Source organism: Chiloscyllium plagiosum, unplaced genomic scaffold (assembly GCF_037043375.1).
Source record: "Chiloscyllium plagiosum isolate Xiang-an unplaced genomic scaffold, Cpla_swu_hap1 HiC_scaffold_24, whole genome shotgun sequence".
In the NCBI taxonomy this organism is placed as follows: domain Eukaryota; kingdom Metazoa; phylum Chordata; class Chondrichthyes; order Orectolobiformes; family Hemiscylliidae; genus Chiloscyllium; species Chiloscyllium plagiosum.
In genome coordinates this window covers 1,414,919-1,517,349 of record NW_028270162.1, presented here as the reverse complement: position 1 = coordinate 1,517,349, position 102,431 = coordinate 1,414,919, and the positions used below count along the sequence as shown (strand labels likewise).

At 43.5% G+C, this 102,431-nt stretch overlaps 2 protein-coding genes across 8 annotated transcripts in view; both read left to right on the top strand.

Annotated features, from left to right (window-relative positions):
- The first annotated feature begins 2,226 nt into the window (after positions 1-2,226).
- Positions 2,227-79,805, top strand: tctn2 (tectonic family member 2). 4 transcript variants are annotated; one of them, XM_043692660.2, is made up of 18 exons: positions 2,227-2,334; positions 6,022-6,132; positions 17,438-17,508; positions 18,804-19,005; positions 27,877-27,977; positions 34,407-34,603; positions 35,235-35,352; positions 44,476-44,623; positions 50,791-50,928; positions 51,952-52,101; positions 56,464-56,547; positions 63,526-63,609; positions 65,523-65,640; positions 70,194-70,297; positions 72,648-72,795; positions 75,262-75,405; positions 76,018-76,106; positions 77,979-79,805. In XM_043692660.2, exons 1-18 carry the CDS (start codon positions 2,244-2,246, stop codon positions 78,101-78,103), a joined length of 2,223 nt encoding a protein of 740 aa, XP_043548595.2. In that variant the 5' UTR covers positions 2,227-2,243; the 3' UTR covers positions 78,104-79,805. The 4 variants fall into 4 exon arrangements, with proteins under 4 accessions (XP_043548595.2, XP_043548594.2, XP_043548597.2 ...); XM_043692659.2 differs by having other exon boundaries at positions 35,232-35,352; XM_043692662.2 differs by lacking the exons at positions 56,464-56,547; positions 63,526-63,609 and having other exon boundaries at positions 35,232-35,352.
- A 9,830-nt stretch (positions 79,806-89,635) lies between these two features.
- The window catches only part of LOC122551019 (V-type proton ATPase 116 kDa subunit a 2-like), an 88,885-nt gene continuing 76,089 nt past the window's right edge, over positions 89,636-102,431 (top strand). For 2 of the 4 annotated variants that reach the window (XM_087999814.1, XM_087999816.1), the window contains exon 1: positions 89,636-89,753. The gene's annotated coding sequence lies outside the window, so the exon portion shown is untranslated. The remainder of the gene's footprint in view (positions 89,754-102,431) is intronic. The other 2 variants (XR_015761230.1, XM_087999813.1) reach the window with 1 other exon arrangement.

Here is a 102,431-nt window from a genome sequence, read left to right as displayed (position 1 = left end):
CCGCCACCCAGTTCATCAAAATATTTTTCCTTGCACAGAAAGAAAGAATAGAAAATAGTCTCTTCCCGTACGTGTCCAGGGAGGGAAAGTTCGAAAAGCCCAAGAGGAGAGATACGGGGTCCACTTTTATTTCCGTTCCTAAAATTTCTGTCAGGGTACTTGCTACTTTAGTCCAATATCCACGGATCTTATGACAGGTCCATAAGCAATGTACAAGAGTGCCCACCTCTATTTTGCATTTAGGACACATTGGAGATGCTCCTGCCTTAAATTTTGCCAATCGAACCGGTGCTATATGGGCCCTATGAAGTATCTTCAGCTGGATAGCCTGGGTTCTGTTACAAATAGTAATTCTTCTAGCATTTTCCCAGATATCATTCCACGTTTCTGTGGAGATTTCTAGTCCCAGATCCTGATCCCATGTTTTAAGCAGATTATCCATATCTCCCGATACTTCATCATGTAGCAAATGATAAATATTACTGACGGAAGATACCCCCACTGGTCGTAGGACACTACATTCTCTATCGGATTTATAAAGACTATCTAATAACGTAGTCTTCTTCTGTATATAATCTCGAATTTGGAAGTATCGAAAGAGGTCTCCATTGGGTAATCCGAATTTCTGACGCAGCTGTCCGAAAGACATCAGGACCCCATCTTTAAATAAATCCCCAAGACATGAGATACCCCTGGCTCTCCAGAGTTTAAAAGTGGCATCTGTTAACCCCGGTTGGAATCCCCATGCTCCCACTATCGGTGCATAGGGGGATGTTTTATGTGAATTACCCTCATTTTGCCGCATTATATTCCAAGCCTTGATTGTATTCAGTATTATAGGGTTTTTACAGTGATCTGTAATGATTTTCCTCTTGTCTGAGAATAAAAGGTTAATAAGTGGGTATTTTACTTGAGAAGCCTCGATGTCCAACCAGATTGATTGTGGATCAGACAAGACCCAATTAGCTATATAACTTAATAGGGAACTTAATTGATATTTCCTAAAATCTGGGAAGTCCAATCCACCCCTTGCCTGTGGAAGCTGTAGCTTCTTCAGCTTAATGAGGGGTCGCCTATGGTTCCAGATAAAGGAACTCAGCCAGCCGTATAATTTACATAAAGCTGTCCTCGGCAGCGTTGTGTGATTTTTAACTTTGTACACCCCAGTCCAACACTGGCACCTCCAAATCGTAGCTAGGTAAAAGTGGTTTTTAATGCAGAAGATAGGATGGGGGAGGGGGTAAGGAGTAAATAATAGGTGGACATGATTTGGAGTTGTGGTGTTGGATTGGAGTGTACAAAGTTAAAAATCATACAACATCAAGTTATAGGAGAAAGTGAGGACTGCAGATGCTGGAGATCAGAGCTGAAAATGTGTTGCTGGAAAAGCGCAGCAGGTCAGGCAGCATCCAAGGAGCAGGAGAATTTAATTCCTGAAGAAGGGCTCATGCCCGAAACGTCGATTCTCCTGCTCCTTGGATGCTGCCTGACCTGCTGCACTTTTCCAGCAACACATTTTCAGCAACATCAGGTTATAGTCCAACAGGTTTAATTGGAAGCACTACCTAGTGTTTCCAATTAAACTTGTTGGACTATAACCTGGTGCTGTGTGATATTTAACTATGATAGGTGGAGATAGAGCCCAAAGAGAGAGAAGAACAGTTGGATAGGCAAAGGAGAGGATAACAGTCAGCCGAGGAAAGTGAATAGTCGCTAATGGAATAATTAATGGCTGACAATGGAATGTATGTAATAGCTATCCATGTGACAAGGCAAAGGTAAGGGCATGGGAGAGGGTGCCTCAAGACCTAAATGTCATTGGACTCTACATTAACTTCTGCTTTCTCTCCACAGAGTGCAGAAGTGGGTACATGTATTGCAGATGCTGGAGATTAGAAGAAAGTGAGGTCTGCAGATACTGGAACTCACGAGTCAAGAGTATGGTCCTGGAAAAGCACAGCAGTTCAGGCAGCACGCGAGCAGCAGGAGAATCGACGTTTCTAACCGGGGCCCTTCATCAGGAATTTCTCTCCACAGATGCTGCCAGACCTGCTGAGTTTCTTCAGTTATTTCAGTCTGTTTTAAAGTGGCGGTTATCTCCCTTCGGGTCCCATAGCAACCGGCCAGGATTGGTAGTCGGTGTTGATTGGTCAGTGCTGTGGGCCGTCCAATGAGCGGGCTGGTTGCTGGCTGGTGGCGGTGTATGGGGAGGGTGGGAGGCACTAGCCCCTGATGGTGAGGCTATGGCTGGTGGGCTGTTCGAAATCCTCAGCCGGTTGCTGTGTTGTGGTGTCCTGCTGAGCCCGAACCTGAGCCGTGGCCTGGCTGGTCTCGGTGAGACTGTGTACTCCCCCCGGGGACCGGGGTCTGTTGGAGACGAATGTACACGGGGCTAAGGGCATGGAGAGCGAGGGGGTAATGGTACCTGAACTGACCTGGGAGATGGACAGTGCCAGCGATTTACGGGGGTTGTGAGGGAGGAGACGTGAATGTGGGCGGGGAGGGGTCTTTGAGAGGCTGTGGTTTTGCTCTGGGATGGGATTTAAAGATGCTGCAAAAGCTGATGATGGACGTCAAGGTGCTTCAGGGTTCATGGTGTTTGTTTTGCGTTGTGGAATGGAGATCCTAATGACTTATATGTTGGTGCCTGGATTCGTGCGGGACTTTTTCCGTCTGCTTTGTGCGGCAACTTGAGAATATGCTCTGTGCAACTTTGGGATCTCTGAAACAACTGCTGTTGTTTCACATCTAAACTCATTAAGCTTATTTTTGTGTGTGTATGAATACTTCCCATGCCCATCTTTAACCTGGCCCTGAACTCTGAACTTTTTTAATGGTTTCTAATTTCAAACCTTTTGCTCATGGTATTCAATACATTTATCTCCTTATACCTTATCAGAAATCCACTAAATTGCTTATCCCACTGTCACTTCCTGTCCTTTTTCATTTTGAAGAGGTGGTGCTACAGACACAGTGGGCTAAATTGCATTCTTTTTTGAAGTAACACTCCTGTGGTTCTGTGTTAATATTGTCAATGTGAGTTTTGAGAAGATTTGTAGCTCAGGTTGAGGTTCTGGATGTAGGTTTGCTTGCTGAGCTGGAAGGTTCATTTTCAGAGTTTTATCACCATACTAGGTGATAAATCTTCAGTGAACTTCTGGATGAAGCACTGCTGATGTTTCCTGCTTTCTATGTTTGGGTTCCTCTGGGTTGGTGATGTCATATCCTTCATTACTCCATTTAACCTTGAATTCAAATGCCAAAACAATCCTCTTGGAAAACCTTGCATTCACAATGCTGCATTTTCAATATGCTCCAGCAGTCAGCCTTGATTTATTGACAGGGGTTCAAGAGCCACTTGAGATTTCAACACAACCCAATGATAAGGGAGTGCTGCATTGTCAATGGTGCCATGAGGTGTTTAATCACTTAGGTTGAGGCAAAAGATTCAAACCGTACTATTTGATATATAAAGAAAAATTTTTAGCATCCTGGCCAATATTCCTCTTTCAAATTATCTATAAAAACAAATAGTTGGCTATTTATTTCATTACTGCTTGTGGGTTGTTAATGCATGCAAACTCTATACCTCCTTTCCTATAAGTAACCCTGCATCTGAAAAATATTTCTTTGACTTCAAAATATTTTTATATATCTTCAGGTCTTGGAAGGAACTTTATAAATTACAGCTATTTTCTTTTACATGATAAATGTAGTTCCTTGAAAGTGGAGTTGCAGCTAGATCAGATAGCGAAGGCGGCGTTTGGTATGCTTTCCTTTATTGGACAGAGTATAGGAGTTAGGGGGTCATGTGTTGCAGCTGTACAGAACATTGGTTAGGCCACTTTTGGAGTTTTGTGTGTAATTCTGGTCTTATCAGAAGGATGTTGTGAAACTTGAAAGGGTTCAGAAAGGATTTCTAAGGATGTTGCCAGGGTTGGTGGATTTGAGCTACAAGGAGAGGCTGTTTTCCCTGGAACATCAGAGGCTGAGGGGTGACCTTATAGAGGTTTATAAAATCATGAGGGGCATGGATAGGGTAAATAGACAAGGTTTTTTCCCTGAGGTGGGGTGAGTCCAGAACTAGAGGGCATAGGTTTAGGGTGAGAGGGGAAAGATTTAAAAGGGACTAAAGGGTCAACGTTTTCACGCAGAGGGTGATGTGTATATGGAATGAGCTGCCAGAGGAAATGGTGGAGGCTGGTACAATAACCATATTTAAAAAGCATCTAAATGGGTATATAAATAGGAAGGGTTTAGAGGGATACAGGCCAAGAGCTGGCCAATGGGACTAGATTAATTTAGGATATGTGGTTGACTTGGACAAGTTGGACCAAAGGGTCTGTTTCCATGCTGCACATCCGTCATTTCTTATGGTGATGTTGTTTCCTGTTCTCTTTCTCAGACATTGACTTGGACCCTATTTACCAATGTGTGTGTTGATTTCCGGTTGGAATGCCATGCTTCTATGAATTCTCGTGTATGTCTCTGTTTGGCTTGTCCTAGGATGGATGTGTTGTTCCAGTCTATTGGTGTCCTTCCTTATCTGTATGTGCACATACTTACATACAGGTAAGGAAGGACACCACTTCGATTGGGATAACACTTTTCTCCTGTTTGGCTTGTCCTAGGACAAGCCAAACGAGAATTCCTAGAAGCATGGCATTCCAGCTGAAAATCTACCAACCAACACATTGACTTGGACACCATTTACCACCCCCTGAGAAAAAGAACAGGAAATGACATCACCAACCCAAACATGTAAATAGAAAGCAGGATACATCAGCAGTGCTTTGTCGGGAGGCTCACTGAAGATGTTACCTAGTATGGTGACAAAATGTCTGAAAATGAACCTTCCAGCTCAGCGAGCAAACCTACATCCACAATGTTGTGAATGGTGTTTCTGATTTAAGAACTGTTGTTAGGCCCTCCCTTCAAATCTGTGTGAAGCCCCTCTCTTCTCAAAAAAGCAATTGTATTTTGTCCTTGCAACCCTTTTCTCCAAGAAGCTTCAATACATGCAGCAACAGATTCAAGAACAGCTTCTTCCCTGTTGTTATTAGACTGCTGAATGGGCCCTCTGATATCAAATTTAATGTTGACCTTACTTTTGTGCACCTTCTGTGCAGTTGTAATCTTGTATGCCTCACTCTAAGCAACCTATGATTGTATGTCCTTGTTTGTTATGACCTCTTTGTACTGCTTGCAAAACAAAACTCTTCGCTGTACTTGGGTACATGTGGCAACAATAATCAAATCAAATCAAAGTTCTCTTTCTGCCCCCAAAATGTTTAGCTATGCTGTCATCTCCCAAATCTATGTCTATCTTTTCCAAAGCTCTATATCTCAATCTCTCCAGTGTGATTAAGCTCAGTCATGTATAAAAGAAATTTGTGCAATTCTCTATCTCTTTATCTGCCTTTTTAAAAACCCCTGTTAAAAAATGTGGTGCTGGAAAAGCGCAGCTGGTCAGGCAGCATCGGAGGAGCAGGAGAGTTGATGTTTTGAGTAGAAGCTCTTCATCAGGATACCTCTCCTGCCCCTCAGATACTGGCTGTACTTTTCCAGCACTACACTTTTTGACTGATCTCCAGCATCTGCAGTCCTCGTTTTCTTTTTTTTTTAAACCCCTGACCAACTCTTTATTTATTTTATATATTTCTAAATAAATGTTTCTCATCTAGCACCACCTCTGACTATACTTTCTGACAAGTCTTAACATTTTCTTCTTCTCATGAGGTGACATAGGAACAGTAGGAGGCCATTGATTCCTTGAAGCCACTCTGGTGTTCTTTGAGATCATAGCTCACTGTCCTAACTCCAGTTATCTGCTTTTGCCTCATTTCCTTAATACCTATGATTCTGTGAAACGAACAGTTTCAGGGCTGTGGGAAAGAGTGATTCAAATTGAATTGTTCTTTCGTAGAGCTGGGTTGGCTTGATGGGATGCAGAGCCCCTCTGTAAGATTGCGACATTGTTTGCTTTGATGATATCCTATAACTATTGTATTTTGAATTTAGTGTTCCAACCATCTTTCCTGATTGCATCAGGACCTGAAGTAAATGTATACCTAGTGGGAGAGAACAGCTCCGCGGCTCAAGTTGGTGTGGAAACAGTTACTCACCTTAATGGTATGTCTTCCTTGGTCTGGTTTCCTGGTCTGTACAGTTTAGAAATGGAGCAGTCAATGTACAGATGCTATCGTTAGATTATTTTTTAAAAATGTAATGGGTTGTTGTCAGGGTACTTTTAACTTCTCCTATGTGATTGTGTCTCTTCGAGTCAGGGGTCTAGTTGGGTGAATTTGTTAGGTGTGTTCAGGAAGGCTTTTTTGAAACAATGTGGCTCTGCTAGGGAAGGAGCCCTGATAATGGGGAATGAACCCGGCAAGGTGATTGAAGTTTTAGTGGGGGAGCATTTCGGGATCAGTGATCGTAATTCAGTAAGTTTTAAGTTGCTTATGGATGAGGGTAAGAGTAGTCCTTGAATGAAAATACTAAAGTAGGAGAAGGCTAACTGCCGCAATATTAGGCAGGAACTGGGGAATCTAGATTGGGGGTGGCTTTTCTGAGGGTAAATCCACATCTGGCATGTAGGAATCTTTTCATGCCCAGTTGATTAGAGTTCAGGCGATTCCTGTGAAAATAAGGGATAAGGATGACAAGATTTGGGATCCTTGCATGACAAGAGAAATTGAGAACTTAAAAAGTAAAAGGAGTCATGTGTAAGGTTTAGGAAACTGAAGACAGACAGAGCCCTTGAAGAATACAAAGATAGCAGGAAAGAATTCAAACAAGGAATGGGGAGGGCTGAAAGGGTCTATAAAATGCCGTTGGTTAAGGAAAATCTCAAGGCATATACATATATCATTTTATCCATAGATAAGGAGCATGAGGCTAGCAAGGGAAAGGTTAGATTCACTCAAGGACAAATGAGAGAATTTATATGCGGAGCTGGAGGAAGTGGCTGAGGTCCTTAACGAATACTTTGCATTCGTATTCGCTGAGGAGAAGGACATGGTGGATGGTGAATCTCGGGTTGGGTATGTTGATATTCTAAGTTATGTCAATACAAAAACGGAGGAAGTGTTGAATGTTTTGAAAAGCATTAAGTTAGACAAGTACCCAGGACCTGATGGGATTTATTTCAGAATGCTGAGGGAGACAGGTGAGGAAATTGCTGGGGTCTTGTACGAAATCTTTAGAACATAGAACATTACAGCGCAGTACAGGCCCTTTGGCCCTCGGGCCCTCAAATGTTGTGTCGACCTGTGAAACCAATCTAAAGCCCATCTAGAGCATAGAACATAGAAAAGTACAGCACAGAACAGGCCCTTTGGCCCACTGTTGTGCTCCAGTTTAATCCTAATGTAAAATATAGTAACTTAACCTATGCACCCCTCAACTCACTGCTATCCATGTGCATGTCTAGCAGTCACTTAAATGTCCCCAGTGACTCTGCTTCCACCACCACCACTGGCAACGCATTCCTTGCATTCACAACTCTCTGCGTAAAGAACCTACCTCTGACGTCTCCTTTATACCTTCCTCCTGATATCTTCAAACTATGACTTTTCGTACCAGTCAATCCTGCCATGGGGAAAAGTCTCTGGCTATTGACTCTATCTATTCCACTCATTATTTTGTATACCTTGATCAGATCTCCTCTGTTCCTCTTCCTCTCCAGAGAGGAAAGTCCGAGCTTATTCAACCTTTCTTCATAAGGCAAGCCCTCCAGTCCAGGCAACATACTGGTAAACCTTCTTTGCACCCTCTCCAAAGCCTCTGTATCGTTCCTCTGGTAGGGCGATCAGAATTGAATGCAATATTCCAAGTGCAGTCTCACCAGGGACTTGTAGAGCTGTAGCAAAACCTCGCGGCCCTTAAACTCGATTAATGAAAGCCAAAGCACCATATGCTTAACAATCCTATCCACTTGGGTGGCAACTTTGAGGGATCTATGTACTTGACACTCAGATCCATCTGCTCCTCCACACTGCCAAGAATCTTTAATCCTATATTCAGCATTCGAGTTCGACCTTCTAACCTACACTATTCCATTATCATCTATATGTTTGTCCAATGACCATTTAAATTCCCTTAATGTTGGCCTGCATTACTGTTGCAGGTAGGGCATTCCACACCCTTACTACTCTAAGTTAAGAAACTACCTCTGATACCTGTCCTATATCTATCACCCCTCAATTTAAAGCTATGTCCCCTCGTCCTAGCCAACACCATCCGGGGAAAAAGGCTGTCACTGTCCACCCTATCAAACCTCTGATCACCTGTGTGCCTTGATTAAGTCACCTCTTAACCTTCTTTTCTCTAACGAAAACAATCTCAAGTCTTTCAGTCTTTCCTCATAAGACCTTCCCTCCCTATCAGGCAACATCCTGGTAAATCTCCTCTGCACCTTTCCCAGTGCTTCCACATCCTTCCTATAACGCAGCGATCAGAACTGAATGCAATACTCTTAAGTGCAGCTGCATCAGTTTTTTTTTGTACAGCTGCAACATGACCTCATGGGTCTGAAACTCAATCCCTCTATGCACCGTATGCCTTCTTAACCCTATCAACCTGGGTGGCAACGTTTAGGGATCTATGCACGTGCACACTGAGATCTCTCTGCTCATCCATACTACCAAGAATCTTACCATTAGCCCAGTACTCTGTATTCTTGTTACTTCTTCCAAAGTAAATTGCCTCTCACTTTTCCGCATTAAACACCATTTTCTACCTCTCAGCCCAGCCCTGCAGCTTATCTATGTCCCTCTGTAACCTGCAACATCCTTCTGCACTGTCCACAACTCCACCGACTTTAGTGTCATCTGCAAATTTACTAACCCATCCTTCTACGCCCTCATCCAGGTCATTTATAAAAATGACAAACAGCAGTGGCCCCAAAACAGATCCTTGCGCTATCCCATTAGTAACTGAACTCCAGGATGGACATTTCCCATCAACCACCACTCCCTCTCCTCTTACAGCGAGCCAATTTCTGATCCAAACTACTAAATCACCCTCAATCCCATACCACCGTATTTTGTGCAATAGCCTACTGTGGGGAACCTTATCAAATGCCTTTCTGAAATCCGTGCGTCCCACCCCCCTCTCCGGGGCAGCCGGACTGGACAACAACAACAAGACTGGTGCTGCCGCCTTTTTGGGGGGTGGGGGGGTCGGTCAGTCTCCAAATAGCGTGTGCACACTCACACAGCCACACACAACTTTTTACTGCAAAAGTTTGACAGGTTCCAGCTTTGCCCTGTACAGGACCATGTTGGAGAGATTACCTGGGGAAGGGGGGTTTAGGGTACGCTCCTGTGTAGAACTCCTCCAGGGGAAGTGTGGGGGGGTGGGGGAGGGAGGTTGGGATCTGGAGGGAGGTTGGGATCTGGAGGGGGGTCGGGAGGCAGGTCGGGATCTGGAGTTCGGCAGGGAGGGAGGGATCGATCTGGAGGTCGAGGTCGAGGTCGAGGTCGAGGTCGAGGTCGAGGTCGGGATCGGGAGGTCGAGGTCGGGATCGGGAGGTCGAGGTCGGGATCGGGAGGTCGAGGTCGGGATCGGGAGGTCGGGGTCGGGAGGTCGGGGTCGGGGTCGGGAGGTCGGGGTCGGGAGGTCGGGGTCGGGAGGTCGGGGTCGGGAGGTCGGGGTCGGGGTCGGGATCGGGAGGTCGGGGTCGGGATCGGGAGGTCGGGGTCGGGATCGGGAGGTCGGGATCGGGAGGTCGGGGTCGGGAGGTCGGGATCTGGAGGGATCGAGATCGGGAGGTCGGGATCGGGAGGTCGGGATCTGGAGGGATCGAGATCGGGAGGTCGGGATCGGGAGGGATCGAGATCGGGAGGTCGGGATCGGGAGGGATCGAGGTCGGGATCTGGAGGGATCGAGATCTGGGGGTCGGGAGGGAGGGATCGAGATCGGGAGGTCGGGATCTGGAGGTCGGGAGGTTGGGTGGGAGGGATCGGTCGGGAGGGAGAGATCGAGATCTGGGGGTCGGGAGGGGTCGGGGGGGTCGGGAGGGATCGGGGAGGGATCGAGGTCGGGGAGGGATCGAGGTCGGGGAGGGATCGAGGTCGGGGAGGGGTCGGGGTGGGTCGGGGTGGGTCGAGGTCGGGGAGGGATCGAGGTCGGGGAGGGATCGAGGTCGGGGAGGGATCGAGGTCGGGAAGGGTCGGGGTGGGTCGAGGTCGGGAGGGGTCGGGAGGTCGGGATGGATCTGGAGGGAGGGTGGGATGGATCGAGATCTGGAGTTCGGGAGGGAGGGAGGGATCGAGATCTGGAGGTCGGGAGGGGTCGGGAGGGATCGAGATCTGGAGGTCGGGAGGGGTCGGGAGGGATCGAGATCTGGAGGTCGGGAGGGATCGGGAGGTCGGGAGGGAGGGATCGAGATCTGGAGGTCGGGAGGGATCTGGAGGGATCGAGAGAGAGGGAGGGAGGGAGATCTGGAGGTCGGGAGAGAGGGAGGGAGATCTGGAGGCCGGGAGAGAGGGAGGGAGATCTGGAGGTCAGTCATTTGGAGATGGTGCCTGGGCTCCCATCAGTCCAGGGCTGTTCTTGGCAGCATTTCAGTAAGCCAAGTTCACTTTTAATCACTGTAAACAAAATACACAATCAGTGTTGGAAACACGTCTTTGACGTAATGTTTCTATTGGGACCTCAAGATCTCGTTCGGATAATCGAGGTTCCTCTGTAATTTCCAGGGTTGTCTCTTCTCCCCTTCTTGAACAAGGGAACACAATTGCTATCCTCCAGTCTTTTGGCACTATTCTTGTAGACAATGATGATATAAAGATCAAAGCCAAAGACTCTGCAATCTCCTCCCTGGCTTCCCAGAGAATCCTAGGATAAATCCCATCCCATTTTCGCACTTCAGGATTGCTAACATCTTACCCTTATGATCCTCAATTGTCTAATAGCCTGTATCTCAGTATTCTCCTTGACAACATTATCTTTTCCTGTGTGAATACTGACTAAAAATACTCATTTAGCGCCTCTCCTAATTCTTCAGACTCCACACACAACTTCCCACTACTGTCCTTGACTGGCCCTAATCCTACCCTAGGCAAAAGTGAGGTCTGCAGATGCTGGTAACCAGAGTTTAGATTAGAGTGGTGTTGGAAAAGCACAGCAGGTCAGGCAGCTCCGAGGAGCAGGAAAATCGATGTTTCGGACAAAAGCCCTTCATCAGGAATAGAGGCAGGAAGCCTCGAGGGTGGAGAGATAAATGGGGATGGGTGGGGCTGGGGAGAAGGTAGCAAAGAGTACTATAGGTGAATGGGGGTGGGGATGGAGGTAATAGGTTAGAGGGGAGAGTGGAACGGATAGGTGGAAAGGGAGATTGGCAGGTAGGATAGGTCATGAGGACTGCTGAGTTGGAAAGTTGGAACTGAGGTAAGGTGAGGGGAGGGGAAAGGAGCCCTTATGCCCGAAACGTCGATTCTCCTGCTCCTTTGCTGCCTGACCTGCTGCGCTTTTCCAGCAAAACATTTTTAAGCTCTGATCTCCAGCATTTGCAGTCCTCACTTCCTCACTACTCTCAGCTTCCTGTAAACTGAAGCTACAGTTCAGGTTCCCAACCACCTGCTGAATTAGTTTAAACCTTCCCGAAGAGCATTAGCAAATATCTCCCTCAGGATATTGGTACCCCTCTGGTTCAGGTGTAGACCATCCCATTTGTAGAGGTCCCATCTAGTCCAGAATGAGCCCCAATTATCCAGACACCTGAATCCCTCTCACATGCCCCATCCCTGTAACCGTGTGTTCAACTGCTCTCACTCCCTATTCCTCCTCTCCCTTGTATTCTCTTTAGTCACAGATGAGCACCCAGAGAGTTGGAGACTAGCCAGTGTTGTTCCTTTGTTTAAAAAGGGCAACAGGGACAAACCAGGAAATTATTAGCGAATGAGCCTTGCGACAGTAGTATGGATTATTGGAGATGATTCTTAAGGATAGGATTTACTCACATTTGGAAAAATATGGACTTATGAGCATTAGTGAACATCATGGTTCAGTTGTACAAGACATCCGTAAGGCCAAATTTAGAGTACTGCATACAATTCTGGTCACCCTGCTATAGGAAGTCTGTTATTAAACTGGAAAGGGTGCAGAAAACATCTAAGGCAAGTTTGGATAATCCGGGACACTTTGTTTTCTTTTTTTTGCTGGAGTGTGGAAGGCTGGGTCTTTATAGAGGTTTATAAAATCGAGGGACCTAAGTAAGGTTAATAGCCAAGGTCTTTTCCTTTGGTAGGTGAATCCAAAACCAGAGGGCATAGGTTTAAGTTGAGAGGGGAAGATTTGAAAGGGACTCAGGGACAACATTTTCACATAGTGGATGGTGCATATATGAAGGAAGTGGTACAAGTGCGTTCAATTACACATTTAAAAGACATTTGGACAAATACGTGGATAGGAAAGGCTTAGAGGGATATAGGCCAAACACAGGCAAATGAGAATAGTTCAGTTTAGGAAACCTGGTTAGCATGGATAAGTTAGGCCAAAGGGTTGTTTAAGTGCTGTATGGCTCCGTGATAGGCAGCATGGCTTTGTGTCTGGAAAGGTGACGTCTCACAAACTTGATTGAGGTTTTTGAGAAAGTGACCAAGACGATTGAGGGCAGAGTGGTAGCTGGTGTCTATATGGAGTTTAGCAAGGCCTTTAACAAGGTCTCATAGCAGGCTAACACAAAAGGTGAAGTTGCATGGGGTCTGCAGTGAGCTGGTAAGATGGTTACAGAACTGGTTTAGCCATAGAAGACACATTATTGGTGGAGGGGTGCTTTTCTGACTGGAGATCTATGGCCAGTGGTGTTCTGCAGTGACCAGTGCTGGAGTTCCTTTTCATTAAACAATATAAATGACTTGGAGGAGAATGTAGGTGCCTGATTAGTAAGTTTGTGGGCGACACAAAGGTTGGGGGATTTGCAGATAGTGAGGAGGATTGCCAGAGGATACAACAGGTTATGGATAGGCTGGAGATCTGGGCAGAGAAATTGCCAGGCAAATGCAATGTAATGCATTTTGGAAGATCTAATGCAGGGGAGAAATATACTGTAAATTGCAGAACCTTTAGCATCAACATAGTCATAGAGATGTACAGCAAGGAAACAGACCCAGCATACTGAGGAATCGAGGTGAATAGGTCCACCGTTCCTTGAATGAGGCAACATAAGTGGATACGATGGTCAAGAAAGCATGTGGCATGCTTGCCTTCATTGATTGGAGCAGAGAGTATAAAAATTGGCAAGTTTTGTTGCAGCTGGATAGAAATTTAGGAGGTAAAAACAATGACTGCAGATGCTGGAAACCAGATTCTGCATTAGTGGTGCTGGAAGAGCACAGCAGTTCAGGCAGCATCCTAGGAGCTTCGAAATCGACGTTTCGGGCAAAAGCCCTTCATCAGGAATGAAGGGCTTTTGCCCGAAACGTCGATTTCGAAGCTCCTTGGATGCTGCCTGAACTGCTGTGCTCTTCCAGCACCACTAATCCAGAATCTGGATAGAAATTTAGTAAAGCCACATTTGGACTATTGTGTGTAATTGTGGTCGCCACACTACCAGAAGAATGTGGAAGCTTTGGAGATGGTAGAAAATAGGACTAGGATGTCACTTATTTTGGAGGGTATCAGCTATGAGGAGAAATTGAACAAACTTAGTTTTTCTTCAAAGAATGTCAAAGGATGAGGGGCAACCTAACAGAAATTTACAAAGTTATGTAAGGCATGGATAGTGGGAGTCTTTTTCCCAGGGTAGAAATGTCAATTATTAGAGGACATAGGTTAAAGAAACTTTGGGTAAGTTTAAAGGCAAGGTTTTTTTTTTACACACAGGGTGGTTAGTGCCTGGAATGCGCTGCCAGAGGAGGTGGATACTCTAGGAATGTTTAAATGGCAACTTGACAGTCATATGAATAGGCAGGGAACAGAAAGGCGCAGACACATAGAGCAATATAGGTAAAAACAATGACTGCAGATGTTGGAAACCAGATTCTGGATTAGTGGTACTAGAAGAGCACAGCAGTCTGGGCAGCATCCGAGGAGCAGTATAATCGACGTTTCGGGCAAAAGCCCTTTCCTGATGGGCTTTTGCCCGATACGTTGATTTTACTGTGCCTCGGATGCTGCCTGAACTGCTGTGCTCTTCCAGCACCACTAATCCAGAACATAGAGCAATATGTTTTTTAGTTTAGAGAAGCATCATGTGTCAGCAAAGGCTTGGTGAGCCAAAAGGCCTGTTCCTGTGCTATACTGTTTCATGTTCTTAAGATCCTTTAAAAATAGGCAACATTTTTGTAAAGTAGGGACTATACATCCAAATGTTTTTGCACTTTTTTTTTAATTGCTCCTCTTGACTATACTTTCTGCTTTCTTGCTTAATGATCATAAGATGAAAGGTGATCTAATTGAGGTGCTTGGAATGATAAGGGGATTTGAGAGGTTGCAGTGAAATTATTTCCTCATGGGAATTCAGTTTGGGGATAAAATCTTAAAATTGGAGCATTTGAGTGGCAATCAGAAAACAGTCTTTCACAGGCAGTGTTTTGGAAAACGGAAGCTCTGCCCATGGTTTCTGAGGGGGTGGTCAGCTGAAGGGAAATAGAACAAAAATGGATAACTATTTCTAGTCATTCATGGGATATATGTATTGTTGGCTCAGCCACTGTTTATGCTGCCTGAACTGCTGTGCTCTTCCAGCACCATTAATCCAGAATCACTGTTTATTGTCAATCTTTTGTTGTCATGGAGAAAGTGATGGTGAACTACACTCTTGAACTGCTGTAATCCATTTGCTGTTCAGTAGGGAGTTGCAAGATTTGCACCCAGCAATACCTTGCAGATGATGATCCCATGTGTTTGCTATGCTTGTACTTCTAGATGGTAGAGGTTGTTGATTCTGAACAAGAGTCATATTGAACTTGAAACATTGACTTTCTGTCTCCACGAATGCTGCCAGACCTGTTGCGTTTCTCCAGCACTTCCTTTTTATTTCAGATCTCCAACATCTGCAGTACTTTGCTCTTTATGTAAATAAAAGTATACATTAGTTATATTGGGCATTAGTGAGATGACATCTTGAAAATATGTGAAGGATTGGTCTCCTTTTTTTAAAGAAAGATATAAGTACGTTAGAAGCTGATTTTGATACCTAGAATTAATGGCTTGTCTTATATTAAAAAAAACGTTGGATACACTACCTGTTCCTGATGAAGTTTAGAAAAATGAGAGGTGTCTTGAAGTATGCAAGAACCTGAAAGATCTTGACTAGGTGTACTTTGAATGGATTTTTCCTTTTTTATGGATAAGTGTATATGAAGGGGCCTAAACGTTAGCAGCCTCCCTTTCAGGGTAGAGACGAAGAGAGACTTTTTTTCTGAGAATTGTATGACATTGCAAGACCCTCACTCAGGATGTGGGTTCATTGAATATTTTTGTCAGAGGTGGATAAGTGGTTCTTGTGTAAGGAAATCGATTAAAGGGATTGGTGGCAATGTGGAATTTGAACATAGATCAGCATGATCTTTCTTAAGTGGATGAGCAGGTTAGGGAGACTAAATAGCCCACACTTCCCCTTGCTTGTACGTGAGAGATTGCAGAGCTCAGATGCAGAAGAATCTAGGTGTTCTGCTAGATTTTAAAAAAAAAAGGTTAATGTTCAGATATGGCAAACTATTAGATTAGCTAGTAGATTGTTATTATATAATAGGAAGAATTTGGTGAAGATGTAGGGAGCTTACACTTTAATTATACAGAGCACTGGTGAATGTGCTCCTTGAGTACTGTGAATAGCTTTGGTCCCTTTATTTAAGGAAGAGTATAAATATGTTAGATGCAGTTGAGAGCTTACTGGGCTAGTACCTAGAATGGGTGGTTGTATTTTGAGGAAAGGTTGGGCAGGTTGGACTTGTATCCATTGGAGTTTAGAAGAGTGAGAGTGACTTAATTGAAACATATAAGATCCTAAGCAGTGTTGACAGAGTGGATAAGGATATGATATTTTCTCTTAAGGGAGAATCTAGAATTAGATATCTCTGTGAAAAGGAGTCACCATTTAAGGCAGATAGGAATAATTTTGAGTCATGAATGTGGGAAACCAATCAGGAATGCTTTGGAGTATTCCTGATGAAGGGCTTTTGCCCGAAACGTCGATTTTACTGCTCCTCGGATGCTGCCTGAATTGCTGTGCTTTTCCAGCGCCACTAATCCAGAATCTGGTTTCCAGCATCTGCAGTCATTGTTTTTACCTATGCTTTGGAGTAATTAGATATAAAGATATCAAGCATGGATGAAAGTTTCAGCAAGAGAAGAGTTGAGGCAAGGACAAAATCTGGAGATAGCATATGTGGAAACTCACTTGTTGACAGATCTCTAACTACCAATTGCTTAAATGGATATGGGATAGTGTGGGGGGAAAAAGGCATCAAAGGATGAATAGCAATGAATGTATTCCGTGGTGAAGCAGTCTTGACAGGCTGAATGGCCTACTCCTCCCATGTTCCCAACATTAGAGGTAGAGATGACCAATCTTAAGGTTGAGGTGGATAAGTGGTCAGGAGCTCTTCTTAGGCTCAAATATGATCCCAAGGTCAGTAACTGAGATAGAATATCAGACCATTGCCATGAAGAAGGATGACATTGGGAATTAGGAAACACAGTTTGTAGCTTAAATTGATGACAGTGATTTTGCTCTGCCAATATTGAAGGAAACTTCTGGTCAGCAATCTGAATATTTAGTAACAGTGAGGGAGTTGAGAAGTAGTGCTGATTTAGTATCGCTAGGGCACATAAAAACTAATGCTGTTTATACAACCGAGACAAAATGTTGTTGAGAAATAGGAGGGGCCAAGGATTTATCTTTGGGGAACACCAGAGGTAATGGTGCAGGAGTAGGAGAAGGAGGAAATGCAAGTAATTCTCTGGCTATGACTCATGAAGGAATTGGACCAGGCAGAGTGGTCCATCCAGCCAGATGACAGTAGAGAGGCATAGAAGAAGAGTGATGTGGTCATCGTGTCAAGATTGATAGGAACAAGAACAGATAGTTTGTCATTCACTCAGGATACCAACTGTGACTTTGCTTAGAGCTATTTTAATCCTGTTGGAGGGGTAGAAACCTGATGGGATGAAATCCAACTTGAAGTAAAGGGAACAATGGCATGAATAAGGAGCCTAAACTATGTTCAAGGACTTTAGAACACAGAGTTGATGGGTGGTAATTAGCAAGGATGGTGGGTTTGAGGGTTTTGTATTGAAGAAAGAGATATTAACAGCAAATTTAATGGAAAGAGTGACATTGCTTGGAGAGAACCACTAACAGTGTCAGCTAACAGGAAGGGAAGTTGAGTCGTCTGTCATTTAGTTGGTATAGGATCCAAGAAGTAGAGTTGGGTTTCTTGGAAAAGATGAGAAAATGAACTTCAATTTCTTGTTTTCCATTTAGATTCATCACAATCTGACTGTGTGAAGGCAAGTGCCACTGACCAGTGGTTACTGACTACTTCTGAGGATGAGGTTAGCCATTCTGTTTTTTTAAAACTTTAATGGGGGTTTTCTATTTGTGATAAAAGTTCCTTTAACCAGATTTCTAGAATGTTAAATTTGACAAACATTAAAAGGATAAGTAAGTCGATTGAACGCTGTCTTCTGCTGATTCACTTACTTGCAGTGCAATCTGACTTATCAATTTAAACAATTTTTTGTTTGAAATAAAACAAAATTTATAAAGTACTAGCGTGGTCAGAAATGCCCACATTCCGTTAAAGAATTTATAAACAATAAATTAACCATTATCTGTAGGAATGTTGGTAGAATTGAGTACAGACATTCCTCGCTCTTATTGCATTATGAGACATTTTGTGTTTTGCATCATGTAACATGGCTGCCTTCATCTTAAATAGTTCAACTATATTAGTGTTGACAACACTACCCTAGAGAAAATGGCTGGACTTCTTTGGATGGAGGTTGTTACTAGGATGTTCAAGACAAAATAGACCCTTTCATTGTTAAATTTAACTAATTATTTGCAGATGTTGGTGCATATTCATTTAACTTTTGTTTTTAGATCATCAGATCAAAGTGGCATGTCTGTTTAAAGCAAATCAAACCAAACTCTGTTTACATTTGGCGACATGGGCAGGAGTAAACGCAGCAGAACCAAATTTTTCAGGTGGCAAAGTGATATATCATCAGTGGGGATGATTTAAGTGTCTATGTCATTGTGAGGGAATCTGATCCTGGTGCCTGCTATTTCCTGTTGAAGGGGACTCCAAGGTTGTATCCTTGAGGATCCCTCATGATGAAGACCAGAGATTTAGAGTTTTTCAGAATTGCAGTGATCACTGACACCTGGGTGTTAAGAAAATTTATGGAATCTTTATTTGTCTGCATTTTGGTTTGTGTTTGACTGTGGTTTGCTTGTTAATTTACGTTTGCTTCTTGTTAATTATGGATTTTAGACTATATGATGGGTAGAATGTGCTGTTTGCTGACATTTGTTATTTAAGTTTCTTGTTTGTTTAAAACCATGGTACCTTGTGGCTTTACTCTCTTGGTGAATACTTGGGATTTCACATTTAGTTGATTTAAATAAAAATGTTACTGATCCCTAGCAACTGCAGGTCCTAGCCACGGTCTCTTCATAGCTTATCATGTAATGTTATTAATTGTTAGCTGTGATGTAATCAACAGGCTGAAAAATGAGAGTGAATGAAAATGATTTTGAGTGATTTACTTTGTTTTACTTTGAAAGGTGATAGCTTTCCAATCTCATGTGCTGAAATGCTAGTTTGAAATTAATTTTATTACAGATGAATCTCAATGTGCAGTTGACTCTAGATCGGTCTCTGGTACCTTGTGAAGATTTATTAAATGAAACCAATTGCTGTGCAGAGCCTCTGTGTATTGTTGAAACTCTCCGTGTGACTGCTTGCCTGGATGGCAACCTTGCAGCAACACTGCTTGTTCAAGTTATGATATTTGTGAACTCAACATTTCATGGGATTGTAAATGGTAAGTGCTTCTTTAATGCTTATACAATTATTCTGAGCTGTGACTATCCGAGGGGAGGCAATGACCTAGTGATATATCACTAGACTATTAATCCAGAAACACGACCATATTATGGGGACTCTGGTTCAAATCCTGCCATGACAAGAATTAAGAATCTACTGATGAAAACCCATCTGGCTCACTAATGTCCTTCAGGGAAGGAAATCTGCCATCTTCAGATGCCTTTAGAACCACAGCAATGTGGTTGACTCTCAGCTGCCCTCTGAAATGCCGTAGAAAGTCACCCCATTGTATCAATCACTACAAAGTCTCAACAAAGAAAATGAAGCTGTATGGACCACATAGGCACCAGAAAAGAAAACTGCAGAAATGGTCCTGTCAACTCTGAAGTCCTCCTTATTAACGCTTAGGGGCTCGAGCTGTCTGAGATTGGTCAAGCAATCGCCTTACGTAATCAAAATCATGGAATCATACTTTGGAGACAATCTCTCAGGCATTGCCATCATCAATCCTGGATATGTTAGAACGTAGAACATAGAAAGTTCGGTACTGAACAGGCCCTTTGGCCCACGATGTTGTCCGAGGATTATTCCTAATCGAAAATAAAATAACCTAGCCTACGTACCCCTCTATTCACTGCTATCCATGTGCATGTCCAGCAGTTGCTTGAATGTCTCTAATGACTCTGCTTCCACCACCACTGCTGCTAACGCATTCCATGCATTCACAACTCTGCATAAAGAACCTACCTCTGACATCTCCTCTATACCTTCCTCCTAATATCTTCAAATTATGACCCCTCATGCCAGTCAATCGAGCTCTGGGGAAAAGTCTCTGGCTATTGACTCTATCCAAGCCTGTCATTACCTTGTATACCTCGATCAGGTCACCTGTCTTCCTCCTGCTCACCAGCAAGAAAAGTCCGAGCTTAGTCAACCTCTCTTCGTAAGACAAGCCCTCCAGTCCAGGCAGCATCCTGGTAAATCTTCTTTGCACCCCCTCCAAAGCCTCCATATCTTTCCTATAATAGGGCGACCAGAACTGGACACAATATTCCAAGTGTGGTCTCACCAGGGACTTGTAGAGCTGCAGCAAAACCTCGCAGCTCTTAAACTTGATCCCCCTGTTACTGAAAGCCAAGACACCATATGATTTCTTAACAACCCTATCCACTCGGTGGCAACTTTGAGGGATCTATGTACTTGAACACCAAGATCCCTCTGTTCCTCCATACTGCCACGAATCCTGTCTTTAATCCTATATTCAGCATTCAAGTTTGACCTTCAAAAATGTATCACTTCGCATTTATCCAGGTTGAACTCCATCTGCCATTTCTCAGCCCAGCTCTGCATCCTGTCTATGTCGTGCTGCAGCCTGCAATAGCCCTCCGATACTATCAACGGCACCTCCAATCTTTGTGTCATGTGCAAGTTTACTAACCCACCCATCAACCCTTTTTAAGTGGGGAAAAAACTGACTTACCCGGCAGCTCTTGCTTCTCTCTGTCCTCTCTCCTTGCTGCTTTGTTCAAAATGTTCTGTCCCACCAGCGGAACACACCCAGCACACCCACAGTGGGATACAATTGGGAGGAAGTTGCCTTGGGAGTCCTCAACATTGACTCTAGACCCAATGAAGTCTAATGGCTTCAGGTTAAACGTGGGCAAGGAAACCTCCTAACTACCACATACTGTCATTCCTTGACTGCTGAATCAGTACTGCTTCGCGTTGAACAACACTTGAAGGAAGCATTGAGGATGATAACGGCACAAAATGTACTCTGGGACATTTCAATGTTAGGAGCAAATGAGGACTGCAGATTTTGAGAATCCGTGTGGAAAAGTGTGGTGCTAGAAAGGTACAGCAGATCAGGCAGCATCTGTAGAGCAGGAGAGTCGATGTTTCGGGCCCTTCAATAGGAATGTTGATGCATTTCAGCGTTCACCACCAAGAGTGGCTTGGCAGTAGTACTATTGATCGAGCTGGTCGGGTCCGAAAGGACATAACTGCTTGACTGGCATCTGTGTAGTAGGTGGTGAGGGAACAAACAAGAAGCAAGAACATACTTGACATCATGCATACCAATCTGCCAGCTGCAGATGTACCTGTTCATGATAGTATTCGTATGTGACTACTGCACAGTCCTTGTGGAGATTAAGTCCTGCCTTCACATTAAGCACACACTTAAGGTTGTTGTATGGTTCTGTCCCCAGCAATAAAGTTTCAACTTTGATCTCCAGCATCTGCAGACTTCGAACTGATATAGAAATTCAGAACTTGGCATCCATGAGGTGCTGTGGGCCATCAACAGTAGCAGAATTGTAGTCCAGCACAATTTGCAATCTCGTGGCCTGGCAACACCACCTTTCATCACTATGCCAGTGGATCATCCCTAGTTCAATGGAGAGTGCAGAAGGGCATGCCAGGAGCTGCACTGTGCATACCTAAAGATGGGTGTTAACCTGGTGAAAATCACAAACAGGACTACTTGCGTGCCAAACAGCATAAACAGCAAGTGATAGGCAGAGCCAAGCAACCAGATCAAATCAATGTTCTGCAGTCCTGCAATATCCAGTCATGAATGGCGGTGGACAATAAACAACTCACCAGAGGAGGAGATTCCAGAAATATTCTTATCCTCAATGATGGAAGAGCCCAGCACATCAATGCAAAAGATAAAGTTGAAGCTTTTGCAGTAAACTTCAACCACAAGTGCTGGGTGGATGATCCCTTTTGGCCACCTCCAGTGTTGCCCAGCTAATTTGATTCACTCTGTGATGTTAAGAAATGGTTTGAGATACTGAATACTGCAACGGCTATAGGCCCTGACAACTTTCTGACAATAGAACGGAAGTCTTGTGCTCTAGAACTTTGCATTCAAGGAAAGCTTTTCCTGTGCAGTTACAACACTGGCATCTACCTGACAGTGTGGAAAATTTGAAACTTTATTGCTGGAACAGCACAGCAGGTCAGGCAGCATCCAGGGAACAGGAGATTCGACGTTTCGGGCACAGGCCCTTCATTCCTGAAGAAGGGCCTGTGCCCGAAACGTCGAATCTCCTGTTCCCTGGATGCTGCCTGACCTGCTGTGCTGTTCCAGCAATAAAGTTTCAACTTTGATCTCCAGCATCTGCAGACCTCACTTTCTCCAGTGTGGAAAATTTCCCAGGTATGTGCTGTACATAAAGCAGGACAATTCCAATCCAGCCAATTGCCACCCCATTAGTCTGTGCTCAATCATCGGTAAAGTGTCATCAACAGGACTATCAAGCATCACCTGCTCAGCAATAACCCACTCACGGGCACTCAGTTTGGATACTTCTAGTGCCATTTAGTCCCTGACCTGTTACAGTCTTTAGTTCTAGCATATGTCCTGCGCATGTTCAAATGCAACAAGAGCTGAACAATATCCAGGCCTGGGCTGACGCGTGGCAAGTGACAGTTGTACCATCCAAACGCCAGGCAATGATCATCTTCAGTAAGAGACAATCTAACCCCTTGACATTCATTGGTGTTATAAATGCTGAACTGCCCATCCCTGCACTATCAACATCGTGGAGGTTTTTGTTGACCAGAAATGCAACTGGACTTGCCGTAGAAGCATAGTGGCTACAAGAGCAGGTCAGAGACTCTCAATTCACTAAAGGCCCTTATATAATACCTTCCAAACCCGTGACTGCTTCCATCTAGTAGCACACTGACAGCAGGTACATGGAAATACCACTACCTGCAAGTTTCCCTGCAAGCCACTCACCATCCTGACTTGGCGATCATCAGGGTACACAACAATGCAGAGTTGCTGAGCAGAGGCTGATAACCAAGTTTGGTACCCATGAGAATGGCCTTAACCACGATCTTGGGTTCATGTTGCACTACAGGTGACCCCACAACACTATACACATATGTGCACACATTCTCACACAAACACACATACACATCCTCTCTTTTACACACACTGTGTCCCTCTCATGCGCACACAATCTCACACACAGAAACATACTCGCATGTACACTTCCCCTCAGATGCATATACTCCCTTGTATTAGCATGCTGTCTCTCTCACTCTGTTCAATTCGTTCGCACGTGTTGTATGGCCCTTTGATCTTTTCATTAAATTCCATATCTACGGTTTTCCCCTCTCATTAATCTGTCGGAGGAGCAGCACTCCAAAAGCTAGTATTTTCAAATAAATCCATTGGACTATATCCTGGTGTCATGTGATCTTTGACCTTTTCCAATCCAGTCCAAAACTGGCACCTCCACATCATGGAAATATATTACCATTCCTTCAGTGTCACTGGGTCAAAATCTTGGAATACCCTCCCTTAGGACATTGTGGGTCTACCTCCAACTGGTACAATTGTAACATTTTAAGAGGCATTTGGATGGGTATATGAATAGGAAGGATTTGGAGGGATATAGGCCGGGTGCTGGCAGGTGGGACTAGATTGGGTTGGGATATCTGGTCGGCATGGACGGGTTGGACCGAATGGTTTGTTTCCATGCTGTACATCTCTATGACTCTAAATGGGCTGAATTGGTTCGAGAAGGCAACTCACTACTACCTTCTCAAAACAACTCCGTGCAGGTAATAAATACTGGCCAGCTACTGATGTCCACATCCTACAAATGAATTTTAAAAGAACTAGCAATTGGAATCAGAACCTGTAAGTCTGATTCCAATAATTGTTTTATGCCCCTGCTTATTTTCCTAAGGTGTGCTTTTGTAGACTGTGTGTCAGCAGCAAGAATTATATTGTCTTTTATTCACTGTTTTTAAACACAGGACAGCTAAATAGATTTACGATCACTTTTCTTCCCACTGGAGCTATGGGAGACAATTTGTTGGTTCCCGTTAATAGTCATTCTGCGTACTTTTGAGGATGACTTTTCAAGTGAAGCAGACCTAATAATATAACTAGGATGGGTTGGTGACGATTGGTCGCCGCCGATTAGCCACTGCTGGTTCGCCATCAGCGTTTCTCCACTAAATTGTTTGATCTCTGGAGACTATTCGCCAACGGAAATATATATGTGTAGTGATTGTTTTCCATCCCGCCTGTTCTTTCATACTTCTCAGTGCCCTTTATTTATACAACAACATAGTACATTGATTTTAAAAAAAAAGTGAAATAAATATCATTTATTGGTTTATACATAAAAATGAGTTACAAACACTTGTGGTGGCGAATCGTCCTCAGCGGCCAATGGGCGGTGGTGAAGCGTCCTTGGCGGTGAAAGGCAGTGGCTAATCGGTGGCGAATGGTCCCATCCCAAACTAAGATAATGTGGGTTAGTTTAAGACAGGTTATGTTCGAGAAGCCAGATCGTTTTTTAATTGAGGAATGAAGAAAGTTTATGAAGATTATGCAGGTCGATGTGTTTTTAGTGTCAAAGGTGTATCAGATAATATTGTGCTCCCATACTTACTTTTCTGTCTCCAGTCTGCTGCAGTGCTACAGCTAGGCTCAACACAAGCTGGAGACACAACACCTCATCATTCACTTGGGGACCTTCACAAACTTCAGACTCAACACTGAGTTCAATAATTTTAGAGCACGGACATCACTTTCTATGTCTTTTACCCACACCTCAGAACCAGCCAAACCATGGGTACTCTCAGCACAGCCAACTGATTTTTACCCATTTGTAGTCCTTATTGTCACCTATTCAACTTCTCCTCTTCCCAGGCTTACTATCAACAATCCTTATGTCCGCCTAACCTTTTATCCCTCTTTCAGGGCTCCATCTCTGCCTATCTGCTCCACTCTGCTGCAAATTGACACTTTGCACTGGGTTTTATAAACTTAAAAATAGGAGCAGTTTTAGCCTTTGAGTGGTTCTGCCATTCAATATGATCATTGTTGATCATCCAACTCAGTTGATTGTTCTCACTTTTGCTCTGTACCCTTTGATTCTTTTAGCTTGAAGAAAAAATACATATCTCCTCCTTGAGAACATCTCTGGGACACATGCACTAAACTATCCCACTACCCCGTAGCTGAACACTTCACTCCCCTCCCACCCTGCCCAATGACATGCCAGTACTGAACTGCCTCCACTGCCAAATTCTCGCCACCTGACACCTGGAGGAAAAATGCCTCATTGTCTGCCTTAGGACCCTCCAACCACATGGGATCAATGTTGATTTCACCAGTTTCCTCATCTCCCCATCCCTGACCTTATCCAATCCTCCAACTTGGCACAGCCCTCTTGAACTGTCCCACCTGTCCATCTTCCTTCCCATATATCTCCTCCACTGTGCTCCGACCTATCATCATCACCTTACCACCTTCATCTACCTATTTCATTTCCAGCTCCCTCCACTCCAACCCCCCCCCCCCCCCCCCCCCTTCCCCCACTCCATTTAGAGGAAATAGCTGGGGCCCTGACAGATATCTTTTGTGGCATCCTTAAATACAGGTGAGGTGCCGGAGGACTGGAAGTTTGCTCATGTTGTCCCCCTGTACAAGAAGCTTAGTAGGTATATTCTGGGTAACTACAGACCAGTGAGCCTGATGTAGGTGGTGGGAAAGTTGCTGGAGAGAGTACTGAGGGATGGGATCTCTCCATATTTAGAAAAGAATGGGCTTATCAGTGATAGGCAACATGGTTTTGTGCGGGGGAGATCGTGCCTTACCACCTTGATAGAGTTCTTCGAGGAAGTGACCAAATTGACAGGAAAAAAGGGCTGTTGAAGTCATATACGTGGACTTTAGTAAGACGTTTGATAAGGTTCCCCACGGTAGACTAATGGAGAAAGTGAAGTCACATGGTGTGCAGGGTGTGCTAACTAGGTGGATAAAGAATTGGTTGAGTAACAGGAGACAGAGGCTAATAGTTGAAGGGAGTTTCTTGAAACGGAGAAAGGTGACCAGTGGTGTTCCACAGGGGTCAATTTTGGGGCCACTGTTGTTTGTGATATACATAAATGATCTAGAAGAGGGCACTGTTGGTATGGTCAGCAAGTTTGTAGATGACACGAAGATTGGTGAAGTAGCATAAAGCATAAGGAACTGTCAGAGAATACAGGAGGATCTAGGTAGACTGGAGAGTTGGGCGGAAAAGTGACAGATGGATTTCAATCCAGACAAATGTGAGGTGATGCATTTAGGTAAGACTAATTCTAGAGCGAATTATACAATGAACAGAAGAGCCTTGGGAAAAGTTGATGGGCAGAGAGATCTGGGAGTGCAGGTCCATTGTACCCTGAAAGTTGCTGCACAAGTGGATAGAGTGGTCAAGAAGGCATATAGTATGCTTGCCTTCATCGGATGGGGTAAAAACAATGACTGCAGATGCTGGAAATCAGATTCTGGATCAGTGGTGCTGGAAGAGCACAGCAGTTCAGGCAGCATCCGAGGACAGGCAAAGTCCGAGGACAGGCAAAATCGACGTTTCGGGCAAAAGCCCTTCATCAGGAATCGGGGTACTGCGTATAAGAGCTGGCAAGTCATGTTAAAATTGTACAAGACATTGGTTTGGCTGCATTTAGAATACTGTGTACAGTTCTGGTCGCCACATTATCAAAAGGACGTGGATGCTTTGGAGAGGGGGCAGAGGAGGTTCACCAGGATGTTGCCTGGTATGGAAGGTGCTAGTTATGAAGAGAGGTTGAGTAGGTTAGGTATATTTTCATTAGAAAAAAGGAGATTGAGGGGGGATCTGATTGAGGTTTACAAAATCTTGAAGGGTATAGACAGGGTGGACAGAGATGAGCTCTTTCCCAAGGTGAAGGATTCAATAACGAGAGGTCACTCTTTCAAGATGAGAAGTGGAAGGTTTAAGGGGGATACACGTGGCAAGTACTTCACACACTGGGCGTCTGGAACACATTGCCAGCAGAGGTGGTAGAGGCAGGCACGGTAGATTTATTTAAGATGCGTCTGGACAGATGCATGAGTAGGTGGGGAGCAGAGGGATACAGATACTTAAGAATTGACTGACAGGTTTAGACAGTAGATTTGGATCAACTCAGGCTGGGAGGGCCGAAGGGCCTGTTCCTGGGCTGTAAATTTTCTTTGTTCTATCTCTCGGCCCTAATGGGGGCCACCCACATTCCAGATGAAGAGCTTAAGCTGAAAAAGTCGACTCTCCTCCTCGGCTGCTGCCTGACCAGCTGTGCTTTTCCGGCACTACTCTTTTTGACTCTGGACATGTTAGTCAGTCTTAGTAATCAGACCTAACAAATACAGCACAAACCCTTTTGACTTTTTGTTTGTATTTTCTATTTCGTGAGAGATCTGTCTTGAACTTTTTAAGTATTAAGAACATAAAAAAAATCAGTTACCAATAATTAAGGCCATGTTATAGAACAATTATAAACCTGTTCAGTTCACACGTTGTTATTAATCATTGTAATGGTTGAAGGGGGAGCTTTATTTTCAACAGCACTATCTACTTAATATCAGAAATTTTCTGAAGTTGTTATAACGTTTTGTTTAAAATTGACACTGCATTAATAGACATGGTCAAATTTTTCCTTCAATGAACTATGAACAGAAGTGGGAAAGGCTGGTTGGATTTTGTTTCACAAACACTATTGTCGTCTAGAACCTTGCTCAAAGTCCGATCAGGCAAGGGTTTGAGCAACCTTCTGGTATTCTCACAGTTGTAAGCTCCAGTCCTTTAATTGGACTCAATGTATATTTTCAGCAGGATGAAGATTTAAGGTAAGTAACTCCCAAATAATCACTTTGTCTTGAATCGGAGGTTGCTGAGGCACTTGCCCTGTTTAGTTTAGTTTGTTCTGAGTAAGCCAACCTTGTGATTTTAGGTAGTACTGTCCTATTCTGATTGGCACTATGCCATCTCATTTCCTCAGTATGGGACTTCATGAAGACAATTGAACTTTGTTCTTTGTGTTTTGTTAGAAAGCAAGGTGCTGATTCCAAAACAAAAATATCACCCTCTTGGCCCATGTCCATGCAATTTAACTGCATATGCTTGTGATGTGCGATGCTGTTGTGATGAGGTATTTCTCTATTTTAAATAATACTGTCAAATTATATAGTTGTGTATAGATTTTAACTTGTTCTATTCAATGCGAATTTAAAGCATTTTACTCAGTATGAATATGCATTGAAGTAAAATAGGTAGTTCTGCTTATTTAAATAGACCATAGTATCTATATTTCTTGGTGTAATGGATCTGTTGCTTATCCTTTGTGTTTCTTCTGTGATGCATTAAGGAAATAATTATTGGACTTGTGGGTAAATATTCCAGTTTTGTGGTTTCTTTGATAGCTGGAAATTGTGCTATTTCCAGATTTATTTCATGTTCCTTATTTCCAAGTCTGCAGCATTGTCTCTTGCTGTCTTCATCTTGTAACCTGCTATAACCTCAACAGCTGTTGAAACCCTTTTATTGGATTTATTTACATCCATAATAATAGCTGTCATTCATCTACTTTTAAAACAAAAACACATTCCAAACTCCATTTCTGCATCAACCTTCTTTTTCTTCATCCTTCACTCTCTTTTTGTAAAGTCGTTCAAAATTTATTCTCCCCATATCTTTGCTGTACTGGTTAATCACTCACAGTCTCAATCACCTATACTGTCCTCCAACCCAATGGATTTGAAATATTCCAATCTCTGTCTGACTTTCCGTCACCTGCAGTGCTTTGAGTCTGCGATTTTAAACTCTTATCCCATTTAGTGGTGGAACCTTCAGTTGCTTTATTCTTATTAGATTACATTCCAGTGTGGAAACAGGCCCTTCGGCCCAACAAGTCCACACCGACCCGCCGAAGCGAAACCCACCCATACCCCTACATTTACCCCTTACCTAACACTACGGGCAATTTAGCATGGCCAATTCACCTGGCCTGCACATTTTTGGATTGTGGGAGGAAATCGGAGCACCCGGAGGAAACCCACGCAGACACGGGGAGAACGTGCAAACTCCACACAGTCAGTCGCCAGAGGTGGGAATTGAACCTGGGTCTCTGGCGCTGTGAGGCAGCAGTGCTAACCACTGTGCCACCGTGCCGCCCACAAATTCTTCAAGCTCACTTTATAAATTCATCTCATTATTGACTTCTTTCTAACTAGAGACTCCCTTTCAACACCTCTTTCTTTGATCAGGTTTTGGTCATGTATGTAATTCAGCTATCTTGTTTCATTGACCATTCCTTTTTTTAAACTTCTCTCTAAAGTTCCTGTCTTATGCTTAAAACTTTTATGAATGCTGACAGTTAAATGTAAGAGTAAAGGTGTTAATGTTAACAGTAATTGAGTCATGCAGAACTTGAGTATTGCTGAAAAAGACACATTTTGTCAAAGCTTCTTGTATTTTACTCATCATGGCAATTCACAACAATACCAATTTGAGATACCAGCATTTATACTGCATGGGAAAGAATGCTAGTTGGTAAAGGGAATCTTGTCACTGATTTAGCAGAAGCTTTGCCATGGAAGATGCTTCAGTTAAGTTAGTTCCCAGGCTGCTTCAAAATTTTAAACTGTCAGTTGATTCTGGTCAAGGCATTGACCTGGGAAATGAACCAGAGAATTGCTATCAGTTGTTTTATTGAGAGAAAGTAAGGACTGCAGATGCTGGAGATTAGAGTCAAAAAGTGTGGCACTGGAAAAGCACAATAGGTCGCGCAGCATCCGAGGAGCAGGAGAGTCGATGTTTCGGGCATAAGCCCTTCTTCAGGAATGTGGAGGGGTGAGGGTGGCCCCAAGGGGGCTGAGATAAATAGGAGAGTGTTGGGACTGTGGGGAAAGGTACCTTGGAATGCAATAGGTGGATGCAGGTAGGGGGTGATTGTGATAGGTCGGAGTGGAGGGTGGAGTGGATAGGTGGGAAAGATGATGGGCAGGCAGGAGACGTTCAAGAGGGCAGAGTTAGTTCAGGGATAAGGTGGGGGGGAAATCGACTTTGGTGCTGTGTGATTGGAGGGTCCCTAGGTGGAAGTTGAGGCGTTCTAGGTGTCGGGTGGCTAGGATTTGGCGGTGGAGGAGGCAAGGACTTGCACGTTGAAGTGGTCGCCCACAGGGCGGGAGGATTGTTTGGTGCATGTGTAGTGGAGATGTTCTCTGAAACATTCAGTGAGTAGGTGTCACTTCTCCCCAGTGTAGAGGACATCACATCGAGAGCAACGGACACAGTAGATGAGGTGTTTCGATGTGCAGTAAAATCTCTGCCGGATGTGTAAGGATCTTTTGGAGCCTTGGATGGAGGTGAGGGGGGAGGTCTGGATGCAGGTTTTATACCTCTTGCGGTGGCAAGGGAAGGTGCTGGGAGTGGAGACTGGATTTGTGGGGAACATGGACCTAATGAGTGTGTCATGGAGGGAATGTTCTCAGCGGAATGCTGATAGGATGGGGAGGGAAATATATCTCTGGTGGGGTCTGACTGTAGGTACCGGAAATGGCAGAGGATGATGTGTGATATCCAGAGATTGGTGGGTTGGAAGGTGAGGACCAGGGGGGTTCTATCCTTGTTGCGGTTGGAGGGGTGTGGTTTAAGGGTGGAAATATCCTGCACATCCAAACACATTATCTACAGTGTCCATTGATCTCGGCGATGTTGTCGTCTCGACGTTAGGGAGACAGGACGCCTACTTGCAGAATGTTTCGGAGAATATTTCCGGGACACACACATGAAACAACATCACCACCTTGTGGCCAACCACTTCAACTCACCCTCCCACTCTGCCAAGGATGTGCAAGTCTTGGGCCACCTCCACTGCCAAATGCTAGTCACCTAACGCCTGGAGGAAGATTGCTTCATCTTCCTCCAAGAGACCCTCCCCGACCATGTGGCATCAACATCGATTTCACCAGTTTCCTCACCTCCCCTCCCCCCACCTTATCCCAGATCCAACCCTGCAGCTCAGCACTGCCCTACCTATCCATCTTTCTTCCCACCTATCCATTCCATCCTCCGCTCCGACCAATCACCATCACCCCCACCCCCGCCCCAACCACCTTCAACTACCTATTGCATTCCTATTTACCCCCCATATTCTCAGTCCCCTTGGACCACAGACACACACAGACGCACCCCTTCCTGATGAAGGGCTCATGCCTGAAAGGTTGACTGACCTGCTCCTTGGTTGCTGTCTGACCCGCTGTGCTTTTCTAGTGCCACACTTATTGACTTGGAACTGTTTTATTGAGTTGAAGTAGGCACAGTGTGTACACAGGTTCTTTCTGTCTGCTAAGATCAGGGCCCTGTGTATTGATATATTTGGCTTCCAGTACATGCAATTGCATCAACTGACAATTCTAAATCATTTGTCAATGAAGTTCTTCACATCTTCAGGATTATCTAGCAGCTATTGAACAGTTGTGGAATCCTGTCTAATGTTGAACATTGTTGTGAGCTTTGCGTGTTTGGATGGCTGGATACAGTCAGAATCTTGTTGGAAGCAGCATAAGGGATAAGCTGTTTGATATACACAGCTAGTTTTTTGTAGGTATAAGTCTGATGCTAGATATGTGTGTTTTATTATCCCAGATGATATTATGACTGGACAAGTCTGATCCAGACTGAAATCTATCTTAATAGATTGTAAGGATTTTTTTTGAGTTGTAATGAAATTATCTCTTACTGAAACATAAGCATACAATATTGCAGATTCTGTTTCAGCAATAAAGTATTTAGTATGCACAAAAATAGAATAAACAAAACTATAACATATGCTGATGTAATGATTTCAAAACACTTCAAATACAGTTCCAGTAATCTTAAACAGCATTATCATACTCACTCACACTGGAGAGAATTCCCTTCTTTAACATATCTGTTGGGCTTAGTTTAACTGTGCTACAATTCCAAATCTTGAGAATCTGATAGACTTTTGAATTTTCATACTCTTAAGATTAGACTTTCTTAGTTTCAGATAATCCCTTCCAAGGTTTTAATCCAACACGTCTGGTCTGCAGCCTTAGTTTTAAACTTCTTACACTAAGGTAATCCATTTCTAAAATCTCTTCCTTCTTTAGGAGTGACAGTCTTCCACATTTCAACTTTCGCCAAAACTTCTGCAAACAAACTGCCCAAACTGAAGCCAAAAGTTTTTTTTTAAAGCTATAGTTATTTCCTTCAATCAAAAGTGCAAGAAAAAAATGTCAATCTGTGACTTTCTAAACTAAAAATTTAATACACAACTGTTTACTTTCTTTACTTATTAAAACCCTCACAGTTAACTTCCTATTATCCTGACACTTGCAGACAATGTTTTCAAAATAAATCACCATGAATCTAAAACTTTAGACCGTATAACATAGAAAAATACAGCACAGAACAGAACAGGCCCTTTGGCCCACGATGTTGTGCCAAAGTTGATCCTAATGTGAAATATAGTAACTTAACCTATGCACCCCTCAACTCCCTGCTATCCATGTGCATGTCCAGCAGTCGCTTAAATGTCCCCGATGACTCAGCTTCCACCACCACAGCTGGCAACGCATTCCATGCATTCACAATTCTCTGTGTAAAGATCCTACCTCTGACGCCTCCTTTATACTTTCGTCCTAGTGTCTTCAAACTATGACTCATACCAGTCAATCCTGCCCTGGGGAAAAGTCTCTGGCTATTGACACTATATCTGTTCCACTCATTATCTTGTATACCTCGATCAGGTCTCCTCTCCAGAGAGCAAAATCCGAGCTTATTCAACCTTTCTTCATAAGGCAAGCCCTCCAGTCCAGGCAGCATCCTGGTCTCTCCAAAGCCTCTCTATCTTTCCTATAGTAGAGTGACCAGAACTGGACACAATATTCCAAGTGTGGTCTCACCAGGGACTTGTAGAGCTGCAGCAAAACCTCGCAGCTCTTAAACTCGATCCCCCTGTTACTGAAAGCCAAAACACCATATGATTTCTTAACAACCCTAACCACTTTGGTGGCAACTTTGAGGGATCTATGTACTTGCACACCCAGATCCCTCTGTTCCTCCACACTGCCATGAATCCTGACTTTAATCCTATATTCAGCATTAGCGTTCGACCTTCCAAAATGCATCACTTCGCATTTATCCAGGTTGAACTCCATCTGCCGTTTCTCAGCCCAACTCTGCATCCTGTCTATGTCGCGCTGCAGCCTGCAGTAGTCCTCTATACTATCGACGACACCTCCAACCTTTGTGTCATCTGCAAATTTACTAACCCACCCCTCAACCTTCTCATCCAAGTCATTTATAAAAACTACAAAGAGCAGAGGCCCTCGAACAGAGCCCTGCGGGACCCCACTCAACACTGACCTCCAGGCAGAATACTTTCCATCTACAACCACTCTCTGCCTTCTGTCAGCCAGCCAATTCTGAATCCAGATAGCCAAATCTCCCTGTATCCCATAATTCCTGAGCCTACCATGGGGAACCTTATCAAATGCCTTGCTGAAGTCCACTGCTTGACCTTTGTCGACCTGTCTTGTCACCACCTCAAAGAACGCAATAAGGTTTGTGAGGCATGACCTGCCCCTACAAAGCCATGTGGACTGCCTTTAATCACACTATGCTTCGCCAAATAGTAATAAATCCTATCCCTCAGAATTCTTTTCAAAACTTTGCTGACCACAGACGTAAGACGGACTGGTCTGTAATTGCCAGGGATTTCCCTATGACCCTTCTTGAAAAGAGGAACAACATTTGTCTCCTTTCAATCCTCCGGTACAACTCCCATGGAGAGTGAGGAGGCAAATATTCTCGCCAGCAGCTTAGCAACCTTCTTTCTCGCTTTCTGGAGCAGCCTAGGATAAATCTGGTCTGGCCCTGGGGACATATCAATCTTAAGTTAATCATTAAACCCCTTCAGACACACTGGCCAATACCCATCTGCCACTTGCTTAAATCAACTCTAAAAGAAACAATATATATAAGTCTCATACCTTGCCTCACATTGATGCCTGGTTCAAAATTAAAGCCTGGCAGTTCGTTGTCAGTTATCATTAGCATTCTCTATGGCAACACCACTACCAACTAACACGTCTAACTTGGCATCCAATCAACTTTCTGCTCTCCTATCATATAAATGTTAATTTTTACTTTGAATTGGTATTCTTGCGAATTGCCCTGATGGGCACAAGACAAAAAATGCTTGCCAACGTGTTTTTTTTTTCGCAGCAACATCTGTAATGTTCTGCTTATGTTGCTTGTGGAATATAAATAGTAAAACTGATTTGTCACATGATTGGTCAGGTCTTTTAGTTTAATCAGACATCAATAATTCAACCAAAGTATATTGTTTTCTTTAATGGTCTGTATTACTTGTTTCTTTTAAAGTGTATTAAAAATGCTGTGTAAATACAAGTTTGTCAATGTGATATTGCACATATAACTGCAGACTTTAAATATAATCTATTTAAACTCATTCACAAACGTGAGCGAATACAATTAAATAGATTTCCCTCTTTTTTTTTTTCTCTTTTTCCCCCCCCCCCCTCCCTAGGAATGCACACCCAGTATGATTCAGCTGTTCCATTCTTACTGTTTTACTGGGGTATTTGGAGGGAATGTATCCCAACCATTTGACCACTTATGCTCTGTTCAGAATGCAAATGCTCCTGACTGGTTCCCTTTCCTCTGTCTCGAATCTTCTTTTGATAACTCGCCATACTTGGGGCTGTTCTATGATGGTGATACTGTGTAAGTTTATGTAATAAGTAATAAAGCAGGTGTAATTTTCCAAATAAATTAGTCTATATATCTGTTGTGCTTTATCTCTGTTCAACTTCAACGAATAGCTTAATTTCTGTATTTTTAAATTAGTACTGCCTAAGTGTTATATTCTGTCTTTGAATATGAGTTAGAATTTGAATTTTTGCTGAAATATGTTAGAATGGTGTATTAGCATACAGAGTTAGCACTTCCTGTTCACACACAAAGCAGCTGTCAGATGTTGCAGAGTTCTGATCTTAATGAATGAAGAATGGGGTGAGCTGTTATTTGGATATTTTTATAACAGTTCAGTCAATGGGTCTGTCCTGATGTCCATGCTCCTCACAAGGTCATAATTTTGTTTCCTCCAATTAACATATGCTATTCCTTTTTAAAGAGTATTTACCTAGCTTACGCTGACATGCATCATTGCAACTTTCCTCTGCCAGTTCCTTGTTGAAAGTCTACGTTCAATTCCATAGTGTTGCTATTGCAGCCTGTTTGTAAGCTGTTCTCTCAGTATACACACACTTGCCTCTGTGCCTGCAAAATAATGCAATAAATTAATAATATGGTGGAGTTTCATCTTCCTCTTGAACTTTTTTTTTCCCAACAGCAGTGTTTCTCATGACGTTTCGTTTGGGACAGCCACATCTGCAGTGCTAAATGTACCTGTTGGCTATCATCATGGTGATCATATTGTTAAAAATGAAGATGAATACCTTGCTATTCCACAGGTAGGAATGATGGTGCATCTTCACTACAACACAATTTCGAGAAGGTGAAAGATTAATAAACCTAATATTTCTTTGAGATGAGTGGAAAAGAGTCACAGTTGTATGGTTCCTTATCACTATCTTTTATAGAACATAGAACATAGAAAAATACAGCGCAGTACAGGCCCTTTGGCCCTCGATGTTGCGCTGATCCAAGCCCACCTAACCTACACTAGCCCACTATCCTCCATATGCCTATCCAATGCCCGTTTAAATGCCCATAAAGAGGGAGAGTCCACTACTGCTACTGGCAGGGCATTCCATGAACTCACGACTCACTGAGTAAAGAACCTACCCCTAACATCTGTCCTATACCTACCCCCCCTTAATTTAAAGCTATGCCCCCTCGTAATAGCTGACTCCATACGTGGAAAAAGGTTCTCACGGTCAACCCTATCTAAACCCCTAATCGTCTTGTACACCTCTTTCAAGTCACCCCTAAACCTTCTTTTCTCCAATGAAAACAGCCCCAAGTGCCTCAGCCTTTCCTCATACGATCTTCCTACCATACCAGGCAACATCCTGGTAAACCTCCTCTGCACCCGTTCCAGTGCCTCCACATCCTTCCTATAGTATGGCGACCAAAACTGCACACGATACTCCAGATGCGGCCGCACCAGAGTCTTATACAACTGCAACATGACCTCAGGGCTCCGGAACTCAATTCCTCTACCAATAAAAGCCAGTGCGCCATATGCCTTCCTCACTGCACTATTTACCTGGGTGGCAACTTTCAGAGAACTGTGTACATGGACACCAAGATCCCTCTGCTCATCCACACTACCAAGTATCTAACCATTGGCCCAGTACCCCGTCTTTTTGTTACTCTTACCAAAGTGAATCACCTCACACTTACCTACATTGAACTCCATTTGCCACCTTTCTGCCCAGCTCTGCAACTTATCTGTATCGCGCTGTAACCTGACACATCCTTCCTCACTGTCAACAACTCCACCGACTTTTGTATCATCCGCAAACTTGCTCACTCAACCTTCTAGCCCCTCCTCCAGGTCATTTATTAAAATGACAAACAGCAATGGTCCCAAAACAGATCCTTGCAGAACACCGCTAGTAACTGCACTCCAAGATGAACCTTTACCATGAACTACTATCCTCTGTCTTCTTCCAGCCAGCCAATTCCTAATCCAAACCTCCACCTCACCCTCAATGCCATACCTCCGTATTTTCTGCAGTAGCCTACCATGGGGAACCTTATCAAACGCCGTACTAAAATCCATATATACCACATCTACTGCTTTACCCTCGTCTACCTCCTTAAGTCACCTTCTCAAAGAATTCAATAAGGTTTGTGAGGCATGACCTGCCCTTCACAAAACCATGCTGACTATCCTTGATCACATTATTCCTGTCCAGATGTTCATAAATCCTATCCCTTACAATTCTCTCTAAGACTTTGCCCACAACAGAAGTGAGACTCACCGGCCTATAGTTACTAGGGTTATCCCTACTCCCCTTCTTGAACAAGGGAACCACATTTGCTATCCTCCAGTCTACTGGCACTATTCCTGTAGACAACGAGGACATAAAAATCAAGGCCAATGGTTCTGCAATCTCCTCCCTTGCTTCCCAGAGAATCCTAGGATAAATGCCATCAGGCCCAGGGGACTTATCTATTTTCACCCTTTCCAGAATTTCCAACACCTCTTCCCTACATACCTCAAAGCCGTCCATTCTAATTAATTGTGACTCAATATTCACATCGGCAACAATGTCCTGTTTCTGAGTGAATACTGACGAAAAGTATTCATTCAGTGTCTCCCCAATCTCTTCAGCCTCCACACGCAACTTCCCACTACTATCCTTGACTGGACCTATTCCTACCCTAGTCATTCTTTTATTCATGACATACCCATAGAAAGCCTTAGGGTTTTCCCTAATCCTACCAACTAAGGACTTTTCATGTCCCCTCCTTGCTGCTCTTAGCTCTCTCTTCAGATCCTTCCTGGCTACCTTATAACTCTTAATCGCCCCAATTGAACCTTCGTGCCTCATCTTTACATAGGCCGCCCTCTTCCATTTAACAAGGGATTCCAATTCCTTATTAAACCACGGCTCCCTCACACGACCCTTTCCTCCCTGCCTGACAGGTACATACTTATCAAGGACACTCAATAGTTGCTCCTTGAACAAGCTCCACATATCAATTGTGCCCATGCCTTGAAGCCTACTTTTCCAAGCCACGCATCCTAGGTCGTGCCTCACCGCATCATAATTTCCCTGCCCCCAGCTATAACTCTTGCCCTGCAGTGCACACTTATCCCTCTCCATCACTAGAGTAAAAGTCACCGAATTATGGTCACTGTCCCCAAAGTGCTCACCTACCTCCAATTCTAACACTTGGCCTGGTTCGTTACCTAGAACCAAATCCAGTATGGCCTCACCTCTTGTTGGCCTGTCTACATATTGTGTCAGGAAACCCTCCTGCACACATTGGACAAACACCGACCCATCTAACGAACTCGAGCTATAGCTTTCCCAGTCAATATCTGGAAAGTTAAAGTCCCCCATAACAACCACCCTATTACTTTCACTCTTCTCCTGAATCATCCTCTCAATCCTTTCTTCTACATCTCTCAGACTCTTAGGAGGCCTGAAGAAAACTCCTAACAGGGTGACCTCACCTTTCCTATTCCTAACCTCCGCCCAAACTACCTCAGATGGCGAGTCTTCATCCATCGTCCTTTCCACCGTTGTAATACTATCTTTGACAAACAATGCCTCACCTCCCCCTCTTTTACCCCCACCTCTGACCCTACTAAAACATTTAAACCCTGGAACCTGCAACAGCCAATCCTGTCCCTGTTCTACCCATCTCTCCGTAATAGCCACAACATCGAAATCCCAGGTACCAACCCACGCTGCAAGTTCACCTACCTTATTTCGTATACTTCTTGCATTGAAGTATACACACTTCAAGCCACTTTCCTGTTTACAGGCACCCTCCTTTGAGATTGATGCCATGTTCCTAACCTCCCTACACTCCAGGTCCTGCACCCTAAAGCTACAGTCTCTGTTCCCATGCCCCTGCAGAGTTAGTTTAAACCCCCCCCAAGAGCACTAGCAAACCTCCCCCCAAGGATACTGGTGCCCCTCAGGTTCAGGTGTAGACCATCCTGTTTATAGAGGTCCCACCTTCCCCAGAAAGAACCCCAGTTATCCAGATACTGGAATCCCTCCCCCCTGCACCATCCCTGTAGCCACGCATTTAACTGTTCTCTCTCCCTATTCCTCGACTCTCTACCACATGGCACCGGTAACTAACCAGAGACAACAACTCTGTCTGTTCTAACTCTGAGCTTCCAACCTCGCTCCCTGAAAGCCTGCCTAACATCCTCAGCCCTCCTCCTACCTATGTTGTTGGTGCCAATGTGGACCACGACTTCGGGCTGCTCCCCCTCCCCCTTGAGGACCCGGAAAACACGATCAGAGACGTCACGTACCCTTGCACTTGGGAGGCAACATACCAAACGTGAGTGTCTCTCACCCCCACAGAACCGCCTATCTGTGCCCCGAACTATCGAGTCCCCAATAACTATTGCTCTGCTCTTCTCCACCCTTCCCTTCTGAGCAATGGGGACAGGCTCCTTGCCAGAGGCCTGAACCTCACTGCTTACCGCTGGTAAGTTGTCCCCCCCACAAGTATCCAAAATGGTATACTTGCTCTTGAGGGGAACGGCCGCAGGGGGTCCCTGCACTAGCTGCTTCCTCCCAGTCCCCCTCACTGTCACCCATCTGTCTGCAATCTTTGGAGTTACTACTTCCCTAAAGCTCCGATCTATGACCCCCTCTGCTTCCCGAATGATCCTAAGTTCATCCAACTCCAGCTCCAGTTCCCTAACACGGTCTTGGAAGAGCTGGAGATGGGTGCACTTCCTGCAAGTGAAGTACTTTGAGTGTAGTTTATGTCAGTGAAGTACTAATGAGTGTAGTCATTTTTATCTAGGCAATGGGTTATTGTAGTATGATAGTTTTTGGACAAATAATCCAGAGATGTGAATTAAAATTTCATCATGGTAGCTGATGAATTTAAAGTTAGTTATTTAAATAAATCTAGAATTTAAAAACTAACATTAATGACGGTAACTGTGAAACTAGTGAATTGTCATTAAGAGCTGAAAATGTGTTGCTGGAAAAGCGCAGCAGGTCAGGCAGCATCCAAGGAGCAGGAGAATCGACGTTTCGGGCATGAGCCTGAAGAAGGGCTCATGCCCGAAACGTCGAATCTCCTCCTTGGGTGCTGCTTGACCTGCTGCACTTTTCCAGCAACACATTTTCAGCTCTGATCTCCAGCATCTGCAGTCCTCTGTTTCTCCTCGAAGAATTGCCATTAAGAGCCTACTTGGTTCAATCTTTTCGGTGAGGAAATTTGTGCCCTTGTCTGGTCAACATGTCACTTCAGTTCGACATCAATGTGGTTAACTCACATTGCCCTCTGAAATGGCCGAGCATGCCATTCACTTCTATAGGAAATGAGTGCTTGCTTAGCCAGCAATGTCAATATCCCATAAATGAACAAAAGAAATCTCACCGCCCTTGTGTGCAGGGCAATTCAGTTAACTCTTGAGTGGTGGTTCAGTGGTTAGCAGTGCCAGATAGCCATGTTCAATCCATCCTTGGGTGACTGTGGAGTGTCTGCATGGGTTTCCTCTTGGTACTCCAGTTTCCTCCCCCAATCCAGAGATGTGCAGGTTAGGTGGATTGGTCATGCTAAATTTCTCATAATGTCCAGGCCTTTAGTATGATGACTTTTTAAAAAGAAGACTTAGAGAATGTGGGTGTCACAAGCAAGAGCATCACCTGTGTCCGTTTATAATTACCCCTGAGATGGTAATAGCTGGTGTGTTTTCATTATGTCAGCGTCATTTACCAGGGAAGTGATTGCTGGGCCCCTTGCTGAGATATTTGTATCATCAATAGTCACAGGTGAGGTGCCGGAAGACTGGAGGTTGGCTAACATGGTGCCACTGTTTAAGAAGAGTGATAAGGACAAGCCAAGGAACCAAAGACCAGTGAGCCTAATGTTGATGGTGAGGACGTTGTTGGAGGGAATCCTGAGGGACAGGCTGTACATACATTTGGAAAGGCAGGGACTGATTAGGGATAGTCAACGTGGCTTTGTGCGTGGTAAATCATGTCTCACAAACTTGATTGAGTTTTTTGAAGAAGTAACAAAGAGAATTGATGAGGGCATAGTGGTGGACATGATCTATATGGACTTCTGTAAGGCATTCAACAAAGTTCCCCATGAGAGACTGGTTAGCAAGGTTAGATCTCATATAATACAGGGAGAACTAGCCATTTGGGTACAGAACTGGCTCAAAGGTAGAAGACAGAGGGTGATGGTGGACGGTTATTTTTCAGACTGGAGGCCTGTGACTAGTGGAGTGCCACAAGGGTCGGTGCTGGGTCCATCTTTTTCGTCATTTAGATAAATGATTTGGATGTGAACGGAAGAGATCTAGTTAGTAAGTTTGCAGATGACACCAAAATTGGAGGTGTAGTGGACAGTGAAGAAGGTTACCTCAGACTATAACAGGATCTTGATAGGTGGGCCAGTGGACTGAGGAGTGGCAGATGTAGTTTAATTTAGATAACTGTGAGATTCTGCATTTTGGGAATGCAAATCTTAGCAGGACTTATACACTTGATGTTAAGGTCCTAGGGAGTGTTGCTGAATAGAGGGACTTTGGAGTGCAGGTTCATAGCTCCTTGAAAGTGGAGTCGCAGGCACATAAGATAGTGGAGAAGGTGTTTGATATGCTTTCCTTTATTGGTCAGAGTATTGAGTATAGGAGTTGGAAGGTCATGTTGCGGCTGTACAGGACATTGGTTTGGCCACTGTTGGAATATTGTATGCAATTCTAGTCTCCCTGCTATAGGATAGATGTTGTGAAAGGGTTCAGAAAAGATTTACAAGGATGTTGCCAAGTTTGGAGGATTTGAGCTATTGGAAGAGGTTGAATAGGCTGGGGTTGTTTTCCCTGGAGCGTCGGAGGCTGAGGGGTGGCCTTAGAGAGGTTTACAAAATTGAGGGGCATGGATAGGGTAAATAGACAAAGTCTTTTCCCTGGGGTGGGGGAGTCCAGAACTAGAGGGCATAGGTTTAGGGTGAGAGGGGAAAGATATGAAAGAGACCAAAGGGGCAACCTTTTCACACAGAGGGTGGTACATGTATGTAATGAGCTGCCAGAGAAAGTGGCGGAGGCTGGTACAATTGCAACATTTAACAGGCATTTGGATGGGTATATGAATAGGAAGGGTTTGGAGGGATGTGGGTCAGGTGCTGGCAGGTGGGACTAGATTGGGTTGGGATATCTGGTCGGCATGGACGAGTTGGACGAAGGGTCTGTTTCCGTGCTGTACATCTTTGACTCTCAAAGTATGTTCCAGTGAAAAGGAAGGACTGTAAGAAAAGGGTAATCTGCCATAGGTGTCTAAGGATGTAAGGGATGCTCTCAAATTGAAAGAAAAGGCATACAAAGTGGCCAAGAAGAGCGGAAAACTAGAAGATTGGGAAGACTTTTTAAAAGGTCAACAGAAAGTCGATAAAAGAATGAAGAAAAATAAGATAAAACACAAGAAAAAACTAACACAATATAAAGACAGACAGGAAAAGTTTCTATAAATATATAACATCAGAGGGTGGCAAAAGTAAATGCTGCTCCTTTAGAGGATGAGAAGGGGCATTTAGTTTTGAGATATGATGAAATGGCTAGAACATTTGAATCATAGAATCCCTCCAGTGTGGAATCAGGCCCTTTGGCCCAACAAGTCCACACCGATCCTCCGAAGGGTATCCCACCTAAACCCATTCCCCATTACTCTACATTTGCTTCTGATTAGTGCACCTAACCTAACTTCCCTGAACACTATGGGCAATTTAGAATGGCCAATTCATCTAACTTGCAAATCTTTGGATTGTGGGAGGAAACCGGAGCACCCGGAGGAAACCCACGCAGACACTGGGAGAATGTGCAAACTCCACATTGACAGTCACCTGTGGCTGGAATTGAACTTGGGTCCTTGGCGCCTTTAGGCAGCAGTGCTAACCACTGAGTCACTGTGCCACCCAAATTGAATTCAAATTCCACTATCTGCCATGGTGGGATTCGATCCCGGGTCCCCAGAACATTACCTGAGTCTCTGGGTTAATAATGTAGCAATGCTATCATTAGGACATCCCGCCTTGCCCGCTACACACCATAGGTATTTTGTGTTAGTCTTCACAGTGGAGGACAGTAATAACATGCCAGTAATTGACAAAGTGACCAAAGTAGGTGAGGACCTGGAAACAATCATTATTATGGAAGAGGTAGTGTTGAGCAAGCTAATGGAGCTAAGGATAGACATGTCTCCTGGCCCTGATGGTATGCATCCCAGGGTACTAAAAGAGATGGTGGGAGAAATAGCAAGTGTAATTGTGGTAATTTTCCAAAATTCACTGGACTCTGAGGCAGTTCCAACAGATTGGAAAACAGCAAATGTGGCGCCAGTTTTTAAAAAGGGAAGTAAACAAAAAATGGAGAATTATAAACAGGTTAGCTTAACTTCTGTAGTGGGCAAATTGCTTGAGTCTACTTTCAAGGAAGAAATAGCAAGGCATCTATCTTGGGCAGATGCAGCATGGGTTCATGAAGAGCAGGTCATGCTTAACTAATCTTTTGGAATTCTATGAATGCATTACAACCAGAGGACAACAGGGACCCAGTAGATGTGGTGTATCTAGATTTCCAAAAGTCCTTCGACAAGGTGCTGCATTAGAGGCTGCTACATAAGATAAAGGTGCATGGTGTTACGTGTAAAGTATTAGCATGGATAGAGGTTGACTAACAGGAAGCAAAGAGTGGGGATATATAAGTGCTATTCTGATTGGCAATCAGTAATGAGTGGTGTGCTTGAGGGATCAGTGTTGGGACTGCAATTATTCACAATTTACATATATGATTTGGAGTTGGGGACCACGTGTGATGTGTTGAAGTTTGCAGATAACACTGAGATGAATGGCAGAGCAAAGTGTGCAAAGGACTGTGAAACTTTGCAGAGGAACATAAGATACATTGAGTGAGTGGGCAAAGGTCTGGTTGAGGGAATAAAATGTTGATAAATGTGAAGTCATCCATTTTGGTAAGAGCAACAGCAAAAAGGCTTATTACTTGAATGGTAAAAGGTTTCAGCATGCTGCTATGCAGAGGGACCTGGGTGTCCTTGTGCATGAATCACAGAGGATTAGTCTGCAAGTGCAACAATAATTAGGAAGGCAAATAATCTTGCCCTTTATTGCTGAAGGGATTGAGTTTAAAAGCAGAAAGGTTATGTTGCAGCTGTACTGTCTGCTTCTGTACTTGGAGTACTGCGTGCAGTTTTGGTCTCCTTACTCGAAAAAGGATGTACTGGCAATGCAGGGGGTGCAGAGGAGGTTTACTAGGTTGTTTCCGGAGTTGACAGCATTGGCTTATGAGGAGAAACTGAGTGGACTGAGATTATATTCATTGAAATTTGGAAGAATGAGTGGGGATCTTATAAAAACGTATAAAATCATGAAGGGAATAGGTAAGATAGAAGTAGAGAGGATGTTTCCACTTCCAGGTGAAACTAGGGCAAGCGGGCATAGCCTCAAAATTAGGGGAACCAGATTTAAAGACTAAATTGAGAAGGAACTTGTTCATCCAGAGGGTTGTGAATTGGAATTCCCTGCCCAGTGAAGTAGTTGATGCTACTTGAGTATCCATTTTTAAAGCTAAGCTAGATTTTTTTGAACAATGAAGGAATTAAGGGATATGGTGAGAGCGCGAGTAAGTGGAGCTGAGTCCACAAGAAGATCAGACATGATCTTATTGAATGGCAGAGCAGGCTCAAAGGGCCAAATGCTGCTCCTAATTCTTCTTCTGTTCTTATATTGAATAGCAGGGCAGGCTTGAGGTGAATAGTGTAGTTCTTCTCCTATATCTTGTGTTCTGAGAGATTGTGGAAATCTTGAATGTTTATGGAATTTAATTTCTAAAACTGAGAGGAAGAAAGCAACTCCACCACTCTTACTCTTCGTCTGTATGCTTATGCTTTAAGAGATCTTTGAACGGTCAATGCTTGACAAATGCACCTGTGGCTTACCTTGAAGATTTTGATGCACGTTGTGTGACTCCTCTAACTGCTGCAGCTTGTATGGATAACCATGACATTAGCGATGATATCCGTATCCAAAATGGCCAAGGATGTAAGTACCATGTTTTTTGGACAGAAATGGTGCTGTTTGTGTAGGGCTATTTCTTTTACTTAAACTGTGGAGTTTTGTTGAGTAAGTAGTTTTTTTTTCTCCCCACTGGCAGATTCAATGAACTTTCAAAAGGCGATTTGATAAATGCAAAATGGATAGGGAGCGGATGAAAATTGTAGGATCATGGGGATTAAGCAAGCAGAAGAGGCCAATAGGCAAATACTTTCAAAGAATTGGAACAGATATGATGGGCTGAATGACTGTCTCCGATGGGCTGAATGGCTGTCTCCTATGCTCTGCCATTCTGTGAAGAAGAGATAATCTTATACTTCATTTCCAGCTGTTCAGACTAGAGAAATCCAAATGGGGGGTCACTAAAGTTCCTTAGATTCAAGAAAATTCTGTTCTCCTTCGCTTCTGCTTTTGAAACCATAGAGAATTAGTGAAGGACAGTTTTGCCATAATATTGTTAGCTTGGAACAGGTACCAATTGGTTGAGCAGTGTCAAGTCTGTACTAAGTTATGTTCTAAAACCTTACCAGTAGTATTTTCTTTCCTGCTTTGACTGGGATATCCTCCTGTGTGTTTAGTGTCCCTGAACATATCATTTGAGCTCCCATTTTTTTTAATGCAATAATATGACCCAATACGTTGCTGTTCTTCTGGGACTGCTTAAAGTGTGCACAAAACATTGTGGTACAACCTTACAATATATTTACATTGTTGTGCAGTGTGCAAATGGATGACTGTTGCTGGCCTAATGATCCAGAGTACAAGTAATGCTCTGGGTGTTTGATTCCCATTGTGGCAGATGGTTGAATTTGAATTCAAAAAGTTGTGAATTAAAATTTGAATGATGATAATGACTGAAATCATTGTTGACTGCTCTAAAATCCCATCTGGGTCATTAATATCCTTTAGGGAAGGAAATCTGCTATCCTTACCTGGTGTGGCCGACATGTGACTCTAGATCCACTGCAATGTGGCTAACTCTTAACTGCTCCCTGAAATAGCATGGCAAGCCACTCGATTTATATTTATACACACACACAGGCACACAGACACATGAAAAGAATTAAACCAGATGCACCACTCTGAATTGATGTAGGCACTGGAAACTATGACCGTGAACTAATTGCTGGGAGTTTTCTCAGAGTCCCAGAGACCAAATCACTATGGGCTCGCCCTGTCCCATTGGCAGACCCAGCAGAGATGATGACCCTCTGACTTGCAGTCAGATGACACTTAACCTTGGGTGACCTCAGCATTGACCCTAGATTTTCTAATGGCATCAGTCAAACATGGTCAAGAAAACCTCCTTTTGATTACCACATACTGCCTTCACTTTAGCTGATAAATCAATACTCCTCCATGTTGAACACCACTTGAAAGAAGACTGAAACTGCTAGATGGGGGACAGACTTTATAAGTACACCTGTGAGTCCTCCGTGCAAGATCCAAGCCTCTGACCTGCTCTTGTAATCGCAGTATTTGTTATTAGAGCGTTGCTAATTATTTTCGTACAGGAGGAACATTCCTCTCCCTGATCTGCCATCCCTGCTAGTCCCCTTATCAGAATGTAAAAAAAAGCGAAGCTTGCTTGATGTCTCTGGTGTTTAAGGTTGGATGAGGTGGCTGGGTGGGAAATAAAAGTCCCTCCTTTCCCAGAAACCTCTGCTCTCCGATGTCAGATGTAAAGACTCAAATCAGTGACTCACTGCTCCCAACAGCTTTGGACTGGTGGGTAGCAGGTTGTGTGATAAGGAAAGCTTTTGTTTATTTGTGAAGCCAGGACTGGAAGTTAATTGCAGGTTGGTTCCTGGTCAAAAGTTTCTGCAGATGCTTCATCATTGGAGAAGCGCATTATGTTCAAACAGACAGCAGATGTTGGCTGTTAATGAGGTCAGTACCTCGGAATTTGTTCCAGCAAGTCTGGAAAACATCTTTTGCTCAAACAGATGGCAGATATAGGGTGGTAACTGGAATCTCAAGGAAATTGGCCACTGCTTCCAGATTGACTGAGTTTGAGTTGGGCTTTCTGTGAAGAGGAATAGTGCTGTTGATGCCACAGCATGAATATTTGAAAGCTCCCTGCCTAACCTTGCATTAGCAGTTCGTGGAAGCTGAGAAATAGAGAACCAATTGGGGTGAACTATAAAGGTGAATTTGATTGACTTTTTCAGAAAATTAACCAAGAAACCAACACCAACGGTTATGAGACAACACCCTGTGAAAATCACAAATAATTTGGCCAATTTTATTTTATTTTATTTGTGTGTTAAATGTGTTTGCCTGCCTGTATATATGTCTTTTTTGTGAATGGGCCTGGGTTTAAAGCATAGACCAGTTAGAGTACTTTATTTAACTTTGCTCTGCTAAAGTGCATATATTGATAATATACTGTTGAGTCTGCTGTTTAAGATAAAACTAGCATCCGGATTTGATTATTTGCAGAATCTGGAATTGATTATTCAAAAATCTGGTTTGGAATCATTTGGGATCAATTTTGAGGGTCTCTGAAGGTTTTAATGTCACTGTGTTGTGAATACAGAGGTGGAAAGGCTGATTTGGTTCAACTATCAATCTCTGGAATAACAATATGCATAATATAGGGTCAAAGACTGTGGCGCTGGAAAAGCACAGCCAGTTAGGCAGCATCAAAATAGCAGGAGACATTTCGAGCATAAGCGCTTCATCAGGGAGGGAGGTGCCAAGTGGGCTGAGAGATAAATGGGAGGGGTTTGGGGCTGAAGGCAAGGTAGCTAGGAATCCGATAGGTAGATGAAGGTTGTGGGGGGTGGGTTAGGTGGCCGGGGGGGGGTGATGGTTCTATGATGAAATGGAGGGGTGGGAAGGAAGATGATTAGGGGTTTAGATAGGGTCGACAGTGAGAATCTTTTTCCACGTATGGAGTCAGCTATTACAAGGGGGCATAGCTTTAAATTAAGGGGGGGTAGGTTCTTTACTCAGTGAGTCGTGAGTTCATGGAATGCCCTGCCAGTAGCAGTGGTGGACGCTCCCTCTTGGGCATTTAAACGGACGTTGGATAGGCATATGGAGGATAATGGGCTAGTGTAGGTTAGGTGGGCTTGGATCGGCGCAACATCGAGGGCCGAAGGGCCTGTACTGCTGTATTCTTCTATGTTCTATGAAGCTGGACAGGTCAAGAGATCAGTGCCGAGTTGGAGGACTGGATCTGGGATAACAAGGGGGGAGGGGAAATAGAAATCAACATTGATTCTGTGTGCTTGGAAGGTCCTAAGATGGAAAATGAGGTGTTCTTCCTCTAGTTGGATGGCTAGGATTTGGCGGTGGAGGAGACCCAAGACTTGCATGTACTTGGTGGAGTAGGAAGGGGAGTTGAAGTGTTTGGCCACATGGCAGTGGGGTTGTTTAGTAAGTGCATAATCTAGTTCATTTTCTAGTTGATGGTTTCACCCAGATGTTGTTACTGGTGTATTCAGCAATTATAATGCCATTAGCTACTGAGGTAGACAGATTCTCTTGATGGTGATGATAGTGGCCATTGTGTTGTGTGCCACTAATCTGCCCATATTTGGATATTTGCCCATGGACTATCGCAGCATATATGTTCTCTTGGTTGGTGCTGAACTTTATCTAATCATCAGCTCACATCCCCACTTCTGACCTTGTGACGGAGGGAAGGTCTTTGATGAAGAAGCTGAAGATGTTTGGGCCTAGGACACTTTTCTAAGGAACACCTGCAAAGATGTATTGGATCTAGGATGACTGACCCCAACAAATGCAACCCTAAGTTCCACTGGAAACCATTCACCATGTTAACTTTGAAATAATAACACATGGACTGCAGCAGTTGAAGAATACAATTCACTATCATCTACCTCGGGGCAACTAGGGATGGACAATAAACGTTGGCTTCCATATTTCCTGAACACGTAGAAAGCGTGCACCAGTTGGAAGCTTGAGGTTGTTGATGGTAAATGAAAACCTTAGGAATGCCTGGTATTTTGTAGTGGTAATGGTTATTAACTCAGAATTAAGGTATGTTTTAGGACAAAACAGAATGTCATTTCCTTTGCAATATGACCTGCCCTATCACGTGCCTAGTGTGATAAATGCACCATTCATTTTATTGACTGTTTTTTGTCACAAAGCTAGTCCCTTTTTTTCCTAAAAGCTGTTCCTTGGCTCAAGGAGACTCTGTCCTTGATTTTTATTCAGAGGGGCAATAAACCGGGCTGGGCTCTGATCAGTCTGGTTTGGTACAGAGCTGAAAAGAATTTTGAGGCCTTTTGTTTATATGTAAACAGATGAGACTTCACGCCAAAGTGGTCATGTTTTAGAATTGACCTGTATAATGAAAGGGGAGTGGTCAGCTCTTTAGCTGAGCTGAGCAGGTTTTGTTCGGTCTTGAACTGGCAAGTTCAACAAGGAACCTCTCTCTCTTTTCTGCCCTTCAACTTCAACCTGTAAGCACGAGTTTCATTTATATTGGTTTTTAAAGGGAATTTTCTTATCGTGCCTGTTGTGTATATTTGGAACAACATAATGAAGTCTAGTTGGACAGGTTGAGTTCTGTAGGGGTTCTTTATTCTGTTATAGAGTCGTAGAGATGTACAGCATGGAAACAGACTCATCGGTCCAACTGGTCCATGCCGACCAAGTATCCCAACCAAATCTAGTCCCACTTGCCAGCACCCGGCCCATATCCCTCCAAACCCTTCCTATTCATATACCATCCAAATGCCTCTTAAATGTGTCAATTGTACCAGCCTCCACCACTTCCTCTGGCAGCTCATTCCATACCTGTACCATCCTCTGTGGAAAAAGTTGCTCCTTAGGTCCATTTTATATCTTTCCCCTCTCACCCTAAACCTATGCCCTCTAGTTCTGGACTCCCCGACCTCAGGGAAAAGACTTTGCCTATTTACCCTATCCACGCCCCTCATAATTTTGTAAACCTCTATAAGGTCACCCCTCAGCCTCCAACGCTCCAGGGAAAACAGCCCCAGCCTGTTCAGCCTCTCCCTGCAGCTCAAATCCTCCAAACCTGGCAACATCCTTGTAAATCTTTTCTGAACCCTTTCAAGTTTCACAACATCTTTCCGATAGGAAGGAGACCAGAATTGCACGCAATATTCCAACAGTGGCCTAACCAACGTCCTGTACAGCTGCACCATGACCTCGCAACTCCTGTACTCCATACTCTGACCGATAAAGGAAAGCATACCAAACGCCGCCTTCTCTATCCTATGTGCCTGCGACTCCACTTTCAAGGAGCTGTGAACCTGCACTCCAAGGTCTCTGTTCAGCAACACTCCCTAAGACCTTACCATTAACTGTACAAGTCCTGCTAAGATTTGCTTTCCCTGAATTTTTCTGAATGAAACCCCACCTGCCACTTCTCAGCCCATTGGCCCATCTGGTCCAGATCCTGTTGTAATCTGAGGTAACCCACTTCGCTGTCCACTACACCTCCAATTTTGATGTCATCTGCAAACTTACTATCTGTACCTCTTATGCTTGCATCCAAATCATTTATGTAAATGACAAAAAGTAGAGGTCCCGGCACCGATTCTTGTGGCACTCCACCGGTCACAGGCCTCCAGTCTGAAAAACAACCCTCCACCACTACCCTCTGTCTTCTACCTTTGAGCCAGTTCTGTATCCAAATGGCTAGTTCTCCCTGTATTCCATGAGATCTAACCTTACTAATCAGTCTCCATGGGGGACCTTGTCGAATGCCTTACTGAAGTCCATGTAGATTACATCTACTGCTCTGCCCTCATCAATCCTCTTTGTTTGTTCTTCAAAAAACTCAATCAAGTTTGTTCTTTGTGTTTCATTGTGTAATTTACTAATCAATCTAGCTATCTTACTCTGGGTAATTTTCACTATGCACTTACTGAAACAAATTGTAAAATTATGGTCTGCGGCTGCATGTTTAAGAATGTTTTGAGTGGTCTGGCCTAGTCCATAACACTTTATAAAATTGTTTAGAAGGGTGAACACCTTTAAATTTATACAATAGTTGTTGAACACACTGCAACCTGATTTTTTTCACCTAATTAACAATGTTTACAAGCTAAAGAAAGTCATTATGTTTATTTTAAATGGTGATGAATGGAAATGAAAGGTGTAAGGAATGAGACTGCAGGAGTAATTGGACTGTTTCCTCCATGTAGTGTTGATCTCGGCTGTCATAACCTATCAGAAAACCACAGACCTCAGCAAATTCATTGCCACGACCTCTGTGAATTTCGGGCCAAGTCCTGCTAACCAGTCCTGGTTTCCTGAACATCTGAATATCACAGCTTCTGTAGGTATGAGCTTCTGGCCTGAGGTTTGTTTATGTGTTCTTGCTATTGTTAAGCATAAATTTTAATCTCTGGATAGCTGTGATGATCAAATATGGGCAGAAGTGTTATTTAAGGAAATAGCAATTTCACTAAGGTTTCAATTTGTGATTCATTGCACAGTGATGTTATTTTGGTCATTTTAGAACTCGGTCCCACCACTGTGCAAGGCGTGGGCCCTGTTGAGACCTGCCTACCTAGCACTGATGTGAATGGTAACTGTAAGCAGGTGTGTATGGGGGTGGAGGGAGGGGTGGGAATCCCAAATGGATTGAATGGATCTCAGTACTTCAAGGTGGACTTGGTTGAAGAATGTCTTCTCCCCATTTGATCTCAGCTCATTTTCCAGAATCTTCCTGTCATCACATTGTATCATCTAGCAGTTAATAAGTCTGGTCAGTCTGCTCAACAGCTTTCCTAGTTCCACCATTTGGTTAAACTCTGTGTAAAGAATTGCCTCCAATTCTGTACCCAAAGTTCCAACCTTGGTTTTCACACCATGTCTCTATGCTGCTTTGCATCAGTGTATCTAAAATATTTTCACGTTGCTTTTTATTCCTCATAAATGTAATTCCATAGACCCAATGGAATGTTTCTTTTTTTGAGAATGACTATATCCAGTTTGTCAACGAGCTCCTCCTTGCACCAGAACTTTGTACACTGTTGTTAAGGTTTGACTGCCTCCTTGTTGAGGGATGGTTGGTTAGTGCATAATGGAACCTGACCAGTACAGTGTACAATTATAACAAAGGCTCTGGACTTTTGACATTGATAGTATTGATTATTACCACTTCATAATTCACCTCTAAGTACTGCATTCACCCCAACTTTGGTGTCAGTCTGCAAGGCTACTATGGGAATGTAGAAGTTTATGGCATGGTAAGAGATCATTATTGTCATTATATATGTTGGCTCTTTGCAAGAAAAATTTCAAACAAATTAGACTTGGGGTTAGCCAATGCTGTTAACTTGTTTGTTTTCTTCATACAGAGCCGATTCATAAATCAGAAACCAAACTTGTAGATGGAATCTGTGAAAATATGATTTTGCAGGCAGATTATGTCTTCAGTTGGAAAGGAAATGTGATCAATAATGTTACTTTGCTTGTCACAGTGGGAAATGTTCCCTTAGATCCTCCAGGTAGGACATTTCTCCATTTATTTTATCCAATTTTATGGGAGGTGACAGCCTAGTGGTATTATCCATGATCCTGTTCAGGGGACCTGTGTTCAAATCTTGCCATAGCAGGTGGTGGAATTTGAAATCAATAAAAATCTAGAATTAAGAGACTAATGTACCACAAATCCATTGTCAATTGTGAAGAAAAACCCATCTGATTCACTCATGTTATGACAATATTATCACTTTAACAGTACTATTTTGACCTTGTTTTTTTCAAGAGAGGTGTTAAAATGTCTACTTTAACAATGGCAGTGGAGTGGCCAGTTCTCACAGTTCAGATTTTTTTCTAGATTGGTTTAGTTGTAACAGTGAGAAGCTGCTGGTTTCGCTGTAGCAGAAGTTGCTGCAGTCCTGAGAAAGGTTCCAAGCTTCACCAGATGATTCCTGGCTGACTTTACTCTGTGAAATCACTCCTGCCTGTGTGTTTATGGGATGTTATGGGAATTGGAATAGCTCCTTAGTTAACCTGCTGTGTTGGGTCAGTTAAGTTTTCTAATAATTGTTATTCTAAATTCCATTTTCTTTTGTTCGTGTTTCAATTGTAATAAATTCTGTTTTGCTTAAAGCAGAGAGATTTGACCAGCTGCATCACACCTGGAATATCCACCTCATGTCTGCCTTTAAAATATGAAAAAGTTACAGTCTAGGCTATTTTAGTCATGCAGTCATAGAGATATACAGCTCAGAAACAGACCCTTCGGTCCAACTTGCCCATGCCTACCAGATGTACTAACCTAATCAAATGCCATTTGCCAGCACTTGGCCCATACCCCTCTCAACCCTTCATATATGCATGTATTCTAAACCTATTCTTAAAATATTTTGAGGGGGTCTGGCCTGGTCCATAACAATGTCCTTTGGATAAGGAAACTGCCATCCTTACCTGGTCTGGCCTGGCCTACATGTGACTCCAGACCCACAGCAATGTGGTTGCTCTTATCTGCCCTCTAGGCAATTAGGGATAGGCAATAATTATTGGCCTAGTCAGTGAATCCCTCATCCTGTGAATGAATTTAAAACAAAATTTATGTATCAGGATTTAAATGGTAAATTTGCGAAATGATAAACAGACTGTGACAGGAAGAGGTAGAGAGAAGAAACCCAAGAGTCAATCAACAGATGAGACTTTAGATTACAAAAATAACAAAATAGCTAAAGTAATTTAGGAAATTAGATTAAGGCATAGGTTAATAGAGCTGCAGTGCTGACTTTTTAATGTGACATTTCAGAATATTTGGAATAGAGACATTGCAGTGGAAAAGTAAAATTCCAAAGACTGAACTATCATCTGCTGTTAACTTTGCAAAGAATGGTGTAAATATTAACAAGGAGGGAAAAATAAAGCATGGAAGAAGGTTGGCTAGAATATAAAAGTATATAAAAAGATTTTCTTTACAAGCATTTCTCAGGTTGTGAATGGGTTCTGTTTTGGAGTCTGTTCACAAGTTGATTTGTATGAAAATTGGCACACAGTGTAGGACAATGCAAAGCAACTATTTGTAAATACAGGAAATGTGTGAAAATTGGATCTTTAAAATTACAGCCGTACATGGGATTGTGTTTGTAAGTATGAGCATTTTAAGTTGGAATTTGATAAACTGAGGAGCCGCCCTTAGATATTTTTTTATAAACCAGACAAAGCAAGTGCTGGTCCTATAATTGGTAAGTTTTGGGATTTAATAATACATTCCTGAAATGCCACATAGATTTAACAAGTGCTTGGCATCAGTTCTCACTAAGAAGGATGCAAGTAACATTTCAGAAATACCTGTAAATCAGGAAATGGGTGGAACTCAAATTACAATCATCAGGGCACTGTATGAAATGCTGTGAGGCCACAACTGGATTACTGTGTGCTGTTCTGATTATATTACAGGAAAGATGTGATTGCACTAGAGAGGGATTGGAGGAGATTTACCAGGATGCTGTCTAGAATGGAGGGTCTGAGCCGTGAGGAGACATTGTTTAGGCTGGGGTTGTTTTCTTCAGAGCAAGGAGAGTTAATTGGAGACCTGTTAGAGTTGTATGAGATATGAGGAGCATAGGGTGGATGGGAAGGTATTTTCTTATTAAAGTGTCAGTAGCTACGGGCGCAGATTTAAGAAGGTTAAGAATAGAGTTGAGAAATGTTTTGATCCAAAAGGTGATGGGAATCTGGAATTCAATGCCTGAAAGGAGTTGAGTCAGAAACTTTTGTAACATTTAAGCACTTCTGGATGTAAGTTTGCTTGCTGTTTTAAAAAATTCTCAAGGTCAGGTTCGTAGGAGAGTAGTCTGACACAGAACAAACGACCAAGAGGCGAGTCTGCTAGAATATGAGCATTTTATTCCCCGCAGCGTCGCCACAACCAGGTCTCATACTTACAACGGGTCTGGCTTATACTCACTCTACATGTTACCGGAACTGGGAGCCGTCAGTTCTCGTAGAGCGGTTGCCAACAACCCACGCTTGGCGGTTAAACGTAACCCCGGAGCAGACTCACCGAACTGGAGACTTTTCCAGCTGATATACTCTTTTCCAGATATAAACATTCATGTGAACAGCAGAGCAAGGCTAAAAAACACATTCCATTCTGGTTACATACAGATAAGAAGATTCACACGGGGAGGTGTGTAATAAGATTCACACGGGACTAAGCAACACCTCCATTCCGGTTAGATTCACACATGTATTGGGACATAATTTTTAACCGTTTCACCACATTCCACTGCTTGGCCCAATACATGTGTTACACTATGATTCACACATGTATTGGGACATAATTTTACACCACACTTGCTGAGCTGGAAGGTTCATTTTCAGACATTTCATCATCATACTAGGTAACCTCATCGGTGAGTCTCCAGTGAAGCATTGGTGTTAGTGACCCGCTTTTCAGTTATGTGTTTAAGTTTCCTTGGGGTGGCGATATCATTTCTTGTTCTCTGTCTCAGACATTTGACTTGGACCCCATTTACCAATGTGTATGTTGATTTCCGGTTGGAATGCCATGTTTCTAGGAATTCTCATGCATGTCTTTGTTTGGCTCATCCATGGATGGATGTGTTGTCCCAGTTGGAGTGGTGTCCTTCCTTATCTGTATGTAAGGCTGTCAGACCACATTTAGAGTATTACTTGTAATTTTGGGCCCTGAACGCCAGGAAGGATGTAGTGGAAGTGGAACGGGTCCAGAAGTTGTTCTCTGGAATGATCCCAAGAATGAAAGGCTTAACATATGATATAAGGAATATTTGAGGGCTCTGGGATTATACTTGATGAGAGGGAACCTGATCGAAACTTACAGAATACTGAACAGTCTGGACAGAGTGGATGTTGGGAATATGTTTCCATTGGCAGGAGAGATGAGGACTTGAGGGCACAACCTAAGAGTCAATGGAAGACCCTTTAGAACGGAGATAAGGAGAAACTTCTTTAGGTAGACAGTGGTGAATCTGTGGAATTCATTGCCACGGAGGGCTGTGGAAGCAGGTCATTCAGTATATTTAAAACAGAGATAGATAAGTTCTTGATTGCCCAGGGGATCACAGGTTATGTGGAAAAAGCGAGAAAATGGGGTCAAAAAACATATCAACCATGACCTGAATGATGGAACAGACTCAATGGGCTGAATGGCATAATATCTGCTTCTATATCTTATGGTCCAAGAATCATCAAGACTCGCAACGGTAGCCTGCTTTCTCACCGTGGATGCTGTCTCACCCACTGTGATCGCCAGCATTTGTTGCTTCAACTGCTGTGAATAAACTGGAATCAATAAATGTATAATACTGATTAACAGGAGGTTTTGAAAAGTGTCATGCCAAAGTGCCATGTTATTATGGAAAATGAAAGCTTGTGCTGTAGGAGGTAACATATTGGTGAGAATAGAAGATTGGCTAGCCAACAGGATACATACTTTCTGGATGGCAAGATGTAATGTGTGGTGTGTCAAGCAATCAGCGTCAGGGCTCGAACATGTTTCGGTTTACACTAATGATATGGATGATAGGATGGAATGTGGTGAAAGCAGGGTATTTGAATATTTTTAAGCTAGTGGTGGACAGGTGCATGGTAATTAGGTGATACCTTGTTGGGAGAAATAAATATGTGAAGTTATCAAATCAGCGAAGACCTTAAAATTGCAGAGCACTGTTGAGTGGTCACGTGGCCCACTCCTCCTCAAAATTCCTACATTCCTATTTCTGTTTAGCTATTTAGTGTTAGCCTGTTTTACACTTCCTTTGCTTATGGAATTTAGCTCCTGATGACCCTGCAGTTTGCAGTTGTCTGTCTCATCTTAGCCTCAGTCTCAATTTCAATCTCAATCATTTCCTTTCTAGCTACTTTGACACAAAGATTCAGTGTGACTTTCACTAACTTCAGAAATGGCCATCCATCCAATGTGACTCTGTCTGGAAACCCAGGTGAGAGATCAGTTTACTGCATCCACTTGGATCATATTCTGCACAAGTTAATTGCTGCAAGTGGGGTTTTGTGTATTGTACTTTAAATGCAAGTATACAAAGTTTTTTTTTTTTGCTGCCATATAATTTCGAGTTAACTTTGTCCTCCCACAAAGGTTTTTGGAGTGACCTGTGGATAGATTGTATGAGTGTCTAATAATTTTGAAATGTTCAATGAAGTCATAGCAATTAACCTCCTAAATTTACTTAGATTACTTCCTCATGGGAGTCATAGGAACAGAACAGGCCAGTCAGCTCCATTCAGCTTTTGCAAACCTAAGCTCTTGAGTTTGCGATGATTGTAGGTTGGGAGGGTGAACATCAATTTGTGATTTTATCTAAAACATTCCATACTGCAGATATGCCCTGTTCAGAAAGAGGGAAATTGATAAACCCAGGATCTGCTGGGCAGTCAGTATAATATCGATGGTCAGGCAACTTTTAGAGTCTATACTCCAGGACAAAATTAATTGACATTTGGAAAAAATGGCTAATATATACGCAACAGGGCAGGCAGCATCCAAGGAGCAGGAGAATCGACGCTTCGGGCATAAGTCCTTCTTCAGGAATGAGGAAAGTGTGCCAAGCAGGCTAAGATAAAAGGTAGGGAGGAGGGACTTAGGGGAGGGGTGTTGTAAATGCGATAGGTGGAAGGAGGTTAAGGTGAGGGTGATAGGCCGGAGAGGGGGTGGGGGCAGAGAGGTCGGGAAGAAGATTGCAGGTCAAGAAGGCGGTGCTGAGTCCCAGGGTTGGGACTGAGATAAGGTGGGGGGAGGGGAAATGAAGCTGGAGAAATCTGCATTCATCTCTTATGGTTGGAGGGTTCCTATGCGGAAGATGAGGCGCTCTTCCTCCAGGCGTTGTGTTGCCATGGTCTGGCGATGGTGGAGGTCAAGGACCTGCATGTCCTTGGCGGAGTGGGTGGGGAGGAGTTAGTGTCTAGCCACAGGGCAATTGGGTTGGTTGGTTGGTGCAGGTGTCCCAGAGGTGTTCTCTGAAATGTTCTGCAAGTAGGCGGCCTGTCTCCCCAATGTAGAGGAGGCCACATCGGGTGCAGCGGATGCAGTAAATGAAATGTGTGGAGGTGCAGGTGAATTTGTGATGGATATGGAAGGATCCCTTGGGGCCTTGGAGGGAAGTGAGGGGGGAGGTGTGGGCGCAAGTTCTGCATTTCTTGCGGTTGCAGGGGAAAGTGCCGGGAGTGGAGGTTGGGTTAGTGGGGGGTGTGGACCTGACGAGGGAGTCGCGGAGGGAGTGGTCTTTCTGGAACGCTGATAGGGGAGGGGAGGGAAATATATCCTTGGTGGTGGGGTCTGTTTGAAGGTGGTGAAAATGACGAAGGATGATACGATGTATCTGGAGGTTGATGGGGTGGTAGGTGAGGACCAGTGGGGTTCTGTCCTGGTGGCGGTTGGAGGGGCGGGGTTCAAGGGCGGAAGAGCGGGAAGTGGAAGAGATGCGGTGGCGGGCATCGTCGACCACGTCGGGGGGGAAATTGCGGTCCTTGAAGAAGGAGGCCATCTGGGTTGTGCGTTTTTGGAACTGGTCCTCCTGGGAGCAGATGCGGCGGAGTCGAAGGAATTGGGAGAATGGGATGGCGTTTTTACAGGGGGCAGGATGGGAGGAGGTGTAGTCCAGGTAGCTGTGGGAGTCGGTCGGTTTGTAGTAGATGTCCGTGTTGATTCGGTCGCCTGAGATGGAAATAGAAAGGTCGAGGAAGGGGAGGGAGGAATCTGAGGTTGGGGTGGAAGGTGTTGGTGAAGTGGATGAACTGTTCAACTTCCTCGTGGGATCACGAAGGACTCAAAGCCCTCCGCTTCTTTCTTTCCCGCCGTACCGACCAGTACCCTTCCACTGACACCCTCCTTCGACTGACTGAACTGGTCCTCACCCTGAACAACTTCTCCTTCCAATCCTCCCACTTCCTCCAAACGAAAGGAGTAGCCATGGGCACCTGCATGGGCCCCAGCTATGCCTGCCTCTTCGTAGGATATGTGGAACAATCCATCTTCCGCAACTACACTGGCCCCACCCCCCACCTTTTCCTCCGCTACATCGATGACTGTATCGGCGCCGTCTCGTGCTCCCACGAGGAAGTTGAACAGTTCATCCACTTCACCAACACCTTCCACCCCAACCTCAAATTCACCTGGACAGTCTCAGATTCCTCCCTCCCCTTCCTCGACCTTTCTATTTCCATCTCGGGCGACCGAATCAACACTGACATCTACTACAAACCGACCGACTCCCACAGCTACCTGGACTACACCTCCTCCCATCCTGCCCCCTGTAAAAACGCCATCCCATTCTCCCAATTCCTTCGACTCCGCCGCATCTGCTCCCAGGAGGACCAGTTCCAAAAACGCACAACCCAGATGGCCTCCTTCTTCAAGGACCGCAATTTCCCCCCCCGACGTGGTCGACGATGCCCTCCACCGCATCTCTTCCACTTCCCGCTCTTCCGCCCTTGAACCCCGCCCCTCCAACCGCCACCAGGACAGAACCCCACTGGTCCTCACCTACCACCCCACAAATCTCCATGTACAGCGCATCATCCGCCGTCATTTCCGCTACCTCCAAACGGACCCCACCACCAAGGATATATTTCCCTCCCCTCCCCTATCAGCATTCCGTAAAGACCACTCCCTCCGTGACTCCCTTGTCAGATCCACACCCCCCCCCCCCCAACCCAACCTCCACTCCTGGCACCTTCCCCTGCAACCGCAGGAGGTGCAAGACTTGCGGCCACACCTCCCCCCCCTCACCTCCCTCCAAGGCCCCAAAGGAAACTTCCATATCCGCCACAGATTCACCTGCACCTCCACACATATCATCTATTGCATCCTCTGCACCCGATGTGGCCTCCTCTATATTGGGGAGACAGGCCGGCTACTTGCGGAGCGTTTCAGAGAACACCTCTGGGACACCCGGACCAACCAACCCAACCACCCTGTAGCTCAACATTTCAATTCCCCCTCCCACTCCACCAAGGATATGCAGGTCTTTGGACTCCTCCATCGTCAGACCACAACAAAACGACGGTTGGAGGAAGAACGCCTCATCTTCCGGCTAGAAACCCTCCAACCACAAGGGATGAACTCGGATTTCACCAGTTTCCTCATTTCCCCTCCCCCCACCCTGTCTCAGTCAAATCCATCAAATTCAGCACCGCCTTCCTAACCTGAGATCTTCTTCCCGACCCCTCCGCCCCCACCCCAGTCTGACCTATCACCCTCACCTTGACCTCTTTCCACCTATCACATTTCCGACGCTCCTCCCCCAAGTCCCTCCTCCCTACCTTTTATCTTAGCCTGCTGGACAAACTTTCCCCATTCCTGAAGAAGGGCTTATGCCCGAAACGTCGATTCTCCTGTTCCTTGGATGCTGCCTGACCTGCTGCGCTTTTCCAGCAACACATTTCCAGCTCTGATCTCCAGCATCTGCAGACCTCACTTTCTCCATTCTGATACTTAACCAGGTATGTCTTGTGAAAAATGCAAGCTTCATTTAATCCAGTCAGTTTGCATCCCATCAATCTTCTTTAAATAATTGAATTGATGGAAAGTGAATGCAGCAGTTATTGGCTTTAGATGGGAATTTGGAATTTCAAAACAGAAACCGATAAGCCATGAGATAAGTCATAATCTTATTGAATGGCAGAACAGGTTAATGGTTGACTTCTCATTTTATATGTTCATATGTTTATTTGCTTGGTCATAGAAGACCGAGAGGAGTGGTCAAAGAATGTTTTTCTGACTGGACATGTGAGACTAGTGCACTGTTCCTGAGGTATAATTTCTGGGACCCCTGTTGTTTGTAACACAAGTGATTTGGAAGAGAATGTAGATTGGGGGAGCTGTGGAAATGGCAGGTGTAATTTAATCCAGACAAATGAGATGATGCAGTTTGGAAGGTCTAATGCAGTTGGGAAGTACTGTACGCAGTAAGTGGCAAAACCCTTGGAAACATTAACATACAGAGGGATTTAAGCATATAGGTCCACTGTTGCCTGAAAAGTGGCAACACGTGGATAATGTGATCAAGAAGGGGTACGGCATGCTTACCTTCATTTGCTGGGGTACAGAGTATGAAAATTGGCAAATAGTGTTGCAGCTATATGGAACTTTAATTTGGCCACATTTGGAATATTGCGTACAGTTTTGGTTGCCATAATACCAGAAGAGTGTGAAGGCTTTGTTTAGGATACAGAAAATGAGGGTATTAGCTATGAGGAGAGATTTGAGCAAATTGGTTTGCTTTCACTTGAATGTCAGAGGCTGAAGGGTGGCCTGATAGAGGTTTATAAAATTATAGTGGATAGAATGGTAGATGGAGGTTTTTTTTTTCTGGATTGCAAATGTCAATTGCTAGGGGACATAGGTTGAAGGTAAGGGGGGTAAGTTTAAAAGAGATGTGAGGCGCAAGATTTTTACAGTGTGGTTAGTGCCAGAGGTTGTGGTAGAGGCAGATACAATATTTAAGAGGTTGCTTGATAGATACAGCCAATTCTTCTATAACGTGATGGTTGCATGATGTTTAACCCCATGTTATAGAAACAGTTCTTAGCATTGGCGCTGTACTCTGGTTACAGCCAACACACTTCTTAAAATTTGCACTGTACAAACAGCATCCCCAGTTTGTCAATTGCGTTGACAAAATGGGTGTTATAACAGAACGACCTGTCTATGAATACACAGTGAATACAGGATATGGACTGCGTAGAGACAAAGGGTTTTTAGTTTAGATAGGTATCATGTATTGGGGCAGGCTTGGTGGACTGAAGGGCCTGTTCTTCTTTGTAATCTTGCTGATTCTCAGCATGGATTCCACCAGGGCCATTCATTCCAAACCTCGTTGCAGTCTCCTTCCAATCATGGATAACAAAGATGAATTCCAGAGGTGAGAGGGAAGTGATTGTCCCTGAAATTTAGGCAGCATTTAAGACTGTGCCCGAGCAAAACTGAAATCCATAAAAATCAGGGGAAGACATTTTCACAGATTGGAATCATACCAGCACAAAATGGTTGTGATTGTTGAAGTTCAAGCATCTCTGTCCCAGAACATTGCTGCAGGAGTTCATCAGGATAGTGTCCTAAGCCTAACCATTTTCAACATCTTGTTCAATGAACTTCCCTCCAACATAACATTAGAAGTAGAAATTTTACAGAAATTTAAGTGTTCAGTACTATTTGCATTCCTCAGATGTTGAAAAGCCCCTATCTGCTTGTAACGAGATGTATTAATAATAAGGCTTTTGCTGATAAGTACAAGTAATATTGTTGCCACACAACTGTCAGGAATTGACAATTTCCAGCAAGGAGAGAATTCATTCATCTTCACTTTACATTCAACAGATTGATAGGGCATTCAGCAATAACATCAATATCCTAGGTGTTACCATTGTCCAGAAATTGGATCAGAGCAGGTATATTTAAATACGGTGGCAGCAAGAGCAGGTCAGAGGCTTGTATTTCTGAGGTGAGTTACTTACCTCCTGATTCCTGAAAGTCTGTCTGTTATCGACAAAATAATCAGGAGTATGCTGGAAAGCTCTCCGCTTGCCTGCATGGGTGCAACTCAAACTACCTCAAGAAGCTCGACCCCCATCTAAGTCAGAGCAGCCCATTTGTTTGGCACTCCATCTGTCCCTTTACATATTCCTTTTGCCTACCATTAGGCAGCAATGTGTCCCATCTTCAAGGTGCACTTCAGTAACACTAACAGCATATTCCAAACCAGTGACCCCTATCAGTTAGAAGGGCAAGGACAGGATAAGCACAGGGCTATCACCTACAAGCTCCTCTCCAAGATGCACACCCTCCCAACTTGGAACTATCTAGTTATTTCTTCACTGTTGCTGGATCAAATTCCTGGAGCTGCCCCCACAACAGCACTACAGATATGCCTGTAGCTTGTCAGCTTACCTTCGCAATGGTTATTAGGGATGCCGACTGTAAGATCTCACTCCCAAGAATGAATAAAAAAAGCTTGGTCTTTGATTATTTGAAGAAATTTGTGAAACTGGAGTTGTCCCACAAAAGCTAGTGAAACTAGGAGAATGTTCGATGCTGCTGTTCAGACTTGAGTAGTTTTTGCAGTAAGGAAATAAGAATGAACTGTTTCTAATGAGACTGGTATTGGTAACCAGAGATTAGAGTTAAGGTAATTAAAGAAATAGAAGCAATAGGAGGACTTTCCAGGATCTGGAATCCAATGCCAGAAAGAATGGTAGGACATTGTAACTTTCAGAAGGGAGTTGGATAAATACTGAAGGGAGATGAAGAACAAGGTTATTAGGGAGCAGCAAGGGAGTGTGACCAATTTAATATTCCTTCACAGGATTGGGACAGGCATGATGGTAGAATGACTTCCTTCTGTGCACTTTAGAGGAAATGGTGGCATCAGTGGCTCTATTCATGGTAATCCAGTGACCCAGCTAATGCTCCAGAGATGCATGTTAATCATACCACTGCAGCGGTGGGATTTAAATTCAATGAATAAAAATAACTAGAATTGAAAGCGAGACTCGGTGATGGCAGCCATAAAACTATCATCAGTCGTCAAGTCTTTATCTGGTTCACTAATGTTTTTTGGGAATCAAATACACACCCTAATGTGGTTGTGGCCTGCATGTCATTCCTGATACAGAACAAGGTAGGTGATTTTTATCTGTTCTCTGAAATGGCCAAATAAGCTACTCAGGTCAGGGGTAATTAAGGATGGGCAACAGCGTACACATCTTATGCAGATAAGAAATGAGAGTCTATGTTCAATTCTAGATATTCTACTGCTTGCACTGTCCTTTTTCAGGTATTGCATTCCAGATGATGAAAAGTGATCATGATGATTTTTTAAAAAATTGTTTTTTTGATGTTAGTTGAGACCATCTGTGAAATATGCAAATAATGTAATCTGTTCTGATGTATTTATTGATTTCAGGTTATCAAATTGGCAAGCCTGTTTTAGGTGCTTTTGAAAATGGCAGCACCTTACAAAAGGCTCCTGTAAGCATATGGCAACCAGGTGATATATTTTCCTGTGGTATTTGAAACAGCAAACACATTTTTCACCCATTTCAGGGAATGGGGTCATGAAATTTAATGGATCACAGTGCACTACAAATACTGATGCTGTTGTTTCCCTGTATCAGTGAGTGAACAGCTTTCCTATCAAAAAAAGACATGTAAATGATAAATTGACGAATGAGGAAGCTGGAAAGGTTTTAAATAGGAGTGTTCTGAGCTAGTGAGTGAAATTTATCATCAGCTGAAGTGAGAAGTTTGCTATTTTCTTATTGCTGACTAAAGTTTTGCTGAAGGCTCCTCCAAATAAGTTGAGGTATTAAAGCATAGCTTTACAATTGAGCAGCATTGAAATATACTAGGACGTTATCCTATTGTGCTGTCCTCATCTGTGACTACTGTTATTTAAATTCATTAATGGGATGTGGGTATCGCTGGCTTGGCCAACATTTATTGCCACTCCCTAATTGCCCAATGGCAGTTATGTCGACCACATTGCTGTGGAGCTGGAATCACGTGTAGTCCAGATTGGTTAAGGATGGCAGTTTCCTTCCCTAAAGGACGTTATTGAACCAGATGGTTTTTCTTAACAATTGACAATGGATTTATGGCCATCATTAGACTCTTTCTTTCAGATTTTTATTGAATTCATATTCCACCATCTGCCATGGCAGGATTCTAACCTGGGTCCCCAGACCATTAGTACTTCGTTCTCTGGATGAACAGTCCAGCAAAAGTGCCATTAAACCATCGCCTCCTCACATGACCTACTGTAGTATTCCACTTGCTGTCTTTGAGCACAGCTGATTTTATCACTACCTGTCTTAGAGTCATAGAGATGTACAGCATGGAACCGGACCTTTCTATCCAAGCCGTCTGTGCCGACCAGATATATCCTAACCTAATCTAGTCCCATTTGCCCACACTTGGCCCATAGCCCTCTAAACTCTTCCTATTCATTTACCTATCCAGATGCCTTTTAAATACTGTAATTATACCAGCTTCCACCACTTCCTCTGGCAGCTCATTCCATACATGCACCACTACCTGTGTGAAAAAGTTTCTCCTTGGGTCACTTTTACATCTTTCCCCTCTCACTCTAAACCTATGCAACCTAGTTCTGGACTCCCCCCATCCCAGGGAAAAGACCTTGTCTATTTATGCTATCCATGCCCATCATGATTTTATAAACTTCTATAGGGTCACCCCTCAGCCTCCGACACTCCAGGGAAAACAGCCCCAACTTAGTCAGTTTCTCCCTATAGTTCAAACCCTCCAACCTGGCAACATCCTTGTAAATCTTTCTGAATCCTTTCAAGTTTCACAACATCCCTCTGACAGGAAGGAGACCAGAATTGCATGCAATATTCCAACAGTGGCCTAACCGATGTCCTGTACAGCCGCAACATGACCTCCCAATCTCTATATACAATACTTGGCCAATAAAGGAAAGCATACCAAACTCCCTCTTCACTATCCTATCTATCTGCAACTCTACTTTCAAGGAGCTATGAACTTACATTCCAAGGTCTCTCTGTTCAGCAACACTCCCTGGGACCTTACCATTATGAGTATAAGTCCTGTTCTGATTTGCTTTTCCAAAAAAACATTATTTTGCATTTATCTAAATTCAACTCCATCTGCCACTCCTTCACTGAGGGACGACTTCAGTTTCTGAATATTCATTCATCAGGTCTGTTGATTAGAAGTGGCTCAATAAGACCATCTCCTTACACCAGTGATGTTGAGGTGACCAAGAACTGACCACATTCTAGAGCCTATAGCATCAGGTCAGAACAAATCAAGCTGAATCTGACAGGACTTTAACTACATTAGCAACATATCAGTAACTTTAAACAACTTTCCACATGTATTCTTCCTGAAAATAACTTTTTGTTCCTTTTTGCTTTGCAGTTGGAAATGGGTTGTGCTCATCAGCTCAAATCACATCAGTGTTGTTTGGAAAGAACTCCCTCTCTGGTTGCCTGTTGAGACTTGGCATTGATGCTTTTGATAACTGTGCTGGTCTTAGGTATGTAGCTTGCCCACATATGATTCTGTAAACAATGCAATAAATTGTCAGTGTTTATTATTAAGAAATCTATAATACTTTTGGAATTGCAGGCTATGTCACAGTCTGAATTTGCCCCAGTGACTGCATGTATTATAGTTTATTCTTGACTTTTTAAGAAAGCACTTACTTGTAATTGACTGAATTGTACATGTGTCCAAATAAGTTGCTTTTTAAAGTGAAAATGGAAGAATCAAGATGGATAAAACAGTGGGAGTTGTGGTGCATCATGAGACATGAGTGCTGTGCTACTTGAGTTACTGAGACTGAGTGTGAGTTGTGTACCACTACTGTTGTGTAAGGGTGTGAGAAAAGGGACAAATCTAGGAATGAATTACAAGAAGATCAGAAGATTAGATAGGGTGGATAGTGAGAGCTTTTTTCCTTGGATGGTGATGGCTAGCACAAGGGGACATAGCTTTAAATTGAGGGGTGTTAAATATAGGACAGACATAAGAGGTAGTTTCTTTACTCAGAGTCGTAAGGGCACAGAATGCGCTGCCTTCAACAGTAGTAGACTCACCAACTTTAAGGGCATTTAAATGGTCATTGGATAAACATATGGATATTAATGGAATAATGTAGGATAGATGGGCTTCAGATTGGCTCCACAGGTCGATGAAACATTGAGGGCCAAAGGGCCTGTAATGTGCTGTAATGTTCTATTTTCTATCCTCATTGTATAACTATAAAAAATTAAATGGTGAAAGAAAGCAACTTTTTTATGGTTTTCTAAAAGTATAAGTGCTTCACAGGTCAAACTGGTACGTTTTGAACTGCTGGCACTGTAGTGTAGGGAAAAAAAATTAAAGGCAAGCTGTATTAAGCACGTAACCATATTTTAAACCTGCAGCATAAGCTCAGAAATATAAAATTAAGACTTAACGTGGCTATTTTAAGCTTTCTTCCTATTTCCTGCGATATATTGCATGGAACTTTCTGGTTAAGAGATTATTCTCTTGAGAGCAAAGGGGGTTAAGAATCGGGAGCAGGAATAGACTGTTCAGGCTCTTGAGCCTGCTCTGCCATTCAATAAGATAATGGCTGACCTGACTGTAACCTTATCCAAATTCTCACCAACCTCTGGTACCCTTTTAAAGCCATTGCTTAACAAGAAACAATCCACCTCTGCCTTTAAAATATTCAAGGACTAAGCTTCCACCGCCTTTTGAGGAAAGTACTTCCAATGATTCTCGACCTTCTAAGAGGTGATAAAAATCCTAATCTCTGTTTAAGTGACCTCTAGTTCTCAAGATTTTATGCATTTATGCAGAAAGCCTTTTCTAAACTCCATTGGGTACAAGCCTAGTCCAACCAACCTTTACTCAAAAGGCAACCTAGCAATTCATTTTCATTTTCTATAGGACTAGTGCTCACTTTTTGAACTTCACTTTTTAAAGTGAAATGTTTCATCGACCTGTGGAGCCAATCTGAAGCCCATCTATCCTACATTATTCCATTAATATCCATATGTTTATCCAATGACCATTTAAATGCCTTTAAAGTTGGTGAGTCTACTACTGTTGAAGGCAGCGCATTCTGTGCCCTTACGACTCTGAGTAAAGAAACTACCTCTTATCTATTGAAATTCTTACTGTTTTTATATTTCTGTCTCGTGTTCTCTTGTGCTCTAATTTTTCTCATTAATTTTTTTGGTAGTTATTTGCTTTTTAAAATTTCTGTTCAGTCTTCTGATCTGCCACCGTCTGCACAGTTGTATGCTTTTTTAAGCATGTTACTATTTTTAACATTTCTGGTTGACCATGAATGCTGTGTCCATCCTTAGGAACTTTTCTTACTTGGGATGTATCTATTCTGTTAATTCTGAAACATCCCCTGCATCTCTACTTGCCAATTCTTTAGGTTAGTTGGCCAGAATCATAGAGATGAAATAAAGAGATACCATAGAGTCATAGAGATGTACAGCATGGAAACAGACCCTTCGGTCCAACCCGTCCATGCCGACCAGATATCCCTATCCAATCTAACTCCACCTACCAGCACCTGGCCCAAATCCCTCCCAACCCTTCCTATACATATACCCATCCAAATGCCTCTTTAATGTTGCAATTGTACCAGCCTCCACCACGTTCTCTGGCAGCTCATTACATACATGTACCACCGTCTGTGTGAAAGAATTGCCCCTGAGGTCTCTTTTATATCTTTCCCCTCTCACCCTAAACCTATTCCTTCTAGTTCTGGACTCCCTGACCCCAGGGAAAAGACTTTGTCTATTTATCCTATCCATGCCCCTCAATTTTGTAAACCTCTATAAGGTCACCCCTCAGCCTCCGATGCTCCAGGGAAAACAGCCCAAGCCTGTTCAGCTTCTCCCTGTAGCTCAGATCCTCCTACCCTGACAACATCCTTGTAAATCTTTTCTGAACCCTTTCAAGTTTCATAACATCTTTCCGATAGGAAGGAGACCAGAATTGCACGCAATATTCCAACAGTGCCTAACCAATGTCCTGTACAGCCGCAACATGACCTTCCAACTCCTGTACTCAATACTCTGACCAATAAAGGAAAGCATACCAAACGCCGCCTTCACTATCCTATCTACCTGCGACTCCACTTTCAAGGAGCTATGAACCTGCACTCCAAGATCTCTTTGTTCAGCAACACTCCCTAGGACCTTACCATTTAAGTGTATAAATCCTGCTAAAATTTGCTTTCCCAAAATGCAGCACTTCGCATTTATCTGAATTAAACTCCATCTGCCACTCCTCAGCCCATTGGCCCATCTGGTCCAGATCCTGTTGTAATCTGAGGTAACCCACTTCGCTGTCCACTACACCTCCAATTTTGGTGTCATCTGCAAACTTACTAACTATACCTCTTATGCTCGCATCCGAATCATTTATGTAAATGACAAAAAGTAGAAGTCCCGGCACCGAACCTTGTGGCACTCCACTGGTCACAGGCCTCCAGTCTGAAAAATAACCCTCCACCACCCTCTGTCTTCTATCTTTGAGCCAGTTCTGTATCCAAATGGCTAGTTCTCCCTGTATTCCATGAGATCTAATCTTGCTAATCAGTCTCCCATGGGGAACCTTGTCGAATGCCTTACTGAAGTCCATATAGATCACACCTACTGCTCTGCCCTCATCAATCTTCTTTGTTACTTAATCAAAAAACTGAATCAAGTTTGTGAGATATGATATCCCACGCACAAAGCCATGTTGACTATCCCTAATCAGTCCTTGCCTTTCCAAATACATGTAAATCCTGTCCCTCTGGATTCCCTCCAACAACCTGCCCATCACCGAGGTCAGGCTCACCCGTCTATAGTTCCCTGGCTTGTCTTTACCGCCCTTCTTAAACAGTGGCATCATGTCTGCTAACCTCCAGTCTTCGGGCACCTCGCCTGTGACTATCGATGATACAAATATCTCAGCAAGAGGCCCAGCAATCACTTCTTTGGCTTCCCACAGAGTTCTTGGGTCCACCTGATCAGGTCCTGAGGATTTATCCACCTTTAACCGTTTCAAGACATCTGCACTTGCTCTTCTGTAATCTGGACGTTTTGCAAGATGTCACCATCTATTTCCTTCAGTCTATATCTTCCATATCCTTTTCCACAGTAAATACTGACGCAAAATATTCATTTAGTATCTCCCCCATTTTGTGGTTCCACACAAAGGTCGCCTTGCTGATCTTTGAGGGGCCCTACTCTCTCCCTAGGTACCCTTTTGTCCTTAATATATTTGTGAAAACCCTTTGGATTCTCCTTAATTCTATTTGCCAAAGCTATCTCATGTCCCCGTTTTGCCCTCCTGATTTCCCTCTTAAGTATACTCCTACTTTCTTTATACTCTTCTAAGGATTCACTCGATTTTCCTGTCTATACCTGACATATGCTTCCTTCTTTTTCTTAACCGAACCCTCAATTTGTTTAGTCATCCAGCATTCCCTATACCTACCAGCCTTCCCTTTCACCCTGACAGGAATATACTTTCTCTGGAAGTTCCGTGATGAAGACTTTGAAATCAAGACATCTGAAATTTATATTTATTGGTGAGAAGCAGAGGGAAATTAATTTTTTATACATCAAGCTATGACCTAAAAATTGTCTGGAAAGCACAGTGGAAACCAACTAGTTATTCAGATTTTCAAAAAGGAGTTGAAGAGGAGAAATTTGTAAAGATAGGAAGAAGTTGGGAGTGGGATTAATCTGGTGGTTCTTTCAAAGAGTTAGCGCATGCTTAATGGGTTGAATGGCCTCTTTCTGTGGTGCATCATTCTATGAAATTATACTTTATTTAATCTTTGAAATAGGTTAATATTGTTGTGCTGTCTAAAATTCTGTGACTATATGTAACCATATCTCTGGATTTCTCTGTGTATGCAAGGGAATATCTGGCTGGCACTGATACGGTGGGTTTGAAACCATTGTCAACGATGTAAATACTGTGTCGCACTGTTGGAAACCATCATAGTCGTGTATCAGTTGCAGTGCCCACCTTTTCATATGTGTTTGCTGGGGGACAAAATACTCTTCTGCTTTTTGATAGGTCCACTATTTATGAAAATCTTCTGAATCTGGTGCCAACAAATATATCAAGGAGAGGAAATTCAAATCCATCTGATCTGTCAGAATGGGTGCCATTGTTCAAAGGTACTGCATTTGCAGCTGAAATGTAGCATTTGGTGCATGTTTTAATTAAGTAACTTTATGATGATTCTATGTAAAGTATAGAGCAACTTCTAATTTAATTGCCCTGCATTCCATAAATAATTATCTAAGTTCCAAATCCTTGTCGAGAATGGTGTTGTATTAATGGTTCTCAATGTCCCAAAGTGCTTCACAGCCGATTCCTTAGTTTTGAATTTCAGTTGCTGCAGCTGTCATTTACCAAAGCCCCACAGACTGCAATGAGTTGAATGACTAGTTAATTTGCTTCTTGCCCTTGGTAGGGGGCTACCAAAATCTGGCTGCTACCAATTGAAGGTGTGGGAGCTCCTGCATTCATCTGAATGGGGAAGGTTAGGTTATGGGTTTCACATCTTATCAAATACTGCATCTGGAATGGATATTTTGTAGATCACATTTTCTACAGATGTTGTAACATCAGGAGAAGCACTTTCTGCACAAGCACAATCGTTTTAAGAACATAGTAACAAGAGTAGGCCATTTATTTCCTTGAGCATGTTCCACCATTCAGTGTGATCATGGCTGATCTGTGGTCAAACTCCATATCTCTTAACAAAAGTTGATCTATCTCAGATTTAATATTAACATTGTTGATATAAGTGTTGAATAACAATTTGGATGAGAATACAGGAGGTATGGTTAGTAAGTTTGCAGATGAAACCAAAATTGGTAGCATAGTGAACTGTGTAGAAGGTTATCTAAGAGTACAGCGAGATCTTGATCAGATGGGCCAGTGGGCCAAGTAGTGGCAGATGGAGTTTAATTTACATAAATGTCAGATTGTGATTTGGTAGGAGCAGGACTTATCACTATTAATAATCGGGCCCGGGAAGTATTATTAAACAGAAGGACCCAGGTTCATGATTCCTTGAAAGTGGCGTCGTAGGTAGACTGGGTGGTGAAGGAGTCTAGGAGTTGGGATATCATTTTGTGGCTGTACAAGACATTAGTGAGGCCTCTTTTAGAATACTGTGTACAATTCTGGTCACACTGCTATAGGAAGGATGTTATTAAACTAGACAGGGTACAGAAAAATTTACAAGAATGTTGCTGGGACTGAAGAGTTTGAGTTATAGGAAGGGCTGGATAAGCTGGAACTTTTGTCTTGGAGACTGAGGGGACTCGCCGAGGGCACTTAAATGGTCATTGGATAAAAGTATGGATTCTATTAGGATCGTGTAGGCCAGGCTTTAGATTGGTTTCACAGGTGGGCGCAACATCGAGGGCCGAAGGGCCTGTACTGTGCTGTAACGTTCTGTGTTCTTACAGAGGTTTATAAAATCATGAGGGACACAGATAGGATGAATAGCCAAGGGTTTTTTCCAAGGGTAGAGGAGTCCAAATAGAGAGGACACAGATTTAAGGTGAAAGGGAAGGGATTTAAAAAGGACCTGAGGGGCAATGCTTTTATGCAGAGGTTGGTGAGTTGAAATGACTTGCCAGAGGAAGTGGTAGAGGTGGGTACAATTACAACATTTTAAGATTTAGACAAATACATGAATAGGAAAGATTTAGAGGGATATGGGCCAAATTCAGTTTAGGATACCTGGTTGGCATGGACGGGTTGAACTGAAGGGTCTGTTACAAGGGTTGTATAAATATCTCTGACTCAAAACTTATCTAGCATCAACTGCCATTTATGGAAGAGTTTCAAACATCTGCTACCCTTTTGTGTATAGAGGTGCTTCCTAACATCTCTCCTGAATGGTCTGTTCCTGATTGTTCGTCTGTTGGTGTGTTTGTTGAACCAGAAAGATCGTCATGCTCAATATTTAATATTTTGGGAAGTTAAGGAATCCAAATAAACCTTCTATCAGAAGTGGAAGGTGTGTGCTGCTTGGAAATATTCTTCATCTTCAGTCAGAGGGCTGTGTCTTCAAGCCCTTTATGTTCTAGGCTAACTTTCTCAATACCAAGGCAGTGTTTTCTGAGGCACCGTGTTTCAGTGATGGCTTCAGTTGAGGCCAAACTGCTTCAACATGTGGATATAAATTACTCTATTTGAGTAACAGAGAATAAGTGTCTACTGTTGTTTGGACAAATTTTCTCTCCGCCCATTCCAGCAGAAACAGATGATCTAATTGTCTAACTCGCTTGCAGTTGGCAGTTTCCTGTGTGTTATCTCATAGAACTAAATGACTACATTTTAAAAGAAATTCAATAGTTGTTTAGTATTTAGAAATTCCTAAAGGATATATCGAGTGTTATGTGAATTTAAATTATTCTAATGTTCATTTATATTCTCAGACTGTAAGATCCTTTAATATAAAAATTTTTCAATAACTTCTTTTCTAATGCACATTTTTGAATATAGTTCTTCCTAATGATTCTGCCAATTTTGAAAGTGAATTAAGCAGCTTCTGCACTGGGATTCCTGCCAACTTGAACCTTTGGTTCTTCACATCTGTTGTTGGAGCAATTGAAGGAGTGCCACAACACGAAATACTAGGAGCTGAAGCAAAGTAAGAAAATGGTCGTTATTATTGTATTGGTTAGTTGATATCTCTTGAAATTGACCTTCTTGGGATTCAAATGCTGCAATGCAACTTTATTTGTTCATGGGACATAGACGTCACTGATTTGGCTAGCATTTGTTGTCCATTCCTAATTGTTTTGAAAGTGATGGTGACTCCGCCTTGAACTGCAGCAGTCTGTGTGGTGTCGACAGACCTACAGTGCTGTTACAGAGCGAGATCCAGGATTCTAGCACAGCAGCTGTACAGATATGCAATGTAATTCTTAATCAGGATGGAATGTGGATCAGAGCGAAGCTTGTAGTTAATGTACATGAATTAAATTACAATCAGATTGGTTCTGATTAATTATGGATTAATTAATATAGGAGAGGTTTCTTCCCATTATGAAATAAGTAATTCAATTTATTGGCTAGGACAGAGGAACCAGAAGAAAAACATTGAGTTTAAATAAATCCTTTACACCAGAAGTAGAAATTTGCACAATTGTAGCTTGAATTCATCACAATTTATAGAATCTGCAACTCCCCTTATTATTGCATGAGGGGAAGGAAGTTAAATTATTCTGTGCAAAGGATTATCAGCCCTGTTCCTTTCTACTAATAACTCAATCTTTCTGCCTTCACACTTGAATCTCACTTTTATAAACTTTAGTTTTTCTAACAACTTGTCCCAAAAGTTGCATTCTCCTCTCTTAGACTTAGTTCCATCAGTGTAACACAATGAGAATAAAGAGGATGAATTAGAAAGAAGTTAGTGTGATGATTCATTAGATAGCAAAGTGCTTGAAATGGAGGCATTGGAGCATGACTGAGATGAGTGTTACAACTCTGGGAGGAATGTGGTAGTGAACAAACTCCACTACACCACTAACTGTATCATTAGTATAATTGTTTTGAAAAAAGTCACCAAAATAGCCTAATTGTTTCTGTTTGTTACTGTTAACCAGAAACTTTCATCAAGTTTGTTTACTAAACTGAAAAATAACTTATGAACAAAACCAATTCTTTAAACATGTGGCAAAACAAATTAACAACTGAACAAACGGGGGAAGCACCCTGTAAGCCAAGGGTCAAAACTCAAACAATGAAAAGGGATGACTTTTCATGGTTTCCTGAGTTTCATGTTGATGAAATCAAACACTCAGCTTCCCCCTCTGATGCTTTCAGTATTTTAACAAGTTAAGTGAATGGATTTGTCTACTCAGTTTTTCCACAGTGACCTGGCAAGTCAACTGTGGAGGAGGAGATGCAGTAGTCTGTGGAGTGGTGGAAAATCTTCAGACCAGACCTAAGTTCAGATGGCAAATCATTTAGACTTGAGTCTCTGAACAGAAGTAACAGTTCACCTTTAAAGGTTTGAGCTAGTAAGAGTACTGAAATTTGGAGACTTTCTTGGGTTCCCAAAAATACTTTGCAGAAAGATGTGCATCTTGTCCTGAAGTTTCTTACTGTTTTTAGGGGAGGCAGATACTTGTTTACTGAATTCTTCAGAGGTTTTTCGTTCTACTGACTAACACAAATGTCTTGGAAAACCAAAGACCAACTCCAGGACACTTCACAGAATCATAGAAAGAGGTCATATGCCCCAAGGAGTTGGCATCAAATTCCGAAGAGCATCCCACCAATCCCTCTAACCTTACATGCAGTTGTTGCCATGGACAATCAACCTAATCTGTATTTCTTTAAACTGTGTGGGAAAACTGGAGCACCTGGAGGAAATTCTCTCGGACCAGGGGAGAATGTGCAAACTGCACACTGACCAAGGCTGGCATCAAACCTGGGTCCCTGGCACTGTGAAGCAGCAGTGCTAACCACTGTACCACCTGTGTGCAGTGTTGCTGGACAATGTTCATCATATAGGCCTCATCCTTCCCAATTGAGCTTATGGAATTAAGGCAGTAAATTTAATCTCTCATCTCTCAAAAGCATTGTTTCCTTTCCAAAGTATCCTGATGCTTTAGTAAGAGCAGGTGAGTCGTGACTGACCAAACTGGTGAAGAATTTCTAGGTATACATGTTCCTTCAAAATCATGGTTAAATTATTTTCAATACAGGATGTCCAAATACTTCTATGTTCCAGTTCTCCATGGTGCTTAGCTATAAATATGTATTCCCAAAATAAGTAGGTCAGCCTTGAGGATTGTGCACCCAAATATTATCACTTTGAAATGTGTTAGTACTGGACTATAGGAGCCATTCTGTACGAGTTCCTTGAAAGAGGTATCCAATTAATCTCTCACCCCCTGCTCTATTCCCGTACCCCTGTACCTCTCTTTAAATGTCTAACAAATTTCATTTTATAATTTATTGTTGAATTATCTTCTGGTACCCTATCATATAACATGTTCTAGATCACAGCAATTCATTACGTATGAAATAAATTTCTCCTCCGCTCCCCCCTCCGATGCTTTCAGTATTTTAACAAGTTAAGTGAATGGATTTGTCGACTCAGTTTTTCCACAGTGACCTGGCAAGTCAACTGTGGAGGAGGAGATGCAGTAGTCTGTGAGAACAGTTCGCTTTTACAGCCCTTTTCAGTCAGCTCTTCTGTACAGTTTATCGAAATACCTGTACAGCCTGAACCAATGAAAACCAGGTAAGTTTTCCTTTCCCCAATGAAACCATTTCATGATTTAATATACTTGCATGAATGATCTTGGAAATTGAAGTCATTTCTTCCAAATGAAAAGTACAAAGATGGATTTTCCTTGGTGTCCAAAAACACATTGATCTGTCTTGAATGGGGATTGAGGTTCTATCATTGTCTGTAGTACAGAATTCCTCTGAGATCAGGTATCTCCTTATCTCAAGCCTTTATTCTGAGGTTGTAGACTCTCTAGCTATGAAATTCAGCCTCTTTGCATTTACTTTGTTGGATTTTCTCAACATTTTAGAAATATACTTGTGGCTGTAGATGAGAAATAAAAAGCTCAGTTAGCTGAATAGGGATCCCAGAGAAAACAGAGGCTAGTGCATCTCGCATCTTCTCAGCCTCATTGCCTTCATCTGCATCAAATGTGGTTGCGAGGCTTCTGCACCACATCAGGCAACATCTAACATAAAGGTTGATCACTAGAGTGCAAACTATTGTCTGTCAAAACTGAAAGTTATCAAAGACCTATTCATACATTTTTCAATGAACTGTATCATTATTATTTATACAGCCAAAAAAGTGTCAGTAAAACTCTGAAATAATGTTGTGGACTAGTTTCCAGATGAATTACTTTGAATATGACTGCTCTCGAAATGATATTTGTTGGCCTGAGCTTGCTTACCCATTGACAAGACGTTACCAAGGTAAGGAAGTTGTATTGATCCTAAACTGCACTTCAACGTTTGTGTCATGGTGTGTTTCAGTTTGTAAATTGCAAAGAAATACTTGCTTTTTCTATAAAACCTTTCGTGACCTTGCGGTTTCAAACACGTTTTTCAAATAACCAATTTTAAAATGTAATTGGTATTATAATATATGGAATGTAACAAGCTTCTGCAATGAGCAATGAATTAAGTGACCAAATGATCTGTTTCAGTGATGGTGACTGAGGAGACTAGATTGGCCATAACATCAGGCAAATTCCCTTGTTCTTCTTTTGGCATTTATTTAAATCAATCCGAATGCCAGAGAGCACCTCCTGAGTGTGTTGTATCTGAAACATCTAATTGTGCAGGCTGTCGGGTGGGACAAAGAAATACGTCATAAGTTGGATTGTGGCAAGCCTCCCGTGTCAAATTGTATTTTATCTACAATGGAAGATTTATTGGAGAATTGATGACTTTTTGTTTAAATTCAAGGATTAAGAAATCAAGTGTCTAATTTACATGTGCATTGCATTTTGAATTTCAAACAATGTGGGGAGCTCTTGGGCTGATTGGGAAGGTATATTCTCTGGTTTAATCAACATTGCAGTCTACTCTTCGCCCCCCCCCCCCCCCCCCCCCCCCCCCACATATACCTCAGATCCTAGTTTGGTTTTAGTTTAGCCCACACTTTTTTTTTAATCTCTTGCCAAGCATTTAAAATTTATTTTGTTCGTGAAACATAATGTAATCCCATTTCTACTAAATTTCATGGCATTCATTTGCTGTACTTCACCTCCAAAATTACAAAATTCTAACGAGACTACACAGGATGAATGCAGGGAGGATGTTCCTGATGACCAAGGAATCTAGGACCGGAGGTCTCAATTAAGGATACAGGATTGGCCATTTAGGACTGAAATGAGAAGAAATTTCTTGACTCAGTGATAATCCTGTGGACTTTTCTGCAGGTGGTTGAAACTAAAACACTGTTTGTGAGAAGTAGTTAGATATAGTTCTTAGGGCTAAAAGGTGAAAGGGTATGGGGACAAAGTGGGAACAGGATACAGAGTTGGACGATCAATCATGATCATGTTGAATGGTGGAGCAGGCTCGAGGGCTGAATGGCCACCTCATGTACCTGTTTTCTATGCTCCTATTAGCCTGTAGGGGTCACTGGTAATAAGTAGCAAAGGATTAATCACAAAACATTTGGCAGAAGATGCTTGGAATTATGTAGCTAGTTATTTATTACATATTAGTAACTTAACTGGAAATATTAGCCTCAGACTGTTCAACGATGTTAACACTAGGCAAGAAGTGTTGTTACTGAAGAGATGGTAATTAGGTCTATGCTACATGGCTGCAGGACTGATTTAACAACAGACAAATAGGACACATCTCAGAGAGAGTCATTTATATACCAATGGACAGGGTGAAGGAAAACTTCTGAATTAATCCTTTCAAGCCAAGTGTCATATACAACATAGGCCAAAACTTCATGAGAGAGCTATTTCATTCAGGTACTCTACATTATGTCTTGATATCCACTGGTGAGAACAGATCAAACCTTTCTATAACCCTTTTTGTAAAAGGTTGCTAGTTTGACAAAGTAGCATTGTACCAGTACCATGTTGAAGCATAGTCAAATTAGAAACTTGGGTAGAACAAAAAGGCTGCAGGATTGTCTGTTCTTCTGAAGGTTCTCTGACCTTTGCAGAGGCCACTTGCATGGTATTTGAAAACTTTTCTATTTTAAAACTGATGTTTTTATTTACTTTATAAATAAAAGTTGACTTATTTATTTAAAAGTTTGCATCACATAAAAGGTATCAAAACACTTAAACATTTGAAATTTCTGTGTCTTACTAGGTGAAACATACTCTCGGTCGATTGCTCATGGGATGTTGCTGGTGTTTTTCTTTTTGATGACTGCACTGTTGGGAGACCCCTGGAACAAAATCCGTAAAGCTTGGCAGAACACTATGTTTCATTAGACTACTGCGGGAGGTCCATGCACAAACATTTCACTCGAGTCTTTTTATTTATTGAATCAATAACTTGTGCAACTGAAAGATTCATGAGATGCAGGTGACCAAGAAGGCCATTAACTTGATTGATTTGGAATAAAGCCTAGAACCATTCAGCACAATACAGACCCTTCAGCCCTCGAAGTTGTGCCGACCTTTTATCCTACTCTAAGATCAAACTGACCTACATATGTTTTACTATCATCCATGTGTCAATCCAAGAGTTGCTTAAATGTCTTAATGCATCTGACTCTACTACCATGGCTGGCATTCATTCCATGGACCCACCACTCTCTGTGTAAAAAAACCTACCTCTGACATCTCCCCTCAACCTTCCTCCAACCGCCTGAAAATTATGTCCCCTCATGATAGCCATTTCCGCTTGGGAAAAAGTCTCTGGCTATCCACTCTATCTATGCCTCTCATCATCTTGTACACTTCTACCAAGTCACCCCTCATCCTTCTGCATTCTCCAATGAGAAGAGCTCCCTCAACCTTTCCTCATAAGACATGTCCTTTAGTCCAGGCAGCATCCTGGTAAATCTCCTCTACACCCTCTCTCAAACTTCCCACATCCTTCCTATAATGAGGCGAGCAGAACGGAACACTATATTTAGCCATGATCATAATGAATGGTGGTGCTGGCTCAAAGGCAGAATTTTCTACTCCTGCATCTATTGTCTATATTCCAAGTGTGATCTAACCAAGGCTCTATAGAGCTGCAGCATAACTTCACTGCTCTTAAACTCAATCCCCCTGCTAATGAAAGCCAACACACCATACGCCTCCTTAACAACCCTATCAACTTGGGTGGCAACTTTGAAGGATCTATGGACAGGGACCTCCAAGAGTCTTCTGTTCCTCTACACTGCCAAGAATCCTGCATGCATTCTGCATACAAATTTGACCTTCCAAACCAAATAATTTCTCACTTTTCCAGGTTGAACTTTATCTGCCACTTATCAGCCCAGTTCTGCATCCTATCAATATCTCGTTGCAACCTATAACATCCCTCCACACTATCCACAACTCCACCAACCTTCGTGTCATCCGCAAACTTACTCACCCACCGTTCCACTTCCTCATCCAAGTCACTTATAAAAATCACAAAGAGCAGCGGTCCCAGAACCAATCACTGTGGAACAACACTTGTCACTGAACTCCAAGCTGAATACTTTCCATCTACTACCACCCTCTGTCTTCTACATCCAGACAGCCAAATTTCCCTGTATGCCATGCCTCCTTACTTTCTGAATGAGCCAACCATGGGGAACCTTATTAAACGCCTTGCTAAAATCCATGTCCACCACATTCACCACTCTATCTTCATCTGTGTGTTTTGTCACATCCTCAAAGTATTCAATTAGGCTTGTGAGGCATGTCCTGCCTCTCACAAAGCCATGCTGACTATCTCTAATCAGTCCTTGCCTTACCAAAAAAAGAACCTTTAATATAGCGTCACCTTTTTTCACACTATACAGTAGATTCTGAAATGGTTCTCATGCCTGTCTGTTCTTTAAAGTGATCACCTCTTTGGCAAAGACTATTTTGATGCGAATCTTAGTTGTCATCTGCCAAGATTGTTTTCCATCAATCAAACATATTCTTTAATACTAGGTATTGCACAATCTTTAAACTACCTGCATATATAAAATTTCAGTAACTATAATACAGTGCCTGTTTTGTCAATATTGGTCTGGATTTTGCAATATTAATGACTGGGAAGCTATCATCATTCACCAAGTTTCCTTGAATATTGACAGCAGCTTCTGGAATCTGCACAGTCATAGTTGATCTGAGACATCCAGAAGTTGTCAGTAGTTCTCTGCTTTTCCAGTAGATATGGTGTTGAACTTTGGAGTCTCCACAGATTGCAACAAAATAGAAATCCTGAATTGGTGAACCTTTACACTTTGCACTCTAGGTTGCACCTTTTTGAATGAGGTGTTACTGGATTTTTAAGTGCACTAAGCACATCATTACTGAAATCTCTTGTTCTTCCATTTACTTTAGTGCAGGGCAAGAGTTATTGCTGGGGGAAAGGCAGTTACAATGCGATTATGCAAGATGTGGAAGGAAACTGCAGGGGATGGACACAATTGAAATATGGAGCCTATTCAAAGAACAGCTACTACGGGTCCTTGATAAGTATGTACCTGTCAGGCAGGGAGGAAGTTGTTGAGTTCAGGAGCTGTGGTTTACTAAGGAAGTTGAATCCCTTGTCAAAGGGAAGAACATGGCTTATGTTAGGACGAGATGTGAAGGCTCATTTAGGGCACTTCAGAGTTACAAGTTAGCCAGGAAAGACCTAGAGAGAGAGAGCTAAGAACAACCAGGAAGGGACATGAGAAGTCTATGGCGGATGGGATCAAGGAAAACCCTAAGGCATTCTATAGGTATATCGGGAATAAAAGAATGATGACTAGAGTAAGATTAGGGCCAATCAAGGATAGTAGTGGGAAGCTGTGCGTGGAGTCAGAGGAGATAGGGGAAGCGCTAAATGAATATTTTTTGCCAGTATTCAGACTAGAAAAAAGACAATGTTGTTAAGAGGAATACAGGCTGCTAGACTGGATGGGATCGAGGTTCACAAGGAGGAGGTGTTAGTAATTCTGGAAAGGGTGAAAATAGATAAATCCCCTGGGCAGGATGAGATTTATCCAGGATTCTCTGGGAAGCCAGGGAGGACAATGGCGAGCTTTTGGCTTTGATCTTTATGTTGTCATTCTCTACAGAAATAGTGCCAGAAGACTGGAGGATAGCAAATGAGACAACCCTGGTAACTATAGACCATGGGGAGAAAGTGAGGTCTGCAGATGCTGGAGATCAAAGCTGAAACTTTATTGCTGGAACAGCACAGCAGGTCAGGCAGCATCTAGGGAACAGAAGATTCGACGTTTCGGGCACATGCCCTTCTTCAGGAAAATTGCATTTGCTATGCTTTCCTTTCCGGGTCAGTGTAGTGACTATAGGAGTTGGCAGGTCATGTTGCGGCTGTACAAGATATTCCTGAAAGAAGGGCATGTGCCCGAAACGTCGAATCTTCTGTTCCCTAGATGCTGCCTGACCTGCTGTGCTGTTCCAGCAATAAAGTTTCAACTATAGACCATGGTCGATGTGGTGTATTTGGATTTCAGTGAGCGTTTGATAAGATTCCCCACAGTCGGCTATTGCACAAAGTACAGAGGCAAGGGATTGAGGGTGATTTTAGCGGTTTGGCTCAGAAATTGGCTAGCTGAAAGAAGACAGAGGGTGGTGCTTGATTGTAAATGTTCATCCTGGAGTTCAGTTACTAGTGGTGTACAGCAAGGATCTGTTTTGGGTCCACTGCTGTTTGTCATTTTTATAAGTGACCTGGATGAGGGCTTTGAGGATGTTGAGTTGTGGATATTGCAGAAGGATGTTGTAGGTTACAGAAGGACATGGATAAGCTGCAGAGCTGGGCAGAGAGGTGGCAAATGGAGTTTAATGTGGAAATGTGTGAGGTGATTCATTTTTGGAAGGAGTAACAGGAATACAGAGTACTGGACTAATGGTAAGATTCTTGATAGTGTAAATGGAAGATTCTTGGTAGATTAGCAAGTTTTGAGCATCTTGGTAGATTTCTGGTAGAGAGATCTCTGTGTCCATATATATAGATCCTCAAAGTTTGTGTGAAGATTTGTAGCTCGGGTGCTCGTTGTGGTTCTGTTTGCCGAGCTGGAAGTTTTTGTTGCAAACGTTTCGTCCCCTGACTAGGCGACATCATCAGTGCTTGGGAGCCTCCTGCGAAGGAGGCTCCCAAGCATTGATGATGTTGCCTAGCCAGGGGACGAAACGTTTGCAACAAAAACTTCCAGCTCGGCGAACAGAACCACAACATAGAGATCCTTGCAAGTTGTGACCCAGTTTGGTAGACTTGTTAAGAAGGCATATGGTGTGTTAGCTCTTATTGGTAGAGGGATTGAGTTTCAGAAACATGTCATGCTGCAGCTGTACAAAACTCTGGTGCGGCCGCACTTGGAGTATTGTCACTGCATTATGGGAAGGATGTGGAAGCTTTGGGAAGGGTTCAGAGGAGATTTACCAGGATGTTGCCTGGTATGGAGGGAAGGTCTTACGAGCAAAGGCTGAGAGACTTGATGCTGTTTTCGTTAAAGAGAAGAAGGTTGAGATGACTTAATTGAAGCATATAAGATAATCAGAAGGTTAGATAGGGTGGACAGTGAGAGCCTTTTTCGTTGGATGGCGGTGGCTAGCACGAAGGGACATATCTATCAATCCTCAATTTAAAGCTATAGGATAGATGTCTGAGGTAGTTCCTTTATTTGGAGAGTAGTGGTGTGGAACGCACTGCCTGCAACAGTAGAAGACTCCTCAACTTTAAGGGCATTTAAATGATCATTGGATAGACATGGATGAAAATGGAATAGTGTAGGTTAGTTGGGCTTCAGATTGGTTTCACAGGTCGGCGCAACATCGAGGGCCGAAGAACTCTTCATTCAATGTACTGATTTCGTATTTGGTCTTATACCACTAAGTATTGCTGAACAAAGACATTTTGTTGAAGCGGTTTGTCTTCCACTCACCAGGACTGTTGGGGTGGAATGACTAAATGACTCACTGAATACCTGGAGTCCACTTCCTGTATCAGAGTTTATTGATGTTGCCTTGGTGGGAAGAAAACCACTAGGAATCCAGAAGTTTCTTCCCTCAAGAAGGAAAGAGAGAAACTGTTATACATTTGTTTTAAACCCACCTTAGCATTTGCAAGCCAATTATGTTATTGATTGATTACATATACATTGAATCAAATCAATCGTGACTGCTTGATCAGTTAATGAACACTTGCAGGTCTTCCCAGGATTTCATGATGTTTATTGGACATCCTTATCACCTGTCCTTGTGCTTTCACAATGTGTCTTATTTACCCACATTCCAATCCTGCTGACTTCTGCATCTGTGATTCAAACCTCCCAGCTCACAGGATGAGAGTTTCTCCCTGCTGAGGCTGTCTCTTCACAGGAACTCCGTTAAAACCCTTAATCCTGCTACATTAAAAACTCCATTATAATATACACACACAATGGATTACAATTATCTAAAGGATTTTAACTAATGTAAGTTGAGCTTTATTCTTCTATCTGATATTAAAATACCAAACTTTGGATTAGCTTGCTTCTAACTGTGCTTTTCAAGGGTGTCCCTTATCCTAACTGTGTAAGCTGTAGCTACATTTTTGCTTTTTAATAAGATTCGATTGTATGATTTTTGAGGTATTTTATATCCTATCTGGTTTCTGTAAAAATCATGACTCTGAGCAAATGACTGCTTCAGCTGACTATCTACTTCACCCATTTTTATTTCGACTAAAAACTATGAGCAGCCATTTTATGTCAACAAGAACCATGGGCAGCCTTTCGACCTATAAAGGGAAGGCAAGCATTAGTCAGAGGGAAATGGGTCTGGTTATTCTTCAGAGGGTTGGTGCGGACTTGTTGGGCCGTAGCTAATCTAATCTAAACCAATATCTTGTACAGCCGCAACATGACCTGCCAACTCCTATAGTCACTACACTGACCCGGAAAGGAAAGCATAGCAAATGCAATTTTGGCTATCCTATCCACCTGCAACTCCACTTTCAAGGAACCATGAACCTACACTCGGAAGATCTCATTGTTGAGCAACACTCCCCAGGACCTTCCCATTAAGTGTATAAGTCCTGCTCTGATTTGCTTTTCCAAAATGTGGCACCTCACATTTATCTAAATTAAACTCCATCTGCCACTCCTAAGCCCACTGGCCCATCTGATCAAGATCCAGTTGTACTCTAAAGTGCTGTCCACTACACCTCCAATTTGGTGTCATCTACTAACTGTACCTCCTATGTTCATTTGAATGTTCAAATTGATTTTGATCTGTATATTTTATATATATTCAGTGCATGTGACTTCTTTAGTAGAATATAGAACAATACAGTGCAGAACAGGCCCTTGATGTTGTGCTGATCTGTGAGCCATTCTAAACTCGCCCCCCCCCCACACTATCCCATAATCATCTATGTGCTTATTCATGGATTGTTTAAATCTCCCTAATGTGACTGAGTTAACTACACTGGCAGGCAGGGCATTCCACACCCTTACAACTCTTTGAGTAAAGAACCTGCCTCTGACATCTGTCTGACATCTGTCTTAAATCTATCACCCCTCAATTTGTTGTTATGCCCCCTCGTCCAAGCTGATGTCATCATTCCTAGGAAAAAGACTTTCCCTGTCTACTCTATCTAATCCTCTGATCATTTTATATGTTTCTATCAAATCCCCTCTTAGCCTTTTTCTTTCCAATGAGAACAGACCAATAAGTCACATTCTCAAGATAACTAAGGTTTTATAACAAAAGGTGACATCTCAGCTCAGAAAATGCATTAAAGGTATGAGATTAGTGTCTGTCTGTATCCCAATCTTGAGTCAGACTGGTTCTATTTCCAAAGTGGAATTTACAAAATATTACAAAAATGCAGGTTCTGTATTTTTTGACCAAAATAGAATGTATCTGCAAATATAGTTCTGCAAATACAAATTCACCCCATAAACCTATGTGTGCGCGTATGTAGGAGAGAGACAGAGTGTGAGTGTGCACGTGAGAAAGTGTGTTTGCATGTGTTAAAGCTTGGTAAAGTGTGAGTGTGATGGGGTATAAGCCTGTGAGAGGGTGCATGTGTGTGTGGGGGGGGGGGGGGGGGGGGGGCTGTGTGTATGTGAGAGAGTGATTTAGTGCAGTGGGGTCACCTGTAGTGTGACATGAACTCAAGATCCTAGTTGAGGCCATCCCCATGGGTACAGAAATTGGCCATCAGCCACTGCTTGGCCGCTTGTGCTGGTGCTTGGAGGATGGTCGCCTGAAGGTCTGAGGCCAAATGTCCCTGACAGCTGAAGTGTTCCCTGACTGGGAGGGAACATGTCTGGTGATTGTGCGGTTTCCATTCATCCGTTTGCGTAGCATCTACTTGGTCTTACTTGCTTCAGAGCATCCTTGCCTGCAGTGCATGAGATAGACAACATAGGCCGAGTCACATGAGTACTTGCTGTGTACGTGGTGGGTGGTGGCCTGACGTACAATGGTGGTATCTATGTCAACACTCTAACACGTCTTTCAGTGATTGGCAAGACAGGGTTGTACGGTGTTTTGGTCGATGTTGTCTTGAAGCATGGGCACTTTGCTCTGAATAATCATCTGTTTAAGGTTTGGCAGTTGTTTAAAGGCAAGAAGTGGAGGCATAGGGAAGGTTTTGACGAGGTGTTCATCCTAATTGATGACGTGTTTGCAGGCTGCGAAGAACATGGCGTAATTTTCTACTCCCGGGAAATACTGTATAATGAAGAGTACCCTAATGGTTGCAACCAGTGTCGGTCTCCTGAGGAGGTCATTACGGTTTCTTGTTGTGGCACATTGGAACTGGCAATCGATGAGTTGAACATTGTTATTCTTATGAGAGCATCCTTGAGCACTTTCAGGTGTCTGTTACGTTCCTCCTCATCTGAACAGATTCTGTGTCTGAATAGGGTTGTCCGTCGGGGATGGCTGTTTTAATGTGTTTAGGGTGGAAGCTAGAGAAGTGTAGCACCATGCGGGTTGCGGAAGAGTGAGGTACTGAGGTGCCCATCCTTGATGGAGATGCATGTGTCCAAGAATGACACAGATACTAAAAAGTAGTCCTTGGTAGCATGGTGGCATGAAATGCATTGAGGGCAGAGCGGTAGATGTGATCTATATGGACTTCAGTAAGGCGTTCGACAAGGTTCCCCATGGGAGACTCATTAGCAAGGTTAGATCTCATGGAATACAGAGAGAACTAGCCATTTGGATACAGAACTGGCTCAAAGGTAGAAGACAGAGGGTAGTGGTGGAGGGTTGTTTTTCAGAATGAAGGCCTGTGACCAGTGGAGTGCCACAAGGATCGATGCTGGGTCCTCTACTTTTTGTCATTTACATAAATGATTTGGATGCGAGCATAAGAGATACAGTTAGTAAGTTTGCAGATGACACCAAAATTGGAGGTGGACAGCGAAGAGGGTTACCTCAGATTACAACAGGATCTTGACCAGATGGGCCAATGGGCTGAGAAGTGGCAGATGGAGTTTAATTCCGATAAATGCGAGGTGCTGCATTTTGGGAAAGCAAATCTTAGCAGGACTTATACACTTAATGGTAAGGTCCTAGGGAGTGTTGCTGAACAGAGACCTTGGAGTGCAGGTTCATAGCTCCTTGAAAGTGGGATAGGATAGTGAAGAGCGCGTTTGGTATGCTTTCCTTTATTGGTCAAGAGTATTGAGTACAGGAGTTGGGAGGTCATGTTGCGGCTGTACAGGACATTGGTTAGGCCACTGTTGGAATATTGCGTGCAATTCTGATCTCCTTCCTATCGGAAAGATGTTGTGAAACTTGAAAGGGTTCAGAAAAGATTTACAAGGATGTTGCCAGAGTTGGAGGATTTGAGTTGTAGGGAGAGGCTGAACAGGCTTGGGCTGTTTTCCCTGGAGCGTCAGAGACTGAGGGGTGACCTTATAGAGATTTACAAAATTATAATGGGCATGGATCGGATAAATAGGCAAAGTCTTTTCCCTGGGGTCGGAGAGTCCAGAACTAAAGGGCAAAGGTTTAGTGTGAGAGGGAAAAGATGTAAAAAAGACCTAAGGGACAACGCTTTCATGCAGAGGGTGGTACGTGTATGGAATAAGCTGCCAGAGGATGTGGTGGAGGTTGGTATAATGGCAACATTTAAGAGGCATTTGGATTGGTATATGAATAGGAAGGGTTTGGAGGGATATGGGCCAGGTACTGGTAGGTGGGACTAGATTGGGTTGAGATATCTGGTTGGCATGGCCAGGTTCGACCGAAGGGTCTGTTTCTATGCTGTACGTCTCTATGATTGACTGCCTGCAGATTGAGCATTTTTTGAGCCAAATAGAATCTATCTGTAACTATTCTGCAAATACAAATTCACCCTATAGACTCATATGTTTTGTGTGCATGCATGATCAAATTCACCCTATAGACTAATATGTTTTGTGTGCATGCATGATAGTGTGCGTGTGTGCGTATAGGGGTGAGGGGGTTTGAGTGTGGGGTGTGTCTATGTATGTGTGTATGTATGAGAGAGGGTCAGCGTGAATGTGAGAGTATTGTGTGATCACCTCTATTGTGACATTTGTCTACTACAAACCAACCGACTCCCATAGCTACCTGGACTACACCTCCTCCCATCCTGCCCCCTGTAAAAACGCCATCCCATTCTCCCAATTCCTTCGTCTCCGCCGCATCTGCTCCCAGGAGCACCAGTTCAAAATACGTATAACACAGATGGCCTCCTTCTTCAAGGACCGTAATTTCCCCCCCAACGTGGTCGACGGTACCCTCCACCGCATCTCCTCCACTTCCCGCTCCTCCGCCCTTGAGCCCCGCCCCTCCAACCGCCACCAGGACAGAACCCCACTGGTCCTCACCTACCACCCCACCAATCTCCATGTACAGCGCATCATCTGCCGTCACTTCCGCCACCTCCAAACAGACCCCAGTACCAAGGATATATTTCCCTCCCCTCCCCATCAGCTTTCCGTAGAGACCACTCCCTGCGCGACTCCCTTGTCAGATCCACACCCCCCACCGACCCAACCTCCACTTCCGGCACCTTCCCTTGTAACCGCAGGAGGTGCAACACTTGCGCCCACACCTCCCCCCCTCACTTCTCTCCAAGGCCCCAAAGGAAACTTCCATATCCGCCACAGATTCACCTGCACCTCCACCCACATCATCTACTGCATCCGCTGCAGCCGGTGTGGCCTCCTCTATAGTGGGGAGACAGGCCGCCTACTTGCGGAGCGATTCAGAGAGCACCTCTGGGCCACCCGGACGAACCAACCCAACCACCCTGTAGCACAGCATTTCAACTCCACCGAGGATATGCAGGTCATTGGACTCATCCACTGCCAAACCACAACAACCCGACGGTCAGAGGAGGAGCATCTTATCTTCCGACTGGGAACCCTCCAACCACAGGGGATGAACTTGGACTTCACCAGTTTCTTCATCCCCCCCTCCCCCCACCTTGTCTCAGCCGAATCCCTCCAGCCTGGCACCGCCTTCCTGACCTGCAGTCTTCTTCTTGACCTCTCCGCTTCCATCCTACTCCGACCTATCACCCTCACCTTGACCTCTGTCCACCTATCACATTTCCAACGCCCCTCCTCCAAGTCCCTCCTCCCTACCTTTTATCTTCTCCTGCTGACCACTCTCTGCTCATTCCTGAAGAAGGGCCTGTGCCCGAAACGTCGAATCTCCTGTTCCCTGCATGCTGCCTGACCTGCTGTGCTGTTCCAGCAATAAAGTTTCAACATGCACCCAACGTCCTAGTTGAGGTGATTTTTCACGGGTATTGAACTTGGCTATCAGCCTCTGCTTAGCCACTCTGCATTGTTGCATATCCTGAAGTCTGCCTTGGAAGACTATCATCCCAAGATCTCCGATTAGGATAGAACACCCCTGTCTGGTGATTGTGGTGTTCATCCATCTGTTGTCATAGCATCTGCTTGGTCTTGCTAATGTACCGTGCCTCAGGGTATCTTATATTGTAGCCAATGAGACTGACAACGATGGTCAGTCATATAAGTGCCTGCTGCGCACATGGTGTGTTCTAAATAAATCTAGTCCCATTTTCTCATAGAATCCCTCCACTGTGGAAACAGGCCATTTAGCTCACCAAGTTCACATCATTGTGCCTGAGATTTTTGGGTGACCTTAAGGGGGAGTAGGTGGGGTCCTTCGTGAAAGTGAGGACTGCAGACGCTGGAGATTAGAGTAAAGATTAGAGTGGTGCTGGAAAAGCACATCAGCTCAGGCAGCATCCGGAGCCCTTCATCAGGAATAGAGGCTGGGTGCCTCAGGTGCAGAGATAAATGGGAGGGGGGTGGCGCTGGGGGGGAAGGTAGATGACAGTGCAATAGGTGGATGGAGGTGGGAGTAAAGGAGGGGATGGTGGACTGGGGATAGATGGGAAGAGTGACAGGTCATGGACATGGTGCTGAGCTTGCAGGTGGAAGTTGGGGCATCAGAAAAGTGGGCGGGGCAGTGTGACGCGTGATGGGTAGGCGGGGTCAGTGTTCCGAGTTAGCCCTGCCCACTGAAGGGGCGTCTCAATGCGCCTGCCACTCAGAGCGGTGTTTGTCTTGGGGCGGGGGACGGGAAAGCTGGCGTGTCAATCAGGTGGGCGGGACCTTCCGTGTACATCAGCGCGCTACCCGGAAGTGGCGTGGCTGGCAGGGCTCCTACCACCTCCGGTTCTAGAGTAGAGTGAGCGGCGTCTTCATCAAATTCCCCCCCGGACCAGGTCCTGGTCGTGACATCGCGGCCGACCCCAGCAGCTGCTGCTGGCATCGCGGCCGTTTCCCGGTCCCGGTCCCGGTCCCGGTCCCGGGTACGGCCTGGTGTAGTTGTGCCGGAGCGGTGTGGACTCTGTGCCGAGACGATGGGCTCTATGTTCCGCGGTGAAGAGATGTGCCTGGCCCAGCTGTTCCTCCAAGCCGCCTCGGCCTATGATTGTGTCAGTGAGCTCGGGGAGGCCGGTTTAGTGGAATTCAGAGACGTGAGTCTGTTTACTGAGTAATCCAGTGACTAACTAGTAACCCCCTGCACTCATTGACACTCCACTGATAGTCTGGTGACTAGCAATCCATTCAGAATACACTGCCTAATAATCCAGCCATTGACAACCCTTAATTAGTTAGCAAACCTCTGTTATAAATCCACTCACTGAGAATTTAGTGACTGGCTAATAATCTTTTGTTACTAATTCACTCACTGGCTAGTAATCGACTCGCTGACAATCCACCACCTAAGGAGTAATCCGCTCAGTGATTGTGAATCAATGGATGAAAAGTGATCTGTTTGCTGGTAATCCACTAATTAATAATCTATTGACAAGTATTCCTCTCACTCTCTAACAGTCTTCTTACTGACTGAGAATCTACTGACTAACTAGTCTTTTGTAATAAGTACTAATCGATTTGCTAGTAATACATTTACTGAATAGTAATTTTCTTGTGAGTTAGTGACCAGTTTAAATCATTGACATTACTACTTAATGTATTAGTGTATGGTATTTAATCCAGACCTCATTAACAATTAAATCTTTTAGACATATTGCAAAGTTACTATATATAGATGCTAGTTAATAACTGCTAACATGTTTCACAGTTGAAACGTTATAAGCTATTACGAGGTCAATTCCCGGAATGGCGGGACTATCTTACGCTGAAAGATTGGAACGACTGGGCTTGTATACACTTGAGTTTAGAAGGCTGAGGGGGGATCTGATTGAGACATATAAGATTATTCCTGGAGGCAGGAGGCATGTTTCTGCTGATGGGTGGGTCCTGAACTGGAGGACTCAGTTTAAAAGGAGAAAGTGAGGACTGCAGATGCTGGCGATCAGAGCTGAAAATGTGTTGCTGCAAAAGCGCAGCAGGTCAGGCAGCATCCAAGGAGCAGGCGAATCGACGTTTTGGGCATGAGCCCTTCTTCAGGAATATTGTCGATTCTCCTGCTCCTTGGATGCTGCCTGACCTGCTGCGCTTTTCCAGCAACACATTTTCGACACAGTTTAAAAATAAGGGGTAGGCGACTTAGAACAGAGTTGAGGAGATCTGATTGAGGTGATCAGCCATGATCATAATGAACGGTGGTGCTGGCTCGAAGGGCAGAATGGCCTATTCCTGCACCTATTGTCTATTAATAATCTAGCAAGTGTAACTACAAATGTATAAATGACTCCTAAAAAATATATACGGTACTATTCAGCATGTTGTCATTTGATATGTTATTTATTATGTAAGGAATTAGTGTACTATTTAATGTTTGTAATGTTGTATATCCAGCAATAACAAACCCTGTTTATAGAGTAGAATATTTCACTTTGAGATGCAATTTGGATTATATTGGATATTTATTGCAGCTGTTGAAAATGGTGGGGACCTGCTAATCTTTGAAATGTAATTTCAGTATTTTAATTGTAGGATGTCCAATCAAATAAATCACTGGAGATAAGTCACTGATGTTTTCATTCTATGTTTCTGTAGCAATCTAAGGATCAAGGTAGGCCATTTAGGACTGAGATGAGGAGAGTAGTGTCTTCACCCAGTTACTGGTGAGTCTGTGGAACTGTCTGACACAGAAAGCAGTCGAAGCCAAAACATTGAATGTTTTCAAGGAGGAGTTCTTGGGGCTAAAGGGATCAAAGGGTATGTGGAGAAAGTGGGATCAGGGGACTAAACTGCATGATGAACCATGATCAAATTGAATGGCAGAGCAGGTTTGAGGGGCTGAATAGCCTCCTCCTTGATTCTATGTTTTAAAAGGGCTGCTCAAACAGAAGGGAAAGTGAAGTAATTATGGGGAGGTTGTGAGATTTGGTTTGTCTGGTTTTTGCCAGTTTCACAGCCAGCTGGTTTGCTGTTGTAACATTAAAATTGAATGTTGAGAGTGATTACATACAAATAGAACATGGAATTGCTCATAGAATAAGTCAGACAATTTTTCTCACTCACCAAACCCTTCATGATTTTAGACACAACTGTAAGACCTCATCTTAGCTGCCTTTTCTCTAAGGAGAATAGGCCTTTCTCCAATGAAATAATAAGACCATAAGACATAAGAGTGGAAGTAAGGCCATTTGGCCCATCATGTCCTTTCCGCCATTTAATCATGGCTGATGGGTATTTCAAATCCACTTACCCGCACTCTCTCCATAGCCCTTAATTCCTTGTGAGATCAAAAATTTATAAATTTTTGCCTTGAGGCTGCAGAATGATTTAGACGTTTAGCAGAGTGGTCCAGGAAATGGCTGATGAAATTCAACATGAGCAAACGCGAGGTCTTGCTCTTTGGAAAACAGAATATAGACATGGACTATTTTCTAAATGGTGAGAAAATTCATAAAGCCGAAGTACAAAGGGATCTGGGAATGCTCGTCCAGGATTCTCTAAAGGTTAACTTGCAGGTTGAGTCTGTGGTTAAGAAAGCAAAATGTAATGTTGTTATTTATCAGGGTTGGAACATAAAAGCAGTGATGTGCTTCTGAGACTTTATAAAACTCTAGTTAGACCCCATTTACAGTACTGTCTAATTTTGGGCCCCCTACCTCAGGAAGGACATACTGGCACTGGAGTGTGTCCAGCAGAGATTCAGATGGATGATCCCTGGATTGGTAGGCCTAACATACGATAAATGGCTGAGGCTCCTGGGATTGTATTCAATAGAGTTCTTAGAAGATTGAGAGGAAATCTAATAGAAACTTACAAGGTAATGCATGGCTTAGAAAGGGTGGACGCTGGGAAGTTGTTTCCATTAGGCGGGGAGCTTAGGATCTGTGGGCACAGCCTTAGAATTAGAGGGGATCAGTTTAGAACAGAAATGAGGAGCCATTTCTTCAGCCAGAGGGTGATGGGCCTGTGGAATTCAATGCCTCATCGCTGGAGCTATCCAAGTCTTTAAGAGGCCATTCAATCCATTGAGACCATGCAGGCTGTCTGTAGAGAAATCCAGTCAGTTCCATTTCCCTACTCTCCCCCTGAAGTCTTGTGAATTTATTTCCCGTCCAATTTCCTTTTAAAATAATTCAGCATCTCTGCTTCCAAGGTCCATATTATGTTGGTTAACAGTTTGTTCCTGAATTCATGCAGGATAGTTAATAGTTTATGCTTGTTTTAGTGGCTGTTAACTTTCACCCAGGTTATAGTTTCTAAGCACAGTCCCTTTGTCTGACATTAAACTGACAGGTCTGTCATATTAATGTTTGTCCATATTACAATTAAAATACATTTGCAAAAGAAATATCTAAGTCATAGGTTAGGATTGTTTTCATTAGGAAAAAAGGATGTTGAGGGGAGACCTGATTGAGGTCTACAAAATTGTGAAGGGTATAGACAAGGTAGATAGAGGTGAGCTTTTTCCCAGGGTGAAGGATTCCATAACGAAGTCATGCTTTCAAGGTGAAAGATGAAAGGTTTAAGGGAAATACATGCGGCAAGTATTTCACACAGAGGGTGGTAAGTGCCTGGAACATGTTGCCAGAAGAGGTAGCACAGTAAATTCATTTAAGATACGTCTGGACAGATGCATGAATTGGTGGGGAGCAGAGGGATGCAGATGCTTAGGAATTGGGCGACAGGTTTAGACAGAGGATTTCGATTGCCTCAGGCTTGGCGGGCTGAAGCGCCTGTTTCTGGGCTATACATTTTCTTTGTTCTTTGTAGTTTGAGCCATAATTGTGCTTAGAATTGTTACAATGATAAAACAACAGTTGTATCTTCAAAAGTAACTTGCCATATCTTGGTTAGACTTCAATATTTCTCATTTTTTAAAATATTAGACAGTCACTCCCTCTTGAAACAAACAAAAGCTGAAATTGCTGGGGAAAATCAGCAGGTCTGGTAGAATCCATGGAGAGAAAACAGAGTTAATGTTTCGAGGTCGGTGATCTGCAATGTTGACTCCATTTTGTTTTCTTCATAGATGCTGTCAGATCTGCTGAGTTTCTCTGGCAATTTCTGTTTGTTTGTTTATTTGGGTCTTCAGCATCTACAGTTCTGTTTCACTCCTTCTTGAAAATTAATATTTAAGGATTTTGTGCAGATTTGGATTTCTGAATGCAGGAGTGACTTCATTTTCCTTTAGTAAGTTGCTAGACGTTAACACAGCATTGTGGAAGTGCAGGCTCTATTTTCAGAATGTGATGTTGTTGAGGGTAATATGAGAGAGGCTGAATTGTGTGGTTATTCAATCACTGTGACCGTCTGGGAGAAGACCTCGTACCAACTATGGCATTTTCTTTTCTCTTTCATGAGATGAAGATTGCTGGCAAAAACAACGTTTGGTGCCCATTTCTATTGTCCTTGAGCTGAGTGTCCATTTCCCCATTTCAGAGGGAAGCAACGAATCAACCACATGCTGTGGGTCTAGAGTCACATGTAGGCCAGACTGGGCAAGGATGGCAGATTGCCTTCCTAAAAAGGCATTCATGAACCAAGTGCTTTTTAATAAGAATCATGGTTACTAGTACTCAGGCTAGCTCTCAATTTAGTTTGCTTGAATTTAATTTAATGATGGGATTTGAACCCATGTCCCCACAGTATTAACCTGTCCCTCTTGATTCCTAGTTCAGTGACATTACCATTGTGCCATCATCTTCCCATGATTGTTGACTTTTTAAGGAAACAGTTTGAACTAATTCTTCTATTTTCTGTGAAGTTGAACTGTCAATCTTGCTGCTGTTCCAATTGCAGCTGCAATTCATGTGACTGGGTAGTAAGCCCCTCATTCCTGAAGAAGGGCCTGTGCCCGAAACGTCGAATCTCCTGTTCCCTGGATGCTGCCTGACCTGCTGTGCTGTTCCAGCAATAAAGTTTCAACTTTGATCTCCAGCATCTGCAGACCTCACTTTCTCCTAGTAAGCCCCTCTCCCACCTTCAGGAAAAACGGAACTTTATAGGAAAGATTTTAAGTGTTCTAATTAAAAAAAAAGTTGGGTTATTTTGTGGTGCTGGACTTTCATCAGGTGTGTGCTTTCTGCTGAGTCAAAGTACAGAATCTTTGCTGCTGTGCTGTCACATTCCCATTTTCCACATCATTGATATTTGAATGAAACAATCAGGGTGAGTTTTGCACTGTAATTTAACGAGTTGTATGAACTAGGTAGAGAATTAGTGTGTAACACGGCATGTCAGAGAGAGCTGTTCAGGCTGATCCCAGGCTTAAGTCAGTCATGCAGGGAACCATTATAGTTTCACAGCTGATCCTCAAAGTTATTAAATCTTTGTGGGAACAGAGTCTAATGAGAAATGATTTGGAGCCAAATCCAATAAGCATTTATGTGCCAAATGCCACGTAAGTTTAATAGATCATTGTGGAGATATCTCAGTGCCACCTGGAAAAGCTGCTAATTTTGTGACACTGCAGAGCAAAACTGACCGCAGTTTCCCTTTCCACGTGGTTAAAGATGCCCTCCAGCGCATCTCGTCCACATCCCACACCTCTGCCCTCAGACCCCACCCTTCCAACCGTAACAAGGACAGAACCCCCCTGGTGCTCACCTTCCACCCTACCAACCTTTGCATAAACCAAATCATCCGCCAACATTTCCGCCACCTCCAAACTGACCCCACCACCAGGGATATATTTCCCTCCCCACCCCTTTCCGCCTTCCGCAAAGACCGTTCCCTCCGTGACTACCTGGTCAGGCCCTCCTAGAACCCTTCCTGGCACCTTCCCTGCCACCGCAGGAATTGCAAAACCTGCACCCACACCTCCTCCCCCACCTCCATCCAAGGCCCTAAAGGAGCCTTCCACGTCCATCAAAGTTTTACCTGCACATCCGCCAATATCATTTATTGTATCCGTTGCTCCCGATGCGGTCTCCTCTACATTGGGGAGACTGGACGCCTCCTAGCAGGGTGCTTTTGGGAACATCTCCGGGACACCCACACCAACCAACCCCACCGCCCTGTGGCCCAACATTTCAACTCCCCCTCCCACTCTGCCGAGGACATGGAGGTCCTGGGCCTCCTTCACCGCCGCTCCCTCACCACCAGACGCTTGGAGGAAGAACGCCTTATCTTCTGCCTCTGAACACTTCAACCCCAGGGCATCAATATGGACTTCAACAGTTTCCTCATTTCCCCATTCCCCACCTCACTCCAGTTCCAAACTTCCAGCTCAGCACTGTCCCCATGACTTGTCCTACCTGCCTATCTTTTTTTCCACCTATCCACTCCACCCTCCTCCCTGACCTATCACCTTCATCCCCACCCCCACTCACCTATTGTACTCTATGCTACTTTCTCCCCATCCTCCTCTCATTTATCTCTCCACCCTTCAGGCACTCTGCCTGTATTCTGATGAAGGGCTTTTGTCCGAAACGTAGATTTTCCTGCTCCTCGGATGCTGCCTGAACTACTGTGCTTTTGCAGCACCACTAATCCAGAATCTAGTTTCCAGCATCTGCAGTCACTGTTTTTACCTGGGTTGAGTTAATGTCCAGGCTCCAAACACTGGGTTCGAGTGAGAGTATTTAATGCGTAGGAATATGTGTAGATCTGAGCACATGCAAATTCACTGTCATTTGTGTTGAGTAGATTCAGGAGGTAAATATCGGAGCAACTGCATCAGACGGATCAATGGAGTGGACAGAACTTGTGAGCACAGGTGTTTGTCGCCTGTTATTGTTTGCCATAATTGTGCCTGTTTTGCAGCACATGTTTACTTTGAGCGAGAGAAATGATCTTCTGTACAGCAGAGAGTGAAAGGTGCTGACACTCTTCCCTGAGGTAGATAACAGCATTCTCTCTAACACTCACACCTTGTGAAAACCAAAAGAACTGCAAATTTTGTAAATCAGAAACGAAAACAGAAATGGCTGGCAAAGCTCAGCAGGTCTGGCAGCATCCGTGGTGAGAAAGCAGAGTAGATATCAGTTCTGACGAAGGGTTACTTGACCTGAAATGTTAACTCTGATTTCTCTCCACAGATGCTGCCAGACCTGCTGAGCTTTTTCAGCCATTTCTGTTTTTGTCCCACATCTTGTAACAGTTCATAACAGAAAAAGAATGATTGCATATCTCTATAGCACATTTCATGATGAGGACAGGTAATGCTGAGATAATATTTAGCTGAAGATTGCTGTAGAAGTGGCAAGTGGATGATCCATCTCGGCTCCTCCTGGTCCTCAGCATCACAGATACCAGCCTTCAGTCAATTTGATTCACTCACCATGATATCGAGAAGCTGCTGAAGGCACTGGATACTGCAAAAGCTGTGAGCCCTGACAACATTCTGGCAACAGTATTGAAGATTTAAACTCCAGAACTTGCCACTCCCCTAACCAAGCTGTTCTAATACAATTACAACACTGGCATCTACCTGACCATGTGGAAAATTGTCCAGGTATGTCCTGTACATAAAAAGCAGGGCAAATCTAATTCAGTCAATTACCATCCCGTCCGTCAACTCTCGATCATCAGTAATGTGATTGAAGTTGTCATCGACAGTGCTATCAAGCAGCACCTGCTCAGCAATAACCTGCTCAGTGACGCCCAGTTTGGGTTCTGCCCAGGGCCATCAGCTCCTGACCTCATTACAGCCTCTGTTCAATATGGAAAAAGATTTGAATTCCAGAAGTGAAGTGATAGCCTTGACCTTAAGGCCACATTCGACCGATTGTGACATCAAGGAGCCTTAGAAAAACTGGAATCAATGGGTATCGGGGGCAAACTCTCCACTATTTGGAGTCAAACCTGACACTTGGGAAAATGGTTGTGGTTGTTGGAGGTCAATCATCTCAGCTCTAGGACATCTCTGCAGGAGTTCGTTCAGGGTATTGTCCTAAGTTCCCTCCATGAAAAGGTCAGAAAAAGCAGGGATGTTTGCTGACAATGTTCAGTACCATTCGTGATGATTCAGACACTGAAGCAGTCCATATCCAAATATCCAGACCCTTCAATCCAACCCACCCATGCCAACCAGATATCTTACATTAATCTAGTCTCATTGGCCAGCATTTGATCCATATCCCTCTAAACCCTTCCTATTCATATTCCCATCTAGATGCCTTTTAAATGGTGTAATTGTACCAGCCTCTACCACTTCCTGTGACATAGGTTTAAGGTGAGGGGAGGAAAGATTTAGAAAGGGAGCCAAGGGGCAACCTTTTCACACAGAGGGTGAAAATTCCATACACTATCACCCTCTGTGTGAAAAAGTTTCCCCTCGGTCCCTTTTTAAATCTTTCCACCCCTCGCCTTAAACCTGTGTCCTCTAGTTTTGTACTCCCCTACCATGGGGAAAAGACCTTGTCTATTCACCCTATCTATGCTCCTCATGATTTTACAAACCTCTATAAGGTCACCCCTCAGCCTCTGACAGTCCAGGGAAAATAGTCCCAGCCTGTTCAGCCTCTCCCTATAGCTCAAATCCTCCAACCCTGGCAACATCCTTGTAAATCTTTCCTGAACCCTTTCAAGTTTCACAACACCCTTCCTATAGCAGGGAGACCAGAATTGCACGCAGTTTTCCAACAGTGGCCTAATCAATGTCCTGTACAGCCGCAACCCGCGTCCCCAACTCTTGTACTCAAACACCTTCTCCACTACCCTAAATTGGGACAATATTTTGGGCCGAAAAGTGGCAAATGACATTTGTGACACACTCTGAAAACAACAAATGCTGGCGATCACAGCAGGTCGGACAGCATCCATGGAGAGAAAACAAGTTAACATTTTGAATCTAGATGACTCTTCATCAGAAGTGAAGTCTCATTCCTAATGAAGGGCTTTTGCCCGAAACTTTGACTTACTTGCTCCTCGGATGCTGCCTGACCTGCTGTGCTTTTCCAGAGCCACTCTAATCTAGAATTAGAAGTGAAGTGTGGAGGAGACCGCATTTATGCTATAGTATGGGAGCGGGTGGATGGGAATAGTGGTGGAGGAAATATGTTGATAGTTCAGATTAAGTGATCAGAATGTGAGAATGGCAGAACAATGGTGTGTCTCCTGCCAGACTTGAAAGGACATCTGGAATGGGGGTGGGCGAGGACATGATAATAAGCTAAAAGAAATGGAAGAAATGTTCGCAATATGAAAGTGTGAATTAAGTAATAAGTCCAGAAGTCTGTAAAGTGCTTAGTCTGAAGATGAGATGTTGTTCCTCCTGTTTGTGTTGTGATTCAGTGGAACACTGCAGCATGCAGAGGACAGAGACATGGGCGTGCGGGCAGGGTGCTGTGTTAAAATGATCAGCTCCAGGAAGGTCAGGGTCCTGCTTGTGCACAGACCGGTGGTGTTCTGCAAAGCACTCAGTCTGCATTTGGTTTCCCCAATGTAAGGTAGGCCACATTGCATGCAGCGAATACAATACACAAAATTGGAGGAGGTACAGATGAAATGCTGCTTCACCTGGAAAGAATATTTAGGCCCAAGGATGGTTAGCAGGGAGTAAGTGAAGTGGCAGATGTTGAACCTTTTTGCGGTTACGTGGGAAGGTGATGAGGGAAGAAGGGGTGGTGTTGGTGGTCATGGAATGGACTAGGGTGTCCCGGAGGGAATGATTCCTGTGAAATACAGATGGGGGAGTGAGGGGAAGATGTGTTTGGTGGTGACGCTCTGCTGGAATTGTCTGAAATTTTGGAGAATGATCCTTCGAATGCGGAGGTTGCTAGAATGAAAAGTGAGGACAGTGGGTACCCGATCACGCTGTTGTGAGTGATGGGAAGGGGCAAGAGCAGCAGCACAAATAATAGGTCAGGTGTTGTTGAGGGCCCTGTCAACCACATGGGTGGGAAACCATGGTTATCGAAGAAGCAAGCCATGGCAGCAGCACTGTTTTGGAAAGTGGCATCATCTGAACAGATGTGATGTAGGCAAAGGAACTGGGAGAATGGGATGGATTCCTTGCAGGATGTGGGGTGTGACGATCTCTAATGAAGGTAGCAGTGGGAGTCAGTGGCTTTGTAGTGGATTGCAGTGGATTCCCCAGTTTATTCCTCAAAATGGAGGCAGAATGTTCAAGGGAAAGTATCAGGAATGGACAGTGTGATAGTTATAGAGGGGTGGAAATTGGAGGCAAAATGAACAAATTTTGCAAGGTTCTGGCTGGACTGTGAAGCAGCACTGAAGCAGTTGTTGATGTTCTGAGAAAACGAATTGAGAGAGGAGGCCAGTATAGGACTGGAACAAGGATTGTTCCACACACCCCGTAAAGAGGCAGGCGTAGTTGGGACCCATGCAGGTGTCCATGGTCTTTGACTTGGCAGAATTGAGATGATGGATTAAAGGAGTAATTGTTCAATGAGAGAACAAGTTCAGGATTAGTGGTGCTGGAAAAGCACAGCAGTTCAGGCAGCGTCCGAGGAGCAGTAAAATCGACATTTCGGGCAAAAGCCCTGCGCAGGTACCAATATCATTTATTGTATCCGTTGCTCCCGATGTGGTCTCCTCTACATTGGGGAGACTGGATGCCTCCTAGCAGAGCGCTCTAGGGAACATCTCTAGGACATCTGCACCAATCAACCCAACCGCCCTGTGGCCCAACATTTCAACTCCCCCTCCCACTCTGCCGAGGACATGGAGGTCCTGGGCCTCCTTCACCACTGCTCCCTCACCACCAGATGCCTGGAGGAAGAATGCCTCATCTTCCGCCTCGGAACACTTCAACCCCGGGGCATCAATATGGACTTCAACAGTTTCCTCATTTCCCCTTCCCCCACCTCACCCCAGTTCCAAACTTCCAGCTCAGCACTGTCCCCATGACTTGTCCTACCTGCCTATCTTCCTTTCCACCTATCCACTCCACCCTCCTCTCTGACCTATCGCCTTCATCCCACCCTGATTCATCCATTGTACTCTTTGCTACCTTCCTCCACCCTCCTCCCTGACCTTTCACCTTCATCCCCACCCCCACTCACCATTGTACTTTATGCTACTTTCTCCCCACCCTCACCCTCCTCTCATTTATCTTTCCATCCTTCAGGCACTCTGCCTGTATTCCTGATGAAGGGCTTTTGCCCGAAACATTGATTTTTCTGCTCCTCGGATGCTGCCTGAACTGCTGTGCTTTTCCAGCACCACTAATCCAGAATCTGGTTTCCAGCATCTGCAGTCATTGTTTTTACCTAGAGAACAAGTTCAGCCAAGTGGAGGTGAGTGGTGGTGGATGGGGATTGTTGAGGCCTCTGGTCGAGGAAGAAGCCGAAAGCTGTCAGACCATCCTGTTGGGAAATGAAGGTATAGAGGGATTGGACATCCAGGGTGATCAAGAATCACCGCCGAAGGTCACCCACCCAGACCCCTACATTTACCCCCTGCACCCAACACTATGGGCAATTTAGCATGGCCGATTCACCTAACCTGCACATTTTTGGATTCTGGGAGGAAATCGGAGCACCCGGAGGAAACCCACGCAGACACTGGGAGAATGTGCAAACTCCACACAGACAGTCGCCTGAGGTGGGAATTGAACCCAGGTCTCTGGCGCTGTGAGGCAGCAGTGCTAACCACTGTACCACCATACTGCTGTCACTGGGTCAAACTCTTGGAATTCCCTTTCTACGGACATTGTGGTAATATCTACAGCACACAGATTGCGGTGGTTCAAGATGGCAGCCCACCTCCCATCTTCTCATGGTAACTAGGAAGAGACAATAAATGCTGACCCAGCCAAAGTCGCCTGCATCCCCTGAACGAATCAAAGAAAAACCTTGAAGGGTGACAGCACTTAGCTTGTATGCAGCGATCTCCCACAGCAGCACTGAGATAGTAACCTGAATAATAGAATAAATAGACAAAGTCTTTTCCCCTGGGGTGGGGGAGTCCCAAACTATAGGGCATAGGTTTTAAGGTGAGGAGATAAGATATAAAACAGACTTAAGGGACAACGTTTTCACACAGAGGGTGGTGCATGTATGGGATGAGCTGCCAGAGGAAGCAGTGGAGGCTAGTACAATTGCAACATTTAAAAGGCATTTGGATGGGTATATGAATAGGAAGGGTTTGGAGGGTTATGCACCCTAGATTAGGTTGGATATCTGGTCGGCATGGACAAGTTGGACTGAAGGGTCTTTTTTCGTGCTGTACATCTCTGACTAATCTGTTGTATTGATGGTTAGATGGCAATGCATGGGGGCAGGTTTGAGCCAGGATTCCTCTTCTCCCTAACACTGACATATCGATGGGAGCTTGATTCAACAGCTCAGTATCAGGCTGGATTGTAACACTGTGGATAGATCCAGTAGGTAGTTTGTGTGGACAGAGGTGGTTCAGGTTGTGCATCTTGCAGTTAAATTAACCCAGGCAATGAAAGTAAAGTTTTTAGATGAACCTTGCAAAGATTATTTCAGTGGAGTTGACAGTTTGAGGGGATAGTTGTAGAACTGTTTCTGTCTGCTGGGAGATGAGGTGGATGGAGTAAGATCATGCTGGAATGAACTGAATATGACTTTAACCAATTGAGGGCCCATTTCTCTTTTTGTGCATTCCTGTCTTGTGTCTAAACGTTGAGGTTGCTTTGTGAGTGAGCAGAGCATTCTCTGTTTTAACAATATGGGACACTGGGAGGTGGTTTTCTCTGACACTGTCTCCTGGTAAGGGATTGACCCTTTTAGGACCAAGACAAGGAGAAACTTCATACGGGAGGGAGTGAATCTTTAGAATTCTCTGCCCCCACAGGACTATGGAGTCACCATCATTAACTTTATTTAAATAGAGACAGATTTTTGGGC

Coding starts and splice junctions, on each gene's coding strand:
- tctn2 (XM_043692659.2), top strand. CDS start 2,244: ATGGCTGGTGGGCTGTTCGAAATCCTCAGCCGGTTGCTGTGTTGTGGT. Junction 63,610..65,522: donor TGTAAGCATATGGCAACCAG/GTGATATATTTT, acceptor TTTGCTTTGCAG/TTGGAAATGGGTTGTGCTCA. Junction 65,641..70,193: donor GATAACTGTGCTGGTCTTAG/GTATGTAGCTTG, acceptor GCTTTTTGATAG/GTCCACTATTTATGAAAATC.